Source organism: Bufo gargarizans, chromosome 6, assembly GCF_014858855.1.
Source record: "Bufo gargarizans isolate SCDJY-AF-19 chromosome 6, ASM1485885v1, whole genome shotgun sequence".
NCBI classification, from domain to species: domain Eukaryota; kingdom Metazoa; phylum Chordata; class Amphibia; order Anura; family Bufonidae; genus Bufo; species Bufo gargarizans.
Window position 1 is genome coordinate 160,582,386 of NC_058085.1, and position 144,179 is coordinate 160,726,564.

A 144,179-nucleotide genomic window follows, 5' to 3' on the forward strand; every position below is an offset into this window, starting at 1 on the left:
GACTCCTATAAAACCCTAAGAGCTCACCCTGACTGCTAAGCACATACAAGGGCCTCAGAGATAGACGATTGTATGCCCACGTACCTAAGACTGTGTGACACCTGAAAACCCTATAATAGTGAGGGGACACGACCACCGGCTCCCTGCACTTCATACAAAGGGAGTCAGGGTCACCTAGAATCAAGCCAGCAAGGAAACACAATACATGAAAGGACTTATCTGAACAAGCAGGAGCCTCCAGCAGTGAACACTTCAATCCAGGAAGTAGTATAAACCGCAAAGTGAGGCAGTATGGGAGGGAATATAAAGGAAAGAGGATTAGTCTAAATAGGTGACACCTGGGAGAAGGAAATGAGATGAGAAAGTGAAACCAAAACAAAGAACATCATGCAAGAGGTAGAGAAGGACGTCTGTCAGACCTTCTCACAGAAGTGGCAGTGACACCCGCTTGAAGGAGGACATGAGATCTTGTGCCCTGATACCCAAACTCTTGAGCATCCACAGTCACAAGAAGATGACAGTGGGTAACAGCAATTAGTGTTTCACGAGGTGGATGATGATGATGAGACACAGTTGCCAATAAGTCAACGGCAATTAGTGTCTCAAGAGTTGGATGATGAGGATGAGACACAGTTTTTAATAACTGAGGTTGTTGTTAGGTCAACAAGTCAGGAGGATGAGCAGAGTGAGGGAGTGGAAGAGAAGCTGGTGGACAGTGGTCACTAACCCAAACTGGGAAGGTGGCAAGCCAAGCGAGGACAGCAGTACAGAGGGGGAGGGATCCGCAGCACCGCAACAGGCTGGAAGAGGCAGTGGGGTGGCAAAAGGGAGAAGGCGGGCCACACCAAACAGGCCCGCAACTGTTCCCCGGAGCACCCCCTTGCAGCAATCTTCCTTGACAAGGGGTAGGTATTCCGCAGTCTCTTTTTTGAGGAAAGTATGGACGACAAAATAATTGTAATTTGCAACCTGTGCCATACAAAAATGAGCAGAAGCGTGAACACTAGCAACCTCACCACCACTAGCATGATCCGCCACATGGCATCAAAGCACCGTAATAAGTGGGCCGAATGCCTGAGCCCACAGTCTGTGTCTGCGGGTCACACCACTGCCTCTTCCCACGTGTTACGTGCTGGCTAATCCCCTGTCGAAGGCGCAGGGCCAGAAGCCTCCCGCCCTCCACCTGGACCTTCGCAAGCACCATCAGCGACCACATCCATTTCCGTGTCCCAGCGCAGCATACAAATGTCCTTACTCCAGGCATTTAAACGCAAGCGCAAATACCCAGCCACCCACCCACAGGCCATAGCACTAAATGCGTAACTTTCCAAATGACTGGCCCTGGAAATGTTTCCATTTAGGCTTGTGGACACTGAGGCATTCCACAGCCTGATGTCGGCGGTTGTCCCTCGTTACGCAGTCCCTTGCCGACACTATTTTTGACGGTGTGCCGTGCCCGCCTTACAGCAGCATGTGTCCCGTAACATCACCCATGCCCTAACCAATGCAGTTACTGGGAAGGTCCACTTAACCACTGACACATGGACAAATGCTTTCGACCAGGGACGCTACATTTACCTGACGGCACACTGGGTGAACGTTTTGGAGGCCGGGAGTGAGTTGTACCCTGGGATGGCACAGGTGCCACCGACGCCAAGGATTGTGGGCCCTAATTCCATCAGGGTTTCTGCCAACACCTACGTTAGTGGCTCCAACCCCCACTTCTTCTTATCCGCCTCCCCCTCTCCTTCCACCTCTGAATTATCCTCTTGCAGCACCAGTCAGTCATTAGTTGGTAGCTGGAAGCAGTGTAGCACTGCAGTGGGGAAGCGGCAACAGGCCGTGCATAAGCTGATCTGCCTAGGGGACAAACAGCACACCGCTGCAGAGCCGTGGAATGGGATAAGAGACCAGACTAAGTTGTGGCTGTCGTCACTCAACCTAGAACCAGGCATGTTTGTGTCTGATAATGCTACAAGCAAATTTAGACTAGAACCTTCAGAATCACAGGTGCATATCCATGAAGCAAACATGATTATAAAAAAGAAAATGGCTGCACACCATTATACATACAAACAATAGAACTAAGAAATGGGGATCATTCTAAATAAAAGTGGTACAATACCTACTGTAAATGAGTCAATGGAACACCCTCACCCTGATGCGCGGCGTAGTGTCACAAGGAGGGAACCTTTTTTGGAAGATGGTGAAGGAGTATGTAGCAGACCGTGTCAGCGTCCTCAATGATCCCTCTGTGCCTTACAACTACTGGGTGTCCAAGCTGGACACATGGCATGAACTGGCTCTCTACACCTTGGAGCGTGTATTTAGTGCTGCAGGGGGCATAATAATGCTGACAGGTTGACTCTTATAAAAATGAACAAGGCCTGGATTGCCCCCGAATTCTCTACTCCACCAGAGGAAAGCGGCTGAACATAAAGGCACTTTAAATGTGTTTTTTTATAATGTACTGAATACACTGTATTCCCATGCACCCCTTTCACCACAAAAAGGGTATATGGTTCAATATTCCTTTTCTCGTCCTCCTTCTCTTCCATCATATCAACATGCTTATTAGTCTGCCCTCGCTCCAAATGTTGTAGAGGGTCAGCTCACCTGCAGGCCCTCGCATATAATGTTTTAGAGAGTCAACTCACCAGCAGGCCCTCACCTACAATCTTTTAGAGGGCCAGCTCACCTGCAGGTCCTCACATGTAATGTTTTTGAGGATCAGATAACAAGCAGGCCCTCACCTACAATCGTTTAGAGGGTTAGCTCACCTGCAGGCCCTCGCATGTAATGTTTTAGAGGGTCAGCTCACCAGCAGGCCCTCAACCATAATGTTTTTGAGGGTCAGCTCACCAGCAGGCCTTCAACTACAATCTTTTAGAGGGTCAGCTCACCAGCAGGCGCTCGCATATAATGTTTTTGGGGATCAGCTCACAAGCAGGCCCTCAACCATAATGTTTTACAGGGTCAGCTCACCAGCATGCCCTCACCTAAAATCTTTTAGAAGGTCAGATCACCAGCAGGCCCTCACCTATAATCTTTTAGAGGGTAAGATCCCCTGCAGGCCCTTGCATACAATGTTTTTGAGGGTCAGCTCACCAGCAGGCCCTAACCTAAAATCTTTTATAGGGTCAGCTCACCTGTAGGCCCTCACATATAATGTTTTTGAGGGTCAGCTCACCAGCAGGCCCACAACCATAATGTTTTACAGGGTCAGCTCACCAGCAGGCCCTCACCTACAAGCTTTTAGAGGGCCAGCTCACCAGCAGGCCCTCGCATATCTTTTTGAGGGTCAGCTCACTTACAGGCCCTCGCATATGTTTTAGAGGGTCAGCTCACCAGCAGGCCATCACCTACAATGTTTTAGAGGGTCAGCTCACCAGCAGGCCATCACCTACAATATTTTAGAGGGTCAGATCACCTGCAGGCCCACGCATACAATGTTTTTGAGGGTCAGCTTACCAGCAGGCCCTCACCTACAATCTTTTAGAGGGCCAGCTCACCTGCAGGCCCTCACATGTAATGTTTTTGAGGATCAGATAACAAGCAGGCCGTCACCTACAATCTTTTAGAGGGTCAGCTCACCTGCAGGCCCTCGCATGTAATGTTTTAGAGGGTTAGCTCACCAGTAAGCCCTCACCTACAATCTTTTAGAGAGTCAGCTCACCTGCAGGTCTTCGCATATAATGTTTTTGAGGGTCAGCTCACCAGCAGGCCCTCAACCATAATGTTTTTGAGGGTCAACTCAGCAGCAGACCCTCACCTACAATCTTTTAGAGGGTCAGCTCACCAGCAGGCGCTCGCATATAATGTTTTTGAGGATCAGCTCACCAGCAGGCCCTTAACCATAATGTTTTAGAGGGTCAGCTCACCAGCATGCCCTCACCTAAAATCTTTTAGAGGGTCAGCTCACCAGCAGGTGCTCAACTACAATCTTTTAGAGGGTCGGATCACCTGCAGGCCCTCGCATACAATGTTTTTGAGGGTCAGCTCACCAGCAGGCCATCACCTACAATCTTTTAGAGGGTCAGCTCACCTGAAGGCCCTTGCATATAATGTTTTTGGTGGTCAGCTCACCAGCAGGCCCTCAACCATAATGTTTTACAGAGTGAGCTCACCAGCAGGCCCTCACCTACAATCTTTTAGAGGGCCAGCTCACCAGCATGCCCTCGCATGTAATGTTTTAGAGGGTCAGCTCACCAGAAAGCTCTCACCTACAATCTTTTAGAGGGTCAGCTCACCAGCAGGCCATCACCTACAATCTTTTAGAGGGTCAGATCACCTGCAGGCCCTCGCATACAAGGTTTGGGAGGGTCAGCTCACCAGCAGGCCCTCACCTACAATCTTTTAGAGGGTCAGCTCACCAGCAGGCCATCACCTACAATCTTTTAGAGGGTCAGATCACCTGCAGGCCCTCGCATACAAGGTTTTGGAGGGTCAGCTCACCAGCAGGACCTCACCTACAATCTTTTATAGGGTCAGCTCACCTGTAGGCCCTCACATATAATGTTTTAGAGGGTTAGCTCACCAGCAGGCCCTCACCTACAATCTTTTAGAGGGCCAGCTCACCAGCATGCCCTCGCATATCTTTTTGAGGGTCAGCTCACTTGCAGGCACTCGCATATGTTTTAGAGGGTCAGCTCACTTGCAGGCCATCACCTACAATCTTTTAGAGGGTCAGCTCACCAGCAGGCCATCACCTACAATCTTTTAGAGGGTCAGCTCACCTGAAGGCCCTTGCATATAATGTTTTTGGTGGTCAGCTCACCAGCAGGCCCTCAACCATAATGTTTTACAGAGTGAGCTCACCAGCAGGCCCTCACCTACAATCTTTTATAGAGTCAGCTAACCAGCAGGCCCTCGCATATAATGTTTTGAGGGTCATCTCACCAGCAGGCCTTCACCTACAATCTTTTATAGGGTCAGCTCACCTGCAGGCCCTCACCTACAATCTTTTATAGGGTCAGCTCACCTGTAGGCCCTCACATATAATGTTTTTGAGGGTCAGCTCACCAGCAGGCCCACAACCATAATGTTTTACAGGGTCAGCTCACCAGCAGGCCCTCACTTACAATCTTTTAGAGGGCCAGCTCACCAGCAGGCCCTCACATATCTTTTTGAGGGTCAGCTCACTTGCACGCCCTCGCATATGTTTTAGAGAGTCAGCTCACCAGCAGGCCCTCACCTACAATCTTTTAGAGGGTCAGTTCACCTGGAGGCCCTCGCATAAAATGTTTTAGAGGGTCAGCTCACCAGAAAGCTCTCACCTACAATCTTTTAGAGGGTCAGCTCACCAGCAGGCCATCACCTGCAATATTTTAGAGGGTCAGATCACCTGCCGGCCATCGCATACAATGTTTTTGAGGGTCAGCTCACCAGCAGGCCCTCGCATACAATCTTTTAGAGGGTCAGCTCACCTGTAGGCCTTTGCATATAATGTTTTTGATGGTCAGCTCACCAGCAGGCCCACAACTATAATGTTTTACAGGGTCAGCTCACCAGCAGGCCCTCACCTACAAGCTTTTAGAGGGCCAGCTCACCAGCAGGCCCTCGCATATCTTTTTGAGGGTCAGCTCATCTGCAGGCCCTCGCATATGTTTTAGAGGGTCAGCTCACCAGCAGGCCATCACCTACAATCTTTTAGAGGGTCAGCTCACCAGCAGGCCATCACCTACAATATTTTAGAGGGTCAGATCACCTGCAGGCCCACGCATACAATGTTTTTGAGGGTCAGCTTACCAGCAGGCCCTCACCTACAATCTTTTAGAGGGCCAGCTCACCTGCAGGCCCTCACATGTAATGTTTTTGAGGATCTAATAACAAGCAGGCCGTCACCTACAATCTTTTAGAGGGTCAGCTCACCTGCAGGCCCTCGCATGTAATGTTTTAGAGGGTTAGCTCACCAGTAAGCCCTCACCTACAATCTTTTAGAGAGTCAGCTCACCTGCAGGTCTTCGCATATAATGTTTTTGAGGGTCAGCTCACCAGCAGAGCCTCAACCATAATGTTTTTGAGGGTCAACTCAGCAGCAGACCCTCACCTACAATCTTTTAGAGGCTCAGCTCACCAGCAGGCGCTCGCATATAATGTTTTTGAGGATCAGCTCACCAGCAGGCCCTTAACCATAATGTTTTAGAGGGTCAGCTCACCAGCATGCCCTCACCTAAAATCTTTTAGAGGGTCAGCTCACCAGCAGGCGCTCACCTACAATCTTTTAGAGGGTCGGATCACCTGCAGGCCCTCGCATACAATGTTTTTGAGGGTCAGCTCACCAGCAGGACCTCACCTACAATCTTTTATAGGGTCAGCTCACCTGTAGGCCCTTACATATAATGTTTTAGAGGGTCAGCTCACCAGCAGGCCCTCACCTACAATCTTTTAGAGGGCCAGCTCACCAGCATGTCCTCGCATGTAATGTTTTAGAGGGTCAGCTCACCAGAAAGCTCTCACCTACAATATTTTAGAGGGTCAGCTCACCAGCAGGCCATCACCTACAATCTTTTAGAGGGTCAGATCACCTGCAGGCCCTCGCATACAATGTTTTTGAGGGTCATCTCACCAGCAGGCCCTCACCTACAATCTTTTAGAGGGTCAGCTCACCTGTAGGCCCTTGCATATAATGTTTTTGCTGGTCAGCTCACCAGCAGGCCCTCAACCATAATGTTTTACAGAGTGAGCTCACCAGCAGGCCCTCACCTACAATCTTTTAGAGGGTCAGCTCACCAGCAGGCCCTCGCATATAATGTTTTGAGGGTCAGCTCATCAGCAGGCCTTCACCTACAATCTTTTAGAGGGTCAGCTCACCAGCAGGCGCTCGCATACAATGTTTTTGAGGGTCAGCTCACCAGCAGGACCTCACCTACAATCTTTTATAGGGTCAGCTCACCTGTAGGCCCTCACATATAATGTTTTAGAGGGTTAGCTCACCAGCAGGCCCTCACCTACAATCTTTTAGAGGGCCAGCTCACCAGCATGTCCTCGCATATCTTTTTGAGGGTCAGCTCACTTGCAGGCCCTCGCATATGTTTTAGAGGGTCAGCTCACCAGCAGGCCCTCACCTACAATCTTTTAGAGGGCCAGCTCACCTGGAGGCCCTCACATGTAATGTTTTAGAGGGTCAGCTCACCAGAAAGCCCTCACCTACAATCTTTTAGAGGGTCAGCTCACCAGCAGGCCATCACCTACAATCTTTTAGAGGGTCAGATCACCTGCAGGCCCTCGCTTACAATGTTTTTGAGGGTCAGCTCACCAGCAGGCCCTCACCTACAATCTTTTAGAGGGTCAGCTCACCTGAAGGCCCTTGCATATAATGTTTTTGGTGATCAGCTCACCAGCAGGCCCTCAACCATAATGTTTTACAGAGTGAGCTCACCAGCAGGCCCTCACCTACAATCTTTTAGAGGGTCAGCTAACCAGCAGACCCTCGGATATAATGTTTTGAGGGTCAGCTCACCAGCAGGCCTTCACCTACAATCTTTTATAGGGTCAGCTCACCTGCAGGCTCTCACCTACAATCTTTTATAGGGTCAGCTCACCTGTAGGCCCTCACATATAATGTTTTTGAGGGTCAGCTCACCAGCAGGCCCACAACCATAATGTTTTACAGGGTCAGCTCACCAGCAGGCCCTCACCTACAATCTTTTAGAGGGCCAGCTCACCTGCAGGCCCTCGCATATCTTTTTGAGGGTCAGCTCACTTGCAGGCCCTCGCATATCTTTTAGAGGGTCAGATCACCAGCAGGCACTCACCTACAATCTTTTAGAGGGCCAGCTCACCTGGAGGCCCTTGCATGTAATGTTTTAGAGGGTCAGCTCACCAGAAAGCCCTCACCTACAATCTTTTAGAGGGTCATCTCACCAGCAGGCCATCACCTACAATCTTTTAGAGGGTCAGATCACCTGCAGGCCCTCGCATACAATGTTTTAGAGGGTCAGCTCACCAGCAGGCCTTCACCTACAATCTTTTAGAGGGTCAGCTCACCAGCAGGCCATCACCTACAATCTTTTAGAGGGTCAGATCACCTGTAGGCCCTCGCTTACAATGTTTTTGAGGGTCAGCTCACCAGCAGGCCCTCACCTACAATCTTTTAGAGGGTCAGCTCACCTGAAGGCCCTTGCATATAATGTTTTTGGTGATCAGCTCACCAGCAGGCCCTCAACCATAATGTTTTACAGAGTGAGCTCACCAGCAGGCCCTCACCTACAATCTTTTAGAGGGTCAGCTCACCAGCAGGCCCTCAACCATAATGTTTTACAGAGTGAGCTCACCAGCAGGCCCTCACCTACAATCATTTAGAGGGTCAGCTCACCTGCAGGCCCTCACCTACAATCTTTTATAGGGTCAGCTCACCTGTAGGCCCTCACATATAATGTTTTTGAGGGTCAGCTCACCAGCAGGCCCACAACCATAATGTTTTACAGGGTCAGCTCACCAGCAGGCCCTCACCTACAATCTTTTAGAGGGCCAGCTCACCAGCAGGCCCTTGCATATGTTTTTGAGGGTCAGCTCACTTGCAGGCCCTGGCATATGTTTTTGAGGATCAGCTCACCAGCAGGCCCTCACCTACAATCTTTTAGAGGGCCAGCTCACCTGGAGGCCCTCGCATGTAATTTTTTAGAGGGTCAGCTCACCAGAAAGCCCTCACCTACAATCTTTTAGAGGGTCATCTCACCAGCAGGCCATCACCTACATTCTTTTAGAGTGTCAGATCACCTGCAGGCCCTTGCATACAATGTTTCTGAGGGTCATCTCACCAGCAGGCCCTCACCTACAATCTTTTAGAGGGTCAGATCACCTGCAGGCCCTCGCATACAATATTTTTGAGGGTCAGCTCACCAGCAGGCCCTCACCTACAATCTTTTAGAGGGTCAGCTCCCCTGTAGGCTCTTGCATATAATGTTTTTGATGGTCAGCTCACCAGCAGGCCCTCAACCATAATGTTTTACAGAGTGAGCTCACCAGCAGGCCCTCACCTACAATCTTTTAGAGGGTCAGCTCACCAGCAGGCCCTTGCATATAATGTTTTGAGGGTCAGCTCACCAGCAGGCCTTTACCTACAATCTTTTATAGGGTCAGCTCACCTGCAGGCCCTTACTTACAATCTTTTATAGGGTCAGCTCACCCGTAGGCCCTCACATATAATGTTTTTGAGGGTCAGCTTTACCAGCAGGCCCACAACCATATTGTTTTACAGGGTCAGCTCACCAGCAGGCCCTCACCTACAATCTTTTAGAGGGCCAGCTCACCAGCAGGCCCTCGCATATCTTTTTGAGGGTCAGCTCACTTGCAGGCCCTCGCATATGTTTTAGAGGGTCAGATCACCAGCAGGCCCTCACCTACAATCTTTTAGAGGGCCAGCTCACCAGCAGGCCATCACCTACAATCTTTTAGAGGGTCAGATCACCTGCAGGCCCTCGCATACAATGTTTCTGAGGGTCAGATCACCAGCAGGCCCTCACCTACAATCTTTTAGAGGGTCAGCTCACCAGCAGGCTATCACCTACAATCTTTTAGAGGGTCAGATCACCTGCAGGCCCTTGCATACAATGTTTTTGAGGGTCAGATCACCAGCAGGCCATCACCTACAATCTTTTATAGGGTCAGCTCACCTGTAGGCCCTCACAAATAATGTTTTGAGGGTTAGCTCACCAGCAGGCCTTCACCTACATTCTTTTATAGGGTCAGCTCACCTGCAGGCCCTCGCATATAATGTTTTTGAGGGTCAGCTCACCAGCAGGCCCTCAACCATAATGTTTTACAGGGTCAGCTCCCCAGCAGGCCCTCGTCTACAAACATTTAGAGAGTCAGCTCACCAGCAGGTCCTCAATCATAATGTTTTACAGGGTCAGCTCACCAACAGGACCTCGCCCATAATTTTTTCAATGGTCAGTTTAGAAGCAGGCACTCGCCCAAAATTATTTCGATGCTCAGATCACCAGCAGGCACTCGTCCCTAATGTTTTAGAGAGTCAGCTCTGCAGCAGCCCCTTACCCCTAATGTTTTAGATGGTCAGCTCAGCAGCAGGCCCTCATCCGTAATGTTTTAGAGGGTCACCAGCAGGCCCTTGCTCCTAATGTTTTTGAGGGTCACCAGCAGGCTATCAATCATAATTTTTCAAGGGTGTATGATGCCCTCCTTTATGTATAATAAAGGTTGCATTGGAGTGCCGGTTCCTTGTAATTTTTGGAAGCCCATTCACTTAGTGCCTAGGCTTTATGAGTGTAGGAGTCCCACTACCTAAACAATTTTGCCACAATTAAATGAGACCATCCATTATGTGATATACAGGTTGTATCAGAGTGCATCTTCCTTGTAATTTTTGGCAGACCTTGCACTTTATATACAAGCAAATATACAGGAAATAATGTTTCCTAACAATTTTTCCTCTAAAATCGATTTTATCTTCAGTTTTGTGCGTATTAATGTCAGTCTGTAAAAGTGGCGTACTACTCCGACAACACTGTTCCCAGCAGCGACCTGGGGGTCTAAGATGCATCCAGACATCCTCCCCATGCTGTTCCCAAACCATTTCGGTGGTGTTTCCATCAATTTCGGACCTTTTCCTATGAACCAGACACCTTCCCCTCTTCAGAGCAGTGGGTGCCTGGTTTAATGCTCGGGTTCTCCCATTGACTTCCATTGTGCTCGAGTGCTCTGTAGAGCACCCGAGCATCCCGAGGTGTTCGACCCGAGCACCCGAACACCTGAGCACTTTGGTGCTCGATCAACACTAATCACTTAGCTTTTAAAAAACGTTTGATATGTCTTATCAAAGGTTCTGATTGATGGGGATCTAAGTGCTCAATTACTGATTACCGATTTTTCAGCCCATAAGACACACTTTTTTCCCTCAAAACGGGGGAAAAATCTCCCTGCCTCTTATGGGATGAATACTAATGAGCGCTTCCACTATGGAAGCGCTCATTAGTATCGGAGGACCAGGAATCGGTGAAGGCTCTGTAGTCACCGCTTCCTGGTCCTCGGCTGTCGGCTGTGTAGTGGCTGCGCAGACCTTGAGGGCACTCTGTGACCTCACTCTGTGCGCCTCAATTTACAGAATAGCCAGAGGCAGGAAGAGCAGGAGGAGCGCCGAAGTTGAGGAGCGGCGGTGTCTGGAGCAGGAGAGGGAATTGGATTTTTTATTTTATCTCACCTGAGGCTCGGCGCTACAGGCTGCAGACATGAGGCTTGGAGCTACAGGCTGCAGACATGAGACTTGGGGCTACAGCCTGCAAACATGAGGCTGGGGGCTGCTTACATGAGGCTGGGGGCTGTATACATGAGGCTGGGGGGTTGATCTGAGGCATGGGGGTCTGATCTGAGGTCTGATTGAGGGTCTTATCAACATTGGGAGTCTGATTGGTGATGTCAGCTGAGGTCTGATTAACATTGGGTGTCTGATTGGTGGTCTGATCTGAGGTCTAATGAAAAATATTTTTTTCCTATTGTCCTCCTCTAAAACCTAGGTGCGTCTTATGGGCCAGTGCATCTAATAGGGCGAAAAATACGGTACTAGAATGAAGAGAAGCGCTCACTCATCTTCCCTCACTGCAGGAGTCAGGCTCATTAGAAAGTCTATGGGCTCGTCTTGATTCCGTCAACTGCAGTGAGGAGAGAGATCATGTTATGTGAGCATTTCTCTCTCCTCGGTGGGGGGCTTAGGACTTGGACCCCACCAATAAATGCCTTTGATATGTCACTATAGTTACATAGTTAAGAAGATTGAAGAAAAAATAAATAAGTACATCAAGTTCAACAAAGGGATAAGTGGGAATGTGAATTTTATAAATAAAAAAAACAGGATGAATAGAGTGAGACACAGACTTTCACACATTTTCATAAGAATTAAAGGGGTTTTCCTCAGGATAGCTCATCAATATCAGATTGGCGTGGGTCTGACACCCGGCACCCCGCCTATCAGTTGTATATGGAGACTGTTCGTGCACTGCGCATGTGCCATCTCCCTTCTCTCTTCCTGCTCACTGCTGCTGTCTATGCTATCTTTTTAAAACTGTCCACTGTTCCTGCTGTGTCCACGTCCGGAGGTAGTCTATTCCACAGATTTACAGTTCTTACTGTAAAGAAACTTTGACACTTCTGGAGACTGAACTTTTTCTTCTCCAGTCGGAGGCAGTGCCCCATTGTCTTTTAAGGGGATTTTACATGGAACAGTTTTTCACCATATTTTTTGTATGGCCCATTTATTTATTTGTATAGTATAATCATGTTCTCCCTTAGACGTCTCTTCTCAAGACTAAATAAATCTAATTCTTTTAACCTTTCCTCATAACTAATGGTGGGTTTACATGTTCAGAGATGCAGCCGATTATTGGGAAGGAAGAGTTCCTTCCTGACAACTGGCTGCTCATTCAGTGGGGGTGAAGCTCTACCTTTGCATGCAGCGATCACCTACACAATATGCTATGTCTATGTTTAGACATCACAATCTGCTGCCCAGAAATGATCATTTACTTTCCTGCATGAACAACAGTTTCACCTGAAGAACGAGGAATTCGGCTGCACATTTAGATTGGCAGATTATCGGGAATGAGCGTCCATAGGAACATTTTTCCCCAACAATCTGCTCGAAAATCAGGGTGTGTAAAACCGCCATAAGACCCTCCTCCCGTATCAGTTTACATTTTCTCCTTTGTACTTTTTCGAGCTCCAGGGCATCCTTTCTATCAACTGGTGCCCAGAACTGAACTGCATTATCCATTTGAGGCCGCACCAAAGCCATACCTCCCAACTGTCCCGGATCTGGCAGAACAGTTCCGGATTTTAGTGACTGTCCCACTGTCCCGGTACAGGGGAGGTAAGCCCGCTTTCTCCCAGCTGTCTCTGCATCCAGAGACAGTTGCCTGTATTATGATAAAGCAGAGAGCCCTGCTTTATCATCTCTCCCCCCTTCCGGCTCTCCACACCTCTTGTCTGTGCGGGGGGCGGGCCGGCAGTCAGCCTCTGCTCTGCCTCCTTCACAGACTAGAGCAGCCGATGTCCTGCTGAGCTGCTGCTAGGAAGAAGGTAAGTATGTGGAGCACAATGTGTGGCATATTACTGGGGGCACAATGTGGGCATAGTACTGGGGACACAATGTGGGCATATTACTGGGGGAAATATGTGGGCGTATTACTGGGGGGCACAATGTGGGCATATTACTGGGGGGCACAATGTGGGTCTATTACTAGGGGCACAATGTGGGCATATTACTGGTGACATATTACTGGTGGCACAGCTGGGCATAATTCTGTGAAGACACAATGTGGGCATTAATACTGTGCGGTGGCATGAAGGGGGAATAATCAATATGTGGGGCATTAAGGGGACTGGGTGGGATTAGGTGTATAGTTATGTTTTGGGCGGAGTTAGAGGTGTGGCCTAGTGTTGTGTAAAAATTTGCTGTGGCGCTCTTCGATCACCGCACAATGTGTCCCTCTTTATTAGTTTACAAAGCTTTAGCATACCTCCCAACTTTGTAAAGTGGTAATATTACATCCCTGTCCTGCAAGTCCATGCCTCATTTAATACATGACAGTATCAGGTTGGCCTTAGAAGCAGCTGATTGACATTGTATGCTGTTATTTAATCTATGATTTACAAGGACACCCAAATCCTTCCCTAAAAGTAACTCTCCCGGGGTTAGGGTACAACCACACGGCACGGTCGTGATCCTTTTTGGGTTGCAGCCGGGCTGTGGTCAAGAACCATGTGGTCACTTAGTCCGCAGCTGCCTTTCATTTCACTAACGAAGACCGCACTGTTTAGTCAGCCTTCACTGTTAATGGCCGCGTGGTATTGAAGTTGCCGTGAGGCTGTTAACAATGAAGACCGACTTTATAGTGCGGACTTCTTAGTGAAATAAAAGACAGCTGTGGGCTAATTGGCCAAGCTGTTCTTGACCGCAGCACGGCCGCAACCTGACTGGATCATGACCATGCCGCATGGTCGTACCCTTACCACCCATAGAACATATGATGCATCTGCAGTATCCTACCAAAGTGAGTACTCTCCTCACATTTGTTTAAATATTTTATTCTATATTTTCATGGGACAACACTGAAGATCTGACACTTTGATACAATTTAAAGTAGTCAGTGTACAGCTTGTATAACAATGTAAATTTGGTGTTCCCTCAAAATAACTCAACACATGGCCATTAATGTCTAAACCCCTGGGAACAAAAGCGAGTATACACCTAAGTGAAAATGGCCAAATTGTGCCCAAAGTGTCAATATTTTGTGTGGCCACCAATATTTTCCAGCTTTGCTTTAACTCTCTTGGGTATGGAGTTAACTAGAGCTTCACAGGTTGCCACTGGAATCCTCTTCTACTCCTTCATGATGACATCACAGATCTGGTGGATGTTAGAGACAATGCGCTCCTCCACATTCCATTTGCTGATGCCCCACAGATGCTCAATAGGGTTTAGGTCTGAAGACATGCTTGGCCAGTCCAGCACCTTTACCCTCAGTTTCTTTAGCAAGGCAGTGGTCGTTTTGGAGGTGTATGTTGGGGTCATTATCATGTTGGATTACCCAGTTTTCGAAGGGAGGGGATCATGTTTGGCTTAAGTATGTCACAGTACATGTTGGCATTCATGGTTTCCTCAATGTACTGTAGCTCCCCACAGCCGGCAGCACTCATGCAGCCCCAAACCATGACACTTCCACCACCATGCTTGACTGTAGGCAATACACACTTGTCTTTGTACTCCTCACCTGGTTGCCACCACACACACTTGACACCATCTGAACCAATTAAGTTTATCTTGGTTTCATCAGACCACAGGACATAGTTCCAGTAACCCATGTCCTTAGTCTGCTTGTCTTCAGCAAACTATTTTCAGGCTTTCTTGTGTATCATCTTTAGAAGAGGCTTCCTTCTGGGACGAATAATTTGATGCATGTGTGGCGTATGGTCTGAGCACTGATAGGCTGCCCCCCCCCACCCCTTTAACCTCTGCAGCAATGCTGGAAGCACTCATACGTCTATTTTGAAAAGACAGCCTCTAGATATGACACTGAGCCCATGGACTCAACTTCTTCTCAGCTCAGTTTCAGGGTGTTGGCAATCTTCCTAGGTCATCTTTATGTAGAGCAAAAATTTTATTTTTTATGATCCTCAGAGAGTTATTTGCCATGAGGTGCCATGTTGAACTTCCAGTGACCAGTATGAGAGAGTGTGAGAACGATAACACCAAATTTAACATACGTGCCCCCTATTCACACCTGAGAACTTGTAGCACTAACGAGTCACATGACACCGGGGAGAAAAAGGTGGCTTATTGGGCACAATTTGGCCCTTTTTACTTAGGGGTGTACTCACTTTTGTGGTCAGCGGTTTAGACATTAATGGCTGTGTGTTGAGTTATTTGGAGGGCACACCAACTTTACCCTGTTATACAAGCTGTACACTGACTACTTTACATTGTATCAAAGTGTCATATCTTCAGTGTTGTCCCATGAAAAGATAGAATAAATCATTTACTAAAATATGAGGGGTGTACTCACTTTTGTAGATTATTACTTTGACATATCAAATGTTTTTTTGACAGCTCAGTGACTTTAAACTGTATAACCTTTCTTTCTTCCTGTACATAACTCAAGGTTATGTGCATTCATCCTACATACTGAATTAACTCTTTCATCTTTCTCTACAAATAGCAATACTCCTAGCAGTAGTATTCCAGCAATTTGAACAGGTGGGTTCAGAGGGGTGTCAGAATGCATTATTACTGAAAGGCATACATCTATAATTAGATTGTATAGGTCTGATGGACAATGCTCCATAGATTGGTAGGAGGGATCTGCTTTCAGAGAAGGGGTGAAAAGGGAGGGAGAGAAAGACAGAGATGGTTGGAAGATTGACATGACATGTGCTGGGGACGCCGCTGGCTTTATCCCAAAAGTATCACTGACTCATGGTTAGAAGTGGAGAAGGTCCCAGAAGAGCTGAGAGCAGCCAGGATCTCCACTCCTGCTGTTTGCTTGCTTACTTTTAAAACAAGGAAAAAGACCTGTGATGGAAATCAGATAATTAGATCTGCAGAATACGACAAAGAAGTATGGGGAGCGACGACTGTATTCTCATCACCTTGTCCGGAGAGGGTCCCTGGGGCTTTAGACTGCACGGGGGAGCTGAGAAGAGCTTACCTCTGCTTGTTTCAAAGGTATGAACTCATCATGAGGCCTAACACCGCAAGGTCAAGTGGTTGCATCGACACAAACCTCATCAAGTTACCATCTTATATAAAAAGATGATTTATATCGGTTTACACCATACTACTTTTTACATTCATTACTGAGAATAGCTATGGAAGTTCATGCACAGGGACTCTTTATATTGTACAGTTCTGCAGAACATGCTTGCTCCGTTCATATACAACGGCATAAAGGCTGGATTGCATATTGCAGATATCAATGGACAATAGCACTATAGCAATAGTATTCTTACTGTTTGCATGGATGTTAGTTTTTGCTTACTTAGCTACGGACACTTTTTATAGCACATTAAGAGGCATAACACTGGCACATTCTGGTAGACTGTCATAAATCTGCACAAATCTTATATGAAATACTTTCTTTCATGTTTAGTTTTTCTTTAATTAGCTTTGTTCACAAAGGATACCGTTAAATACCGCAGTATTATTGCATAATGTTTGAAAGTCACTTTTTTTTATTTCTTGGTATTCTTTTGGAGAACGATTGTTAAAAAAGCAATTCTAATTCTCAATTCATACCTTTTTAGAATGGTAGGCAAAAGTGTTGAGCGAATCGGATTTCACAAAGTGGAATTCGATCCGATTTTAGGGAGAAAGCCGAATTTCCTTGTGCTTTGTGGTAGCGAATCGATTTTCACCGAATGGCAGTTAAAAATATAAAAAAATCATACTTACCTCATCCTTTTGAGCGCAAAAAGCCGGCCGTTGTCATCTGGATTGAAGATCTCGCACGAAATCCCATGTGCAGTGACGTATGACGTCACTACGCGGGCTTATGTGATGATGTCATCACGGGGCGCTAGAGATTTCGTGCTAGATCTTCAATCCAGATGGCGGAGGCTGGCTCTTTGAAACAAAATGGATGAAGTAAGTATGATTTTGTGCTGGACTCGGTGACAAGTATTTTATTTTTAAACCACTCAACTAAACCTAAAGAGAGACTATGGGGGTCATTTATTATCCAGACATACCCCTATATTAAACATATTTCTGGAGCAGATTGTGGCGAAAAGGTTATTTGCACCGCAATCTGCAACTTGTCTCCGCTCATGCCAGATCTAAAAAAGTGGGAGGGGAAGGGCCAGCAGGCCTGTCTCATTCATCATTTTCTATGCCTGTTTTAGGCATAGAAAATGGTCTAAATGTAAGACATCTTGGAAGCTGGCTTATATTTAGACTGGTGCTGAATACGCCAAAGTATGTAGAGGCCGGCGCCTCTTCATAACTTCGGCCAATCCACCGCCAGGTATAGGGGTTATTAAAACGTCAGTCTTAATAAATGACCCCCTATATACTCATCTACTGTGGCTTTGTGAAGCCATATATACCACATACACATTCTTTATCATATTATATAAAAAAAAACTACAAACTACAGTTTTTTTTAACATATGTCAAAAACTTGAGAACAAAACCCTGTGTGAAGAAGGTCTTTAAAGGGGTCGTCCGAGATATTAAAAAATCTTGGGCAAGCCTTGCAATAGCCTCAAATAGAAAAATCATCTTATACTCACCATTTTCTCTAGCGCCGTTCTGTATGTCACTGTTACGGTCCTCCTTCCGCTGCTTGATTACAAACTGCAATGGTGAGGTGCTGGTATATTGCATGTGACCAGTGTAGCCAATCATTACTGCCCTTACTGCTGCAATGGTAAGGATAATAATTGGTGCAGCGGTATGTTGCTGTACACAACACAGTTGATGACATGCACAGTGACGGGCAATTGTGTGTGGCACTTGACCACTGCACCTCATTGTCCTCAGCGTGGAGGATAGTGTCTGGCTGCAGACGTCGCCACTGCAGTTTGCAAACAAGAAGTGACATTACAACTGTACCAGCAGCACAGAGGATAGCAGTAGAGAAAGGGGTGAGTATAATTTTTTATTATCTTGGAAAACCCCTTTAAAAGATAATACAGATGTAAAGGCACTTGAACTACTACATTCAATTTTTTTTTTTTTTAAAGACAGGAGAAATGACACAGTGAATAATGGCAATAATAATTATATAAAGTTATTTTTTATATATATATATATATATATATATATATAATGATAATAAACTTTGCATATACAGGAATTACAATGCTTTACAAAAAGTGCCCCTGTGACGTACCAAACCACAGGGGAAATACGTGAGGCTACGGTGGACCGATGGGTGTAATAGTTATTGTACTCACGGTTAGCAGATGCCTCCCAGGGCTGGAGTACAGTGGATGGGAAGACAGCACTAAATCATCCGGGGCACACTCTGTTGCAGGGAACACCCGCCAAATGTTGGTTGAGGTGCCTTTGATGGTAATTGGTGTTTAAGATGCTTTGGTGGCTGGGCCCCTGGTTCGTGACGCCAGCACCGCTAGGTGCAAATGTTGAGTTTAGTAGTGGAAATGATGAGAAGTTAGTAGAATAATTCCAACGTTTACTTGAATCAATAGTCTCAAGGCAGATGTTACAGTCCATCAACAAAGTGCATTCGTATGGCATAAGTGATGGCTGGGAAAAAGGTACAATTGTGTTCCACTTATCAGTTTTAGGCCTCTTTCACACTGGCGTGTGCGCCTCAATACACATGCACAGTACGTGGGGCAGCTGCAGCGGATCGCGGACCCATTCAAGTGAATGGGTCCATGATCCGGCCGTTCCACAAAAAGATCCGCACCATTCCGCATCTCCGGATTTGCGGACCCATTCAAGTGATGCAGAATGCCCACGGAACGCCACCTGTGTATTGCGGATCCGCAAATGCGGTCCACAATACGGCAACTGGGTGCACACGTCAGTGTGAAAGAGGCCTTAGGCAATTGTCAATTGAGGAGTTGTCTCTTTAAAGTAGACACTTCACAGAAAAGACTTCTTGTGATAGTCCTAAGTTCAATCTATAGCAACCTAGTATTAAATATGCTGATATCTGTTCACTTTGAGCTGTCCTATAAGGGCGATCTCCCCCATGGCAGGCAAACACTTCTGCTTCATTATTTGCAGGATGATCCAATAAAAAGCTTTAGGTTTTTCCACTATGTCCCGGAAGGCTTGTGTAGTGGATAAGGACAATTCTGCGCACTAATTATCTATACGTGTCCTGGCACTTGGAAAGTTACTCTCAGGCACTGGTGCTGATGAGGTCCATAAGCTCGATTCAGCTGTAACCCTCAATAGGCTTACTGCATATTCATACATAGACTCACTGTCTGGTGCTTGGCTGCTGTGGTTGTCTTCTCCAGGCTTGATCAGGGCCCAGAGGAAAGGAAAACAGCTACAGGTTGAGTTTAGCCTGTTTCTCTCTTCATGGACTTGCTTCTTCACTGCCTCCACTATCTTCACTTAATACTCTCAATCCTCTAAGCTAGACACACCCAAGCTATATATAGTGTGGTGCCAGCACCACCTAGGGGCGAACGGGTGAAATGACAATGCCGGACTGATACTGTGAAATACCATACATTCAGTACATTAGATAAATACATAAATAAACAGATGTATTAAGTTGTCCTCTTTTCACACAAATGTGGGACGCTGCAACCCTCTCCAAAAATGCTGTCCAGAAACATCTAATAAAACCCAATCTCTGCATAAAGATGCAAGTCATTTGTACCTGAAGAAGGGGTTTTATCCCTGAAACGCGTTGTACCGCTTGCCTAATAAAGTACCCTGCATCTCAACTGAACCTTCGGGTGGTCTTTTCCGCTGTGGGACACTCCTTTTCTCGCTAATCTCTGCATAAGGCCTCTTGCACACGACTGTGTGCTGGCCGGGCCTGTGCTGCACGGGCACCGACCGTGGGCCAGCCGCATGCGTATCGCGGACCCTATCACTTGAATGGGGTCTGCGATCCTTCCGTTACGCAAAAAGATAGAACAAGTTCTATATTTTTGCGCAACGAAAGCACGAAACGGAACACCACAGAAGCACTCCGTAGTGCTTCCGTGGGGTTCCGTTCTGTGCTTCCGCTCCGTTCTGTACTGAATCTCTGGATTTGTGTACCCATTTAAGTGAATGGGTCCCCATCCGTGATGCGGAATGCACACAGTTGGTGCCCCTTGTATTGCAGAACCGCCATATGTGGCCCGCAATACGGCCACGATAGCTGTACGGCCGTGTGCAAGAGACTTAATAGACGCAACTTATGCAACTTTTTAAAGAGCACTTGTCATGAGACAGCTGTACTTCATACTTGTTTAAGCATTGTTGGAAATGCCTGTTTAGGTCATGTACCGACATACGTTTAAGGCCTCGTGCACACAAACGTATCTTCTTTCTGTGTCTATTCCGTTTATTTTGCGGACCGTATGCGAAACCATTCATTTCAATGGGTCCGCAAAAAAGAACGGAATGTACTCCGTGTGCATTCTGTTTCCGTATGTCTGTATTTCCGTTCCACCAAAAAATAGAACATGTACTATTATTGCCGCATTACAGACAAGGATAGTACTGTTCTATTAGTGGCCAGCTATTCCGTTCCGCAAAATACAGAATACACACGGACGTCGTCCATATTTTTTGTGGATCCATTTTTTGCGGACCACAAAATACATACAGTCGTGTGCATGAGGCCTAAAGGTAGATTCCAGGAGATGAATAAGGTAATAATGTTGGTTTCAATGATACATACAGCCCACCAAAATATAAAGTATAAAGATGAAATGATTACATCAGCATAAAGGCCCCAATACACATTACTGACTTCCCGACTCACCCTGACAGATGATCTTGGGGAGAGAAGGATTGGGCAAACTGAAAATTTTCTCCTGATCTTTTTTTCTTCCAGGAGATAAGCCACCTCCAGAAGTGTTGAGCAGCATCTCTCTACTTTCACCCCATTGATAACACATACATGTTTGGCCGAATCAAACATGTACTGTATGTGTATGAGGATGTTGGGAGGTATAGATGTTGGATGAATGATGCTATACCTGACAGCTATTAAATGCGAATGGCCAGCTTAGGGATTTAAATGAGTTTAAGGCCTAATTCACACGGGCGAGATTTCCGCGCGGGTGCAATGTGTGAGGTGAACGCATTGCACCCGCACTGAATCCGGACCCATTCATTTCTATGGGGCTGTGCACGTGAGCAGTGATTTTCCCGCATCACTTGTGCGTTGCGTGAAAATCGCAGCATGCTCCTCTTTGTGCATTTTCCATGCAACACAGGCCCTATAGAAATGAATAGGGCTGCGTGAAAATCGCATGCATCCGCAAGCAAGTGCGGATGCGGTGCGATTTTCATGCACGGTTGCTAGGAGACTATCGGGATGGAGACCCGATCATTATTATTTTCCCTTATAACATGGTAATAAGGGAAAATAATAGGCTGGAGGGGTTAAAAAAAATAAAAAATAATTTAACTCACCTTAATCCACTTGTTCGCGCAGCCCAGCTTCTTTTCTCTTCTGTCTTCATCTTTGCTGTGCACAGGAAAAGGACCTGTAGTGACGTCACTACGCTCGTAACATGGTCCATCACATGATCCATCACCATGGTAAAAGGTCATGTGATGGACCATGCGATGAGCGCAGTGACATCATCAAAGGTCCTATTCTTCAAAGAAGAAGACAGGAGAGAAGCCGGGCTGCGCGAACAAGTGGATTAAGGTGAGTTAAATTATTATAATATTTTTTTTAACCCCTCCAGCCCTATTGTACTATGCATTCTGTATTAAGAATGCTATTATTTCCCCTGATAACCATGTTATAAGGGAAAATAATACAATCTACACAACACCTAACCCAAACCCGAACTTCTGTGAAGAAGTTCGGTTTTGGGTACCAAACATGCCGATTTGTCTCGCGCGCGTTACAATGTTTTGCACTAGCGCGAAAAAATCGCCCATTTTCCCGCGCCGCACACGCATCTTATCTGGGCCAAAAACCTGACGCCCATGTGAAAGGGGCCTAAGTCATACCAATAGGGCATATTGACTTGTGATGAGTGGTTGGTAGGGGCTATATTCGATATTTCATGAATATTTGGGCTAATATTTGCCATATATTCGCGAATTCAAGATAATTTCTTGATTGCTAAAAATCGGCAATGTAATATTCGTGTAATGCGCGCAAAATACAGGCATGGGTCACTTTTGCAAAATTTTCCAAGCTGCTAGAAGTTTCCCGAGACTGGAGAAAATGGTTGGCACGGCAGAACATTAAAAATGGCTTTATATGCAGTTAGAGTGCTCTAATATATTCGCGATTGCGCTAATCGGCACTAATGATACGAATATTTTTGCACAATACGTGAAACTTCACATTTTAGCAGGTCTGCATGTATGTATGGACAGCAGAACATATCACACTACCTAACACCCTGCACTGCAACAGCTACACTATATCAGGATATAACCTATACTGACTATCTCCCACTAACTATCTGTATATATATATATATATATATATATATATATATTAGGCTAGTTTCACACTAACGGCAGGGGACTCCTGAAGGCTGTCGGATCCGTCCTGTTGCTAGTTCACGCATGCTCCCGAACTGCTGCTCCATCCCCATTGACTATAATGGGGGCAGGGGAGGAGTTCCGGTGGCAGCACAGCAGCGCACGCTGAGAGGCAGCCAGACTAAAAGTACTGCATGAAGCACTTTTAGTCCAGCTGCCTCTCGGCGTGCGCTGCCGTGCTGCCGCCGGGAAACTCCGCCTCTGCCCCCATTATAGTCGATGGGGATGGAACGGCAGTCCAGGGGCACACGTGAACTAGCAGCAGGACGGATCCGACAGGCTGTTCACCCACCAGAACAGCTTGCCAGAGTCCCCTGCCGCTAGTGTGAAAGTACCCTAAGCTATCTAACTATCTATCTAATGTAGTGTGGAAAGCACAGAGCACAGCAATGACACTGCTGTCTCTCTCAGAACTTTAAAAAAACGGTAGAAAATGGCTGCTGTGGAGGTTCTTATATAGTAAGAGGTAGGCAACTTTCCTATTGGTTGGTAGAGATGTTGCTAAGCTCAGACAAAGACATTGCAGCCTTCTCATTGGCCCACAAGCAAGAAGCGAGGTTACTGATGAAAAAAAAATCTAGAATATTCGAAATTACGAATATATATATCACTATATTCTAAATATTCGTGAATTCGTGAATTCTCGAAGTGCAGATATTTCCGATTAATATTCGCAATTCGAATATTCGCGCCCAACACTAATATGGGTTCCATTTCTGGGACTTTTACTTATCAGAAAAATGTGGGTCTACTGCTACCCTGTTTGGAAAACCAGAGAGTAGGAGATAGCACTTGTGTACATCTCTCTCCCTACAATGAAGGGAAACGCATCATACACAGGCACCTCTCTTCTCTGGATTGCTGAACAGGGGATAACAGGGCCTATAGATCATCCACTTACTCCATAGTGTAAACACACCTTCTCCATAGCTCTGGTGTCACGGACGTTCCCGTGGCAGGCACCAGGAGATCGGAGAGACTGGCAACTCGTGGGTTAAATTGACAAGTTCACTATGGATCTTATTCTGTCTGTGTTTTGGTGAATGCCACACCCCTTGCTTCAGGTGTTGCTTGTTGGTAATTTACCTTTCCAATAAGTAGCCACTTCTGGCGTGGTTTATAGATTTTCTTCCTGCCTTCTAACTAACTGGTCGGTTGTACTCTGTGGTGCTTCTGGGGTTGCCAGTTTTCTACTTTCAGATAAGTCTTGTCTGTTCTTATTGTTTTGTGTTTGTTATTTCCTGTTTGTATCTGGGCCTGAGACAGAGACTTCCATTTGTCCATCTGGGGAGGAATGGGTTGTCTCTGGTCCTAACCTCATTCCAGGGCCTTATAGGGATATAAGGGCCTAGGTATACAGCATATGAATATTCCTACCTTCAAGGTCTATTCATATTAATAGGTAGCTAGGGCCCGGTTTAGGGTTGTTTAGGAGGTGACCTGTTCCTTCCCTAGTTTCCAGGCCCAGTTACTGTTCCCCTTCCCTCCTGTGTTTAGTGTGGAGTTTTTCCCCCACACTGATCGTGACATCTGGTCTTTGCAGAACCTCTATCTTTCTATGGCAACTTGTGTTTGATAAAGGTCCTTTGTAGACTGCAAAATCACATGCATGCATTTGAAGTTGCCCTGCAAGTAAAAACCAAATAAAAATAATGCACCGATTCAATCTCATTCCAAGAAGTGCTTGAGTTTATTTAACCAAGATAAAATTCTACTTATGTTTTTTGCTGTGAAATGTTGTGGATGTTGTGCTGTATTTAGTCACAGACCGTGTTACACTTTGCCATAGACATAAAAAATCAGCACCATTGGTCAGAACATGCACAGTGTATTATGTGTGGATTTTTGCCATGAGGATTTTTGTGCAGCAAATCTGCAGTGTAATACGTTACCAGTGAAGTTAACAAAATTTTAGAATCTCATCATGGTTTGGAAACACAGTGATATCTAGCAAATCTGCAGTATATGGCACATTATCTGTGCAGCTAAAATATGATATCATGGCTGCCACGATGGGGAGGAGAGGAGCGGTGGCGCTGGAACAAAATGGTACATGTTTTTTTTTATGTATTTGTTAGGTTCCCTGCCATTTTTAAATAAAAATATATCTCGGACAACCATTTTAAGTGACTTAACTTACAGCAAAATAAAACAGCCACTGGTACGTTTGCCTTGAACAGCTGCAGTATGTTCATGGCTCAAACAGAATATCAAGTGACCTTCAGTCAACCACAATGTGACTTGCTGAAGGTGCATTTGATGAGTACTTGACACCATGTTTCATGCACAGTATTTCAGTTTTCCGTCATCAACTGATAAACCACATCACTGGACAGTCTAAAGTATAGATAGGAGAACCAGGGGCGTTGCTAGGGTCTGAAAACATCCGGGGCACAAGCCCACTGTGTTGAAATTGCACATTAAAGGCATGCTTAAAGGGGTGTTCTGGTTTACGCAAATGAAGTGCAGTACTGCAGACTGCAGTCATTATATATTACAACATTCGGTAACTTTCCAATATCTGTTATGTTTCATTTCCTCACCACTGCAGAAATCTTTGCTTGGGCCCTTTAATATTGATGGGAGTGGACCCTGGGCAACCCCACAGATCATTTATGAGTTTAATCACTTCGGTGCGCAATCCCGTCCTGCGGCGCATGATCTTGCGAGACCCGTGACCTCTCGCGGCGGGTCTCGCGGGATCACGCACCGCAGGACGGGATCACGCACCGAAGTGACTGAACTCGTGCCCGCGCAGCCCGCAAGTAGTGGATTAGCGGAACAAGTACAAGGGGGGTGGGAGGATGATCTGTGGTTGGTTGCCCAGGTCCAATCAATATAAAAGGGCCCTGGAATAGCCAAATAAATAAAAAAAATTCTACCAGCATAACATTCGGTGCACTGGACAAAACATCGGGGGCTCAAGCCCCGAATGTTTTGACCTAACGACGCCCCTGAAGAGAACTGTGAATGATGCACACCTAAAGAAGTGGGCTGTTGTTTTAATACATTTTACTCCAGTGAAGCAGAGTCCTGTGTCAACATCTTTTTTTTAATTCTGAGTACAATTTAAAGGGGTTATTATCTGTGGCTGTTCTTATTTAATTTCTATGGGAGTTCCAAAAATAGAAATTAATCCGGAACGCACCACACAAGTGCGGCCAATGCTCCATTCACCTCTATGGGACTGTTGGAGATAGCCAGTGCTCTGCTATCTTCTACAGGCCTATAGAAAATAATGGAGGGTGGTCACACATGCGCAGCTGCTCTCCTCTCTCTTTGGGGGTCCTGTTCTTGAGATAGGTATCCTAGAGATATGCCACCAATGTCCTAGAGGAGACAACCCCTTTAACTGCAATGGCTTAACCATTGAAGAAGCAGAAGTAGTCACATCTGAACTCTTGTGCCTGCGGTCCCCTAAAGATCCATCTGCTTTAAGACACTTGCTTTATAAATTGCATATTTTAGTGCCCTGGGGCTTGAAGATACCCCTAAGGACATAGTTATACAATTGTACACCTATGGGGAATATGCTAGGTAGAAAATTTAAAACAGGTTGCCAAAGCTAATGCCCAAATATGATCTGAACCTAGCTTTATGGACAAGTTTATGAGTGCCAATCCCTGTTGTTTTTTTTTTTTTTTTTTTTACGGGACCGTACTATAGGCTACATCATGTGACAAATATATGACTTTTTTAATGTGTTTTTTCTTGGTGAAAGGAATATTACTTGTTTGGTTTCTGGCACATGCAAGAAACGGGTATTCATGTTTATCTATCACAGACAATATGAAAGAACCACAACGTTTCCTTCTCATGCAAGATACATTGGAACAACAGACAAAATCTTTGCTCTTAAAGAGGTTGTGTGACTGCTGAGACCTACACCGACTATTATACAGTCCTTGGGATGGGTGAAAGGCAGGGCATGTAGAGTACAATGGCCGGCATATGGTGTAGGAATAAGACCAGGCCAGAAAAAAAACAGAATATAATGTCTCTCTTTACTGCAGTAATCAGAGTTGTAGTACATCCGACTATAGCAAAACACAGTTCCAGTTGTACACAGTGCAATTCCCTCCCTGGTAACAGTGTATGGATTTAGGCAAGGATGGAAGTCATGGCCCACTTCCCTCTCTATCTTGCTAAAGTCTTTCTCAGTAGAATCTATGGCAGGGGACTGTTCTTTTGCAATTATTCCTGTAATGTATAAGACGGCGTGTACAGGCTGAATGATACAACTGGCTGGGTTATTTCTTAAGGGGTTTTCTAGGATTTAGATACTGATGACCTATCCTCAGAATAGTTCATCAGTATTTGATCGGTGGGGGTCCGACCATCAGCTCTTTGAGAAGGCACCTGCACTCCTGTGAGCTCCGCAGCCTTCTCTGTGCTTTGCGACTGAAGTGAATGGGGCTGAGCACAATACCAAGTACAGCCGCTATACAATGTAAGGCGCTGTGCTTGTCAAGTCATCGAACCACTGCAGCCAGTCTTGGCTTCCACCTTGTGCCATGATTTCCATGATTACTTCATGTAATATCTTGATATCCTAAATAGAGTATTGGCAGAAAGAGAACCAATAGTAAAATAGCGAACGCCAGCTTCTGCTCGGACCTCCAGGGCACGGATGGTGCAGGACTGCACTCCCACAGCGATAAATATAAGCGATTTCCAGCCACGGGTATTGGTCAAATCCATTCAATTTTATTTTTTCTCCATTAAAAGCAGTTACAAAAGATAAATACAAAACAGGCCTCACATCTCTCTGACGCATTTCGGATACACGCTTGTCGCACCCTTAATCATAGTCACTAGATGACTACACTAGTCAGGTTTCATGGTGGAAAGGGGGGAGAGGACATACCCAATGGGTGTGATTGGCATAGAGCAGGCATCCTCAAACTGCGGCCCTCCAGCTGTTGCAAAACTACAACTCCCAGCATGCCCGAACAGCCTACAGGTATCAGCCTACAGCAGGACATTGTGGGAGTTGTATTTTTACAACAGCTGGAGGGCCGTAGTTTGAGGATGCCTGGCATAGAGGAATAACCAGAGGGAACCAATAGGTTACAACAGTGGAAACAGACTTTTTCAAGACTGTATACAAATTGTTAGATATTCTAGATTACTGGGCAGCTACAAAAACATAAAATTTGATTGTAAGGACACAAACACTGAAGAGAGAAAAATTAAAAAGAATTAGACTACTACTTTATATTAGATCGCTGCGTGTTGGCTGAATGTTTGTTCTGTCAACGGCTTTTCTGTCTTCATATACATGCACACTTGGCATACAATTTGTTCTGAATAGCAGAGGGGTAGGGGAGTAAGCTGCTGCAAGACTCTTCTGGTATTATCTTTTCACCCCTGAGAACAAAGGATCGGGCATGTTTAAATCCCACAGCCTGATCTTCTGCTGTCAGGCAAAAATCAAGAAACCCCGTTACACATTAAGTGGTTCAACCAACATTAATCCAATGCAATCAAATGCAATAATCCAATATCCGTACATTCTGTGTTACAAATGAATTGATTAGAGATGAGCGAATCGAATCTGACAAAGTGGAATTTAATCAGAATTTCAGGAAAAATTCAATTTGCAAAGAAGGTGAATTTACTTGTGCTTCGTGGTAACGAAATGCCATTTTTCCTAAAATGGCGGCTACATGTGTGAGGACATGGGTCAAGGAACTCTGGAAAGGCCGGATCACCCATATTGACATGCATGCAACCAATTAGCAGCCAGCCCTGTGATGTCACAGCCCTATAAATACAGCAGCCATTTTAGATTCTGCTATTTTCCAGCGTTCTGAGTGCAGGGATAGACGTGAGAAGACGCTAGGGACAGCAATTGTAAACCTAATTGTGAACAAAAGAAAATGAAAAAAACATTTATAAGTGCAGGGAAAGAATAGGGAGGAATTATTTCACAGCAGCTTAGTGCAGGGAGAGACGTAAAAAAACGCTAGGGACAGTGCCAGAAAAGCAATTTACAAGTGCAGGGAAATGATAGGGAGGAATCATTTCACAGCATATTAGTGCAGGGAGAGACGTCAGAAGGCGCTAGGGACAGTGCCAGAAAAGCGATTTACAAGTGCAGGGAAAGGATAGGGAGGAATCATTTCACAGCATCTTAGTGCAGGGAGAGACGTCAGAAGGCGCTAGGGACAGTGCTAGAAAAGCGATTTACAAGACAGGGAAAGATTATTTCAGGATCCAAATAGCCATTATACAGCTCTGTCATTCCAGCAATTTGTTCTTGGGGTGCAAGTGCTATGTTTAAAAGCCTTTAGTGGCTTATATCTGTGGAAAAAGAAAAATATATTCTCAGTGCACTTCTGCAGTTATATGTGTTGAAAGCGTACAGGAAGGAAAAAAATATACGCACTTCTCTGGTGCACCTATTTGTGCGGCATCTAAGGGGTTACAGCAGAGTGTCAGCATAGAGCGGACACTCGCAGGAGGACCACATCGGGGCAGGGGGCACAAATGGGGCATGGCTGAAAAAGGTGGGTACGGCCAGCATGGAGGGGGCACAGATGGGGTCAGGATAAATGTATTGGGCGGGGAGGGGGCGGGGCACGATACATGGATGGGGGCAAGGACGAACCGCATCAGGGGAAGGCAGAGGCAGAGCTCACGGTGGTGGTGGGGGGTTGGAGGCGCACAGGAAGTGGGCACAGATCGGGGGCACCAAGACACATTACCTGATTTCAGGCTCTGATCTGCAGAGTGCAGATCAGAGCCTGAAACCGGCATTTTAACACTGCCGCGATCCGATTGGTTAGTCTGCACAGACTAACCAATCTAATCGATTGCCGGCAATGGACCGCTCCGATTGGTCCCTTGCAGGCATTACTGCACTGTATGCTGTCCGTGACAGCAGCAGGGCAGGGGCAGAAGCTTTAATACAAGTGCTTTGCAGCGCTTGGATTAAAGAGCTGGCTTGACGTTTATACACGTGGTAGCTCAACAGGGCATGTGCAAATATCAAGCATATAAACGGATTGCAGTCGTGAAGGGGTTAAATATTACAGTTCCCCCAATAGTAATAATGCCCCCATTGTGCCCATACTAGTAATCATGTGCCCCATGGTCCCCCAGTAGTAATAATTCTTCTTATAATGTGTGCCACTAGACAAATGCCCCCTAATGTATGCCAGTACAAAAATACCCCATTATAAAGTGCACCAGTGCAGAAAATACCCCCTTACAATGTGCGCCAGTCCACAAAATACCCTCTAATAATGTGCACAAGTATAAAAAAAATACTCCTTCGTAATGTGTGCCAATACAAAAAATACCCTCTTATAATTGTGCCAGTACAAAAATGCCCCTCTATAATGTGTGCCAGTAAAGAAAATACCCCTTTACAAAGTGCCCCAGTACAAAACAGACTTTTAATGTGTGCCAGTGCACAAAATAACCCCTTACAAAGTGCCCCTAGTACAAAAAATACCCTCTTACATTAAGTGCCAGTACATAAATAAACCTTTATAATGTGCACTAGTACAGAAAATACCCCTTAATGTCCCCTTAAAATACGTGCCGGTACAAAAAAAAAAACTGTGTGCCAGTACAAAGATGCCCGCTCTTATTTCCCCCATTAGAGTCAGTGTTCCCAAAGGGTTCTTCCATAATGTGTGCACTACAAGCTCCCTTATGCCTGCCAGTACAAAATTCCCTATTTAGGAAACCCAGTAGAAGCCCCCATAGTGCTCCTCCCTCCCATAGTGGCCTGACAGCATGGTGCCAAATAACAAACAATAAACTCCATGCAGCTTCCAGCAATGTGGTACAGGTCTCTTAGGGCCTGTGTTCCGAGTTGTATGCTGCCCGGCTCAGGTGGCGTGATGATGATTACGTCGCCCTGTTGCCTGTGATAGGCTACACTCAATAGGTCTGAAGCCTGTCAGAGGGAATGGGGGGGGGGGGGGGGCTAAGGGAAAGATCGCTCCTGTGCCCCCTGAAGCTAAAAACTGTAGGGACCCTGGCTTAGGCGCCCAGTCACAATTGGGACCGCTGCAACCGCTATAGCTACGCCCCTGCTATCTCCCTCTCCTCCAATCAGAGATTGTCTCTCACTGTCCCAGATGGGGGTCTTTTTTCCCAGGAAAGTAGTTAGAAGATTAACAGTTGCTCATCTAATCACCCCTCTGAGCCAAATTAGACCTTTCACTGACGCCAGGACCCAGACATTTACCAGCACCTGGATCACAGTATCAAATAAGTCACACCATTGCTTGTACCTCCCACACACAAGCATCAATAAAGTTTCCATTTTACACAGTTCCTCCTGTCTATACCCCATCTCTGCCACACAATATGTGGACTGCTTCTCTACCAATACCAGTTACAGTAATAGCAATTACTAGAGAGGAATATCTAATATATTAGCCCACCCGCAGTTATATCATCAGAAAAATAAAAATGTTCTAGGTTTTCGAATGCAACAAAAGTGTTTTTATTGTGTAAATATTATGCCATAATTAAAAACTACATAAATTTGCTATCATCAGCAATTACACTGACCCACAGGAAAATGTTACTGGTCCATAAAGGAGTCGTCTGGGATTTACATATTCTTGACCTATTTATTTTATTTTACGTACATAGCGCTGACATCAGGGGCCCCAATAAATATGGCCCAGTTCTCGAAATCGACCCTCCCCCGCACTTTCCTGTACTGTACTAGCTATACTGCAGCACATACTTGTTATATCCAGTGCCCAGGTGACGTCTCCTCTGATGTAGATCTTCTCTGTCCTCATCTTCTCCATTTGGTCCGTACAGCTTCTTTCAGCCGCGCCTCATCTCTGCAGAGTGTGACACACAGACATCTTAGATTCCTCACATTTCTATCATCACCTAACCTTGAGTCCCCACAGTGTTATCCTGCTGATTGCTGTGCTCCCCAGTACCCCCAAATACTATCCTGAAGAAAAATTTGTGCCCCCCATAGTAATAGTCCCACCAATAGTAATTATCTTTTAGAATGCCCTCATTAGTAATACTGTCCCCTACAGTGCCCCCAACAGTGATAATGCTCCCCAAGAGTGCCCCCACTGCTGACTGCGGGAAGAGCGAGCATCGGACGTCACTGGGCTCGGCGCATGCCCAGTGACGAGGATGAAGCTCCTGCCCTCAGTCTCCTGCAGATCGCACTGGCGCAGCCCTCAGTGGGTACTGCGCCTGTGCGAGAGTTCGTTCGGCCGTGAGGGAGGGGGAGGAGAGGGATGAGAGGCTGTGGGAGGTTAGGCAGTCGGAAGGAAGGCGGGCTGGGCACTGTAAGAGGGGCGTTACTTGGCACACTAAGGGGAACAAAACGCCCCTCTGGGCACCTTCAGGGCTGATTTGCATAACCATAAAAGTCGATTTTCTCATAAACTACTGGACGGATTACAAGATAGAAGAGCACAGCCTATTCAAGGTAAGCTGTGCTGCATGACTGCATTAAAATCCGATTTTGGGTTAGGGGAGGTGACAGAATCCCTTTAAAATGCACTTTAGTCACCTACTCCCGGTATATTTACTTTATACATAAATTCTAAATATTAAAAAAAAAATGACATTTTCAGGAGGGTTCTTCCAATTGTAATGTCTTTGTTGGGGGGCTTAAGGGAATCTGTCACCTTGAGTAACCACCATTAGGCCTCCTTCACATTTCTGTTTTTCACTGACGTGTGCTGTCCGCATTAAATTTGTAGTTTTTTTTACTGAGCATAGGTCACGGAGACAGCACTACTTTGGTCTATGATGTGGACCAAACACACCCAACATCCCTAACACAACATGGGTGCCATTTTTTACTGACCCCTTTACTTTGCCGACACTGAACTCATATAGGTACTTTGTACTATATGTACATACTTCCCCCGTTCCCCCATTGTGCCGTCACAAAGCTACACTATAATACATTGCTAGGACTTATTAGCATCTGCACATAGGGGCTCATGTTTTTCGTCCGCATCCGATCTGCATTTTTTGCGAGTTGGATGAAAACCCACAAAAGATGCGGACAGCGCACCGTGTTGTCACGAGGGTGTCAAGAGCCACGTCTGACTCCGTTATACCCGGGGTCAGGAAGTCGCAGCGGGTGGCTGCGCGCTCTATGCCTAAAGATCACGGTGTTTCTTAGTGTTTGTTTTCTGTGTTTGCCTTGCTATCCTTTTTGTCTCACTCAGGGATCCGTAGCTTCTCCTCCTCAGCTGTTTCTTGTCTGCCACTCCCAAACTCCTTATATTCTCCTCTCACACTTCTCTTGTTGCCAGTTATAGAGCTTCCTGCCTGGACATCTATACTGACCCACTGGAGCTGTGAATCCTGGTTGTTGTTCCAGAGTGCTACCCTCCGGATCCCTGGTGGGCTTTTGTTGTCTCCTGTTGTTGCCCACCTGGGATTATATGTTTAGTTTGTATTGTCTGTCCTCCCCTTGGTGTTTTCCTCTAGAGCTAGTGGTGCGGACTAGTGTTCCCACCGCCCTGTTCACTATCTAGGGCTCATCCTAGGGAAAGCCAGGGTTTTAGGCACGTGATCGGCGTACGGGTGAGGAACCCGTCTAGGGACGACAGGGCAGCCAGGTGCCAGACGCAAGGTGAGTCAGGGGTCACCACCTTCCCTCTCACTAGGGCAGGGCCTCCCTCTGTTCCTCCCTCCGTGTCACGTATGTGACAGTTACGCCGATCGTGATATTATAACTGGCCCTTATTTTTTGAGAAAAAAAAAAAAAAAAAAAATTATTTAATTTTTTTTTCTCTACTTAGAATCCAATATGGATCCTATTGCTGCTTTGGCAAAACAGCTTCAAGGCCTGTCTTTGGAGGTGGCAGGATTGAAGGCGTCTGTCCTCCAACAGCAGCAGCAAATGCAGCAGACCGTAAGCCCAGCGGTTGCTATGGGTAACCAGGTTGTTACAGAACCCAAGGTTGTTCTTCCTGACAGATTCTCTGGGGGAAGGGACAAATTTGTGTTGTTCCGTGAGGCCTGCAAATTATATTTTAAGCTGCGCCCTTACTCCTCAGGTAATGAAGAACAGCGGGTGGGGATTGTTATTTCCCTGCTTCAGGGGGACCCGCAATCCTGGGCGTTCTCGTTACCCCCTGGTTCCCAGGCTCTCCGGTCAGTGGAGGGATTTTTTGGGGCTTTGGGTCTCATATATGATGACCCTGACCGTGTCGCCCTGGCTGAGTCGAAGTTACGGAGACTCCTACAAGGAGATCGGCCAGCAGAGGAATATTGCTCAGAGTTCCGCAGGTGGGCTACGGATACTCAGTGGAACGACCCGGCTCTCAGGAGTCAGTTCTGCTCTGGGTTATCTGAAAGGGTTAAGGATGCGCTGGCGCTGTATGAGACCCCCCTTTCCCTTGATGCTGTTATGTCCCTCTCTATCAGGATAGATAGACGTCTTAGGGAGAGATCGAAAATTCCTGAGCAATCGGTAACCCCTCCCAAGCAGCAGTTAGTCTGTACGGACTTGGATGAGCCTATGCAGCTAGGAGGAACTTCTCGTCAGGTCCGTCCTCCTGAGGTTCGCCGTAGGTGGGGGGCTTGTTTTTTCTGTGGGGGGAAGGGTCATTTCATTAATGTCTGTCCCTCCTTTCCCAAAAACAAAAGACCGTCGGAACTACTAACCCCAGGCTGTGCGGAGGATGTCAGCCGGGGGGTATACGTTTCCTCCATACGAACATCTCAATTTGTGTTGCCAGCGGTTATTGTTTTTGGTGTTAAGACGGAGTCTATTTCTTTTTTTCTAGACAGTGGTGCAGGGGTAAATTTGATAGATGCCCATTTTGCCCGCACTATGGGTTTGTCTCTCTGTACGCTGCAGAGACCCATTCCCATATTCGCTATTGACTCTGCTCCTCTGTCTCAGAGAAACCTCACTCACGTTGTCCATAACTTACATCTTCGGGTAGGGGACCACCATAAGGAGCGTCTTTCATGTTACGTTCTGGAGGGCCTTCCCTCTCCTGTGGTATTGGGTCTTCCCTGGTTGGTAGCGCACAATCCAGTGGTGGATTGGCAGGCCAGGGAGATATTGGAGTGGAGTGAGCATTGCAGAGAGAATTGCTTAAATAACAATTGCTTAATCGCCTCCATAGCTTCCCTACCTACATTTATTTCGGACTTTGAGGACGTTTTTTCTGAAAAGGGTTGTCAGAAGCTACCACCTCATCGTCCTTATGATTGCCCGGTTAACCTGATTCCCGGTGCAAAATTACCCAAGTCCAGGTTGTATAATCTTTCGGGTCCCGAGAGACAAGCCATGAAAGATTATATCTCCGAGAGTCTGGCCAAGGGACACATCAGACCCTCTTCTTCACCCGTGGCTGCAGGGTTTTTCTTTGTTAAAAAGAAAGATGGGGGCCTGCGTCCTTGCCTAGATTTCCGTGAGCTAAACCGGATAACCGTCCGAGACCCATACCCTCTTCCTCTCATTCCTGACCTTTTTAATCAGATTGCGGGTGCTAGGTGGTTCTCCAAACTTGATCTTAGGGGGGCCTACAATCTGATTCGTATCAAGGAAGGGGATGAGTGGAAGACAGCTTTTAACACCCCTGAGGGGCATTACGAAAATTTAGTCATGCCTTTCGGTCTGACCAATGCCCCTGCTGTCTTCCAACATTTCGTTAATGATATTTTTAGTCATCTCATCGGCAGGTTTGTAGTCATATACCTAGATGATATCTTAATTTATTCGGCTGATCTGAAAACACATGAAGTACATGTCAGGCAAGTACTGCAGGTCCTACGGACGAATAAATTATATGCGAAAATTGAAAAATGTGTCTTCGCCGTTCAGGAAATACAATTCCTGGGATATCTATTATCTGCTTCAGGTTTCCGTATGGATCCTGGGAAGGTCCAGGCAATTTTAGATTGGGATCTTCCTGAGAACCTTAAAGCTCTACAACGGTTTTTGGGTTTCGCAAATTTCTACAGAAAGTTTATTAAAAATTATTCAGTGATCGTTAAACCCCTTACTGACATGACTAGGAAGGGGACTGATTTTTCTAAATGGTCTGACGCCGCTAAAATTGCATTTTCCTCTCTAAAAGAGAGATTTACCTCGGCACCTGTTCTAATTCAACCTGATGTCTCCCAGCCTTTTATTGTTGAAGTTGATGCGTCGGAGGTGGGAGTGGGGGCTGTATTGTCTCAGGGTCCGTCTCCTGGCAAATGGCGTCCTTGCGCTTTCTTTTCCAAAAAATTATCTGCAGCAGAAAAGAACTATGATATTGGAAATAGGGAACTGTTAGCGATTAAACTGGCGTTTGAAGAGTGGCGTCACTTCTTAGAGGGAGCAATCCACCCCGTCACGGTAATTACGGATCACAAAAACCTTCTGTACCTAGAATCGGCTAAGCGTCTCACCCCTAGACAAGCTAGGTGGTCGCTATTCTTTACCAGATTTAACTTTGTAATCACCTATCGTCCTGGGGCAAAAAATACCAAGGCAGACGCATTGTCTCGTAGTTTCCCTGGAGGGGGTAATGTTAGTGATCCGGTACCTATTTTACAAAGAGGAGTGGTTGTCTCGGCTGTACACTCTGTTCTAGAGGGAAAGGTGTTAGAGGCCCAGGGGGACGCCCCGGCCTCTTGCCCCTCAGAGAAATTGTTTGTACCGTTAAACCTGCGTCTTGAGTTATTGAAGGAACATCATAATTCGGCACTTGCTGGGCACCCAGGTAGTAAAGCAACCTTGGAGCTATTGTCTCGTCGTTTTTGGTGGCCAAGGTTGCGTCAGGATGTAATAGATTTCGTGTCTACTTGTTCTACTTGTGCACGCGCGAAAGTCTCTCATACACGTCCAGCAGGGTCTTTATTGCCACTTTTCATCCCCAATAGACCATGGACACATCTATCAATGGATTTCATCACTGACTTACCTTTGTCTGCGGGTAAAACAGTTATCTTGGTAGTAGTAGACAGGTTTAGCAAAATGGTACACTTTATTGCGCTACCCGCACTTCCTAATGCTAAGACTCTTGCTCAGGTGTTTATCAGTGAAATCGTGAAGCTTCACGGGGTCCCTTCCGATGTGGTTTCGGATCGGGGAACCCAGTTTATTTCTAAGTTTTGGAAAGCTTTTTGTACCCGTTTAGGGGTACACTTATCCTTTTCCTCAGCTTTCCATCCTCAGTCGAATGGACAGACTGAGCGTACCAACCAAAACCTAGAAACATATTTAAGGTGTTTTGCGTCTGAAAACCAAGAGGTGTGGTCATCATATTTACCGTTAGCCGAGTTTGCCATAAATAATCGCCGTCAGGAATCCACTGGCAAGTCACCATTTCTTGGTGCATACGGTTTTCATCCCCAATTTTGTACTTTCAAAGAGGGGGGGTCTTCTGGGGTTCCCGAAGAGGAACGTTTTTTTTCATCTCTTTCATCGGTATGGCAGAAGGTGCAAGCTAACTTGAAAAATATGAGTGGTAAATACAAATGCATGGCCGATAAGAAACGGTCGCCAGGTCCGGACCTAGGAGTGAATGACTATGTGTGGTTGTCTACTAGGAATATTAAGTTGAAGGTTCCCTCTTGGAAACTGGGTCCTAGGTTCATTGGTCCTTATAAAATTGTAGCCGTCATTAACCCTGTGGCTTTTCGCCTGGAGCTACCTCAGACTTTTAAGATCCATAACGTCTTCCATAAGTCGTTGCTCAAGAAGTATGTTCCACCTCTAGAACCATCACCGCTGCCACCTCCTCCTGTTGTTGTGGATGGTAATCTGGAGTTTCAAATATCCAGAATTGTTGATTCTCGTCGGGTCCAGCCGCTCTCTTCAGTATCTGGTGCATTGGAGGGGTTACGGTCCCGAGGAAAGAATGTGGGTTCCAGCGTCAGAGGTAAACGCCAACAGGTTGATTCAGGCTTTCCATGTCTCTCATCCGGAGAGACCTGGTCCTGAGTGTCCGGAGGCCCCTCGTGAAAGGGGGGGTACTGTCACGAGGGTGTCAAGAGCCACGTCTGACTCCGTTATACCCGGGGTCAGGAAGTCGCAGCGGGTGGCTGCGCGCTCTATGCCTAAAGATCACGGTGTTTCTTAGTGTTTGTTTTCTGTGTTTGCCTTGCTATCCTTTTTGTCTCACTCAGGGATCCGTAGCTTCTCCTCCTCAGCTGTTTCTTGTCTGCCACTCCCAAACTCCTTATATTCTCCTCTCACACTTCTCTTGTTGCCAGTTATAGAGCTTCCTGCCTGGACATCTATACTGACCCACTGGAGCTGTGAATCCTGGTTGTTGTTCCAGAGTGCTACCCTCCGGATCCCTGGTGGGCTTTTGTTGTCTCCTGTTGTTGCCCACCTGGGATTATATGTTTAGTTTGTATTGTCTGTCCTCCCCTTGGTGTTTTCCTCTAGAGCTAGTGGTGCGGACTAGTGTTCCCACCGCCCTGTTCACTATCTAGGGCTCATCCTAGGGAAAGCCAGGGTTTTAGGCACGTGATCGGCGTACGGGTGAGGAACCCGTCTAGGGACGACAGGGCAGCCAGGTGCCAGACGCAAGGTGAGTCAGGGGTCACCACCTTCCCTCTCACTAGGGCAGGGCCTCCCTCTGTTCCTCCCTCCGTGTCACGTATGTGACAGTTACGCCGATCGTGATACGTGTGCTTTCCACATCCATATGTCCGTTCCACAGCCCTGCCCCCCAAAAAATTCATCATTCCTATTCTTGTCTGTTTTACGGACAAGTATAGGCCAGTTCTATATAGGTCAGGACTATATGCATTTAAAGTGTTCCAGTCACGGTCTCTAACGTGACAGGTGTCAGAAGTTCCAAAATACTGGCTGCACGTGATGTGATCTGACAGCCTTTTTTGGTTTCACTTGTTTCAATGTTGTTGGTGGTAATGACCTGACCTCTTGTCTCAGGTGTAGCTTCGTGGTCATTCCAACTCCCCTATTTAATTTGGCTTCACCCATCATGCTATGCGGTTGATAGCTTCAGTTTGGTATTGGAAGTGTTGGTGTGTGGTCCTCTTCTGAGGTCCTACTTGTCAATTTACCTCAGAAGTTAATTCTTACTTCCCTTTTATATTTTGTTTCTCCTCTGTCTTTTGCTACTAGGCCTCAGGAAGACGCTGGTTCTTTCATATCGGAAGGAACAGGTCGTCTCAAGCCCTGACACTATCCTAGGGCAACTCAGGGTTTCCAGGGTAATAGGTTCCAGTGTATGAACATTCCTACCCTCAAGGTCTGTTCATACGGATAGGAGTCAGGGCTAGGATTAGGGTTTCTATAGGTGGTGTCTGTTTCCTTTTCCCTAGCTTTGAGGCCTAGTTCCTTTTCCCTTCCCTCCTGTTGTCGATGTGGTGTTCCCTCTCACATCACTAACGTGACAGTTTCGTTTTGCCTTCCCTTTTAGCAATTCTGTTTTTTTCCCATTTTAATTACATTTGAATAGATTGCTAAAACAGAAAGTGAAACTCTGATGTGAACTCCGCCTCAGTTGTACTACTGATGTAGTACTGCAGCTAACAGTGGTTAATCAAAATGACATACTCCCTTTAACCCCTCAAGGACTCAGCCCTATTTCACCTTAAGGACTTGGCCATTTTTTGCAAATCTGACCAGTGTCACTTTAAGTGCTGATAACTTTAAAACGCTTTGACTTTCCAGGACATTCTGAGATTGTTTTTTCATCACATATTTTAGTTCATGACACTGGTAAAATGAAGTTAAAAAAAATTCATTTTTATTTATAAAAAAAATACCAAATTTACCAAAAATGTGTAAAAAATTGCAAATTTCCAAGTTTCAATTTCTCTACTTTTATAATACAAAGTAATACCTCCAAAAATAGTTATTACTTTATATTCCCGATATGTCTACTTCATGTTTGGATCATTTTGGGAATGATATTTTATTTTTACAAGGCTTAGAAGTTTTGAAGCAAATCTTGAAATGTTTCAGAAATTTTCAAAAACCCAATTTTTAAGGACCAATTCAGGTCTGAAGTCACTTTGCGAGGCTTACATAATAGAAACCACCCAAAAATGACCCTATTCTAGAAACTACACTCCTCAAGGTATTCAAAACTGATTTTACAAACGTCAATAACCCTTTAGGTGTTCCACAAGAATTAATGGAAAATAGAGATACAATTTTAAAATTTCACTTTTTTGGCAGATTTTCCATTTTAATAATTTTTTTCCAGTTACAAAGCAAGGGTTAACAGCCAAATAAAACTCAATATTTATGGCCCTGGTTCTGTAGTTTACAGAAACACCCCATATGTGGTCGTAAACCTCTGTACGGGCACATGGCAGGGCGCAGAAGGAAAGGAATGCCATACGGTTTTTGGAAGGCAGATTTTGCTGGACTGTTTTTTTTGACAACATGTCCCATTTGAAGCCCCTCTGATGCACCCCTAGAGTAGAAATTCCAAAAAAGTGACCCCATTTTAGAAACTACGGGATAGGGTGGCAGTTTTGTTGGTACTAGTTTAGGGTGCATATGAATTTTGGTTGCTCTATTACACTTTTTGTGAGGCAAGGTAACAAGAAATAGCTGTTTTGGCGCTGTTTTTATTTTTTGTTATTTGCAACATTCATCTGACAGGTTAGATCATGTGATATTTTTATAGACCAGGTTGTCACGGATGCGGCGATACCTAACATGTATACTTTTTTTTATTTATGTAAGTTTTACACAATGATTTCTTTTTTTAAACAAAAAAAATCATGTTTTAGTGTTTCCATAGTCTGAGAGACATAATTCTTTCAGTTTTTGGGCGATTACCTTGGGTAGGGTATGATTTTTGCGGGATGAGATGACGGTTTTATTGGCACTATTTTGGGGTGCGTGTGACTTTTTGATCGCTTGCTATTACACTTTTTGTGATGTAAGGTGACAAAAAATAGCTGTTTTTAGTTTTAGTTTTTTACGGTATTCACCTGAAGGGTTAGGTAATGTGATATTTTTATTACGGACGCTGAGATACCTAATATGTATACTTTTTTTATCTATTTATATAAGTTTTACACAATGATTTCATTTTTGAAGCAAAAAAAATTACGTTTTAGTGTTTCCATAGTCTGAGAGCCATAATTTTTTCAGTTTTTGAGCGATTACTTTGGGTAGGGTATAATTTTTGCGAGATGAGATATCAGTTTTATTGGCACTATTTTGGGGTGCATATGACTTTTTGATCGCTTGCTATTACACTTTTTGTGATGTAAGGTGACAAAAAAATGTTTATTTAGCACAGTTTTATTTTTTATTTTTTATGGTGTTTATCTGAGGGGTTAGGTCATGTGATATTTTATAGATCCGGTCGATACGGACGTGGCGATACCTAATATGTATACTTTTTTTTATTTATGTAAGTTTTACACAATATCATTTTTGAAACAAAAAAAAACTATGTTTTAGTGTCTCCATATTCTGAGCCATAGTTTTTTAATTTTTTGGGCGATTGTCTGAGGAAGGGGCTCATTTTTTGCGGGATGAGGTGACGGTTAGAGTTATTTTGGTGGGCAAACGCCTTTTTGATCGCTTGCTGTTGTACTTTTTATGATGTAAGGTGACAAAATGGTTTATTTAGCACAGTTTTTATTTTTCTTCTGAGGTCATGTGATATGTTTATAGAGCTAGTTGACATGGACGCGGCGATACCTAATATGTATACCTATTTTTTACCAATTTTTTTAAACTTTATTTGGGGAAAATGACTTTTTTGTTTATTTTTTTTGGGGGGGAAACTTAATTTTTTCAACTTTCCAATAGCTACACTATTCCAATACTTCATACAGCTTCCGGTGTCACGGATGGTGTTGCAGAAAACTAGAAGACAACAAACGAAGATCCGACTGACTCCCAAACTAAAGACATAAGGGTGAGCCCTGTAAAAGCCCTAGCACTCTCCCTGACTTCTCAGCCCATTCAAAGATCTCTATGATAGATAATTGCATGCCCTCGTGCCTCGACTGTATGACACCTGAACACCCTATAATAGTGAGGGGACACGACCACTGGCTCCCTACACTTAATACGGAGGGAGTCAGGGTCACCTAGGATCAAGCAAACAGGAAAACACAAATAAATGAACAGACTTATCTGTAGAAGCATCAGTTGTAGCATCCAGTATGCACACACTCCAGGAAGTTGTATAAACCGCAAAGTGATGCAGTATGGGAGGGGATTTAAAGGGATGCAATCAGTGCAAATAGATGACAGCTGAGAGAGGGAAACGAGTTGACAAAACGAAAGCAAAACAAAAGAACCTCAAGCAGGAGGTTCTGAAGAACGTCTATCAGAGCTTCTCAGATATCTAGCGGTGACATCCGGCCTGTGAGATCCAGGGGGCTGGTTCTCACAGGCTCGTCATCGGAAGGCAGCTCGATGCCTTCCTTAGACATTGCGCTGCCTTCCATGCCATGGGGTCCCCCTACAGCCGCATGGGGACCCAATGGCACCGCCGCCCGCTGCCTGCCGGATAAGGTAAAAGCTGGTCTGAATTGACCTGCGGTTTGCAGCGATCGCCGACACGGGGGGGTCACGGGACCACCCCAGCGTTGTGACAGGATGCCCGCTGAATGATTTCAGCGGACATCCTGTTGCGATTAACCCCCGCCGGGCCGCAATTGCGATTTAAACTTAGGACGTACCGGTACGCCCTAAGTCCTTAAGGGGTTAATGCTACATGCACACAGCTGTTTTCAAAACCATTACAGTCTATAGGGCTATTCACATGGTCATTTTCACGCCCTAATGGACCACTTTATAATTAATGGGACTGCTTTTTATGGCCACTTAAACAGGAGTGCACCCATCTAACGGCCGTTAAAAATGGGTACTATAGTTTGATATGGACTTTTAAGGGTTAAAAAAGTCACTTGCCTCATCCACTTGCACACGGCAAGGCAGTTTCTCCTCTCTTGATTGTGCAGGACCTGCTCTGAGCATGATGACGTCACCGTGCCCTGATTGTCACACTGAGTGCAGGTCTTTCGGCAGATCCAGCACAATCAAGAGAGGAGCGTCTGTCTCGGCCTGTGCAAGTGGATGAGATTAGTGATTTTTTTTTTTATCCATTTTTAACACCCATGTAAAACAGATACAAAACGGCCATTAAAAATGGACACATGGCCAAAAAATGGATGCGCACATGGTTGAAAAATGGCCATGAAAAACGGACAGTGTGTGCGTTTTTAATGGCCGTTTTATTTCATTCTCGTGTTATGCCAAACAACTCCCTTAAATTTCACAGAATAAACTTCCCTGCACTGCTCATGTAGTAATAGTAGTCCTTTAATTGAGAGAAAGGCGTTAGTTTAACGATGTCAGTAGTCCAAGGTTAGTACATCCTGCATGAGATACGAGCAGTTTGTTAGTCACGTGTGTTTCTTTAATGGAGACATCCTCCTTATGTTCAGGCAGTTCACAACCTCCTAAATGGACAAGGGGAGAAAACTAAAGTCCTCCTTTTCTAAAGGTTTATTAGACACTCACAAAATCAGACAAGATGAAAGCATACGTGGGGGAGATTTAGCAAAATTGGTGTAAAGGAAAACTGGTTTAGTTGCCCATAACAACCAATCAGATTCTGAAAGCAGCTCTGAAAAATGACAGGTGGAATCTGATTGGTTGCTACTGGCAACTAAACCAGTTTTCCTTTACACCAGTTTTGATAAATCTCCCCCTGTGTGTCCTGCAGTGTGACCTGGCCCAACTCGAATTTTTAACTGATTCTTCTTCTCGGCTCATGACTGTCCATTATATATTTAATATGGACCACCCTCCCAATTTATTGAAGTTACTTACTTTAAAAAAAATTATTATGAATTATTATTAGCTATATTAAATCATTATTAATCATTAAAGTTTTTAGTATTTTAGCACAAATGTTTTTTGTCGGAGACTTGCTGTTGCATGACACATGTCGCCATGTAGTCCCAAGCCTTAAAGGGGTTGTCCTATGTCGCCACCACTAAGGTGAGATGGGACTTAGCCCTCACCACCAGGTGGCAAGGAAATGGCGGAGCGGACTGGCGTTCCGCTGTTTCTGTAGCTCCCAATGCAGTGCTCATTCACATGGCCGTATTTATATGTTGGCATCTATTCCACTATTTTGTGGAATGGGTGTGAACCCATCCATTTCAATGGGGCTGCAAAAGATGCGGACAGCATCCCTTCTTCCGTTCTGCGGCCCCATGGATAGAGCATGTCCTATTCTTGTCCACAATTGCAGACAAAAATAGGCATTTCTATCCAGGGCTGGCCGGGTGTGTTCAGCAAAATGCGGAACCTAAATTTGCAGACTGCAAAACACATACAGTCGTCTGAATGAACCGTAACTCAAACAGCATAGCTTGCTCTACTACAATGTTTCCCTAGCTCAGAGGTGGGCAAACTTTTTGACTCGTGGGCCACAATGGGTTCATATATTGGACCCGGGGGCCGTACCAAGAGTTAGATGGATGGGGCGTTTGTGTGAATTAATATAAATAAAATAAAAAATTCGTAACATTAAAGGTTTTGTTTAATTCAAGGTAGAAACACATAAAAATTGCTATTGAACAAAACTTTTATGCAATGTATGTCTTTCATAACATAGTATGTATAACTCACCTTCAATTTTACTGGGAACAGTGTTGTTGGTCTCCCTTTTTTGCTAAGGCATCAAAGTCTGGAGTTAGCTTTGTTGTTGCAATTCGCAGAATACATACTGTGTCAGTATATAGGGCCCCCATAGTGCCCCCCCAAAATGTGCCAGTATATAGGGCCCCCATAGTGCTTCCCCTCTTCTCCATAGTGCCCCCCCATATTGTGCCAGTTTATAGGGCCCCCATAGTGCTTCCCCTCTTCTCCATAGTGCCCCCCATATTGTGCCAGTATATAGGGCCCCCATAGTGCTTCCTCTCTTCTCCATAGTGGCCCCCATAGTGCTTCCCCTCTTTTCCATAGTGCCCCCCATATTGTGCCAGTATATAGGGCCCCCATAGTGCTTCCTCTCTTCTCCATAGTGGCCCCCATAGTGCTTCCCCCTCTTCTCCATAGTGCTCCCCCATATTTTGGCAGTATATAGGGCCCCCATAGTGCTTCCTCTCTTCTCCATAGTGGCCCCCATAGTGCTTCCCCTCTTTTCCATAGTGCCCCCCATATTGTGCCAGTATAATTGGCCCCCATATTGCTTCCTCTTCTCCATAGTGGCCCCCATAGTGCTTCCCCCTCTTCTCCATAGTAGCCCCCATAGTGCTTCCCCTCTTTTCCATAGTGCCCCCCCATATTTTGGCAGTATATAGGGCCCCCATAGTGCTTCCCCTCTTCTACATAGTGGCCCCCATAGTACTTCCCCTCTTCTCCATAGTACTAATCCATATTGTGCCAGTATATAGGGCCAATGTAACAAACTGTCGGAAGACCAAAGAATCCCTTTAGGGGTCTGTAACTGATATTAAAATATATCTTTATTAATTATTAACTAAAATGGTGATACACAAATTCTATAAGGATAATCTAATCTAAAACTATCAGAGTACAGTAGAGCTTGTAAATGTATATTTTACTCCTGTAATGAACTAGCCGCTGTTGCTTTGACTTGGCAAAAGCTAGAAGGATAGTTACATGGAGTATATATTAATATATATTACACTATGACACCCCTCCCGACATGTTTCGCCACTACTGTGGCTTCGTCAGGGGAAGTGGCTTCGTCTTCCCCTGACGAAGCCACAGTAGTGGCGAAACATGTCGGGAGGGGTGCCATAGTGTAGCGTTAAGTTTTAGGCAGAATACAGAGAGTATTTAGCAGGTGAATACAGGATTAGTCATAGACTAGATAGCGGCAGTGCAAAGGCACCTTGTCATTATGGTGGTATGTGATGAAACTTAAGATTGCTTTATGCATCATGCTGCTGCAGCAGTAACATATGCTAAAATTGATTTTATGATGAATACATGACGGTTACACTTTAAAGCTCAGAAATATTCCAGTACGTTGTTCATAAATAAAATTTGGGAAGCCCTTATACACTTCCGGCTCTTTACATGTTCATACAAAAGTTTGGTAGATTTTTATGCAAGAGAAGATCCTAAATGGAGAAAAAAGTATGTTAGAAGCATTTATACCCTTGCTCTTTTGTTTTTACTCCAGTGAATTTCAGATGATTTTTATTTCATCTATTCTCCTATAGGTGGCAGAAGTGTTATGCTATCACCTATCACAAATAATCTTTCTAGGAACATACAGTAAGGGTACTTTCACACTTGCGGCAGGACGGATCCGACATGCTGTTCACCATGTCGGATCCGTCCTGCGGCTATTTCGCCGTGCCCGCGGACCGCCGCTCCGTCCCCATTGACTATAATGGGGACGGGGGCGGAGCTCCGGCGGTGCACGGAGAAAGCCGCCGGACTAAAAAGCCTGACATGCAGTAATTTTAGTCCGGCGGCCTTTCGCCGTGCACCGCCGTGCTGCGCCGGAGCTCCGCCCCCGTCCCCATTATAGTCAATGGGGACGGAGCGGCGGTCCGCGGGCACGGCGAAATAGCCGCAGGACGGATCCGACATGGTGAACAGCATGTCGGATCCGTCCTGCCGCAAGTGTGAAAGTACCCTTACTGTATGTTCCTAGAAAGATGCACGGCGGTGCACGGCGAAAGGCCGCCGGACTAAAATTACTGCATGTCAGGCTTTTTAGTCCGGCGGCTTTCTCCGTGCACCGCCGGAGCTCCGCCCCCGTCCCCATTATAGTCAATGGGGACGGAGCGGCGGTCCGCGGGCACGGCGAAATAGCCGCAGGACGGATCCGACATGGTGAACAGCATGTCGGATCCGTCCTGCCGCAAGTGTGAAACTAGCCTAATACAAACTATGGTATATATTGCAATTAGCTATACATACATAAAAGACTTGATACTTTTAAAGTTTGAGCATATTTTCACACTAATTTAAATATACTCAATGTAACCAGAATATTATGGCATCCTTGTTCCATGTAATACACTATTTAGACGTTATATATAAGACCCACAGCTGTAGGTTTGTTTCCACTGGCATTTAAAACCTTGCTTTGCTTTATTGTATATTGTCACAACCTAAAAAAAAGGACTGAAACTTAATAAGGACCCATCACCTCTCCTGACATGTATGTTTTAGGATATATGCACACAGCAGTGTACTTCATGTGGACTTTCCACACGGATTTTCATGCAATTTTTGTTGCTTTTCTGGACCAAATCTGCACCAAAATCTGCATGGATTTTGACACAGATTTGCCGCAGAGAAAGATGCACTGAAAATCCGCACAAATAATAGACATGCTGCAGAATTTAATATCTGCTTAGTGTGGAAAATTTCACACACCGTCTACTTAGGTGGTAGTGTATTAAACTGTGAATTTTCCGGCTCATTTATAATTTTCTACTCTGGTTTTTGCGTTAAAAATGGCTTAATTCTACTCCAGCAAGCAAGCTAGCATAGAGGGGTTTGCTGCGATTTTTTTTTTTTACTGATGATCTGTCCTCTGGAAAGGTCATCAGTATCTGTTAGGTGTGGGTCCAACACCCGGGATCCCCGACAATCAGCTGTTCAAGAAGGCAGCGGTGCTACAGGCTTCGCCGCGGCCTCCCCTGAGCTTTTCCTAGGCGAGAAACGCTACGTTCATCGCTCACGTAAATGGGGCTGAGCTGTGATACCAAGCACTGCCACTATACTATGTACGACGCTGTGCATGGTAAGCAGGGAGAGGGCCGCGGTGCTCACAGGCGCGCCACTTCCTTCTTAAAACCCGGGTGTCGGACTCCCACCGATCATATACTGAACTATCCGAAGAATAGGTCATCAGTGGTAAAGTTCTGAAAAAACCTTTTAATCCCTTTTGAGTCATTGTCTGCAGCTTGGCTATTTTTTGGGGGGAGACAAGGTGACAAAAAAATGGCGAATCACGTTTTTTTGTTTCTATTAAAAATATTTTAATAGTTCAGGCATTTTCAGATGCGGCAATACCTGTTATGTTTATTTGTTTATTGTTTATTTATTTTTATATGTAAAATTGGGAAAGGAGGAGATTTGCTATCTTGTCGCTTGTCCCACAGACTATAATAGAGAACTGATATGGTCTATGCAGTTTTCATTTTCTGCCTCTGAAGCTGTGCACAGCTTTAGGGTTCATGCACACGACCTTGTGCCCCCCGTGGCCATATTGTGGGCCGCATACGGCGGGTCCACAATACACGGGCACCAGCCGTGTGCATTCCGTATCACGGATCGCTGACCCATTCACTTGAATGGGTGTGCAATCACGGAGATGCGGAACAGAGGCACGGATCGGAACCCCACGGAAGCACTCCGTAGTTTCTGGCCGTGCCTCCACACCACAAAAGAGTAGCGCATGCACTACTTTTTTTGTGGTGCGGACCGTCGGATGCGGCTCGCAGACCGCATTCACTTGATGCAGCTGCCCCACGGTCTATGCCCGTGCATTGCAGACCTTACGTTTGTAGGCATGAGCCCTTATAGGCAGTTTACCATGACAGGCCTAGGAACGTTCAGCAGGCGCCAAGCTGTCAAGGTAACCGATCGGAGTCCCCTCCCTTTGCCTAACCTTACAGATCCTGCAATCGCTATCGAACGCCAGGCCTTCTCAAATAACTGATTGGCTGTTGACAAAAAAAAATATAACAGTTTGAAACATTTAATGTGATTGGACCATTTATATTACAATTTTTGAAACATAAGATTGTTTTTTAAGACTTTGGAAGAAAGCTAGGAATTTTTTTACAAGGAAGTGCTGGCTTCTTTTTAATTTTTTTAACAGTACTCCTGTACTTTGCAGAGGAGACAGCTGGACTTTAATCCTTTGCTGCACATGAATTCCCTGTTGCTAAAAGTCCTGTCTTCGAAACTTGACAGTCTGTCATGTAATTTAGCCTGATCCCAGAATCTTCCTAAAATCTCTTTTTGGGAATGTTCAGACAGCTGAAGAGTGTGCCTTTTATTTTTAGTCTGAATGGAGCTCACAGGACAAGCTCTCTTCAATGTCCTATACATAGCTAGGCAGAACAGAGAAGTATATGACATCTGTGCCCTCAGTTGGTGCTGGCTGTTTTTACTCTAAAAAGGGTATGCTCCATTAACGGGAACCTGTCATCAACTTTATGATAATCTCACTGAGGGCAGTATAAAGTAGTGACAGAAATGCTGAAGTCAGCGGTGTGTCACTCATGAGCTAAAAGTAAGAGGTTGCTGAGAACCAGCATCATAATCATTGCAGCCCAGGCCTTGGAAAGAGTCAAATCTACCTGAGAAGAGTCCTGGTTATTATAATCTCCTGCTCTCCTCGCCCACCTGCTGATGATTGACAGTTCTCTCATTAATGATCCATTTGTTGCCAATGATTGCCTGCTTATCAGTCGTGAGTACTAACATGCAGCAATAACCTCTGCTGTATGGAAATGAGGGATTGCTGCTGCGATCGTTCATCCCCATACCAATTCATTGTTCCGTCAGCAGATTACAGTTTGCACAGCGTTTAGGAGTCCACATCAATGATGCTTTGACTTGATAAAAGAACATTGGCTTGTTTGTTGGGTGATTGTCAACACTTTTACACAGGCTAATTATAGTGAAAGAGCATTTTTGCACAAAAATTCATTCCCCATAATTAGCTTGATAATCATCCTATGTGAAGGGAGTAGTTTGCGCCTCTTTGTTCTCCCTTGTCTTTTATCTACTGTCTGCACTGTCTAAAACAAGGTAATTCATTATCGTGCAAAGAAAACGTAATAGATTAGTGGGAAAAGTATAAGGACCTTATCTCTCCAAAGCAGGTGTAGCCCCATCCCTATTCTTCGGAAATGATCCGTAGAAAATTCACCATGTAGGATCTTGTATCTACAGTATGGTGAAGTGAAGAAAGGTTGAATTGGAAATGAGGGCAGGGCAGAACATCCAAGGTCTACCATTTTACTGGAATACTGTGCCATCAAACAGAAGCATCGGAGTCCTAACATAACTTTTAACTAACTTTATAAACATATACGTACTTCCAAGCACAGAGTTATTAATGTTCTTACAATGGTGAATTTGCTGTCACATTACAAATATACAGTTGCAAGAAAAAGTATGTGAACCCTTTGGAATGATATGGATTTCTGCACAAATTGTTCAGAAAATGTGATCTGATCTTCATCTAAGTCACAACAATAGACAATCACCGTCTGCTTAAACTAATAACACACAAAGAATTTAATGTTACCATGTTTTTATTGAACACACCATGTAAACATTCACAGTGCAGGTGGAAAAAGTATGTGAACCCCTAGACAAATGACATATCCAAGAGCTAATTGGAGTGAGGTGTCAGCCAACTGGAGTCCAATCAATGAAACGAGATTGGAGGTGTTGGTTACAGCTGCCCTGCCCTATAAAAAAAAAAAACACCAGTTCTGGGTTTGCTTTTCACAAGAAGCATTGCCTGATGTGAATGATGCCTCACACAAAAGAGCTCTCAGAAGACCTACGATTAAGAATTGTTGACTTGCATAAAGCTGGAAAGGGTTATAAAAGTATCTCCAAAAGCCTTGCTGTTCATCAGTCCACGGTAAGAAAAATTGTCTATAATTAGAGAAAGTTCAGCACTGCTGCTACTCTCCCTAGGAGTGGCCATCCTGTAAAGATGACTGGAAGAGCTCAGTGCAGACTGCTCAATGAGGTGAAGAAGAATCCTAGAGTGTCAGCTAAAGACTTACAAAAGTCTCTGGAATATGCTAACATCCCTGTTAGCGAATCTACGATATGTAAAACACTAAACAAGAATGGATTTCATGGGAGGATACCACAGAGGAAGCCACTTCTGTCCAAAAAAAACATTGCTGCATGTTTACAGTTTGCACAAGAGCACCTGGATGTTCCACAACAGTACTGGCAAAATATTCTGTGGACAGATGAAGCCAAAGTTGAGTTGTTTGGAAGAAACACACAACACTATGTGTGGAGGAAAAGAGGCACAGCACACCAACATCAAAACCTCATCCCAATTGTGAAGTATGGTGGTGGGGGCATCATGGTTTGGGGCTGCTTTGCTGCGTCACGGCCTGGACGGATTGCTATCATCGAAGGAAAAATGAATTCCCAAGTTTATCAAGACATTTTGCAGGAGAACTTAAAGGGAGTCTGTCACCACTATATGACCATATACAGTACTTACATGGCGCTGTAGCACACCTATACATGATTCTAATGGTACCTTTGTTATATTCTTTAGACATCCAGAAGCAGGAAAAATGACGTTTATTTCATATGCAAATGAGCACTCGCAAGTGCCCAGGGGCGGCGTTCAGTGTGTAGGTGCCCAGGCTGCTCTGCCTTTTTAACCGTTACTCCTCTTCCTTTGCCCGCCCTCCTATTCCCTTGTTTTATCCCTAGGTCCGGCCGAGATCCCGCGCCTGCGCACTGCTTTGCCAGCTGGCGCCTGCGCACTAGTTGAATTGATGCCGTACCCAAAATGGGCATTGCAGTGTGCATGCCCCGGCCCGGCGAAGCTAGTGCGCAGGTGCGGTATCTCAGCCGGACCTAGGGATGATACAAGGAAATAGGAGGGTGGGCAAAGGAAGTAGAGTGCTCATTTGCATATGAAATAAACATAGTTTTTCCTGCTTCTGGATGTCTAAAGAAAATAACAAAGGTACCATTAGAATCATGTATAGGTGTGCTACAGCGCCATGTAAGTGCTGTATATGGTCATATAGTGGTGACAAACTCCCTTTAAGGCCATCTGTCCACCATCTGTGTTACAACAGGACAACGACCCAAAGCATAGAAGTATGCAACAGAATGGCTGAAACAGAAGAAAATACACCTTCTGGAGTGGTCCAGTCAGAGTCCTGACCTCAACCTGATTGAAATGCTGTGGCATGACCTCAAGAAAGCGATTCACACCAGACATCCCAAGAATATTGCTGAACTGAAACAGTTCTGTATAGAGGAATGGTCAAGAATTACTCCTGACCGTTGTGCACATCTGATCTGCAACTACAGGAAACGTTTGGTTGAAGTTATTGCTGCCAAAGGAGGTTCAACCACTTATTAAATCGAAAGGTTCACATACTTTTTTCCATTTGCACTGTGAATGTTTACATTGTGTGTTAAATAAAAATATGGTAACATTTAATTCTTTGTGTGTTATTAGTTTAAGCAGACTGTGATTGTCTATTCTTAGATGAAGATCAGATCACTTTTTATGACCAATTTGTGCAGAAATCCATATCATTCCAAAGGGTTCACATACTTTTTCTTGCAACTGTACTAACCAAACGAGTTATCCACAGGATAGATGATAGATACTGGGGACTTGACCGATGGGACCCTAACAATCTGAAGAACTAGGGGTCCTCAAGCCCCCCTGTATGGAGTGGTAATGCACACGTTAGTCCACCGATCCATTCACTTCAAGAAGACTGACCTAGACAATGCTCCATCAGTCCCATAGAAGTGAATGGACCGGTGGTCTGACATGTGCGCTACTGCTTCACCCAAATGGACTAAGGCACCGCTCATTTTTGGGGTGGCACTGGGGCCCAGCCATTGGACCCCCATGATCAGATATTTATCATCTATCCAGTGGATAGGTAATAGATACTTTATGTGGGATAACCTACATAAAGCACTTATGCTTTTATGCTGATCCCATTTAGGATTCTTCCATTGTTATGACAAAAAAATCAGGTGGAGTAAGGACAACCTCTTTCTATATGTTTTATTAGATAATATGGACAAAATCAAGGGGTCTTCTAGAAACATTCTCTGATGCACAGTTGTAGCGTTAACCCTAGAAAGGTAGTCACTTTTTAATACTGGATTTACACACAGAACTTAGGTCAGTTTAGGTCAGCGTATTCTAGATGTGTTGTTTTTATGGCCTTTTCCACCCCAAAGACCTCAGTATTAACATGAAGCGCTCATAAAAAATGCAACTGCCTATGTGACCTCTGTTGCAGTTTTTTTTTTTTAGCAGTTTTATACACATTTATCCATATGTTTATCCCATTTGCTGCCATACGGTGCATTGAAAAATGTACTTTGGAATGTGCACAAAATTTTCACTTAAAAAAAAAACTTTTTTCCTCACTCACCAAACAGCAGCAAGAAAAGTCAGTGTGGTCTTCAAGTAGATGTAGCTTAAGGGGGTTTTCTGGGATTTTAATATTGATGACCTCTCCTCGGGATAGGTCATCAATATCTGATCGGCAGGGGTCCGACATTCAGGACCCCCAACGATCAGCTGGTTGAAGAAAAGGCTGCGCTCCGTGTTTTTCTTGTGTTATCGTTTACCTAGTCGCTGTTAATATCGCAGCGGTGAGCAGGTGTAATTACAAGCCGTGCCATTCACTTCAATGGGACAGCTCGTTCCTATACACTTGAATAGGAACGAGCCGTCCCGCTGAAGTGAATGGGATGGCTTGGGTGTAATTACACAACTCACTGCGATGTCGACAGTGAGCAGGTAAACAATGATGGGACGTCTGGGCTCGCTTGGAGCGTGGCCTTCTCTTCATCCAACAGATCGGCGGGGGTCCTGGGTGTCGGACTCCTGCCGATCAGATATTCATGACCTATCCTGAGGATAGGTCATCAATATTAAAATCCTGGAAAACCTCTTTAAGCCAAATTTGGCAACATGGAGAGTAGAGAAAAGTTGCAGATGGCGCAAATCTACTGTATATCTGCTCAAGGTAGATGTAAGAAGATGTATGCCAGACAGACAATTCAAAGTGGACCAGGCCTGCAGTTTTAATTTACATCAACAATCCTCTCCGCTTTGAACTAACATAAAATACTACTTTATTAATGGAAGTGCGCCAAAGTCTAAGGACTATTGTGTGAGCTATTGTGTCAGATTGATCCACTTGATCCGTAGAAAATTCACCATGTAGGATCTTGTATCTACAGTATGGTGAAGTGAAGAAAGGTTGAATTGGAAATGAGAATAGATTTGTGTGTCAGTCAAGAGAAAACAAAATCATAGTGCTTCATAGTGTACATCTGATCATATTGTATATTGTGAGCCCAAATACCTTCGCTTTTAGGTAATATAATTTGCTCCACCGCTGTTCTGCCTGCTGACCGAGTCATGAGAGTCACCACTGTAACTATTAGATTGCAAAGAAAATAGTAAAATAGTAGTTCAGACCCTGGTGCAGGTAGTTTACAGAGGCAGGATGTCAAGGTCTTACCTTGTCCTCATGGTGGCTGCCATTTTGAACATGTGCAGACTGCAGTCTCTTATAACCTCTGAGTGCATCATCACTTGCCTGCTGCCTGGGTGTCGCACAGTGATGATGTGGCAACACCTGACTATATCAGTCTGCTTAGGCTTCAGGTTCATTGCCCTTGTGTTTGTGCTCCAGGGTGCATCTCTGGCAGTCTGAGCTCCTTGTGTGGTCCTGTGTATGATCGGGCCTGGCTGACGTTTCCTCTGGCTCTCGACCCCGCAATCATGCAGACGTACCTGCTTTGGATCTGACCCCGGCGTGGACAACTACCTGCCGTGGACCTGACCCTGGCTTGAACGACTACCCGCTTTGGACATGATTCCGGCTTGGACGACTACCTGCATTGGACTTGACCGGCTTCTTCCTAACCTCGCTGTCCCTGATGAATGTGTATTTATGTTCCTTTAAATAAACAACTTCATTTTACCTGCATTTGCATGTGGTCTGGTTTCCTGGCTCCCTTGACACAGGACTGGTGTAGTTGATAGATTTATTGACCGGCATTAGGTACATTGTCATACCACAACATAATTATCATGTGATAATGTGCACCACGTCTTATAAAATTAAAAAAATACTGCAAGGAGTGCTGTGTAGGAAGGGAAACAGTCACTGGCCTGGGCTCTTGACGGCAGACTTGTCAATTTTATATAAATTCAAATACAATACATAAAAACAGGAGACTTTTGACTAGTGAGATTTTGTAGAAGCTGTAAGTGCTTGTGTAAGCCTTTATGTCTTTTAGCATTGTTTTCCAGGTCACAATGTCTGCTGCTCATATTAGTATCTGGGCTATTTTTATTGTTCATTTTGTTGTTCCAATTGTGGGTAAAAAAAAAAAGTGGCTTTCTGTGATTTTTGTCAGTTAGTCGAGCATGCATATGTAATGAAACGGGAGAAAGCTGGGGCCAGACTGTTCTCCCAGCTAATGAAAGGATCAGGCATTGAAATCCACCATTGCCTAATCCTTTTTTTCGCAGCCATCGGAGAATAGTTGGAAGGCCACAAAACACAGAAAAATGGCTGGGTTTGGCGGATACACACGCAACGTCCCACTACGTGTGTGTGGGCACTGCTTAAAAGCACTTTTTATATCATTAAAAGCACTAGGTTGTAATGTATAACTTTGCATTTGTGTACCTGCAAAATCCCTGTTTACAGGACTATTAGGTGTAAATTATACATCCCACCACTAGATGGGGATAAAGTTCAGGTCCTATATATATACCTAGTCAGGCAGATGATCAGATTAGGAGATTAAGATGTAGTTCAGAAGAGAGCAGATCTGAGGTAGTCAGATCAAATTAGTGGGAAGAAAATGTAGAGTGAAGACTTCGCAACACAGATTAGTGAGTTGAGCCAACTTCGCTAGGAGGTGATACTCAGATGTGAGGCGCAGAAGAGCGTTTTCCTTCTGTAGCCGGACTGTAGACTTGCATCCCTGACCAGTAGGAGAAGAGTTTGCCTCCCTGGAAAAGAAACCTAGGAATTCATCAGTGATAAGAGCCATTATTGAGGGCCCCAGACACCTTTGCATGGTGGAGGTTTATAGCTTCAGGCAACAACACCAAACTTCTAAGAGACAGTTAAGTTTTCCTGTCCAAAGTATTCAGCTTGTAGGGAAAGTCAAGGAATAGGATCCAGCACATCTAAAGGAACCAGGTACACCTAACCCACTGCTCCAAAACCAAGAAACCTAAACAGCCTAAAACAGTGGATTTGCAGAATTAACTCTGTACCATCTAGAGACTGCATAATTGTACTGCTGCAACTAAGACATCTAAAGTAAAAGTTGTGAGTTGCATCTTACCACTGTCTACCTCATTATTACTACTTATGGTTGTACCACCATTAACGGTACTGGCGTCATGACAAAAACCATCAAGGGACTCAGCCGCAACAAGCACCCTAAGCACCCTTAACATCAAGGGCACCTCAACCACCATCTTGGCTGATGCTTCCTACCACAGAGCGTGCCCCGGAGGATTTCGTGCTGTCCACCTCAACACTGTGCTGCCTGGCCCAGGGAGGCTATCTGCTAACCGTGAGTAAACTGATGAACTGTGTGTTATATCATTTGGCCCCTCATCGGTCCACCGTGCACCTCATGTGTTGCCCCTGCGACTGGCTGGCTGCACACATATAATGTGTATTGCCATATTCAGAGGGCAGCAGTTACGTTTTGAGTGTGGGCTACAGACAAAAGTATAGCTGGAAAACAGTAAGCATGTTTTTGAAGAAATTTAAACCCCATGTTTGTCTACGTTACATCATTGACATGGTATATTACCTGCTATAAACCTTATCTTGCACTGTTCACTGGGCTAAAAAAATACAATTACCATTCATTCATTTGGCTTACAGTCCACTAAGTTTGTTGCTGCTTGAAAAAAAGACACTGAAACCCTAACACCCAAATGGTGATGGATGGAGGGCCAGCTGCACAGATGTCATAAGCTATTTAGAATGAACTAGGACTCTGCAATAGATTCTGAGAATGTAGTGAACAAGTAAGGGACAGGGTATTTAGATGTTGGTGTAATTCGTTTTCATAGTCTGACACAGCACCATTCTATCTCTATCTATCTATAACTAAAAAAGCATAAGTACTGCACATGTCACGTGATAAATTTGTCTCATCCTTAAAGCTAACACTGTTTGTCTAGAAAAGCTACTCCAGTTATCCTACTCCACCCACCTACTGGTGTGAGATTGCAATTTAAAAAAAAAAGATACAATGTATTCGAGATGCTCACCAGTCTATGTATTGGAGCGCAGCCCACCAACTACCAATTGATGTTAAAATGTATAAAACAAGTAAAAGAAAATGTCCGACTCACAGTCAGTTTGCATATACTTTACTACTGAATTGATCTAGTAAAGTATACACAAATTGACTGTGAGCCGGACATTTTCTCTTTCTTGATTTAGAAATTTTTAAAAAGTGTTAGTGTAAACTGGAGTGAAACTCATTAACATAGTTAACCGCACCCACATTCCCACCCATATTTCAGAATTTGAGTGAGTGGTGTAAAAATGCAAAAAGTCACAAAAAGTTTGCGCAAGTGAGTCCAAAAAGTCGCAAAATCCCTGTTTTGAGTACAATATATTACTCCTTTATTGTTTAATGGTAAAATAGGACACATAATTGAGGTCGATAAAGTTAAACAGTGGATTATGAGAGGGATGTTGTATATTTCCCAGTTTCTACAAGATGGTAATTTAAAGCCAAAGGAAATACCGTATTATTAGGTCAGACTAATAGAGTAATAAAAGAGGAGAGGTATTTAGATTTTCAAGCACTGATTAAGGATATTAAAAAATGGGGTAAAAATTAGAATTTTTTTCTAAAAATAAAAATACATATTTGACTGAGAATCACAATCTGATAAACTTTATTTCTGGGTGGAAAGGTAAATATATATTAATATCACTATTATATATTAGATTAAGTGAGTTAATAAATGAAGGTTTAGAGCACACAAGTAAGATAAAATGGGAAAGGGATATAGGCTCAATAACCATAGAGCAATGATAAAACCTTTTGTAATAAGTCTAAATTTACTCAGAATCCACCATATAGAGTAATGCAATTTATAGTGCTGCACTAATGATATCTTACACCTAGATAGTCGCATAAGTTAAATACTAATACACCTAGGCCTGTCTCTGATATGGAATGTTAGAAGCAGATATTACCCATATGGTGGTGGTGAATTATGTACTGCATATTCGGAGATATACCACAAAAGGCTAAAGGAACAAAAGCACAAATGATATATAAATGTATTTTTTTTTTACGCCCACTTGCTAATTTAGGAATTAATATCTGTTATAAATTTGAATAGATCTAAGGAGAAGTGGTGGTATAACAGACAAAAACTTATATTCATAAGGTATTATGGACAGCTTGGAAGAATTTTTATTAACATTAAGTATAAAAAGGTTTTGGTGTAAAGAAAGGATAAGAGGGGAAAAGGATTATTTATTTTGTATAGAGAAGAGAGGAGAAAAAAAGAAAAAAAAAATTACTGTATATATTTTTTATTAGTTTTTAATATATATATATATATTAAAAACGAATAAAAATATATACAGTAATTTTCTTTTTCTTTTCTTTTAATATATATATATATATATATATATATATATATATATATATATATATATATATATTTTTTTTTTTTTTTAATCCTGAACTGTCCAGAGGGAATGGGTTGGGTGGGAATGGGTAGGGGTGGAGAGGTAGGGAATCAGGATTATTCCCTGAGGTTAGGAAGAGGATAAGTAAAATATAGTAAAAGAGAAACTTATTGAAGATCGTATCTTTTTTTTTTGTTGTACATGCGAGACAGCAGCAAGACACTACAAGATCATTGATTGTTGGGTTCCCTGCAGTGACATCAAGAAGACGGGTCCCTGAGGAATAAGCATACTGGCTGGCCTGTGCCTATAAGTCATCTCAGCCACTTGATGCATCCATAATCAACTGGGTAGATTGTTATACATTCTATGTGGTACTGTATATATATAAATTGTAGGAAGGCGCAAGGGTCCATCGTTGACGGAATGTGTTTGTCACCAAGGTTCCTGGCCTCGGTGAAGTAAGAGCCGGTATTTTTAAAGTGTCAGCAGCAGCTAGTGCTGGTTGACACGTTGCTATTTTAGTATGGCTGTAAGCTGATCTGGGCCGGCTCTTACTGGGAGTAGCCAAAGTGCTGGGTGGGTGGCTCCTCCCCATGCTCCAGGCCCGGTCTTTACTGGCCTATATAAATCCCAGCCAGCAGTCTCAGCTGTGTGTGGATTACTCCTCTCTCACAGTGGATATCTGTCAGTCCCTGTGTGTTTTGGGATGTGAACACTTGTGCCGTGCAAAAGGGCTGGGAGCTGCATGCTGAGAAACAGGCCCCTAAAGCCTGCTGTGGACCACAGGTGGAGAAACTGCAAGTTAAAGACTTTGTGGTTGCCTCAATACCTTTGTGGTTTCCTTTGTGGTCCACACAATATATATATATATATATATATATATATTATTTTTTATTTATTTAAAAAAATGAAAGTGCCTGGTAAAGCACACAGAGGGTCATTTACTAACAGATATGTGCCACTTTCTGGAGTATATCTATCGCAGATGCGGTGCAAAGGTTTTTTGTGCTGCAATCTGCAACTTTTCCCCGCTCATGCCAGAGCTAGAAAAAGGGGGAGTGGCATGGGTGGGGAAGGGTACAGGACATTTATCTTTTTCTGTGCCATTTTCTGCGCACTCTCCTGCTATCCAGAGGATAGGTCATCAGTAAAAAAAAAATTCTTGGAAAACCTCTTTAAGACTTGAGATCATTGCCTTGCAGAAACAAGGAAAAGGATACAAAAAAGATATACCGTTGGAAGCATAGTCCACTGGTTTAAATGCAGTGACCTTGTGGTTCACTGCTAAAAGAGTTAATGCTATAATGCACTGTGGTTCATTGATAAAAGGCACAATGCTATAGTGCACTGTGGTTCATTGATAAAGGGGTTAATGTATGCTAACTATACATTTTCCATAGTACAAATGCTACTGCATAGCTCAAATTGCTTATTGTGCATCTGCATTTCAAAAGGCTGCATATGGGAAGGAAGTAGTTAACTGGCAGACTTTAGAGGCAGTTTCGTGGTGGTGGGCTGGCCCCACCCTCTTGTTTAGTGAGTTTTTGGCAAAAAAGGCAAGAGGGAAGTCATGTGTAGGTGATGTTGTCATGTTGTTAATGAAGTTTAGTGTGAAAAAAAATAACACAAACACATCTTTTTTTACACAGACACTGACAGACATGATGGGATGGTGCTACAGTTAGTAATGCTGTATGTACTCTATCTTCTGCTCTTCAATTCACTACTATTCACCTAGCTTTAAAATGTATGTGCTCCGATGAGCTGAAGTACGGTAAGTTATTCGCAAAGTCGTGCATGACTTAGTTGAATAACTTCGGTAGTTGATTTTTAATGTGGAAAAGCACTTTAAAACTTGAAACTGAACTTGGCTTCGGTTTCAACAGGTACCTTTAAAACTCAACTTTACAAATAACTAACATTCGGCTCATCAGAGCCCATACATTTTAATACTGCATGGAGACAGATCTCCATATGGTATTATTCCGAAGTTTTGAACGAAGCGACTTTCGATGTTGCATCTGACGTAAGCTGGATTGGGACTAATGCACACTGGCGCAATAACATGCACTGACTGGGTCAGGTGTAGATATAGTTAATAGTTTTTGTTCGTGACGCCAATTGCACCGTGGGCAGGGTACAGTCTCAGGGCCTTTTAAGGTGTGGTAGTAGGTATAGTGTCAACGGTGTCTCCTACCTTGGTACGGCTGAACTCCTGGATCCTGGCTCACTTGCAATAAATTGAGTGTTGCTAGTAGGAGTAATTGAGGAATGAATGAGATCCAGACTTGAAGTATAATTCGACTTGTCTTTACTGAATGCAGCATAAATCCACATGAGTTACAGCAATAGTCCTTTAGGTCCCAGCAGGTATTTGCAATATGTGGCAGGGATCAATATCTCTTCTGCTTCTTATCATATGCCTGGAGAATATGGCAGGTATCTATCTTCTGCTCTGTCTATCTTCTGCTTGGTGTGGGCCTGACTAGCTGAGGAGGAAATTGGCTTCTCCTGGTCTCTGGATATTACTCACAGCTATGCTCACAGGGAATGCTCTTCCTGGAGGACTGGATGTGCTGCTTGCTTGTCAACCAGCTGAGGCTGATGGCTCAGGCTGGGAATGTTCTCTGGTCTCAACCAAGACAGAGTCCTGATTTGGGATCCCTATTTTCTGGGAGCTCCTACTAACACAACCTTCCCCTAGCTGGGGTGGCTGGTACACTCACTAGAACTTCCTCTTCTCCCCATGAGACAGGACATGGGACTGGCCCACTTCTGCTCACAGAGGGAGGACTAAACTGGAATAAACTATTCCAGTCTAGCAATACTAAACTGTCTAGGGTCCTGCTAGATATTGCTGCCACCTGCTGGTGTACATGGAGAACCACAGCAACTGTATAGAGCAGGCCTAGAAAATGCATATAATAACAATGAATTATACAGACTGACAATACACATACACTTAACATGTGGTAGCTGGGAAAAAGAGTTTGGTAACAACTCTGGGATGTTACACATCTGAAGCTCGTGTCGCTCATCACTAGTTACCATAACCATAGCAATTGCATCTATATATTTTCATCTATTTACTTTTTTATTTGTTACAGGTACGCAAGCGCAGCAAGGCATGTCGTGGTGGGCTGCGGGAGAACGATGAACTGATTGGGATCAATGGGAAACCGTGTGTTGGATTATCACATGCACAAGCAATGCAGATGATAGACTCATCAGAAGGCAGTCTCCATCTTCATGTCAAGAGGTAATTAACAAAAAAATGGCTAATATAACATATCCACAGTCTGTCTGTCTGTCTGTCTATCTATCCATCTGCTTATCTGTCTATCCGTCTAGTACAGGGCTGGCCAACCTGATCTAGTATGTAGTGTATATATAAGCTTAAAGGGGTTGTCCCATCTTGCAAAGTTGCTTTCATTTTGTTCCTTCTAACATAATAAGCTTACTCTATGTATATTATTTTCTATATGGCCTCCTTCTCTCCCTTTTCCTAATTCTTCTTTCCTTTTATTTATTCCTTGTTGTCAGGGGTTACGGCCACCGCAGCAGTACTGCAGCGGTGGCCGCACTTGTGCAGCGTCTTCCGTTCCTTAGGGCTGTTTCACACGAGCGGATGCCGTGCGTGACATCTGCTGCGTGAAAGAGTTCCAAGCCCCATTGCAGAAGCAGACTGAGCATTAACATGATTGATAATGCTCCGTGCCTCTGTGATCTTTTTACTACAAAATCACGGTGACAAATTAACTCACCTCCTACTCTTGATCGGGTAGTTCCCGGTCTCTTCTTTACTTCTTTAATGATGCGCTATCGGCTAAAGGACCTGGTGTGACGTCAGATCACATGCTCCAATCACATGGTCCATCACCGTGGTGATGGACCATGTGATTGGAGCATGTGATCTGATGCCACCACAGGTCCTAGCAGGTAGTTCATCATTAAAGAAGTAAAGAAGAGACCGGGAACTACGCGATCAAGAGGAGGAGATGAGTTAATCTTTTTATTTTTTTTCTAACCCTCAATAGGTCACCTACTAAGCATTCTGTATTCAGAATGCCATTATTTTCCCTTATAACCATGTTATAAGGGAAAATAATAACATTTACACAACACCGAACCCAAACCTGAACTTCTGTGAAGAAGTTTGGGTCTGGGTACCACAGTCGGTTTTTTATCACGCGCGTGCAAAACACATTGCACCTGCGCGACAAAAACTCAACATCAGAATGCGATTGCAGTCAAAACTGACTGCAATTGCGTACCTACTAGCGCGGGTTTGCCGCAATACACCGGGACGCATCCGGACCTAATCCGGACACGCCCGTGTGAACCCAGCCTTATAGTCACACTGACCTATACAATGTCCTATACTATATATCCTACCTAATATAAGCCCTGTGTGCCTGTACTGTGTCCATGCGTGTGTGGCGATTTATTACGTGCGCATGCGCAGCGCGCCGGCCAGTCGGCACACATGCACGGACACCGCCTGCGCTGCCCATAACTGCCCGCCCGGCGTATAGAGCTGTCCGCCATCAGTCAGTGCCACTAGCCACATGTCACAGTACAAGAAGTCTCAGCCACCAGTAAGTGTCAGCCATATCAGTCATCAGTCAGTGCCACCAGCCACAGCCACCAGTCACAGTGCCAGCAGTCTCAGCCACCAGTCACAGTGCCAGCAGTCTCAGCCACCAGTCACAGTGCCAGCAGTCTCAGCCACCAGTCACAGTGCCAGCAGTCTCAGCCACCAGTCACAGTGCCAGCAGTCTCAGCCACCAGTCACAGTGCCAGCAGTCTCAGCCACCAGTCACAGTGCCAGCAGTCTCAGCCACCAGTCACAGTGCCAGCAGTCTCAGCCACCAGTCACAGTGCCAGCAGTCTCAGCCACCAGTCACAGTGCCAGCAGTCTCAGCCAATAGTCACAGTGCCAGCAGTCTCAGCCAAAGCCAACAGTCTTGGCCACCAGCCAAAGCCACCAGTCTTGCCAGTGCCATTTATTATAGACTGTTCCTACTAATGTTTATGCACTACTGTTCAAGCGCCCGTTATTGTAACAGGCTTAATATCTAGTAGAAAATAAAAATAAAACTTGTGGCATCAAAAAATGGAAAGAATACTTATTATTGTATTTGCTTCTTGCTCCTGGAAACGTGCAAGCTAAAAGGACCTACCTGCTCCAGAAACATGTCTGTTTTAGCAAATTCCCATGTTTCTGGAACATTCTTTCTAATCACTCTTTGTTGTGGTGTTTCTCTTTTATTCTATTCAGGATCATAATCCCTGACAAGTAGAGCAAAGAGGAGGATGGGGCAGCTCAGTGGTGTGAAGTAACTTGGCCTGCTGTGGGATGAGGACAGGTTTTGTGTGTAATAATAGGACGGCAGCCATTTTATTTCCTCTGATATGTGCTCCCTAGATATAACAAGCCTTTATAACTAATGAAAGGTATTTTGGAATATATTTATAATAAAATAATATTTAACTCCTTAAAGGGACACTGACAGGCTCAATAAGCATATTTAGCTATATATATGACTGCACAGGTCTTCTAATGTGTATTAAAATCATATAAGTATACCCCCTGTCCACCTTATAAATACAGTGAACTCATGTTTTATAACCTGATAGAATCGTCTTCTTTCTGCCAGAGGGGCAGCGTTTCAGCTTCACTTGCGCCCGGCCAGCCTCGCCCCAACCGCCGTTTTGAAGTGCCGCCCAGCTCATCAATATTCACTTCGCTGGACGGCTTCTGCTGTCCCCGACGTTCTGAGATCCCTCGCATGCCCAGTAGAAAGCTATGGGATCTCGGAACGTCGGGGACAGCAGAAGCTGTCCAGCGAAGTGAATATTGATGAGCTGGGCAGCGCTTCAAAACGGCGGTTGGGGCACGGCTGGCTGGGCACAAGTGAAGCTGAAACGCCGCCCCTTGGGCAGAAAGAAGACGATTCTATCAGGTTATAAAACATGAGTTTACTGTATTTATAAGTTGGACAGGGGGTATATTTATATGATTTTAATACACATTAGAAGACCTGTGCAGTCATATATATAGCTAAATATGCTTATTGGGCCTGTCAGTGTCCCTTTAAGGACACAGCCTTATTTCACCTTAAGGACCAGGCCATTGTTTGCAAATCTGACCAGTGTCATGTTAAGTAGTGATAACTTTAAAACGCTTTGACTTATCCAGGCCATTCTGAGATGTTTTATCGTCACATATTGCACTTCATGACACTGGTAAAATGAAGTTAAAAAAATTCATTTTTATTTATAAAAAAAATAAAAATGTACATATTTTTTTTTTAAATCCTAATTTCAAAGTTTCAATTTCTCTACTTCTATAATACATAGTAATACCTACAAAAATAGTTATTACTTTAGATTCCCCATATGTCTACTTCATGTTTGGGTCATTTTGGGAATTATATTTTATATTTTGGGGATGTTACAAGGCTTAGAAGTTTAGAAGCAAATCTTGAAATTTTTCAGAAATTTTCAAAAACCCAATTTTTAGGGATCAGTTCAGGTCTGAAGTCACTTTTTTAAGCTTATATAATAGAAACCACCCCGAAATGACCCCATTCTAGAAACTACACCCCTCAAGGTATTCAAAACTGATTTTAAAAACTTTGTTAACCCATTAGGTGTTGCACAAGAGTTATTGGCAAATGGGGATGAAATTTGAAAATTTCATTTTTTTGCCACATTTTCCATTGTAACCCATTTTTTCCACTAATAAAGCAAAGGTTAACAGCCAAACAAGACTGTATCTTTATTGCCCTGACTCTGCCGTTTACAGAAACACCCCATATGTGGCCGTAAACTACTGTACGGGCACACTGTAGGGCGTAGAGGGAAAGGTGCACCATATGGTTTTTGGAAGGCAGATTTTGCTGGACTGGTTTATTTACACCATGTCCCAATTGAAGCCCCCCTGATGCACCCCTAGAGTGGAAACTCCAAAAAAAAGTGACCCCCATATAAGAAACTACACCCCTCAAGGTATTCAAAACTGATTTTACAAACGTCGTTAACCCTTCAGGTGTTCCACAAGAGTTATTGGCAAATGGGGATGAAATTAGAAAATTTCATTTTTTTGCCAACTTTTCCATTTAAACAAATTTTTTCCACTAACAAAGCAAGGGTTAACAGCCAAACAAGACTGTATCTTTATTGCCCTGACTCTGCCATTTACAGAAACACTCATATGTGGCCGTACACTACTGTACGGCCACACAGCGGGGTGTAGAGTGAAAGGAGCGCCGTTTGGTTTTTGGAGGGCTGGTTTTTATGGACTCGTTTATTTACACCATGTCCTGTTTCAACCGCCCTGATGCATCCCTGGAGTAGAAACTCCCTAAAAGTGACCCCATTTTGGAAACTACGTGATAAGGTGGCGGTTTTGTTGGGATTATTTTTAGTGTACATATGATTTTTAGTGGCTCTATATTACATTTTTGTGAGGTAAGGTTACCAAAAATTGAAATTCTGAAATTTCATCTCCATTTGCCATTAACTGTTGAGGAACACCTAACGGGTTAATAAAGTTTGTAAAATCAGTTTTGAATACCTTGAGGGGTGTAGTTTCTTAGATGGGGTCACCTTTAGGGAGTTTTTACTCTAGGGGGGCATCAGGGGGGCTTCAAAAGGGACATGGTGTCAATAAAAAAGGCCATCAAAATCGGCCTTCCAGAAACCATTTCGGTTCTTTCCTTTTGCGCCCCTTTTAGTGATACAGCAGTTTACACCACAAATGTGGCGTTTCTGTAAACTGCAGTATCGGGGTAATAAATATTAAGTTTTGTTTTGTTAACCCTTGCTTTGTTACCGGAAAAAACGGATTGAAATGGAAAAGTGCCAAAAATAGCTGTTTTGGCACCGTTTTCTTAGTTTTTTTTGACCGTGTTAATCTGGGGGGTTAGGTCATGGGGTATTTTTATAGAGGAGATTCTTACGGACGCGGTGATACCTAACAAGTCTACTTTTTTACAATTATTTAGGTTTTAGACTATTATCTTTTTGATACAAAAAAAAGTTTTTGTATCTCTAAAGTCTAAGAGTCATTTTTTTTTAGCCGATTATCTTATGTAGGGGCTTATTTTTTGCGGGATGAGAGGACGGTTTTATTGGCACTATTTTGGGGGCTATGTGACTCTTTGATTGCTTGCTATTAAAATTTTTGTTATGTAAGGTGACAAAAAAAGATTTATTTATTTTTGGACCATGTTAATCTGGGTGGTTAGGTCATGGGGTATTTTTATAGAGGAGATTAGGAGATTATTTCCGACGCAGCGATACCTAATTTGTATACTTTTTTAAAATTATTTTAGTTTTTACAATTTTTTTGGGTGTCAAGTCTGAGAACCAGTTTTTTTTATCCGATAGTCAGTGCTAAATTGGGATATAAATTTAGTACTCCATGGAAGTGTGATACTCCCTGAAGCAACCGTCAATGCAGAGGCCCGGATGATCGGGGCATGTGTTGCACTGAGTAGTGGTGTCCTTCCGTATCCCCCTCCTGCGACACACTCTGCACTTTTTTGGGGTTCGTCCCTTCTTTCCAGTATGAGGGCCACACCTGGAAAGTGTTGGCCAGGGACGATCCGGGCGCCTCCAGTTCCCAAGGTACTCCGGCCTGCTCTTTCCTGGTCCGAAAAGATCAGGGCCTTGAGGACTGCCTCATAGAACTGAAGGAATGTCCCTGTGTTGCCAGCGCTCCGGGACAGCACAAAAGAGTTGTACAAGGCAACCTGCACCAAGTAGACCGCAACTTTTTTGTACCATGCCCGGGTTTTGCGCATGGCATTATATGGCTTGAGGACCTGATCAGAGAGATCAACTCCTCCCATATACTGATTGTAGTCGACGATACAATCGGGCTTGAGGACCGTTGCCGCGGTACCTCGCACAGGGACAGGGGTGATGCTGTTACCATGAATTGTGGACAGTACAAGGACATCCCTCTTGTCCTTATATCTGACCAGCAACAGGTTTTCACTGGTAAGGGCACGGGTCGCACCCCTGGGGATAGGTACCTGGAGGGGGTGGGCAGGGAGGCCACATTAATTTTTCCACACGGTCCCACAAGCGGGCGTGGATCTGGCGGAGAGGGACTGGAACAAGGGGATAATAGTATAAAAGTTATGGTAACCCTTATCTAGCAGTGGGTACATAAGGTCCCACACAAGTTTCCCGCTAACACCCAGAGTGGGGAGACATTCTGGGGGTTAAATACGGGAATCTCACCCCTTGTACACACGAAACTTGTAAGTGTACCCTAAGGTACTCTCATAATGTTTGTACAGCTTCACGCCATACCTCGCCCGATTTGAGGGAACATACTGGCGGAAAATGAGTCTCCCCTTGAACGCAATGAGAGACTCATCAACCGCGACCTCCCTTTCAGGTACATAGGCCTGTACAAATTTGGCCCTAAAATGATCGATGACCGGCCGTATCTTATACAGACGGTCATAGGCAGGATCACCTTGGGGGGGGGGGGGGGGGGGGACATGCTGCATTATCTGAATAATGCAGACATTTCCGGATGGCCTCAAACCGGGAGCGTGTCATGGCGGTACTGTAAAGTGGGGCCTGGTAGAGGACGTCCCCACTCCAGTAATGCCTGACACTGGATTTTTGGACCAGGCCCATATGCAGCATGAGGCCCCAAAATGCCCTCATCTCGGCTGCACTGACCGGCGTCCAGCCACCGGGCCTAGCCAAAATGGAGCCCGGGTGTTGAGCAACGAACTGTTGGGCGTACAGGTTCGTCAGCTCCACCATTAGATTTACCAGTTGGTCACTGAAAAAATTACTAAAAAAGTCATATTCAGTGTAGCCCACTGTGGAAATCTGGATTCCTGATTGGCCTACAAAATCAGGAATCACGGGCTTGTATCGCTCTGGGGTACACCAGACAAGTTCACCGGCAGGGTGCTCCGGTGGATTTAACTGGTGGGCCGGAAAACTAGTACGAGCCCCAGAGCTGCTCGTACTAGGGTGGGCCACAGGGTCCCTAGCATGGCGGTCCCCTTGCTCCAGCTGGCGGCGTCTCTGCCGCCTTGGGGGCTCATCATCATCGCTAGATGATGAGGAGGACGCGGATGACAACTGGAAAGTGGGGTCATCCTCGTCCTCACTGGGACTCTCGGAGTCGGAGGCAAGCTGGGCGTATGCCTCCTCGGCCGAGAACGTCCGGCAGGTCATAGGGGAGTGTGTGTCTGCGTGTGTATGTGCGTGTGTGTAAATCTTTATTTGGTGTGCGTAAATCTTTATTTGGTGTGCGTGTGTGTGGGGGCACGGGTGTTCACGTACTTTATCCCTAAAACGAACAGAAAAAAAAAGACTAAAAAAAGGGGAGAAAATTTGAAAAAAAAGTAAAAAAAAAATTAAAAACCGCTGATCAACTGTCCGAAGTTGATCAGCAGTGGGGTGTGCGATGCGCTAACAGTGGCCGGGGGCTAAGAGTGCCGGCCACAGTTAGCGTATGCACAAAAAAAAAGCCTGTGCCCCAAAAAACTTGGGGCGCAGACCTGCGGTTTGCTGTGATCGCCTGCATGGGGGGGGGGGGGGGGGGGTCACAGGACCCCCCGGCGCATTTGCCCCAGGTGCCTGCTCAATGATTCCCACACACCCTCTTTAAGAAATACAGCAAGCTGTTCTATGCATACACAACTTTTTGCCCAGCTGGAAGTCACCATTTCTTACAGAAGCCACCCGGATCCCTGTTGGATTCCATTATAGTCAATGGGAATCCAGCATTTCACAGCGTTATCCGGCTATGACAAATACGGTGAACTCCGGCAGGCTGTTCCTCTGCCAGAACAGTCTGTTGGATTTCTTAATGCTGATGTAAACCTAGAGTAAAACAGACATTTTGGGTTGAACTGATAAGTTACCTTTAACCCCTTCTCAACATCTGCCGTACATGTACGGTTGATGTCGGGTCTTTAAGAATGGAATCCGTTCCAGAGTGGAGGAAGTGCCATAGCTACCGGGTGACTGCTGTTTCACACACCATGGCATCACGGCATCCACGGCATCTGAAAGGCTAAAAAACTGGAAGTAGGCAAGGGCAGGAACAGATGTGCACATGGGCAGGAACACTTCCCCCTGGCTAAGATTGGGAAAGGCGTTCCATTGTAGTAAGCCATAGCCTGTACAAGGCTACTAGGCTTATTACTGTAGCCCAATGAATTGGAATATGCATCTTTGTATATTGTAATGGATACAATTCCATTACTTTATACAAATGTCAATCTAATGATTGCATGTTGAGGTCTACTTGGGGGCTTAAAAAAAGTAAAATAAAGTTTAAAAAAAAAATATATAATCATTCCCCTTTCTCTAAAATAAAAATAAACAATTAAAAAAATAAACATCATAGGCACCACCATCCGTACTATTAAAATAATGAAATTTTTTATGCATTTATGTCCCCACTCTGTCTTTGGTTATGAGTCCAGCTGATTGTCCTACTCAGTGATCGACAGCTACACACTGTATCCATACTCACATGGAGAAGGAATTACTGCTAATATTTTCCCATAAAACTATTTATCAATCTTCTCAGCTCATTAGATATGTTTTTGATACAGATTTTTCTATCTAATATATAAAGCTGAGTGTATGTGTATGTGTGTACGTCCACTAAAGGAATCCGCACCATCGCATTTACAATCACAAAATTTGGCACACAGGTACATCAGGTGTCCAGGAAGGTTTTAGACCGGGTTTCAGCTCTCTACCGTTCCTGAAATATTCCTAAAAAAATGCATTAGCCAACAGAAGAAGAAGAAAATCCCTTTATTGTCCCCCAGTGGGAAAATTTTGGCATAACAGCAGCAATCACATTTACAACATGCGCAAAATTAGAGTAAAAAATAAAATACAAGAAAAACATAACACAGAATGTACTTAAAAAATTCACTACTGGTTTCTGGTAACAGTGGTGGTTATAAATCCTAACCGCTGCTGGGAGGAAGGACCTCCGATAACGTTCCTTCGTGCAGCTAGGGTGCAGCAGTCTGTCACTGATGGAGCTATCCAGCTCCACAACAGCTTCGTGCATGGGGTGGGAGACATTGTCTAACAATGATGTTTATTTTGCTAGAGTTCTTTTGTCACCCACCTCCTGCACTGGATCAAGGGGACAACCTAGGACAGAGCTCCTTAATGTGCTTATCTAATCTCTGTCTCTCAGCCATAGATAAGCTGCTCCCCCAACAAACCACACCATAGAATATGGCTGATGCCACCACTGAGTGAAAGAAGCTCTTCAGGAGCGTCCCTTGCACTCCAAAGGGCCTCAGTCTCCTCAACAAATAGAGTCTGCTCTGACCCTTTTTGAAAAGAACATGAGAGTTATGGCTCCAGTCCAGTTTGTTGTTCAGGTGAACACCCAGGTACTTATAAGAATCCACCACCTCAATGTCCGTTCCCTATATGTTCACCGGAACCAAAGCAGAGGGCCTGTGTCTGCAGAAATCCACCACCAGCTCCTTGGGTTTGCCCGCTTTGATCTGGAGCTGGTTCCGCTGACACCAGTCCACAAAATCCTGTGTCCCCTGTCTGTACTCTGAGTCGTCCTCAGCTGTGATAAGGCCGACTATGGCAGAGTCATCAGAGAACTTCTGTAGGTGGCAGCCTGGGGAGTTGATGGAGATGTCTGCAGTGTAGAGGGTGAAGAGGAACTGTGCCAACACAGTTCCCTGTGGTGCCCCCATACTGCAGATCAGCTTGACACAACCCTGAGGGTTGTGTACTGCAGACACAACCCTGAGATTTAACAAACTGTGGGCATTCTGTGAGTTAGTCATAGAAGCCTGGTCACATGACCCCTATCAGCCAATAGAAGCTCGCAGGCCCTTAGTCTCTACATTCAAACAGTTTTACATCAGGTTTCCATAACAACCCAGCCATTTTCCTTCACTACTGTAGGTCAGCTTTAAAGGGGCAGGGCACTGTGGATGACACTGTTAAGGGAGTGGGGTGCTGTGGCGGTCACAGTTAAGGGGGAGGTAGGGTGGCCATTCAGGCCACCCTCAACCCCCTCAGGTCCCACTAAGCCACACCGCCAACTCGGTTAGACCATGCCCCTTCCCACTCCGCAGCCGGCAGGGATTGAAAAAATGAAGGTAAAAATCTACTTCTGTCAGCTGCAGGGTTGGTTGGAGAGAGGATTACTTTCTTTCTGCAGCTCACGCTTAGACAGCACAGTGCTGCTGTCTGAGAGTGAGTTGTTAAAAAGTTGTTGATTTAACAAACTGTGGGCGTTCTGTGAGTTAGTCATAGAAGCCTGGTCACATGACCCCTATCAGCCAATAGAAGCTCGCAGGCCCTTGGTCTCTACATTCAAACAGTTTTACATCAGGTTTCCATAACAACCCAGCCATTTTCCTTCACTGTTGTAGGTCAGCTTTAAAGGGGCAGGGCACTGTGGATGACACTGTTAAGGGAGTAGAGTGCTGTGGAGGTTACAGTTAAGGGGGCAGGTAGGGTGGCCATTCAGGCCACCCTCAACCCCCTCGGGTCCCACTAAGCCACACCGCCAACTCGGTTAGACCATGCCCCTTCCCACTCCGCAGCCGGCGGGGATTGAAAAATGAAGGTAAAAATCAACTTCTGTCAGCTGCAGGGTTGGTTGGATAGAGGATTACTTTCTCTCTGCAGCTCACGCTTAGACAGCACAGTGCTGCTGTCTGAGAGTGAGTTGTTAAAAAGGACATCCCTGTGTCTGTCCAGGCCCTGCGCCGGATGGAGGACAGGGAAACTGAAAGCCGCACTGTCTGGCCTAAAACCAGACCTCTGGCCACCTTTGGGGCAGGCTGCTGTAGAGGTCACAGTTAAGGGGACGGTCCTCTATGGAGGCCAATGTTGAGAAGCAGATTGCTGTAGAGGCCACTGTTAAGGGGGCGGGTGTTGTGGACATCACTGTTAAGGAGACGGGGTACTGTGGAGGTCACTTATAAAGGGGCGGTCGCTGTGGAGGTCACTGTTAAAGGGGAAGGCTGCTGTGGAGGTCACTGTTAAAGGGGCGAGCGCTGTGAAGGTCTCTGTTAAGGAGGCAGGGAACTCTTGCTGTTAAGGGGGCGGGGTGTTGTGGAGGTCACATTTTAAGGGAACGGAGCTCTGTGGAGGTCACTGTTAAGGGTGTGGGTTATTGTGGAAATCGCTGTTAACAAGACAGGGTATTTTGGAGGTCACTAATAAAGGGGTGCCGCTATGGAGGTAACTGTTAAAGGGGAGGGCACTGTGGATGTTACTGTTAAGGGGAAGGCCACTGTGGAGGTCACTGTTAAAGGGGCGGGCACTGTGGAGAACACTGTTAAGGGAGGAGGACACTGTGGAGGCCACTAATAAACGGGCAGCGGGATACTGTGAGGTCACTGTTAAGGCAGCGGGGTACAGCCGAGGTCACTGTCAAGGGAGTGGGGTACTATGGCAGTCACTGTTAAAGGGGAAGTCGCTGTGGAGGTCTCTGTTAAGAGGGAATCGTGGAGGTCAGTTAAGGGGACTGTAACCTATGGTCAGTGTCAAATGGGTGGGTTCTGTAGAGGTCAATGTTAAGGGGGCGGGCACCTGTGGAGGTCACTGTCAAGGGGATGCGGTGCTGTGGAACTCACTGTTAAAGGGACAGGCTGCTGTGAAGGTCAAAGTTAAAGTGGTGGGCTGCTGTGGAGGTTCCATTTTAAGGATACGGGGCACTATGGTGGGGTCAGTGTTAAGGGGTGGGGGGCTGTGGAGGTCACTGTTAAGGGGACTGGGTACTGTAGATGTCACTATTATAGTGGATACTGTCTATCTTTTAATGACACATACAAACATTAAATGAAATCGATAAAATATACCATGTGACCAGGAAAATGTTTTTTTTTTTTTTTTTTTCCTGTAGCATACAGATGCTTCGAGAACAAGCAGGAGACATAATAGTTTATTATAGCAGCAAAGTCAACAGCTTTACATGTCTGAAAATAGCAATCCCCTCACCCAGCCTAATCTCAGCATGAAGGACTCTCTCTCCACCTGTTGAGGTGAAATAGCATCACCCCAGCAGGGACTATTGATTTCATAGGGCATTAACTGCTTCTCTGGCAGCTCACATGTACGCTACTTGTTGGCCGAATGGTAATGTCTTTTTAACAGCTGACTGGAATCAGTGCTTTGCCACTGGCAACTGAGGCTGTGGAAACATCTCTGCTGATGTCCACAGGCTGGAATTTATGCGATTTTAATTATTTTCTTGACATAGTGTATAGCTAAGCTATATACTGATGTGTGCACACATGTTAAAGTACAGATGTAGCCATCCTCGTGTTAAGTAAAAAATGACAAGAAACTTTTGATTGACCTTTGCGATGGCTTTCAATGTTTTTTCTGACCATGATATCATGGTGCGCTGTGATATCACACTCCAGTTTAGAAATTTTCCATCTGTACCTTTGATAAGTCCCATCCCAAAAAAACAGGACGCGTTTCGGCAATCTGCCTTTCTCAACAGGTATATAATGAAGTACAATCAATCGTTTTATAGGTGAGTGATTGAGTCAGTGACATCAGATGCCCCAGTTGGGTGGTAATTATCATCTTGATTAACAATGGCGCAACAACAAATAGCAAAATGTATTGTATATATAACATTGTCACAAGGAAACAATATCACCATGTGGATCCTTCAATGTATGGAAGAGGACTAAAATGAAAAAATAACCAAAAGATAAAAATAACAAACAAAATGCACTGATAGGAAACACGGATCACAGGGGGGGAAGGTCAAAGGTATACTATTTCATAGTCTCTGTTTAACCCTCTAGGGTGCAATGTGTCCAGTTTGTGAATCCAGTATGCCTCCCTGCGTAGTAGAAGCTTTTTAATACCCCCCCCCCCCCCTTCCTCGGTCTCTTTATTTGTTCTAGCACCTGAAATTTCAACTGTGCTATGGAATGTCTTTGTTTTTCAGAGTGGTGAGGAAGTGGTAGTAGCAGGTTCTTTGTCCTAATTGTGGACTTATGTTTACATATGCGACCCCTGATCGTTTGCATTGTTTCCCCTATGTACAATAAGCCACACGGGCATTTAATAAGGTAAATCACGTTAGTAGATTCGCAAGTGAAAAAAGCCTTCAATTTTAAAAGGTTGTCCTGTAGAATAGGTAGAATATTGGGCCTTTTATGATGTGAGGACATTGAACACAATGGAGGCACGGAAAGGTACTGTATAGGAAATGTACTGTTTTAATGTCTTTCTTTCACTTCCTAAATCCGCATGCACCAATTTATCCCTGTAGTTTGAATTTCTTTCATTACAAGTTAGTGGTGGATTATTAATTAGCTCCACTCCAGGCTAGGCTTTTGTTAGGAGGTGCCAGTGTTTGCGGAGCACTTTGTCAGAGACAGTATTAAATGGATGGAATTCATGTATAAATGTCACCTCGCGAATAGGGGTGTGTGTTAGTGTAGCAGAATCTTTCTTTGCTCTATCTTGAATCCATGCAGGGTATCCTCTCTCTTCAAATCTCCTAGTCATCTTCTCTAATCTCAACGTCTGCTTCTCAGGATCTGTCACTATCCGTTTAACCCTTTGGTACTGGGACTTTGGTATAGCCTTTTTTAGAGATGAAGAATGAGCACTGGAAAAATGTAGGATACTGTTTCTATCCGTTTCTTTTCTGTAAAGATCAGTGGAAAGATGACCATACTGATCCTTCACTACATTTGTATCCAGGAAATTCACCATGTGTTTGTCATATGACTTGGTGAATTTCAAACCATCACAGGCTGTGCTCAAATAATCAATGTTTTCATTATAGACCTCTGAAGGATCCAGTGGTGACTATATTGTTTTCTTGTGACAATTGTAGATATACAATACATTTTTCTATTTGTTGTTGCTCTGTTGTTAATTAAAGGGGCTATCCCATCTTAGACAATGGGGGCATATCGCTAGGATATGCCCCCATTGTCTGATACGTGCAGGTCCCACCTCTGGGATCCGCACCTACAAGTCGAATGGAGCGGAGAAAGTTTAGGAGGTCGCACTGCGCATGCTCAGCCTCCCTCCATTCATTTCTATGGTGCCGCCGAAAATAGCCAAACTATTTCCGTCGGCCCCATAGAAATGAATGGGAGTGGTGGCCGCGCATGCGCGGTACGCTCCTATTCACTTCAATGGGAGAGACGGGGAGCTATGCCTGGTGGTGGACGGACCCGGGAAACCGGGGTCCTCCAGCTACAACTCTCCCCATCTCAGTTCTCCTTGTAGGTGCGGGTCCCTAGCGATATGCCCCCATTGTCTAAGATGGGATAACCCCTTTAAGGTGATAATTACCACCCAGCTGGGGTATCTGATGTCACTGACATGTGACTCAATCACTCACCTATAAATCGATTGATTGTACTTCATTATATACCTGTTGAGAAAGGCAGATTGCCGAAGAGCGTACTGGTTTATTGGATGTGACTTATCAAATGTGAAATAAAGCAGATACTCGCCCTGTTCCCCCCCTCTTGGTAGGAGTGGGTTGGTCCTGATTCCTGCCAGTAGGGCAGTTCCTAGGTAACCAGAGAATGGAGAGAAAGCACAGGTCTGAGCTCCTGCTCCTAAATAGGATTCTCCAGGGAGACCAACTTACTCCAAACCTCAAAAGAAGCTACACAGCAGAGTGAACTGCTAACACCAGCATTAATGACACTGCTGAAAGATGAGGGACTACAACTAAGACACCCAGAACATCGGTAGGCCAGTACGACCTAAGTGCTAGATTGCCACCATCTAACCCGACTCCATAATTCTTGTTCGTGTAAGAAGTTTTGTACTTGAAATCTGCCGCTACTGAACGCATTTGAAGTTCTGTTCTATGTTGCACTATATGTTGGACTATTATAAATGGTATTACATTACCACTGCACCAATCCCCAGGAAGCAACGGCCTATAGGAGTACACCATGACACAACACGCTCCAAACCTCTGCTCCTCCGGGGCTTGTTGCAGGTGATACTTCAAAGTTATCCCCCTTCATTTCACTTAGAGATATATTATCCGCATAGACATGATATACAAATAGCCATTTCTGTAATTCAGCAATCCTTACTTTTGAATTAATCAGTATTGCCCATCTATGTGAGTATTAAGGCAGCAAATTTTATTCAAATTTTTAACATGATCTTACATGGGAATATTTTAATGGTGGTTTATGTTCCTCTAAGGCCTCATGCATACGGCCGTTGTTTTGGTCCGCATCCAAGCCGCAGTTTTGGCGGCTTGGATGCGGACCCATTCACTTCAATGGGGCGGCAAAAGATGCGGACAGCACTCCATGTGCTGTCCGCATCCATTGCTCCGTTCCGTGGTCCACAAAAAAAATATATCCTGTCCTATTCTTGTCCGCGTTTTGCGGACAAGAATAGGCAGTTATATTGATGGCTATCCGTGCCGTTGCGCAAATTGCAGAACGCACATGGACGCCATCTTTGTTTTGCGGATCTGTGGTTTACGGACCACAAAACACAATGGTCGTGTGCATGAGGCCTAAGGGAATATTTTTTGGCCTTATAGAGATGTTTTGGGGCACAATTTCTTTGGTAGTTGTTTGATCTATCTTGGATGCTATACTTCATATCTAGTGCCATGAGTAGCTGCCCCTTATTTCTTTTCAATTTGGGATGCATTTCCCACAGATATTGATCTGTATATGTTATTTTGTTACTTTCTATATAGCGCTAGCCATAAGATACAGAAAGTATCTACATCGACAAAACCATATCTGTATGATGTAATTGGAAACACTTGCCTTGCTTTACATGTAAGCTCACTACTCTAGCTGTGAAATGGTCATTTGGAGATTTCCCTATTTATCATTACTCCATGTATATGTTGTCATCACCTGGCACTTTTTCCCTTGTGTGTACATGTGGTTGTACAATATGAATTACTGGACTTCTAATCCTAATGTGGACAAGTAATTAGGGCCAGATTCATTGTTTTAAGTACTGAAAGTTGCAAGATGATGCCTCCATGGATCCCAGCCATTGGAGCATCGTGACTGCTGTATCCCACCCTACCATGTAACGTCATGGGACAGGAACCAGTTAAGTCCTGAAAGCTGCAAGGTGAGACCTTAATGAATTGGATATGTTAATCCAGTACACCCACAAATGCATTGTTTAGGGGAATTTGGTAGCCAAGTCAACACCTTGAAGACTTTGTCATGTTCCTCAAACCATTCCTGAACAATTTACATTATGAATTGAACCCACAATGCCAGCTTGTGCATAGCTAAAGCAGACATATCAGGAGAGTTTACAGGTCCTCTAAAGGAGTCCTACTCACCTTTTTCCTTTTGTTCCAATGCTTCCTGATACATCGTTGATGTCTAATTCTGGGTCCCAACACACAGGAAATAACTGCTCAGCTAATTAATGAGCAATCAATGATTTGCTAAGCAGAGATTCCCAGAAAGTAGAGACATGTGGGAGAGCAGGAGGCATCAGAACCATAGGGAGGGGGTTGGCTGAGATGAGCATTACTAATTTTATTATTTTACACCATTACGAACCTTTTCTAAAAAGAAAAATACTTGGCTAGACAGCTGTTTACAAACTGATACATAAGTACAGTATTTCATAATCATGTGAGGTTTCTCATACCCTACTCTGTTATGCCATAGATGTGGTATTATAGGTTCCCCAGTAGATGGTGATCTTCCTCCAGTAATAGGAACGAATAGCATTCTAGCATTTATATAGCCCTTGTAGCCATCACATGAGGTCACTACAATACAAGCCTGAAATAAAACGTATTTATAACCAGCAGGGTTGCCTGTCTGTAACAGCAAATGACACATGTGAATGTAATGAGTGTTAAGTGCATTGTGACTCAGTGAAAGAGCCAGCAGATTTCTACATCAGTAAAAACTAGAAGGCTGCCCGTACAATTTCATGATTTGATCAGGTTTTCTGATGCAGTTTTGAAGGTAAATCAAGTAAAGGGAGAAAGGATTTTAAAGGAGTTATCCAGCTTGATACCCCTATTTTAATTTGACCAATAATGTGCTGTACCTAAACAAAAATACACTCCCCTGCTCCCTGTTGCTCTGTTCCAACACTCCTTACGATCCCTGACCTGTGCAATTCTTCAATGTATCTCTGCAATGCTCAAGCACGAGCTGCAGTCCTAGAGCATATAACCAGTCCATCTCAGTAGTGTGGCGCTGGCTCTAGAAGCAATATAACCCAAACCACATGTTGTAAAGTCTAAAGCCATATGTGTGCATTACCGTTACTGACTTTGTCCAAGCATGGTCTAAATAGACCTCAACCTTCTGCAAAAATGTTTTTTTTTGTATCATTGTATTTTCCCCGTGTTGCTGTACAGAGAGAGTAACATTACCTTTTTTTTGCTAAAAAAAGTGCTAGGCACACAAAAAAGCTATAAATAAAACTGCATGTGCTAATACACACTATATGGTTAAAATGCCTACACCGCACCTAAAAACGCACCTTTTTATGCTACAAAAAATATTGAGCAAGTCAGGAAATTTCTGAGGATTTTTATTTTCGAAATTTTTTTTGGGGGGGGGGGGCAAAAACATACAATCTATAACTGTGTGGCATTTTTATAATTTCTTTTTTGTCAGCATGTAATATCTGGCATAAAAAAAAAAAAATTATGTAAAAAGGCAGCATAATAAAAAATGTAGTGTGAAAACACCCTAAGGGCTCATGCACACAAACTTATTTTCTGTGTCTGTTCTTTTCTTTTTTATTTTTTTTTCGGACCGCATGCGCAACCATTCATTTGTTACTCCATGTGCATTCTGTTTTGGTATGTCGATAGGTCCGTTCCACAAAAAAATAGAACTTGTCCTATTATTGTGGATTCGCGTCCCCACCTATCCCTTGGTTGAACTTGGTGGTCTTTTTCAACCGTATTACCTATGTAACTATGTAACTATTGTCTGCATTACGGACAAGGATAGTACTGTTCTATTAGGGGCCAGCTGTTCGGTAAAATACGGAATGCACACAGACGTCATCCATATTTTTTGCGGATCCGTTTTTTGAGGACCGCAAAATACATATGGCCGTGTTCATGAGTCCTAGGGCAGTTGTTTACACAGTTGTTTGTGCTGGCTGACTTTGGTGCAGATTCCTTTCTTGGTGCAATTGTGGTAACAAACTACTTCTGAATGAACGGCAGCATGGCCTCCCACTGAAAACAGAGACCCATGTAGCACATGCCAGTCTTGATAAATCAGGGTCTCAGGCTTTTCTTTATACATGTCCTCTATTCATTCGTGGATTTTGGCTTCAAAAACGTCTCTAATGATGGTAAGCAACCTAATTTTCATTATAAGGCCGCAAAAAACGGATCCGCAAAAAAGTGTGACACAGTCAGGGGAATGGTCTGGGAAAACAGACATTTTCCTCCCAGTGTGTGCTGCTGGGCTGATTTGCAGCCAGGTGAGGTTAATTACCGGACTGGATTTTAATTGTAGGTCCGGGTTTTTGGCATCACCTGGCTGTCCTTAAATAGGCAGCTGGGCTCAACAGCAGGCTCTCTGTGTTGGGATCTCAAGCTTGGTGCCAGGTTGGAGGGATGAGACCCATGGGCTGAGGAGACAGGCCCCCTAAAGCCTGCCGTGGACTGCTGGAGGCAGAACTGACATCAAGGTGACTTGTCTTATACAATTTGTGTGAAGTAACACCAAGATGTACTTTCCATTGTGTCTGAAGTAAACACCAAGACTGCAAAGTAACGCATTGTTTTGTGAATTTTCCTCAAGTGTGAATAAAACACTGAAGTTTTGCATTAAAAACTTTTCTTTTGCCTCTGTACTGCGTCTGCTTAACCTATCTACCAGAGCGAAACGGAATGCACACAAAGTAACTTCCGTTTTTTTTGCGGACCCATTGAAGTGAATGGTTCCGTATACGGTCCGCGAAAAAAACTGAACGGACACCGAAAGAATATACGTTCGTGTGCATGAGGCCTAAATTATACAAAGAATTCACACAATGCATAATGGATAGAGAATATAACGTATATTTGTTTTTAGCAATTTTTTTTAATTAAGGCAGTTCATAAAGGCAAAATTTGAATTTGGGATTCTGTCATCATAAAATGACTTATTGTTTTTGAAAAACATTTTTTAAATAATTTTTGGTGATGTTATTTTTAATTTCCCATTTTACTGTCGATATTTTATAAAAATCTTAACATCTTGCAGTTTTCTTACTGGCCACTAAGCCTCATAATAGGCGTCACTTCCTGGTCCTTACACATCACGTTTTGTAAGTTATCTCATTATTATTACAGGCAGGAGTACAATGAAAGATAACACCTACTGTATGTACAGATAACATAGTATCCACCACCAGTCTTTGTTCAGCTTAAAGGGAATCTTACCAGTTTTATGGTGTCCTAAGGGCAACATAAACTATAGACATATCCCCTTAGTTTAATTGACCCAGTCATTTTGCTAAAAATCTTGTGCTAAACAGCTCCAGTACATGTCGAACATGTCGCCATATTCATGAGCTCCTGTCTTTCTCCGCCCACCTGCTGCTGATTTATATGGGGAAAAAAAAGTCAGATGCAGGTGGCTGGGTAGAGCCTTGAGCTCATGAATATGGAGACTCATTGGCATGCACTGGAGCTATTAGAACCTAGCAGCATAAAACTGGGGACAGATACGCTTTAAGAGGATCCGGCTGCCTGATCCGGTGCAAATGCCAGCTAACGACCAGACAAAAAAATGCTGAATGCAACGGTTTTTATCTGGTTGAAATCCAGTATTTATGCTACAAAGTGGCTGGATCACCACCAGACTTTATTACAGTCAATGGGGATCTGGTGAAGTAAAGAATAGGGCAACTCTGGATCCTGCGAGATCCGACAGGTTGCTCTGTGCCAGAACAGTTTGCTGGCCCAACTTTTTTCTTGTACAATCTTCACAAGTCACAGACAACTCTCCCAATATAATGTCAATGTGTCCCTCACAGACTTTTGTTTCTATGGCCCACGTTGGCATCTGTAACAGTAATGGTATAGCTCTAAATGCTGTTAACAACAGTGAAGGCAAGATGGCCGCTCCCTTAACCATGTGCAGGAAACAAAAAATCTATGATCAGGAACAAAAGTGTCACTATCTTGTTAAGGGTCCATTCACACATCCGCAACGTGTTTTGAGGATCCTCAGATCCGCAAAACACGGACAGCGGCAATGTGCGTTCCGCATTTTGCGGAGCGCACATTGCCGGCACTAATAGAATATGCCTGTTCTTGTCCGCAATTGCGGACAAGAATAGGACATGTTCTATTTTTCCGTGTCCGGGCAGCACATCATGCTGCCCCATAGAAATGAATGGGTCCGCAATTCCGTTCCGCAAAATGCAGAATGAAATTGTGAACGTGTGAATGGGGCTTTAACTGGCAGAAAAAATGTAGGTGACTCATTCCCTTTAAGTTATCTCATAGACTGAATAAATAGAAATGTGTGTTCAATAAACCAGAATAACAGCTCATTGACATAAAATAACTCAATGACTATACAAACCAAGACTTAAGTATCTGCGGATTTGGATTATCTTGACAGTCATTGAGCTCTGAGACCACTGCTTTTCCTAAAGTTATATGTCATCCCCATTAGTACGCACTCTTGGCAATGTCTGTTTCCCTGGGGAAGAGAGGTATTGAGATGAAAAGTACACAGCCAGGACTGCTTGTATCTCTTGTGTTCTGGAGCTAGTTCATACCACTATTACTGGAGCAATCTCTTCTTCTGTGCACTCCCCCCCAACTAAGAGCCAACAGGATGTAATGTGACTCTGTTTCTCTTTCCATACAGGACAGCAACTGCAGCTCAGACACCTCGGACACAGAAAGTCTTTCCTTCACCTTGCAGCCCAAACTCTATTAGAAGCCCAGAACCCCCCAGCTATTGGGCTGCATCCTCATCCATTTCTTCGACATCTGGTCAACCTCGACTGCTGCACTTGGAGAGCATTACTTCTCCTCCAGATAGTGAGGCGTACTACGGGGAAACAGATAGTGACGCTGACACCCAAGCATCTCTTGGGCATCTCCAGAGTACCCAACAACATCTTAACCAGCAGCAGGCACCCCCAGAGAAACACCGCAGAGCACGTAAGAAGAGTCCAAGATCTCCACCTGGGAGCAGTGGCAAAACCAAAAACGAGCAGCAATCTCTTTCTGAGATGAGTGGTTATGAAAGTGGTCCTGGTGGTGTTGCAGAAGGTGTCTTACAGTCAACAAGTGGAGTGGCCAAAAGAGAAATAGTATACCAGCCTGATGCCAGCAGAGCTGAAACCCCCTTCTCAGATGTGGAAGGCTTTCTGCCAGCTGAGGAGCCACAGCAGATATCTAATATCACTTCAACCTCACCTGAATCTATGCTCCTGCCCCATGCCACAAAAAGCATCCGAGCTGAGAGACATCTTATCCCAATGATAGGACCAGTGGCACACCCCGTAGATGAAGATCTGACAACAACCTACTCAGATAAAGCCAAAGAAGCAAGTAAGTACTAATTCAGATCTGTCTCCTAAAATACTGTCAATCTACTTGATGTGACTGTAACAGGGTTACTAGTAAAGTCGACGTGTGCTCTAATATACTGAGCTACAAGTGGAATCCCCAGTATGGGGTTTTATATCCTGTTTTAGCTCTTATGGTTATCTATTTTTACCATATTTGTAAGGCCATATTAGATATCAGCAGCAGTCTAAACATAAGTCAGATAATCCCTTCAGCAGTATAATATTGCTATAGGCACTTCATACTTTCTTGAGTGTTTGCTACTGGGACAAAACTTGTGAAACACACCCTTAATTACAAGATCATCCACAGTAAGGTAACACTTATAGTCCTTATTTGTCACAAGAACTAGTAGAATAAATATAGTACAGTACAGTAAAATAGATATCATGTAATGTTGTTCTAAAGATACTTAAATTTTGGCTTTTCAGTTATTTCCTTATTATTTTATGCACAACAGAGGAGTTCCCAAAAATTTGGTCCCATGCCACTAATTGCCTTAAAATAATAAAATATCCTATATTAAACTCTTTTCCCTCCACTGTTCTCTGCTCCGCAGCTCCAGTGCTCCTCTCGCTGTTTGTATACAAGGCTGCAGGTATACGCTTGCAGGTATACGGCACATAACCGCTGCAGCCAATCACTGTCCTCAGCTGTCTTGTGCTGTATATTACACAAACAGTTAGAGGAGGACTGGAGCCATCTCGCAGACAATGGTGGGTAGAAATAGGTGAGTATATGGTGCTTTTTTATGTTAAGGCATTTAGTGGCATGGGGCTCATATAAGGTAACTTGGACAATCCCTTTAAAGGCAAACTATTACTATAAAAATGCAGTGCAATCTGCAGGCAGCACACTATAAAGCAGGAGGGGCTATGCCAATTGACATATAGACTTGTGGGAAAAGAGTCAGTTAAACTTGCAATTTATTTACTTAAAGGGTCACTATATCAACTTTTGATATATCGTAGAGGCATACCAAAAATTTTGATCAATGGGGGTCTGAGTGTCGAGACCCCCACCAATTGCTGAGGAAAGAGAAGGGCTTGCATATTGCACTCTCTCCTCTCACTGCAGGAGTGGAAGCAAGACAGACTCAATAGAAAGTCTATGGGTCCATCTCGAATCTGTCTACTGCAGTGAGGAGAAAGAATGTGATATGTGAGCGTCTCTCTCGAATTGTTCCAGCGATCGGTGGGGGTCTAAGCACTCAGATCCCCATTGAGGAAAAATTTCTCTATGACATATCAAACGTTTTCTAAAATCTCAGTGAGCCTTTAAATCTTTGCTGTGGGTGGCCCTACTCAGTGATTGACACCCTTAACTGTGTGCTTAGTTAAGCAGAATTACTGCTAGAGCCGCCACATGACTCCTAAGCATAAAAAGCAGGTTTTGGATAGATTACAAGTTTTACTGACTCTTTTCCCATAAAACTATATATCAGTCTGCTCAACTCCTCCTGCTCTATAACATGCTGCCTGCAGATTGCACTGCATTTTCAGGCTGGAAGGTCCTCTTTAAGGTTTTAAGGTTGCATCCTCTTTGGCTAATAACTATGGTAGTTTTCCCATTGACTACAGTAGTTTCTTCCACAAACTTTCCTAGGCTGGCATTTTTATAACAAATGTAAGTTTGCAGTCTTTTGTAAAACCTCCAAATAGCTGAATTATATTGGAATAAGCCTCTCCATGTTGTAAGGATTTGTAATACAGCATCCGTAGAAGTCCATAGGACAATAAAGCCTTTTATGTATTTCTCAAGTGGTAAGTTAAAGGCATAAATGGCTTGATGTATTATTTTCCATTATAACTCTTTCCATTTTTCCCTTATATCAATTCCCTTATTTTACGATTGGTATTCAAGATTTTATTTCTTCTTTCCATATTTCTTTAGCATCTTCCTGTGTATTCAATATTTTTTTCCATTTCAATCCTTTTGATCCCTCCTGACCTTCTATTTGGTATCTCAAGTGTTTATAGAAATATGATATTCTATATTTATTCTTTGTTATAATCATTAAATTATTAAATCTGTTTTATTATAATTTCTTGAGTACAATTTTCTAGTAATCTAATATATTTAGTCTTCAACAAAAAAGGGAGCACCTGCAAGGAGTACATAGACAACGGTAAATTTACCCACTTTTGGAGCGCCTTCTTAATTTTTTTAAAAATTGGGGAATATTGAGCCTGCTGTCCTGCCCAGGGCTGCCAAATAGTGCTCCAAATACCTAATAAACAAATTAGCATTATACTGTCACCAGAGATAATAGTGAAATAGATAGTGCTCCCTAAATGAAGTGTGCTTCCATGGTATACATCAGAGGATCTTCTGGAATATACTGTACCTCTGACAGATGGCATACAGTAGCATCGTTCATTCATAGGCCCCCAGGTTAAAAATAAAATAAAAAATACCATGAAGTATACATTTTGTTTTTTACTGAACGCCTCTATATGGAATAGCACAGTCTGCTGGGTGATTCCATACAACAACAAAAAGTATGCGTATATAGGACCTTCCTTTAGCCACTCTTCTAGCTACTGATTGATAAATGGGGGCTTATAGATACACTTGACATCAATTGGTTGGGAGCTTTCTTGAAAGTAACGTAATAGTGCCCCAAAGTATTAGTGCCCTGCAGATATAGCCTCCCAAAATAATAGTGTGATGCAGATGGAGTCCCCAAAATATAAGAGCCCTGAGAAATAATTCCATACATACAGTATAATACTTCCCATAACAGCACTATACAGTAAGTGGCACTATTCACATAGTAATACTGTACCTCTTGCCTCACAGTAATTACTGCCATAGATATAGTGCCTCTCTACTAAATACTGCTATACTACTGTGTCTCCCAAAGTGCCCCATATAATCTGTGTCTCACTTCCTTCTGGGATTCACATCCCCACCTATCCCTTGGTTGAACTTGATGTCTTTTTTCAACCATATTAACTATGTAACTATGTAATAGTCCCCATAAAGTGCCCCATATAAAATTGTGCCATATTAATAGAGCCCCATAAAGTGTCCAATATAAAATGTTGTTATATATAGTACCCCCTCAAAGTGCCCCATTTAAAATTGTACCATATAAAATTTAGCTATATACATAGTGACTGCCAAAGTGACCTCAATAAAATTGTGCTATGTACAGTACATAGTGCCCCCTAAGCGCTCAATATAAAATGAAATGCACCATGCCAAATTATGCAAATTACGCCCACTGTTTATGTGCCCTGCCCCCAGTGTCTAGGGTGAAATACAGCCCTGACCAGACCCCCAAATTTAAAACAGTTGGCAATGATGCGATTATGCAAAATATAAAACCCATGTACTATCTATGCAAGGCTACTTTCACACTTGCGGTAGCCTTTTCCGGCAGGCTGTTCCAGTGAGGGAACCGCCTGCCAGATCCATGCTACTGCTAGTCCACCGTGCCACCAGAAGTCCGCTTCGGCCCCATTCACTATAATGGGGGCGGGCCAGAGGTCTGGCCGCAGCACGGCAAGCATAGCCGGATGCTGGAGCACACCGCCAGATCCCATTGAATATAATAGGATCCGTCAGGAATCCAGTTGCTTTCCGGCATAAATGCCTGTTTTTGGATGGACAAATATCACTGCATGCAGTATTTTTTTATCCGTCTAAAGCTGGTATTTATGTCGGAAACCAACCGAATTCCACTATAGCCTTTTAGAACAGACTACCGGAGCTCGCAACACATGTGTTAACGTACCCTTAATCCTTTTCTGCATACTTCTATCACTGTTTTCCTACTTAAACATCATTTAATATTTTATATCTGTAAAGTTTTAACTGCTCATTGATATCCTGTATCATGCAAAAAAAAAGTCAAAACATGAAACCTGACTGACCCATTATAAGTTGATGAGATTTGTCAATGGATCCCTTACAAGACAAATCCACCAAAGTAATCATGGCTTCTTTACACAGAGAATCCATAAAGTCAACAAAGCTATAACTTGGGATCACAGTTGTTTTTTCATCCCCTTATAACCCATATCATACCAGATCCATCAACTGCGGCCAAACAAATACAATTTGCATTAATCTTTCTCATCTCTGCTTTGACCATTTTCTAGCCATGATTGAAGTCTATGGGTGACAGATTGAAAAATGTATGTAAACATGCATTTGTCAGCAGTTTTTTTTAGCAAGTTTGATTGCAGAGTAAAATAAAACAACAAAAAAAAAAACACCCAAAAAACTACCAGTGTGTTTCAAGCAGAAGATGCAGCCCCATTCTGTACTGGAAACCTTAGTGAAATGTTACTTTTTCTGGTTCAATTACTAGAAATCTGTAGAGCCTCAATTAGGAAACATCTACACAGTGGCGAAGGCACATAATAAATATATTTATATATATTCATACATACTCATACCTAAATGTGTCTTCTGCATTCCATTCCTTGAAGATCACAGATGCCGGAAGAAGTAGAAAGAGACAGAGCTCCTCAACTATTTTTAGACTGGTACATACCTTATCAACAGACCAACTTATGAAAATAATATAATTTATTATTCTAATGTAAGGATGTATATCTTATAATAAGTACTAGTAAATACAGATATAGAATATACATTTAGTGGTTCAATAATGGACTTGCCATGAATTATAGATAAGCAGATGTAAAGTTCTTTACAAATACCATTTTTGGCATCTTTTTCTATTCATCAAGAATCTATCAAAACACTTTAGTGAATATTATTTAATTATGGTAATTATTTAGCATTGAATGTAGCTTCTTGTGAGTTCTCTCCATAACCCCATAAATATTTATTTTTTCTAGAATCTGTATATCGTTACATGTCATTTTTTATTTTACTTGTCAACAGGAGTACAAAATGGGGTAACGGCTTATTGGTTATCATATCAGTGTGACATCTTATCATCTATGATCAGTTTTAGGCCCCCTACACATATGTCCAGCTATCCAGCTCAGTTCCCTTCCAACGTGAAGCAAAAAAGGCTGGAGAGGAACTGAGCCAGAACAGATCCCAGTTTTCTATATGATCATACACATACATCCGGTACCTCAGTTGTGATGCTGGATGCCAAATAGCGTCAGACAGAAAAATGCAGCATGTTCAGTTTTTCTGTCCGGTTGCACATGTATCAGTTGTGTCCGGCTTCAGCATAAAACATCTGGCCAGGCATAACTGATATAAAGGAGTTTTCTGGATTTCTGGTCAGTAGGATAAGACATCAATATCAGATTGGTAGAGGTCTGAGACCTAGCAACACCATCATTGCAGCACTAGAACTAGCATGTGAATGAGAGTTGAGCTGCAGTAACCCCGCATAGCCACTATAGGATAAGTCATCAAAATCTCTAACCTGAGAAACCTCTTTAACTGGGAATATGATCGGTTTACCCTATGCCCTCCCATCACCTGTGTTTCTCAAACTGGCACAGATAAGGTACTGCCCAGATGTTGGTAAGACACCTTGGAAGTAGTTTTGACGTATGTGATCTAAAAGCCTTTTTCTGTGGTTACAGCAATCTCTGCTTTAGAGTATAACTAAGTGCTTTTGTGCATTTTTTTATCTTCCACTGGGTTCAGGACACATTTTTCTTAATGTTTCACGTCATCTATATTTGTTTTTTTGTTAAGCAAATTTGGAAATCCACCATTATACAACAGTTCCACTATATTCATCATGGCTCCTTTAAGAATAGAACCCTTGACACCAGTGATTATAAATAGAGATGAGCAAATTGCTTCTAAATGGCTTCCACACAAAGCTGACATATCACATCAGTGACCACAGCAGGGCAGGGAATATAAAGATGAAGGATCCCATAACACTGGGTGGGGCCCTTGTAGGCGAGCTTGCCCATAATGCCTTGCAATACTGTAAGAAGCTATGTACTGGGGTCGTACACAATATAATACCTCTTGGCACAAAACCACAACCGTGAATGACATCTTGAAAAAGGTTTTCATTTTTGATCAGGCGATAATGCGTTTCGGAGTAGAAGTACTACTTTTTCAAGTCTTTGGAACCGGGCACATGTAGGTAGCGCGACCAATCAAGATGCTTTGGATCAGGCTTCTGTATGTAGCGCAGTCAGCCTCCCAGCTAATCAGGAGGGTTGATATAGACATGTGTCAAAGGCAATATGCAAGGTCCCAAGCAGAATGGGACAATGTTATGGATTGGATTGATAGAAAGTGGTAGGGTCAGTTAGTTTGCAGTGTGTCTATTACAGGACTTGAGCTGTTCACATTCATACAGACTCTGCTGCACTGTATATCAGTGCTATTTTTATGTGCAGGAGCCAGCTAGCAGCACAAATAATATTAAAAAACCTTATTCAAGACAAGACATTGCTTCTTCCGATACTACTGTGTGTGTATAAACACAAGCAGGTGTCTATCCCCGTTAAGCCATCTTTTTAGACCCCTTTTCAGAAGAAGCCACTGTTCTTTACAATACTACCAAGTGTGTATGAACACAGGCAGGCATCTGCCCCAAATATGGGATAATTTTTGGCATTTTTGTCCAGGACAAGCCACTGCTTTTTCCAATACTGCCCTGTGTGTATAACCACAAGCAGGCATCTGCCCCCCGTTAAGGCATATTTTTGGACTGCTTTTATGAACAAGCCACTGTTTTTTGCATTGTTACCAAGTGTGTATGAACACAGGCAGGCATCTGCCCAAAAGAAATGTTTTTCAATTTTAATAAGCACAAAAAATACGAAAGTGCAGTGTGTTTTCAAACTATAAACCATACGTTTACCCATAGTTTTTTTTTATTTGGATTATTTTATTTGCACCCAATTCAAATCTTCTGATCTATTTGTTCGAATTAGACCCTAATTAAATTTCAAGAAATTTGCTCATGTCAAATTATAAATAAGATCAATGTAGTTCTGTTTTAGTTGCCGTTTACTGCTTTCAAGTTAAATTAATGCCAACACTTGCCCATGAGAAATTACTAAACTCAACCAAGTACAAACCGGATTCCAAAAAAGTTGGGACACTATACAAATCGTGAATAAAAACTGAATGCAATGATGTGGAGGTGCCAACTTCTAGTATTTTATTCAGAATAGAACATAAATCACGGAACAAAAGTTTAAACTCAGAAAATGTACCATTTTAAGGGAAAAATATGTTGAATCAGAATTTCATGGTGTCAACAAATCCCCAAAAAGTTGGGACAAGGCCATTTTCACCACTGTGTGGCATCTCCCCTTCTTCTTACAACACTCAACAGACGTCTGGGGACTGAGGAGACCAGTTTCTCAAGTTTAGAAATAGGAATGCTCTCCCATTCTTGGCTAATACAGGCCTCTAACTGTTCAATCGTCTTGGGCCTTCTTTGTTGCACCTTCCTCTTTATGATGCGCCAAATGTTCTCTATAGGTGAAAGATCTGGACTGCAGACTGGCCATTTCAGTACCCGGATCCTTCTCCTACGCAGCCATGATGTTGTGATTGATGCAGAATGTGGTCTGGCATTATCTTGTTGAAAAATGCAGGGTCTTCCCTGAAAGAGATGACGTCTGGATGGGAGCATATGTTGTTCTAGAACCTGAATATATTTTTCTGCATTGATGGTGCCTTTCCAGACATGCAAGCTGCCCATGCCACACGCACTCATGCAACCCCATACCATCAGAGATGCAGGCTTCTGAACCGAGCGTTGATAACAACTTGGGTTGTCCTTGTCCTCTTTGGACCGGATGACATGGCGTCCCAGATTTCCAAAAAGAACTTCGAATCGTGACTCGTCTGACCACAGAACAGTCTTCCATTTTGCCACACTCCATTTTAAATGATCCCTGGCCCAGTGAAAACGCCTGAGCTTGTGGATCTTGCTTAGAAATGGCTTCTTCTTTGCACTGTAGAGTTTCAGCTGGCAACGGAGGATGGCACGGTGGATTGTGTTCACTGACAATGGTTTCTGGAAGTATTCCTGAGCCCATTCTTTGATTTCCTTTACAGTAGCATTCCTGTTTGTGGTGCAGTGTCGTTTAAGGGCCCGGAGATCACGGGCATCCAGTATGGTTTTACGGCCTTGACCCTTACGCACAGAGATTGTTCCAGATTTTCTGAATCTTCGGATGATGTTATGCACAGTTGATGATAGATGCAAAGTCTTTGCAATTTTTCGCTGGGTAACACCTTTCTGATATTGCTCCACTATCTTTCTGCGCAACATTGTGGGAATTGGTGATCCTCTACCCATCTTGGTTTCTGAGAGACACTGCCACTCTGAGAAGCTCTTTTTATACCCAATCATGTTGCCAATTGACCTAATTAGTGTTAATTGGTCTTCCAGCTCTTCGTTATGCTCAAATTTACTTTTTCCAGCCTCTTATTGCTACTTGTCCCAACTTTTTGGGGATTTGTTGACACCATGAAATTCTGATTCAACATATTTTTCCCTTAAAATGGTACATTTTTTCAGTTTAAACTTTTGTTCTGTGATTTATGTTCTATTCTGAATAAAATATTAGAAGTTGGCACCTCCACATCATTGCATTCAGTTTTTATTCACGATTTGTATAGTGTCCCAACTTTTTGGGAATCCGGTTTGTATCATAAAACATGAAGTAAACATCTCTTGATACATTGTTGACTATAGTCTGTACTAACATATTTCACAATCTTCAGGTTAACTACTGCCAAATAGGTGATCAAATCAAATGCTATATTTAGTGATATAAGGGCCTATGAACCAAAGATGGGCTACGTATTTCTAAAATTTCAATTATGCAGCCATATAAATAGTATGTATGAAAGCCATATATTTCATCATGTCAAAAACATAATTGGATGCCACCAGGAAGGCAGTGTGTCTGGATGGTTTTCAACTGATGTGGAGATTTGTCAGTCCAGCCCATGTTAAAAAAAAAAAAAAATGTAAACAGGTTTTTTTGAAAATGAATTTAATCAAAAGTCTATATTATGTGATATTGGAAAATAAAGTAGCAAGAATATCTCAAACTTTGTAAAGTTCTTATTGGAGGTAAGTGTTCTAAGTACCCACCCTCTGTCTATATACAGTAGAATACGTGAAAATCCATTTTAATTGCATGATTCCACAAGCAGAACATATACTCAAATCAATAAGATCTAATACGGATCATCTTCCCATAATAAATTCACCTGTGGTAATGTGTACAGTGCTGGAAGGCATGGGTGAGATAGATATAATCCAGAAAGCTGCAGTGGTTTCAGAAAAGTGTAGTTTGCTGAGACAGTTTTGTCTACATTTTGTTCTGGGCTGGATTTTATTTGGACTGGTGGATAGGTTTGGTAGTGGGATCTGCCAGTCCACACCCTTCCAGTACATATATTGCCTTTAGCTGAGGAGATTGCAGGTGAGGCCTGCTGCTGTAATCACGGAGGGATAAAACAACCCTCTTTGTATGACAGAGAGAGAGAGATTTTGGAAAAGAAGCCTGCAGAGGCTCTGTGTGGTCTCAGCCAGGAGGGCTGAGGGGCCACGAGGCTGTGTGAAAGCCTGAAGTTTGGGGGCCCAGCGACGCCTACGGAAAGAGGGTCGCGCGGTCAGAGTCGGGAGGACTTCTGGACCATAATCCCCCAAAGGTACTGGTGTGGTCACAGCCTGGAGGCTGCTGGATTGTTAGGCTGAGGAAAGCCGGATTTAATTCAGTGTGTGAACTGCGCTCTATAGGTAAGGTAGAGACAACCTATATATTAGGTAGTGCCTAGACGGGCAGGTGTTTATTTTCAATGTTTATGGTGATGGTGCTGAAGTGCCAAAATAAAGCACCTTTTGGACTTGAACCCCGTTGTCAGAGGAAAAGTCTGTGATCGCGACCCCCTGAGAGAGAGCAATCCCTTACACACCCTAGAGACAAGTGATTAGCTCCCAAGTCCAGCCTTTTGAACTCTATTAATTGCCCATTATTGGGCCAAAGTCTGGATGAAGTGGACTATTCTCTGGTAGACCAGGCTGACCCTGACCATGGTTATTCCCCATTATGAGATAATGTGCAGCCTGGGACTAGGCATTGTGCTAATGAATCACCAGAGGACAATAAAACATTGTTTTATAAATTTGAAGCAAGAATTATAAGTATTTTAACTGATGTACCAGATTTGTATTATTTTTAGAACCCTACCAGAACATAAAATTGAGTAACCAACAGCAGGGCACATTGTATAGCATCAGGTGACCAGGGACTGGATAAGATAATGTTTGCTCATTGGTAACATATATATTTTTAATTTTCATAGTACAGTGGTCCCTCAAACTATATTATTAAATGGCTCCGGTATGACCATTGTAAGTTAAAACCATTTTAACTTGAGTCCATAACGCAATAGAAAACCAGTAACCAATTTGTTAAAAAACCAAAAATGTCACTCTAAAATAAGAAAAAGTGAAGTTAAGAAAAATAGGCAGGTAACCAAGACTGATAAAGTAAGTCCTTACATAAAACAGACAGGAATAGTTGCTGCAAGCTGTAAATCACTTTCCATGGTGGGGGCAGGATAGTAATACATAGTATTGCATAGTAATTTCATAGTAATGCATAGCAATGTGTAGGATTGCATAGTAATACCTGTACAAAAAAAAATTCAATGATGCCACTGCTCACCTGGTGTCCAAATAAGCAGCTCATCCTGGCATGTAGAACATGTAGTACTGCAGAGGAGCTAGTAGACAACTACTTAAGGCGTTTTACCAGTGAAGTGGCCATGTTGATTGGTTGGATCTGAGTCCGAGGCACCATATGTTGAGTCTAGTTTCAACGTACAATGTCCATTGCAAGTTCAAAATATTTTATCCTGAGGACAGGGGCCTAGCAATAGGGGATGCAGAGGTAGCAGTCGCTACCGGGCCCAGGAGCTTAAGGGGGCCCAAAGACCCTTGTGTCACATAAGAAGACACCAGTATTATAGAAAGTGCATGCGGGTCAAGTTACACCTCTGGCTGGAGGGAAGGGGTTAGGTCAAGAATTTGGCATGGAGGAGATGCCATTTCAATTTTTGCCTCAGGCAGCACGAAGGCTATGTGCTTCCCTGGCCACAAAGCACTGAGGGAAGGGGGGCCCAAGCTGAACTCTTGTACCAGGGCCCATGAGCATTTAGCTACACCTCTGCCTGAGGACATTGTATCTTGAGGGATGACTGTAAAAGTACGGTAACTTTCAATTAATATTTTGAATATTTCAATTTTGCTCTGTGATTTCTTAGTTACTGCAGATGAGTCCATTGGCACAAATATTGACACCAGTAAGCTTGGTTTCCACATTCGGGTTTTTAGATGCAGTTTTTGGAGCCAACACCATGAGTGGATTCAAAAAAGAGACAAGATGGTATCTGTCCTTTATATTAACTCTCTCTTTATGATCCATGCCCAGTTTTGGTTCAAAAATGGCATCAGAAAACCTGAACGTGAAAACCCAGCCTTAGAGAAATGGGTTGTCACTTCGGCAAATGGCATTTATCATGTAGAGAAAGTAAATACAAGGCACTTACTAATGTATTGTGATTGTCCATATTGCTTCCTATATTGTGCAAGCACGACCACCACTGCTGGATTGCAGGGTGGTCTGTAACCATGGAAATAAGCAGTGTATAATGTGATGGAAAAATGAATACATCCAGTAAAGAAAGCAATATGGATAATAACAATGCATTAGTAAGTGCCTTTTATTAACTTTCTCTACATGATAAATGCCACTTACTGAAGTGAGACAACCCCTTTAAGTAACACACTTTAATGCAGTTGAAATGGCCACTAGAATGTTCGGCTTATGAGTTGAGTTGCTAATGCCTACATAATGACAGACTCTTGGGCTTGCCTACCAATATCGTTATGTTGCACCATCATAGCTCATCCTATGAAAAGTGTAAGCAAAGAACTAGTTTTAAGACAGTTTAGCCCCGTCCCCAATTTGCTCACAAGTATGTAAGCTATTTTCTCACCAGTAAGTAAGGGAAGACTTGTGCATGAGATCAGTTCCTAGAAAAGAATGTTCAGCTGCTGTCAGCTGTCTGATATTCCAGGCTTTGGTGAAGCAATGATTATGTGTCTAAATCTAATTAGGTCAGTACTCTTGTATGTTGGGGTTTAAAGGGGTCGTTCACCTTCAGACGCCTTATCACAGGGACTCAGGCTGGATGATACATAGACCTGCAGCAGATTTATCCAGGGGCTCAGGCTGGATCATACATAGACCTGCACCAGATTTATCACAGGGGCTCAGGCTGGATCATACAAAGACCCACGCCAGATTTATCACAGGGACTAAGGCTGGATCATACATAGACCTGCACCAGATTTATCCCAGGGGCTCAGGCTGGATGATACATTTAGTGCATAGTGTGACACAGTGAGGGGTTGTGTCTGGTAAGGCACGTATTTTCCTCCCAGCATGTACGTATCGGCTGGTTTCCAGCCAGGTGAGGTCAAATACCAGACCGGAGTTTAAGTGCCTGTTCGGGTTTTGGCAGCACCTGGCTCTCCTTAAATAGGCAGCTGGGCTCAACAGAGAGGTCTCCGTTTTTGGGATCTGAGGCTTTGTGCCGTGCTGGAGGGCTAAGAGCCACACGCTGGGTAAACAGGCCCCCTAAAGCCTGCTGTGAACTACTGGAGGCAGAACTGCCAGCAAGTGACTTGTGTTATATGAACTTTCCATTGTGTGTGAATTAACAGCAAGACTGCAAAGTTACGTGCTGTTTTGTGCAATTGCCTCAAGTGTGAATAAACACTGACGTTTTGAGTTAGGAACTTGTATTTTGCCTCTGTACTGCGCCTGCTTACCCTATCTACCAAAGAGAAACCCCACAATGGTAAGACACCTTTGTCTAGCTACTGGTTAGCTTAGTTTTATTTCAGAATTATGGCACAATTTTGGCACAAAATGTTACATCTCAGGTCATGCTCGCTTTTCTGTGAAGCCACATCCTTTCCAATTAAGCTGTACCCCTTTTTGGTCTAGGTGCAAAAACTTTATCTTAACTAAGATGTGCCAAATTATGCTGGGTTTTGCTACACTTTTTGCCAAGATCTAGATATACTGATTAATAAATGTGGGCCAGTATCTATTGGTCCAAAATATGGGAGTTGATGTACCACTATAGGCGCTATGCACTAACCTGAATAATACATGGTTATGCAGATTTACATGCAATTTTTTTCTGTAAAATTCAACCATTTCAATATAAACCATGACAGATCTGTGGTGTGCCCTAAAATCCACATAAAAAAACTGCCACATGGAAAAGTATGACTGCAGATGCCATGTATCATATGCACACTGTAGACTCTTATAGCTGATATGCTATCATATATGTTGATATTTTATGCAAACCATGCAATATGTGGGGTATGCACAGTATTATTAAAGGGATTCTGTCACCAGGTTTCACCCCCTCCAGATAAAAATATGGTTATGTTCAGGGAGCTTTAACCATTCCTAATGTGGTCTTATAAATGTAATCTGTAGGCTCATTTTGCTAAAAATACGCTATTACTAACCTGTCATTCATAAAAATAAGGTGCCCAAGGGGATGTAAATGGCTCTAAGCTGCCGCCCTCACCTCCTGCCATTCGTGCCCAGCACCGCCTCATAATCTTCTGTAACATCTCTGTGAAAGCCTCCTGCTCTCTCTCCCTCCCCCTTCCTCCTGCTGCTGTAACATTGCGATGTTACAGAGGGAGGAGGGAGGAGGGGGGAGGGGGAGGGAGAGAGAGCAGGAGGCTATCACAGCATGTTACAGAGGGAGAGCTGGAGGCATCACAGAAGATTATGAGGTGGTGCTGGGCACGAACGGCAGCAGGTGAGGGCGGCAGCTTGGAGCCATTTACATCCCCTTGGGCACCTTATTTTTATGAATGACAGGTTAGTAATAGCGTATTTTTAGCAAAATGAGCCTACAGATTACATTTATAAGACCACATTAGGAATGGTTAAAGCTCCCTGAACATAACCATATTTTTATCTTAAAGGGGTGAAACCTGGTGACAGAATCCCTTTAAGGTAATAATTTTGGTGCATCTTCTAGAGTCCTGTGATTTCAGGAGTAATGTGCACCAGTTTTCTGGTGCACATATTGGTAAATGTGTCAGACCGTGAGTGACCTGCCTACGGTCCTCCAACCTACACCTCGCCCTTTTTTTGTAAAAGAGAAAAGGAAAAAGTCATACATTTTTCAAAATGTGTGACTTTTGTATATCTTTATGAATTATACACTTCTGATAGGACATGCTTTTGCCTGTGCACATTTGCTGAGAACACGGAGTCAAGAACATTTGATACGGGCTTACAACATTTTTATAAGGTTGTGTTGAGTTAGTGATGATTTTGGAAAAGTGTGGCATGCACAAATGTGCTGTTACCAGTAGTCACAAACAACATGACATTGGTTGCTCTGCATTACAGCACATTTGTGCACATAGCAGTGAGATATTAAATGACCTCTGATGTTCACTTTACAACAGCTACAAATGATAACAAATTACGGTATTACTTACTCCATTCCTGTATTACTTTACTGTAGTTATAAAACTGCATAGTACTTCATTCAGCTATTATAGTCGGAGGTTGGTTAAAAGGGTTGCCTGTTTTAGAACATCTCTATTTGTGGTCCCTATTAGAGCATTTAATTGTCATATAAAGGAGTCTCCTGCTAGGGACCCTCCTCTTTTAGCCTTAATGCACATGACTGTATCCGTTTTTGCAGTCTGCAAAACACAGATACCGTCCGCGTGCTTCCCACATTTTCCCTTCTGCACGTCCTGCAGTCAGTCCTGCAAAACGGACAAGAATACAACGTGCTCTATTTTTCCAAGCAGATGCTATACTGCTGCTTTATTATAAAAAGTATACAAAATAAAATGTACATTATATACAATATCTGTGTTTTTTTCCTACAAAAGCAGCTTTAGGAAATGTTGCTATAATGGTGTCTATGGAAAAAATGTAAGGACACCACATGTATAAACTACAGGTTTGTATGCAGTGTTTCTTCTCCTTTGAAGATGAAACCTATTAGAAAACTATGAGAGGAAGAGTTCACAGTCAGTACAGAATGGGATTCTTTACTGTAAGAGCAGTGAGACTATGGGACTCTCTATATAACACTTTTTGAAGAAAAGATACATCATAGGCACACGATTTAGCTTTCAAATATTCATTTTATCTTCTTTAGAAACATACAAAAATGATTTACATATCATCCAAAAGGACAAGTCACAAACTGCAGTAAGTCCATAAGTCAATAAAGTGCATTTAAAGTCCCAGAGGGTATAACCTAAAGACGCCATCTATGGAGGGGATTAGCACAAGAAGCACGCATGAGGCTACGTTTCAGGGAACAGCGGCGAAAAAGACGGTGGGGTTCCCCTGAAATGTAGCTTCGAGCGCATTTTGCATGCCAATCCCCTCCATTAGATGGAGTCTCTAGGTAATACCATCTGGGACTCTGAATGCACTTTAAATCACTTATGGACTTTTTGCACTTTGTGACTTGTCCCTTCAGATTATATATAAGTTATTTTTGTACATTTTGAAAGAGTATAAAATGAACGTTTGCAAGTAAAACCGCCGCAGAGTTGGTCCGTCTTTTCTTCAAAAAGTGTTACGTGGAGTGTTTTGATTGGGAAAGAAAGAGCCCAAGTTTGGACGCATTCCCAGAGGTGGTAAATGCTATCCATTATATTTTATGTATTGAACCATGGGATGCTCTATCGCAAACTGCTATCATGGTTGATGTTTAAATAGCTCTGGGTGGGTTTGCAATATATGGGCACCAACCATTTGGGCACCGCATCATGGATGCAGACCCATTCACTTAAACGGGTCCGCAATCTGGAAGGTCGGTGCAGAACAGAGACATGGAACCCCACAGAAGCACTACGGAGTACTTCTGTGGGTTTTCTGTCTGAACCTCTGTACTACTTTTTTGTGGTGCGGATCACGGGTTCAATTGAACTGAATGGGTCCTGCATCCAGCATATGGTGGCCCTAAAGTCGGTGCCCGTGCATTGCGGACTGCAATTTGCGGTCCGCAGCATGGACCCGCCCAGCACACATTCGAGTGCATGAGCCCTTAAAGTCTGTGGGATCATCACTGCATTGATGAATGCTGTTCATTAGAATGTTGACGGTGCTCTGTAATTCCGACATCGACATTCAAGTGGACCTCAAAACCCTCCCAAATTACAATAGTAGATCTTATAAAGACAACCCCTGTCCATATGCCTTATTATGCCCTCCTGAACGGCTTAGAAAACAATATGGAGTGGAGCAAGTGCTCCACCCCAGATGAATGAGCTTTGTACCAGCCCTGTGATAACTCAAGTGACAGACCCATGCTACAGCAAAGTGCCTATGACCTTGTTGTAACATTGTAAATGATAGGAGCAATTCACTTTTATTATAACAGTAGACGTTCCAGGATAAGCGTTCTGCCCTTGCATTATTCTTCCCTTTGGTGCAGTGATTAAAGCTTCACCACTGTTTCATATATGATGATAGAAGTATTAATGACAGTTTGCTCTGTAATAAATACAGATACGAGAGGTATGAAAAGACAGCTGAAAGATTATGGGCTTCACAAAAATATAGTTGATGCCAGTCATGGAAGGGGACTTTGTTACCTTTAAAAATGTAAATGTCACCTCTGACGAGCAGAAGGGTAACAACGTTTTGAACTTTTGACTTTCAGGCATTATGCATAAAGCAATCTTTAGTTTCTTCACTTACCACAGTTTTCCTTGAGTTTTCCCATAGTTACCGCTGTTTTGAATCCTACATTATGAGAATCTTCTCAAGATGGCTCCTCCTGCCAGTTCTCTGAGACCAAAACTGCATTCCCTCAGGTCACATACAAACTTGCTGTAGCCAGCAGCTCCCTTCCAGCCAATCAGATTGGATTACTGAGAGACACGCCTCCTCACTCTGAAGCCTAACACAGGCATTCAGTGTGAAGGACCGCCCCTCTGTAATGGTCTTTTAAAGGAGCGGTGGAAAGGGACAGGGGACATTAATGCAAGCTGTTATTATAAGGTAATTACAGATCTTTTGACAATCATTGACAGACTAACTCAGGTATACATGCCTAGCGCTAATAAACTAGCAAATAAAATAAAAAATGACAGTTATCCTTTAAAGGTAATCTTTCATAAGGAAATTCACGGTTAAACCAGACACAATGCTGTGTAGGATTAGCTCAAATGAATGACATGATAACCTTCACTGAGTAATCCATGATTTCATGATGGAGAAAAATTACTTTTAATCCATATGCAAATGAGTAGTTAAGTGCACTGAGGGTGGCCCCAAGCCATTCTCTGCACCCTAGCTTCTCCTGCTTCCTCTGCTGGCCCCTTCCTACTTCAATGACAGGGTCAGGGGAAATGACTATGCAGAAACTGGCGCTATCAATCAAAGAGAAGGAGGAGCTGGCAGGGGAAGCAGGAGGAGCAAGTGCAGTGGCAGGGCTCAATAGGAACATAGGGGGAGATTTATCAAACTGGTGTAAATTAGAACTGGCTTAGTTGCTCATAGCAACCAATTAGATTCCACTTTTAATTTTTCACAACTCCTTTGAAAAATAAAAGGGTGAATCTGATTGGTTGCTATGAGCAACTAAGGCAGTTCTACTATCAACCCTTTGAAAAATCTGCCCCATAGTGTATTTCTCATAGACTCCAATGCTAGTGCATTGTAATGCAGAAGTAATCTGTTGATTTATTGTTATGCCTCCCTATGGGAACTATACAGAAGTATAAAATAATAAAAAATAAAGGTTTTAAAAATATACAAAGCAAATTTAAAAATTATAAAGATTCGAATCACCTCACTTTCCCTAAAATGAAAATAAAAATACATAAGCAATGAAAAGAAGACAAATCATGGGCATCGCTGTGTGTATAAATGCTCATGCTATTAAAATATAAAAATATTTATCCATTATGGCAAATGGCAAAACAGAAAAAAAAGTTAAAATGGCCAAATCTCCTTTTTTTTTTTTTTTTTTTTGCTTCAACAGATCATCCCCCCAAAAAGGTCAGAATATGGCATGAAAAGAAAAATCTTTTTTTTTAAGATTTTTTTTTCAGTATTAAAACACAAAAATTGCCATAATCGTACTGAGCTGGAGAATAAAAGTAATAGGTCAATTTTACCACACAGGGAATGCTGTAAAAACAAAACCCACAAATTGTGTTCTTTTTTTGGTGGAATTTGTTTTTAGCTCCCTACTACATCATATGCAACATTAATAAGAAAGTGCAATTTGTCCTGTAAAAAAAACAAGCCCCATGCGGCTATGTGAACAGAAAAATAACTTCTGTAGGTTTTAGAGTTTTTTAAAGCAGGGGCATAGTTAAAGGCTCATGGGCCCTGGTGCAATAGTTCAGCTTGGGCCCCCCCGCTCCCCCCACCTTCCCTCAGTGCTTTGTGACAAGGGACAGGGGTTCACCTAGCCTTTCTGCTGCCAAATTCTCAACCTAACCCATTCCCTCCAGTCCTACTGTTGGGGGTTGTCTTCTTTTTACTACTGATGATCAATATCAGATCGGCGGGGGTCTCCTGGCACCCACTTCGATCAGCTGTTTGAAGAGAGGCCAGCGCTCATATGAAAGCTGCTTTTTCTGCTCTGTTTACCTGCTCGCCGCTGCAATTGCAGTGATGAGCAGGTAAACAGAGCATAGAAGGCAGTGCTCATATGAAAAAAAAGTAGACAACCCCTTTAAAGACATACTTAAAAAACGTTATATACAGCGCTAGAGAACATACAGGGTAAGACAGCATCACATACCTCTTATATCCAGTGACATCTCCTCTGATGTAGATATTCTCTTTCCTCATCTTCTCCTTTCAGACCAGACCACCATGATGATTTATTTTAGCAGTGTCTCATCTTTGCAGAGTTTAACAAACAGACATCTTAGTTGCCTACTTTTCCATCCTCCTCCCCACCTTCTGAACACCCCATCCTGCCACCCCCAATACTATCCTGCAGAAACAGTCCCCCTTAAAATACTGGTACCACACAGATAGTGCGCCAGTACAAAAACACCTATTTATATTGCGCGCCAGTCCAAAAAAATACCCCCTTACCTTTCAGATCAGACCCCAATATAAAACCCCAGCTGAGACCCCCCCATCTTAGACCAGACCCCCTTTAGACCTATATGTACCCAAGTACCCTTATTTGACCTCCACACCCACATTAGACCTCCAGATCTTCATATCAGACCTCCACACCCCCATTAGACCTCAGACCAGACCTCCAGACCTTCAGACCCCCACTAGATCTCCAAACCCCCATATCTGACCCTCATTAGACTTCCATACCCCCAATCAGATGCCTATTGGACCTCTAGACCCCAAATAAGATCCACATTAGACCTACAGATCCTCATATAAGACCTCCAGACCCCCATATCAGACCTCGGGCCAAACCTCCAGACCCAAATTAGACCTTAGACCAGACCTCCAGACCCCCACATCAGACCTCAGACCAGACCTCCCATTAGACATTGGACCATACCTCCAGATCCCATTAGATCTTCAGACCCCCACTAGACATCAAACCCCCATATCTGACCCACATAGGATCTCCATATCACCTCCAGACCCCTAATCAGACACCAATTAGACCCCCAGACCCCCAATCAGACACCTATTAGACCTTTAGACCCCAATAAGATCCCCATTAGATCTAAAGAGCCTCATATCAGACCTCCAGACCCCCATATCAGACCTCAGACCAAACCTCCAGACCCCAATTAGACCTTAGACCAGACCTCCAGACCCCATTAGACCTTTAGACCCCCACTAGACCTCAAACCCCCATTTCTGACCCACATAAGATCTCCTGATCCCCAATCAGACCCCCATTAGACCTCCAGACCCCCAATCAGACCCTTATTAGACCTCTCAGATCCCCCATATCAGACTGTAAAATAAATAAGATGCACTGTATCTTATAAAGGAAAATATAATGCACCACTGCCAAGGGGGACGATCTGGGTCCCCCTGGCTTAGGAGCCTGGTCTCAACGGCGTCCGCTGCTCGCTTATAGTTACGCAAGTGAATTAAAGTTTTTTTTTTTAACATAATTAAAAATCTTGGACAAAACCCTAACCCTTTGGTCAATTTACATGATCTTCTGTGTACAATTTACAGATAATGATTTGCTTAAACCAATGGCTGAATTTTCTTAAATGAGTATTAGTAACTAAATGAGGTTTTTCGGGCTGCAGATACTGATGACCTATCCGCAGCTGATCGTTGGGGATTCTGAGTGTCAAACACCACAGATCTGATATTGATGGCCTATCCTAAGGAAAGGTCATCAATAGTTTACTCCTAGAAACCCCCTTTTTTTCAATAGATGGGTCTTATGATATGTCATCTGCAGTAGTGGACCATTATTTGAATGTTAATCAGCTGCAGCACATGGTAATCATGTTGTCAAATGTGCACTGTCCTGCCAAAAAACTCAGACATGTACTTGGTTGTTATTTTACCTTTTTTGGATACGATAAGTACCTGAAACATAGGGGGGACAGAAGAATTTATCCTTAAGGCCGTATTACACAGGCAGATAGAGCAGACGATTGTTGGGAGGGAAGCATTAACTGTCCGGCATTTGCCTGCTCAGTAGAGGAGGAGACTGCTGCTATTACATGCATCGATCTCCTCCTCGGTATTGTCTCATTGTTTGCTGGCAGCAGAGCGCCTATTAGACTACGTGATCTGTCGTCGGCAAAGCAAGATTTTGTAACATGTTAAAATATCCCAATTACCAGATAAACAAGCATTTGCTGATTCATCGGGTAATTGGCGTCTACACTGCCAGATGATCGCTAACAACCAGTGATGCAAATGCTCGTTAGCGATCAATTTTACAGTAATCTGCCTGTGTAATAGGGCCTTTACTATAACTCTTATCAGAATACTGGTATTTATTGACTAAAGACTTTACCATTCATTCAGATAATGATAAGTAGTTGCCACAAATGGTCAGTTAGGACGGTGGAATGTCACAAGGGGTGGTTTTGCTGTACATGAAATCCTCAAAATAAACACCATGATCTAATCAATAATATTCTTCTTTCCATAAGGGGAAGAAAGAATATATGGTAAAATAATTATTCTGCAACTTGATACCTATATCACCACTAAACACTTAAGACAGAAAACTTAGACTCATCTGTGGTATATTCCACATATGGTTGGCCCATGCACTCTACTGCTAAGGCTGTTGCAAAACCACAAGATGATAATCCTCTGTAAGGAGAAGGAATGGCTACCAGCACCTTCAGGAAAAGTTTTCCTTCTGTCAGACATGATAAAAATTTTTTTTAATAAGGACTCATGCACCCAAATGTATTTTTTTCCGTGTCCTCCTTTTTTTTGTGGCCAGTATGCGGAACCATTCAATTAAATGGGGTTGCAAAAAAGCGGAAATGTGCATGTTTCTGTATGTCTGTTCCGCCAAAAAATGTAACATGTCCCATGGTTATAGTAGTTGTCAAAGGTCTGATGGTCCTTCAAAAAAAAAGTAACTACTAGAATCCTTGGTGGTTTGGGTTAAAGAAGATGTTTTCTACTAGTATCCAATTGGATAATATACAGCTTCCTCTTCCTGCCCTGTACTTACAGATAGAGTGGGGTTAGGGGTGACTGTGTGGCTGTATGTTGATTACAGAGTTATATAGGGGGACTGGCTCTGCTGGGCTAACCTTGACTTTTGGCCACTGTTGCATGTTGGATTTTTCTTTTGTGGTTTTTACACTATAGTATGCTACATTTACAAATGCATACAATTAAATACACTTATTGTCTAATTTGTAGACTAAATCTCAATTTGAGATGCCCTTTGAGTAGTAACTATATTCCTAACAGTTTTTTCTGGTATGTATGAGCAAGCCAAGTGGAGTATTCTTCTATTGGGATCTCTATGGATAACAGAGGTATTTTAAGTGCATTGACCTCATGTTTCCAGACTGGAATACATATCATTGTTTCACACTCATGTAAGCGCTTGGGGTATGGGGTATGAAAAATGGTGGCTGGCTGAAAATATTTCTTTCTAACTCAACCACAGGCAAGAAGGAAAATAGCTGAAGTGACAGGTGACAATGTCCATAGCTTGGTCCAGTGATAAGCCCGGGCACATAAAAATAGACTCTATGATCTCATCAGCTTCTGAGTGAGCCAGTGAATCCAGCAGCTATGCCAGGGGAGACAAAAGTGGGGACTTAAAAAGGCTTGTAGAAAGGGCAGCAGGCTGCTGGAAAGATTTCCCTACTTTGGTTTGGCTCCAGCTTGGAGAACATTTGTCCCTTGTCTTCTCTATATGGAACATTGTGACTCTAATGGTGCATGTGTCATGCCTGATTCACCGGTATCTTCCTACCACAGCACAGATAATCTCTATGCAGGTAATTCACATCTACTAGTAACAAATAGCATGTATTCTTCTATCTATTAATTTGTCTACATAGTCTATAAGGAATCCTGTATGATTTCATATCACTTCAAACCAAGACATCTTGTTTTTTTGGGTTTTGGCATGACCTGTTCTGTACTGCGTGTATGCGTGTCAGTGATAAATGATCAGCCTGACATTCTGAAGAGCTTTTTATGACAAGTGTATGTAAAGTGGACAGACCAGCTTAGCTGATATTAACACGTCCCTGGATACTTTATTTTGCTCATCAGTAATTCAAATCCTTGATAAAAGTAAGCTACAAAATGTTGGAGATTTGTTCTCACTATGAAGGTTATTATAATTAGAGGCAGCAACTAGCTAACATTTATTCTAACAAACACTTAAGACCAATACACAAAGTGTAATACTGTAGTAAAATATAGGGGGATTCACCATGAGAGTAATATTTGAAGTCAGTTTTGATTGACTCAGTTTTGGCATACTTTGCATCAATTTTATTAAATGTTGTTTGTTAAACTTGGCTCCTCTTTTGTCTGAAAGTGCTATTCTGGTTTTTATACATCACCCCCTAATGGAGTGATTTTGTGAGTTTTGTTTCTACGACTTATTAGAAAGTTGTAGTGATAAATCTGTCGCAAAACTAATTGACATAGCAAACCACATTTACTTTCAAAACTGGAGAAAGTGGTCACCAACTTTTTGCGCACGTAACCTACATAAGTTGAAAAGCCCTATTTTATGACTTTTTGAATCCAGAATTCTAAAGCACAAGACTTAATAAATTCCCCCATCGAATATTCAATTTTTGAACTTTAATGTGCTTGCTATTTTTGATACATGTTTGTTCTCTATGAAGCTATAATAATATATATTAATGCATTATATCAGCATTTCTACAGATGCAGGCATTTCTTTTTTATACATCATAGTTGTTTTGACCATGATTTTTCTATTCTTAAATCTGCAAACTGTCAATTGTAGCAATTTTCCCAAAAGTTTTTTTTTAATGGATAATCTCTCCTTGCTGTCCAGTTGAACATTGCCAAAAGATTTTATTGAAAGTTTATATTTTTACATTCCCACAAGATGTGCCATGCAGGTTATTTTCCAGGCAGTAGAAGAACAAATGTGTAACAGAATTATTATTGGAATATGTAAGATTATACAACATAAGATATGAATTTAATCTGCTCAGTACTGAGTATACTTTAATCAACATAAATGATGATATGCAAAATCCTAGTTGACCATATGTCAAAAATGATTATTGCATTGCTCTTCATAATATGATATAAAAACATTTAGCTCCCTTTTAGTAATGTCAGTTATGTAATGTACTGACAGTTGCAGAAGGCCATTTGAATAGCAGAAAGTGATAATGGTGTTGTACAAAAAAGTGCAATAAGCCAAACCATAGCCATTTACCAAATCTTCAATGTCTCAATCATATAGTAGGTATTAAAGTATGTTCTTAAATTCTTACAAAATTTGTATAAATGCTACTAAAATACATACAATCCAATGCTATGATTGTCAAGTTTTATTTCTTTTTTCTTTTTGCAGAACTTCATCGCAGTGAGAGTGTGCAGGAGAAAAACGTGAAGGAAGCTAGAACCAAATGTAGAACAATTGCATCTCTGTTAACTGATGCTCCTAATCCCCACTCAAAAGGTGTTCTTATGTTTAAGAAGAGACGACAGAGAGCAAAAAAATATACACTTGTGAGTTACGGAAGTGTAGACGAAGATCGCTATAACGAAGACGAAGACGGAGTCCTTCCTACAAGTGAATCAGAATTTGATGAAGAGGGATTCTCTGATGCCCGTAGCTTAACAAATAATTCAGACTGGGACAGCACCTATATGGATATTGAAAAGCCCAAAATGGAACATGAAACACAAGAAGAGAAAGGTCTGAGTGAGGCATCTGGAAAGGGAGCAGCAATGTTTGAATTACAGAGGCAGAAATCTGAACAGATGGCTGACAAATCTCCCTCACAAAATCTCACAGAGCATCCTAAAACTCCAATTGCTCCTCCTCGGAAATCAGTTGCTAATGGAAATGTTATTCACACAGTAAATTATGATAAAAGCCAAGAGATAGAGGGCTCAGAAAATACCAAGGTAACAACCACACAAATTTCACTAACTCCGGCTCATTCTCAAGATCCAAATGCTCCTGGAAATGTCATCTTCAACAGGTCTGCAAGACCATTTACTCCAGGTCAAGTTGAACAGCGGACAATGGCTTCGTCAGTTGTATTCAAGCCCTCCCCACCCAAAAAAATTGAAAGCTTTTCTGTGCAAAATGTGGCTCCATCTCCATTCACCCCTTTTACAACTGATATACCTGCTAGTCCACAAAAGGCTCCTGTAAGTTCTGTTGCATCCCTTTATATCCCAGCACCTGGGAAGGTGGTGTCTTCACCTGCAACCCAATACCATGGAAATCAAAAAGAAAATCTTGCAGCTCCAACAACACCACGGACTACTACTGCTTCCATATATCTTTCATGTCCCTCTCGTCCATCTGGTCCTCTTACTGTTTCTTCCCAGCCAAATATATTGGAGTCTACACCAGTGACTCCATCAACATCTACAGTGTCACAATTTATCAGCCCAGCACCCACTACACCTTTGTATATATCACCAGTTACTCAAGTAAACCAGTCACCAGAGTCTGTGAATTCAAGAGAACAGAGGATCTCTGTACCTATAGGACGTACTGGCATCCTAAATGAAGCTCGAAGGAGAGGCAGCAGAAAACAGATGTTTGCTAAAAAGGAGGAGAAGAAGTGTTTGCCAAACCCAGAACTGCTGTCAATGGTAAAGAATATAGATGAGAAACCAAAACAGGAGCAACATGGAGCAGGTTTTGAATCTGGCCCAGAAGAAGACTTCCTCAGCTTAGGAGCTGAAGCATGCAATTTTATGCAATCTTCAGCACGAAAATTTAAAGTTCCTCCTCCTGTGGCTCCAAAACCTAATTTTAAATCATCAGAACAACTTGTTAATGGAAGCCAAGAGCTGCATCAGTTGAAGGGTAAAGGAGCAGAGCTGTTTGCAAAGCGACAAAGTCGTATGGACAAATTTGTTGTTGACTCAGATAACAGATCTAGCTCCAGGCCTAACTCAAGGCCAAGAACACCTTCACCAACACCATCTCTTCCCTCATTTTGGAAATATTCACCTAATATTCGTGCACCACCTCCAATAGGATATAATCCACTGGTTTCTCCATTCTGTCCATTAGCTGCATCAAAATCTCAAGGTGCTAAAGCAGATAGCAAAGTTAAAAAAGGAGCCACTGGAAAGCCACGAATGCAAGCTATAGATTTTATGCGCCACCAGCCTTACCAGCTAAATTCAGCCATGTTCTGCTTTGGGGATTCTTCTGATAACCAGGATTCTCAAAAAATTAATTCTACTCAAACTAGACAAGTTCCTGTGAAAACTGCGAGAGCTCATGAGATTAAGCGCTTCTCAACTCCTACTCCAATGTCTTCTTCAGTCAACATGACTCCTACAGTGTTAACTCCTAGATCTGCAACAACACTTGGAGAGCCAGTTTGGAGAAACGATGTATCATGCCAGCCTCTGACAACCAATGTTGGGCATGCACCTTTTTCTGCTTCTGGTCAGGAGGTTCCACAGAAGAATTGGGAATCATCAGTCCTTAGTCCTACTAACTCATTTACCTCACCTAGATCATCAATGTCTAGAATCCAGGTGCCAAAGCCAAAATTTTCCACAGCCAAAACAGGAATGCAGGCTAATGTATGGAGACCAGCCAAAGTCCATTTCTGATCTGAAATCTAGCTACATTATTCACCAGTTGTGGAAAATGCTTTCGTGATTTCTGTTTTAAAAGCTGCTTTTTAATTTGTGTGTAGAACATAATTATCATCCTTTCATTTCCCCCAGACCTTTATTAATTTGAGTAAGAAACAATGAACTACAATATGGAAAAAGAGAGTGACATGCCTCTTGATGGCTTAAGAAAGAGCAGTAGAAAAAGAGATATTCAAATAAGGCAATATATATTTGAATAATTAAAACCAACACTCTTTTAAGGTTTGAAATATACAGAAAGTAACATAATGTGATATGAGCATCTCTATATGGGGCAAACAAAGATGGACATTGTATCAATAGTGGTTTATTGGTGCAACTAAAAGACCCAAGTATGTTGACTCTGTATTATATTGTGCCACTAATATACTTGAGGTGACATTTTACTCAGACGTCTATGTATCCAGATGCAGAATTAAATCTTTAACCACACAAATGGGATGCATGCAGTTTCTCTTATTGGGATTATTGGGCATCTTCTTATTTCAATGTACAAATAATATACTAAACTACAGATGTAGCCATACTAAAAAGAACTGTGATAACATGTCACGGTGTCATCTCGCTACAAAAGCCAAATCCATTTAAAAAGTCAATTAACATGTTCTTGTCATTGTTTACTTAAAGCTACATTCCCAGGACAGTGAGAAAAAAATGTCCATTGAAAACGCACACAATGTCTTTCATGGCCATTCTACATTCATGTATTCATTTATTCTCTGGTTGCTTGTCCGTTTTAATGGCTATTTTGTATGTGTGGCCACAAAAAAAGGATGCATGTCATATTTTTTGGGGGAACAGCTCAAACGCTGCAGTACCCTCAGTATATATTTTATACCCCACGGTGCCCCCAATATAAATAATAGCCACCATATTGCCCCAGTATCTGTGGTGCCCACAGTGTCTATAATGTCCCCATAGTGGCCCTAATATACATAGTAACATAGTTTATAAGGCTGAAAAAAGACATATGTTCATCCAGTTCCATCTGTTATCCTTCAAGTTGATCCAGAGGAAGGCAAAAAAATTCCTCTTTGGTCTGAAAAACAAAACAAAATTCACCTTATCTACTTGAACGAGCAGGAACACTCGTTCTGCACTAGGGGGAGCAGGATCTGATAGAACATGTTCCTTCGAGTTCAAGAGAATGAGGTGTTTTTTAACCCCTGGAATGCACTTTTACCCATTTTTAATGGTCATTTGACCAATGCACTCCTGTCTAAATGGAGTTTAAAAATGGACCAATTGATTTCAATTGGTCCATCTGTCAGTATAAAAACTGCAGTGTAAGTATCCCATAGACTTCTAATGGTTTTGAAAACTGCAGTGTGCCAGCTGTTTTTCCTTTCCTGTGAATGTAGCCTTACATGTTAACCATTCCTTTTAGCGCGACCACATCTGTAAATTAAAATCTAGTGATATTGAAAAGTGTACCGTTTACTTGGTATAAACCACACTTACGAATAAGAACTGCATGTTCTTTGTTTTCCTAAAGTGTGAGCATGGCTAGATGACACATTTTCTGCACAAGTATGTGTTTTATTCACAAAATTTGTAGTGGAAATTTGTGTACAAAAGCTGACTTTTTTTATCCCCCAAAAACTTCTCTTTAGGATTTGTGTACACGGTTGTAGTATTGAAGTAAATGTATTAATTGCCTTTGAAAGTCCCATTATAACGTAAAAGAAAAATTGTTACTATAAATCTTATAGTATACAATCACTTTTGTAATACAGTTTTGAAGCATCATTTATTTGAAGTGATATACTTAGTAAAAATAAACCACACCAAAAGTATTGATGGCAGATCTTCATTTTTCACCAGTATTTAACACCAAGATATTCTTTATTTACCTCTAGTATGGATGTATCTGATATCTGATTTCTAAAAGTTCTTGTGTCTAGATGCAGCTTAATTCTAAAGAACATATAATAAAGGACATTGGAAGTCAACAGTTCCAGTAACACAATAACTATAGGAAATAGTAAAAGTCGTATAAAATTGCAATAGTAAAAATGTATTTCCATTTCACCTTACTGCCCTACCCCCATATCAGTACTTTAAGGGGTAGTATATCAACTTTGTGTCTGAAATTAAGTGAAAATGCTCAGAAATAAAAATTATCCACATCAGAGGTGTAGTTAGCAGGGTCAAGGGGTGGCCCAAGAAGGCAGGATTGGTAAACCCTATTTTTTTTTGGTATCTGTAGCTAGCATACTATTTCCGGGGCATTTGCAGCTGGCAGGCTATTATGGGTGGGAATTGAGTGTGGGGCACTAAAAAAATCACCGTTTCTCTGTAGGCTACAAAAGATGACACCTTTATTGTGCGGTGTACTATAACCATCTGGGGCATTATACGGGCACTGGGTGCATTATAATTCACATATTCATTATTTATGAAGTACAGTATTTGGGGGCATTGTGCCAAACAGTAGGTACAGTAATGGGGGACAGATGGGGCCTTCACAGGCATATAATTTGGAGTGTTAGTAGAATGGGGTTGGTGAATTTGTGTTGCTTGGGTAAAGCTAGGGTGGATGTTGGAAGTGGTGTGCCAAAGAAGTCTCTGTAAAGTCTACAAAGTTTAGTTTTATCTAAAAGCCATAGTTGGAAAAAATCATCATGGTGGTCGGAAATGGAAAAGACAGGAAAAGTGACATGCTCCAATCAGAGAACACTAAGTCATTGGATTTTACTGCATTGAATTTACTTAGATGGTCTGCAGAACATTTTTTCAAATACTTACCACGATATATTCACTGTGTGGTGGAAATATTGGTCTTTGTACAGTGTTTTGTTCAGTAATAGTAAGGTGGTAATATCATTCAGTTGCTATTTAATGCACTTGGTAGTGGTCATGGTGTGGAGTTTCTCAGATTGGGAGATTACACAGGCCACAGAAGCTGAACCCCTAGCTACACCTCTGTCCATGTGATAAGTAAATAAAATACTGTTCACACAAAAGTCGTGGCTGCTGTTTATAATGGAGGGATAGCTGAATACCTTTTTAAATATATAATGGTGTATTCCAAAAAATCCTGTGTTCCATCAAGGTATTTACTATGGCAAGGATACAGCTATGGACAATTCTTGCCCAAAAAAAAAATGTAATTGCTGATGGAAACCCAATTGGGACCCCTGCACAGAAGTGTGAACAGAGCAGTGGCGTAGCGTGGGTTGCCAGCACCCGGGGCGAGCCATGTATTGCGCCCCCCCCCCCCCATCCCAACCTGTGGACACGCCCCTTTTACAGCTAATGTAGCAGTCCTATGTAACACCACAGATAACATGGTGACAACGCTCTAAGTACAGATGATGTAGTAGATGGGTATAAGGCCCCAGAATTCAGAACACGCACAGTGTGACCTGAAGTCTGGGGCCAGGATGCAGCAGGGATGCGCCAAATTCTCAATCCACCCCCCAACCCCAACCCTACCGTATAACAAATATGTGTTTGGACATTACATACATCACTACAAAATATACAGTATAATACAGCACCACATACCTCATCCATCCAGTGACGTCTCCTGTGATGTAGACTTTCCTCAGCATCTTCATTCAGAGATAAGACCGCCATGACACCTTCTTTCAGCCACGTCACATCTCTGCAGAGTTTTATTAATATTAGTTATTATTATTATATATAATGCCCCACTCTGTATAATGACCCCTCTGTAATATTAGGATATATAATGGGCCATTATATATCCTAATAATACAGAGGGGGCCATTATATATAATAATTATCCAGAGGGTCCATTATATATCCTAATATTACAGAGGGGTCATTATATATAATAATTATACAGAGGGGCATTATATATATATAATATTAATACAGAGGGGGCCATTATATATCCTAATATTACAGAGGGGTCACTATATATAATATACAGAGAGGCCATTATATATTATAGTTATACAGAAGGGGCCATAATAAATAATAATTATACAAAGGAGCCATTATATATTATACAGAGGGGCCATTATAATAATACAGAGGGGCCATTATATATTATAATAATACAGAGGGGCCATTATATATTATAGTTATACAGAAGGGGCCATAATATATAATAATTATACAAAGGAGCCATTATATATTATACAGAGGGGCCATTATATATATAATACAGAGGGGCCATTATATATCCTAATATTACAGAGGGGCCATTATATATTATAGTTATACAGAGAGGCTATTAATAATGGGCCCTCTGTATAATTATTATATATTATGGCCCCCTTGTATAATTCTAATATATAATGGCCCCTCTGTATTATTATAATATATAATGGCCCCTCTGTATTATTATTATAATGGCCCCTCTGTATAATATATAATGGCTCCTTTGTATAATTATTATTTATTATGGCCCCCTCTGTATAACTATAATATATAATGGCCTTCTGTATAATGTATCATGGCCCCTCTGTATAATATAAAACGGTACCCATTCTTTAAATATACTGGCCACCTCCATAGTAACCCCAGTATGGCCCCCAGTACTTACATAAAAAAAAAAAAAAAAAGTACTCACCTCTCTTCATCACCTCTTGCAGTCTTTGCTTGGGCGTCCCGGCGCAGGCAGTCAGGAACACATCACCGTGGCCTCCTGCGCCGCGTCATCGCGTCATCTCGCGAGACCCGGCGCAGGCAGTCAGGAACACATCACCGTGGCCTCCTGCGCCGCGTCATCGCGTCATCTCGCGAGACCCGGCGCAGGAGGTCACGGTCATATAATCACGATCTCCTGGACTCCTGCGCCGCTCTACTGCGTTTTAAAGCTTGATGCCAGGCGGAACGGAGGGGATGGGAGCCATAGGCTTCCATCACCCTCATTTTACTGCCTTCTGCCTGGCGCCCCCTACAATTTGGCGCCCGGGGCAACGGCCCCCCTGGCCCCCCCCACGCTACGCCCCTGGAACAGAGCCATAGTATATATATATATATATATATATATATATATATACATTTTTTATTTAATTAATGAGACAGTATACTTTTTACTAAATCTTTGACATTTGCTAAATTTCTTCGCACGTGTTCCAACGTGAATGAAACCAAGCATTCACAGCTATGCAGTCATGCAAAAGTAGTTGAGAGACATATTTGCTTTTTGTTCTGATGCATGCTGCGCAAAACCATTTTCATCTTTCTGGCTGTCAAGCTCTTATAATGTGCGTGTTAAGCATGCTCCTAGAAATCTTAATATCTAAAAGTGAATCAATATAATGCAACACCTTATTGATGCCATTTGCTATGCTTGATATACATTAACAGCAACATGAATGTTTTATTACTTTGTATCATAGATTATATAAACCAACTGAAAGATTGTACAAAATTACATATAAAGCTACATTGACCTGGGCTATAGCTAGGTTTGTGATCACCCATGTCAACGACTCCTGTACCCTGGCCAAGACAGAGTGGTTCATTGATACCCTCCTTCCCCCGCATCCAGTGTCTGGGGCAGATACCTTTCAAACTCCCAGCCTCCATTTGAACTCCTACATTACGTATGAGGCTAACAAAGGGGACAACACACAGTAAATAGTACAATATAAGTGAGAAATATAGGGTAGACTGGACAATAAATGCTCAAATGAGGAAAGGGGAGGGACAACAAAAACAGTAGTTATGTTCATAGGCCACTAGCTAGTGGATGTATATGGAATATATGTTGAAATTACACATAGTTGCAGCTCAGTTAACAAATTAGTATCTTGTGCAATGTGCGAAAGTTCCTAGCCTTTATATAATTTACATAAATTACAAAGATGAATGCTAAGACACAGTTGTTTGCCTCTTTTGTTCTTCATGTTCATTGTCTGCTATTTGTCCAAGTTCCTAACCCAGACTAGGAATCAGTATTTTATTGTCGAGAAAAGTATGCCAAACAGGAATACTGGTAAAAACAAGGAGGGATATTTATCAAGACTGGAGTTTTCCATACCACTCTTGATTCCCCATGCACAGCGGGAGGATGTGCCAAATTTATGTACATCCTCCAATGGGCCATGCAACTTCCTCCTAGCTGCCGTAGATATCTGTCTTTATTCACGCCAGAAAACTGGCGTGAATAAAGATAAATGTGGAGGACCTGCCACCCCCTCCCCGTCCTTGCTACGCCCTTTGCTTGCCACTTCTTAAAAGTTTTATACAGGAGGAAAAGTTGCAGATTTTGTGTGCCAAAAATCTGTGACTTTCTGACACCACAAAAGTGGCATAAATAGAATAGCAAATGTCCCCCAAGGTCCTTAGTATAGCCCTATCATCAGGATTGAATAGGTAAATTCCCAATGGTGTCTTCTAATTTCAGTTTATTAAAATGTAACACAACTTGTAATAAAGGTGTACTGCCTTTGTTGTCTATTTACAACATTTTACAAAGTAGTGGCACTAAAACATCAGGTTAAAGGTCAAATCAGAGGTGTATAAAATAACAATTTTAATTAAAACAGTGTAACTTTTATCATTCATTGTGTTATTGTGCTCTAACCTGATGAAGAAGACAGTACTCCTTCAAATCACGTAATTGTACATTTTAATAAAATGAAATTAGAAGACACCATAAGGAATTTGCTTGTTCCATCCCTAATAACAGCCTAATACTAGGGATTATGTTTTTACCTGTTTTTATCTTTTAACTGCTACGTCCAGCTACAGCTGCTACTGCCGCAGTAGAACTAAATACCACAATGAAGCACAAGATTATGCCACATAAGCACACTATCTCCCCAGAAACTGCCAGTGCCAGAAGCCCCTTTCTGTCACCCCCCTCATCCTCCAGTTGTCTCTAATTGTCCATAGACGAGGGAGCTCAGTAGTGGAGACACAGGCCACAGCGCCAAGCCGTCCCTACCTTCAGCATGCTGCCTGGTTTTTCAGCATTACCAAACAATAACAGGAGAAAACAGCACTCATACCTATTATATTTAGTGACGACTCCTCTGATAGACATTCTGTTTCTGCATCTTCTCTATTCGTCCTAGACCTCCATGATGACTTCTTTAAGCCATGCCTCATCTCTCTAGAGTTTTTCACACAAATATTTTAGAATCCTCTCTTTTTTAACATCCTCCCAACCTTCTAAACACAAACTCCCCATACTGGTGCCTTAACAGTGTCCTCCTGCTGCCAAGCTATATTCTGTGCCTGCTGTGCTCCCCAATGCCCCCAAATACTATTCAGCAGAAAAAAAATAGTAGTAACATGCCCCCCACAGTGGCTCCAGTAGAAAAATTCCATCCATAGCACTAAAGGTCCCTACAGTGCCCCTAGTAGTGATAATGTCCCCTACAGCAGTGTTCCTCAGTGTGGGCCCTGAGTACTAGAGTGGAGGAACACTGCTCTACAGTGGTCATAGTGTTATAATTACCAAAATAGTGTTCCCAGTAATAGAAATGCCAGCAATAATAATAATGTGCCATGTTGTGCCCCTAGTAATAATAAAGCCCTCAGTAGTCCCAAACTATTAAAAATGTGAAGTATTAAACATCCCCTATAGTGCCCCCATTAATGCTCCTAGAGTGCCCCCAGTATTGAAAATGTCGATTGTGCCCCCAGTAATAACAGTACACCTATAGTACCCATAGAAATGCCTGCTATAGTGCCCCCAGAAGTATAAACCTAACGTGGCCAAGGAAAGTAAAAAATAAATGAGATACTCCCATTCTATGTTTGTGCGGCCTGAGCCTGCATGCCAGCGCAAGTGGTCAAAAATGCATTATTGCACCACCTGCACCACTGGTAAACTGATGCATCGGATGGAATGACGAAACAGGGAACTATAGGCTCCTTTGCCCTACTGCTGAATTCAACTGCATTGCAGTCCTGCAGTTAAATTTAGAATGGCACCTGCAACTGCTGGCTGGGTACATAAGTACCTGACAGCCTTAGCAGGCCAGCAGCAATGAGGAAGACCCAGGCGACCTCCTGGGCATCTGCCCACTCAGTAGAATACCAGTAGGGTCTGTAGCCACTCCACTTTTGCAGATGAGTGTACTTCCATTAGTTTTTGGATGTACATTCATTTATTTCATTTTTCCAACACATGAAGTGCTCCTCATTTTATGATTACAAAAATGTATTGTGGAACAAAACAAGTTTCAAGTAAAAAATGAAATTAAATTTGTTTGTAAACCAGGGGCATATCTAATACAGAGTGGCTTGTTGGCACCACATTAGCATCCAGCACATGGTGCATATGGCCTGTCAGACCCCTGTTTTATCCAGCTACACATCTGTGTAAACCTCTAGACCTTGTGATAAATCACAGATTATTTTATTTTTGTTAATAGATTTTTTTCTCTTAAATTTAACAGTTGGCTAATGCATGCTAACCAGGTCACCAGTCAAGGTGTATCTGATGGTTCAGTATAAGACAAGTCTTTAAGAGGGTAAAATCTACTCTTCTTTCTTTAAAGAAAATAAATAGAAAAAGGACACCAAAAACTGAAATGCCACTGATGTTATGAATGAAAGGGTCCATGTATTATTTCACATACTTAAGTAGACCTATAGCTTCTTTTTCCTTAAAATTGGAATCTTAAATTGAGATCTTAACTATAACCCTATAATAATTGAATACTTGTTTTTATATTTAGAGCATCGCTTGGTTGAAAGGTATTATACATGTGGATCACAAAAAATTCCTCTCCAGTATTTAGGTGGTGTTACATATAACAGCTATTGTATCGGGATTTCATTTTCTATCTGAATGAACTTTATACAATGCCTGGGGGTAAGCCAAAGTTCACAGAAATGGTCTGCTGGTAAACAGTTATTGACTCAGTTCATGTAAAAAATGTAATGATGACCATTACTGTCCGGTTTTCTAGTGCAATTAGTTGGCCTAATCAGCTTGGAAGTTGGAAACCAAGGATTACACTTCCAATGAAGCAGTCCAAATTCTATGCAATTATTTATTCACAGAAAATTGTGTTAAACTGATTGTCCTTGGTAAAACATTTTTATGACAAGCTTAATGTCCAGGCACTGCTTGGTTGACACAATTAAGAAGTCACCTCTACTGATGATAGGAATGAAGTATGCTTACAAACAATGGCTAGAAAGTTGCACACACAAATGTAATTTGTAACAATTGAACATGGAAATACAGATATATTTTAATTTAAATGAGTTGTTCATCTTGATTTAAGATTGGGACTATTATTATGAATTTACTGCTTAGCCACCTTTTAATTACCAATAGTAGAAATACAAGTGGATTTTGAAAACTGGCCCAAGCACACCTCAATCTAGTGCTCCATTCTCTACTCCTAAAAAGTGGACAATATTAAGAAGGGTAACAGTGGAATATGTGACAATCTCCAGAAGAACAGTAACGGGGTTGTCTGCTTTAAGCAGACCATTTTCAAACGCACTATTAGGAAATTCTTAATTAATAGGGGGTCCCATGCACCCTCATTTATTAGGAGGAGCAGAACGCAGCATCACATACTTTGAAAGAAGACCAAGAACCATATAAGAATCCAATGCTAAAAGGAACCCGGTGTAATCCAATCCAATGAAGAAAAAGATGATGGTAGAACTGGTGTTGAAGTTATATGCAGCATATAGATAACCCACTTATTTCAATGTTTTAGTTTCCTTAAATATTGATCATTTGATATCAGGTACCCTAACAGATTACAGCTGCTCTTTGGGGGTCCCAGCAATAGAACACCAGGCTGATCACCAGCACCAGAAAGAGCAGTTTATTATCTGTAAACCCTTCTACCAAAAAAGCTGACACTTTAACTTATTTTGGTGGATTGTCATTTGTTGTCTAGTTCTATTAATTGATTTTCAGGTTGCTCAATAAACTAAATTTTTAAAACTGAAAAAAACAAACTATTTTCTTGCTTATTAATGAGGGAATCAATTATACATAAATCAAATTCATTAGAAATTTCCCAAAAACTATGGTTTCTAGCAAATCTGAAAATCTGGGAATTTGTCCTGCACCAACAGCTTACAATAATGTCACCATTATACATATCAGAATACATACAGGGAAAATGAGAAGATGAAGAAAAAGGATCAGATGACCCTATCCCAGCAGGCTTGCCTTGCAGTCAGCCTCAGCCAATCATGAGAGACTATAGCGGTGATATCAGTGTGGATGTGCCACTATATAACATCACAACCAAGGCCTTCATGTATTTTATGGGTTTATACACTGGAAGAATTAATAGAGGAAAAGGATCTTAAAACACAGAATACAGCTATTGTAGTTTTAGAGAGGAGAAGACAACAGCTAGTTAGATGTATAATTATTTTACATAGAGAGAGGTTTTAGAGACAGTGGCCCAGATTAACTAATGTGTCTGAGCCAAAAAGCTTTCTAAAAAGTGTTGCAAATTGGTAACTCTATGATTTCTACAATAAAATGTTTAACAAGCGGTGGATCTTCATGGGAAAGGGGAAGGGTCAATGATGCACCATTTTGTGCCTACTGTACACACAGATGCTCAATTGGGTTCAAGTCTGGCGAATTAGGGGCCCAGGATAATACTTATAAGTCTTGGTCATGCTCTTACAACCAATGTCAGACATTTCAGCTGTGTGACAGCTGAGTTGCTCCACTGTAGAGTGTCGGACCGCCCATGTACACCTTTGTAGGCGACGTTTACCTATCACATCAATTGTACGCGGTGCTCTGCAGTTTCCACATCTCTTATTTGCAATGGCGCCATTTGACTACTCACAATACACTTTCACCACAGCAGCATGCAAACTGTTCACAAACTGTGCAGTTTTAGAAATGCTTCCACCCTTGGCCCAAAAGCCTATAATCCCTTTTTGCAACTTTGCTAAATCGCCCCTTTTAGCTATGACAGTAACAAGGCATATGGTGCACATACGTAATATAGCCACTAAGCCAGTTCACAACACATGAATTTCTTCATGAGCTATGCGCTGTCTACCTCGAAAGTAGGAAGTGGTCTTCTACAGGGTGCAGATATATCCATCTTGACTCATCATGAACGTATTGATACACCTACAGTATACCAGACTGGTGCAACCAAAACAGGTAAAATAGAACTGTTTGCACATCTGTCAGGTTTCACACTAGGGAGCATGCTTGTTTCTTTTATTTTTATTATAATAAATATCAATGCCATAATTCATTATGATGTAATTGTGCATTGTGATGCCATAGTGTATTATCATTATATCATAGTGATTATGATGTTGGAACACAAAAAGCAAAAACAAGGCACTCTGTAGTAAACACACATGGTGCAAGCCTATTACCTGAAGCAAGCCTGTAGTATAGATAACACTGTAATAATGTAGCTAGCCCTGTCCTACCTTGGGATCCAACACACAGTCCAGGAACAGAATGTAGATGGCGAGATAAAAAGTGGAGGTAAATCAAGGGTGCTATTGAAAGTATACACACATTTATTAAAACACAAGACAATATAAATGGTATACAACTAGTGTTGATCGAGCACCAAAGTGCTCGGGTGCTCTGGCCGAACACATCGGGATGCTCGGGTGCTCAATCGAGCACCCGAGTATAATGAAAGTCAATGGGAGAACCCGAGCATTAAACCAGGCAACCCCTGCCCTGAAGAGGGGAGGGTGCCTGGTTCATAGGAAAAGGTCAGAAATTTATGGAAACACCACCAAAATGGTTTGGGAACAGCATAGGGGGAGGATGTATCGATGCATCTTGGACTCCCAGGTCGCTGCTGGGAACTATGTTGTCCGAGTCGTACGCCACTTTTACAGACTGACAATAATACGCACAAAACAGGGGAAAAAAAATAAAGTGCAAGTGCTGTCAAAAATTGCAAGGAAGAGGTACTCCGATACAACCTGTATATCACATAATGGAGGGCTTCATTCACATTGTGGTACAATTGTTCAGGTAGTGGGACTCCTACACTCATAAAGTCTATGCACTAAGTGAAAGGGCTGCCAAAAATTACAAGGAATCGGCACACCAATACACCCTTTGTTACACATAAAGGAGGGCATCATACACACCCTTGAAAAATTAAGATTGATGGCCTGCTGGTGACCCTCAAAAACATTTGGAGCACGGCCCTGCTGATCTGACAATCTAAAGCATTAGGGGCAAGGGCCTGCTACTGCATTGGTGACTCTAGATAACCTCTGGGCGATTGCACGTCCCTGTGATGGTGGCGATCCATTCGGATGTCTGGCCTATCAACTTTTGATATTCTTTTCTGCACCTACCATGGTGATCACATGTAATGGGGAATCAGGGTTCGATGCCGGAGAGAAAGCCTAAGAAACGGCTACCACATCCAAGGGAGGTCAATGGCTGAAATCTGATTGGCTGTTGTTTCCTTGCCCCTTTTTTCCCTAATTGTGAACCACCCAGAGAGGGGGGGACAATTTATTAAAGCACAAGCGTCCAAGGAAGGCAGCAGGCAAACGGCAATTACCCACTCCTGACTCGGGGAGGTATTGACGATAAATAACGAGAGGCCCTGTTATTGGAAGGAGTACACTTTCCATTAACGAGGATCTATTGGAGGGCAAGTCTAATGCCAGCAGCCGACTTGCTCCTGGCCTCCACAATGTTCACCAAGTGTGCCGTCATGGTGAGTATTGTGTTGATCAGACTCTTGGCTACTGAGACTGTACTTGTAGGTGAGGGCCTGCTGCCACTTTGTTGACTCTAGATAACTTCTAGGCGATCGCACGTCCCTGTGACAGCGAAGATCCATTTGGATGTTTGCCCTATAAACTTTGGAGCAATTTTTCAAGGACCTTCTGGTATAGCACCGTTTTGCTTGTCTTCTCCACCAGAGGAATGAGAGAGGAGAACTTTGAGAAGTTCTCTTTGTAGCGGGGGTCGAGAAGGCTGAACAACCAGTAATCCGTGTTGCCTAAAATGCGTATAACGCGTGGGTCGTGGGAAAGGCAGCCTAACATGAAGTCAGCCATGTGTGCCAGAGTACCAACAGGCAAAACTTTGCTGTCATTATCAGAAGGTGAGCTGACCCTGTAAAAGATTGTAGGTGAGGGCCTGCAGGTGAGCTGACCCTATAAAACATTATATGCGAGGGACTGCAGTTGAGCTGACCCTGTAAAACATTATATGCAAGGGTCTGCAGTTGAGCTGACCCTGTAAAACATATGCGAGGGCCTGCAGGTGAGCTGACCCTATGAAACATTATATGCGAGGGCCTGCAGTTGAGCTGACCCTGTAAAACATATGCGAGGGCCTGCAGGTGAGCTGACCCTGTAAAACATTATATGCGAGGGCCTACAGGTCAGCTGACCCTGTAAAAGATTGTAGGTGAGGGCCTGCAGGTGAGCTGACCCTGTAAAACATATACAAGGGCCTGCAGGTGAGCTGACCCTGTAAAACATTATATGCAAGGCACTGCAGGTGAGTTGACCCTGTGAAAAATTATATGCAAGGGCATTATATGCAACGAATAAGCATGTTCATATGATGGAGGAGGATGAGAAAAGGAAGATTTAACCATATACCTTTTTTTGTGGTGGAAGGGCTGCATGGGAATACAGTGTATTGAGTACATTAAAGGGGTTGTCCGAGTTATGGAAAAAAAAATATAGCACTGAAAATCTGATGGGCAGCAATTTATAACTAAGGTAAGCAAGTTTTATGCAAAAAAAATATATATTTCCTCATTTCCCTAGTTCTCTTCTGGCCCTTTGTTTACTTGCAATAAAAACAATCTCTGCCCCTCCCCCTGCTCTGCTAAGGGAGTGAATACAAGTACTGCCCTGAGTGACATGTCTGCCTGCTGGGATACTCAGCAGCATCTTGTATGTGTAGGACTACAAGTCCCAGGTGTATAATGACACTGCTAAGGGAGTGAATACAAGTACTGCCCTGAGTGACATGTCTGCCTGCTGGGAGAATCAGCAGTATCTTGTATGTGTAGGACTACAAGTCCCAGCTGTATAATGACTCTGCTAAGATAGTGGATACAAGAGCTGCCCTGAGTGCTGGGAGAATCAACAGCAACTTGTAAGTGTAGAACTACAAGTCCCACCCGTAAAAATGACACTGCTAATACACACAGGATCTTCCACCTACGTTCTTGTGCAATGCTCTCTCTAGTCTGTCAGCTCCAGTGCCCAGCATTGTCACTGCCTGCAGCTAGCCAGTCTGTGAAGCTGAAGGGGTTAAGAATCCTAGGAGAGAGCAGACAGCCCGGCAGTGAAGGGGGGTGTTGCCAGCACAGTGGCGTCTGGTTTACAGGCTTGTAAACAAACTTTATCAGAGCAGGGAGAGAAGCTGACATCACAGGTCATGTGACCCTCAGTCAAATCTGATAAGCCAGGCACTGCAGATAAAGTGAGTTAATTGTAAAGTTGTTATATTTGCCTAGTTAAGAACATAGAAAGAACAAAAAAAAAGAACTCAGACAACCCCTTTAACCTTCTCCGGACATAGGGTGTACAGGTACGCCCTGATGTCCCGGTACTTAACCTCTTAAGGACACAGGGCGCACAGGTAGCCCTGATGTCCTGGTACTTAAGGACACAGGGCGTACCTGTACGCCCTGTGTATTTCCGATCACCGCCGCACGGCGGGCGGTGATCGGAACCCAGTGCCTGCTCAAATCATTGAGCAGGCACCCGGGGCCAATGCGCCAGGGGGTCCTGTGACCCCCCCCCCCGTGTAGGCGATCGCAGCAAACCGCAGGTCAATTCAGACCTGCGGTTTGCTGCGTTTCCGGGCTATTCGGGTCTCTGGGGACCCGATAACCCGGATCAGGATGGTGATCCGTGGTGTGATAATACACCACCAATCACCATCCTGCGATCCTGAGAGGTGATGTGACATCACCTCTCAGGATCGGCTCTGATTGGTCGGCTGCAGGAGCGGGAGGTTCAAATTAGAGCAGCGCTCCTCTCCTCCTCCTTTTCAGTCCAGCCAGCAACCCAATCTGTCCAGGGATCACCCCATCTGTGCCTAGCACCCCATCTGTGCCCCAGCACCCCCCATGTGTGCAATCAGGTACTTAAGGAAAGGCTAGGGAAAGGTTGGGTTAGGCAGGGATATAAAGGGAAAGTTAGTGGAAGTAAAAAACTGTTTATGATTGCTTCACCCTTAATCGGGTGTCTGGGGTCCACAGCACAGCTGTGTGACCTGCTGCAGCTTGCCCCCGACCCCCCACCCTTTCCCACACACCTTTTTTGGGACGCAGGCAGTTTTTTTTTTTTTTTGTGTGTACGCTGACTGTGGCCGGCACTCTTAGCGTCCGGCTACTGTTAGCGCATCGCACACCCCACCGCTGATCAACTTCGGACGGTTGATCAGCGATTTTTATTTATTTTTGTTTTTCACATTTTTTGTCCTTTTTTTAGTTAGTCTTTTTTTTTGTCTGTTAGGCTTAGGGTGAGTTTGCGAACACCCGTGCCCCCACACACACTGAATAAAGATTTACACGCACGCACACACACACTCAGACACACACTCCCCTATGGCCCGCCGGATGTTCTCGACCGAGGAGGCATACGCCCAGCTTGCCTCCTACTTCAAGAGTCCTAGTGAGGATGAGGATGACCCCACTTTCCTTTTGTCATCCGCGTCCTCCTCATCATCTAGCGATGATGATGAGCCCCCAAGGCGGCAGAGACGCGGCCAGGCGGAGCAAGGGGACCACCATGCTAGGGACCCTCTGGCCCACCCTAGTACGAGCAGCTCTGGGGCTCCTACTAGTTTTCCGACCCACCAGTTAAATCCACCAGAGCCCACTGCCGGTGAACCTATCTGGTGTACCCCAGAGCGTTTTGAGCCTGTGATTCCTGATTTTGTAGGCCAACCAGGAATCCAGATTTCCACAGTGGGCTTCACTGAATACGACTACTTTAGTCTTTTTTTCAGTGACCACTTTGTAAATCTAATTGTGGAGCAAACAAACCTGTACGCCGGACAGTTTGTTGCTCAACACCCGGGCTCCTTTTTGGCTAGGCCAGGTGGCTGGACCCCGGTCAGTGCAGCCGAGATGAGGACATTTTGGGGCCTCGTGCTGCACATGGGCCTAGTCAAGAAACCTAGTGTCAGGCATTACTGGAGTGGGGATGTCCTCTACCAGACCCCACTTTACAGTACGGCCATGACAAGCTCTCGGTTTGAGGCGATCTGGAAATGCCTGAATTATTCAGAAAATGCAGCATGTCTCCCCCCCCCTGAGGTGATCCTGCCTATGACCGCCTGTACAAAATCAGGCCGGTCATCGATCACTTTGGGGCCAAATTTGTACATGCCTATGTACCTGGAAGGGAGGTTGTGGTTGATGAGTCTCTCATTGCGTTCAAGGGGAGACTCATTTACCAGTGTGTTCCCTCAAAGCGGGCGAGGTATGGCGTGAAGCTGTACCAACTTTGTGAGAGTACATCAGGGTACACTTACAAGTTTCGTGTGTACTAGGGGCAAGATTCCTGTATTCAGCCCCAGAATGTCCCCCTACTCTGGGTTTTAGCAGGAAACTTGTGTGGAATCTTATGCACCCACTGCTAGATAAAGGTTACCAATTGTACGTGGATAACTTTTATACTAGTATCCCCTTGTTCCAGTCCCTCGCCGCCAGATTCACGTCCGCTTGTGGAACCGTGCAGAAAAATCTACGCAGCCTCCCTGCCCACCCCCTCCAGGTACCTATCCCTAGGGGTGAGACTTATAAGGACAGATATAAGGACAAGAGGGATGTCCTTGTACTGTCCACAATTCATGGTAATGGCATCACCCCTGTCCCTGTGCGAGGTACCGCAGCAACGGTCCTCAAGCCCGATTGTATTGTTGACTATAATCGGTATATGGGAGGAGTTGATCTCTCTGATCAAGTCCTCAAGTCATATAACGCCATGCGCAAAACTCGGGCATGGTACTAAAAAGTTGCGGTCTACTTGGTGCAGGTTGCGTTGTACAACTCTTTTGTGCTGTTCCGGAGCACTGGTAACACAGGAAAATTCCTTCAGTTGTATGAGGCAGTCCTCATGGACCTGATCTTTTCTGACCGGGAAAGAGCAGGACAGGTTACCTCAGAAACTGGAGGCGCCCGGATCGTCCCTGGCCAACACTTTCCAGGTGTGGTCCCCCATACTGGAAAGAAGGGACTGACCCCAAAAAAGTGCAGAGTGTGTCGCAGGAGGGGGATACGGAAGGACACCACTACTCAGTGTGACACGTGCCCCGATCATCCGGGCCTCTGCATTGACGGTTGCTTCAGGAAGTACCACACTTCCATGGACTACTAAATTTATATCCCAATTTAGCCACTAACAATCGGATAAAAAAACTATAGTTCTCAGACTTGAGACACTAAAACAAAAATGAGCCCCTACATAAGATAATCGGCTACAAAATAAAAAAAAATGACTCTTAGACTATGGAGATACTAAAATATTTATTTTTTTGTTTATAAAAAGATAATATAGTGTAGAACATAAATAAAGTTAAAAAAGTAGACATATTAGGAATCGTCACGTCCGTAAGAATCTGCTCTATAAAAAATACCCCATGACCTAACCCCTCAGATGAACAAAAGTCAAAACAATTAAATAAAAACGGTGCCAAAACAGCAATTTTTGGGCACATTTTCCATTTTAATCCGTTTTTTCCAGTAACAAAGCAAGGGTTAACAGCCAAACAAAACTTAATATTTATTACCCTGATTTTGCAGTTTACAGAAACACCCCATATGTGGTTGTAAACCGCTGTATGACCAAACGGCAGGGCACAGAAGGAAAGGAATAAGGTATGGTTTCTGGAAGGCAGATTTTGCCTTTTTTTGGGGCACGATGTCCCATTTGAAGCCCCCCTGATGCACCCCTAGAGTAGAAACTCCATGAAAGCGACCCCATCTAAGAAACTACACCCCTCAAGGTATTCAAAACTGATTTTATAAACTTTATTAACCCTTTAGGTGTTCCTCAAAAGTTCATAGGAACATGGTGTAAATAAACCAGTCCAGCAAAATCTGCCTTACAAAAACCACACAACGCACCTTTCCCTCTACTCCCTACGGTGTGCCAGTACAGTTGTTTATTGCCACATATGGGGTGTTTCTGCAAACTACAGAATGGGGGCAATAAATATAGCATTTTGTTTGGCTGTTAACCCTTGCTTTGTTACTGGAAAAAATTCATTAAAATGAAATTTGAGAATTTAAATTTTTGGGCAAATTTTCCATCTCCATTTTCCAATAACTCTTGTGCAACACCTAAAGGGTTAACAAAGTTAGTAAAATCAGCTTTGAATACCTTGAGGGGTGTAGTTTCATAGATCGGGTCACTTTTATGGAGTTCCTACTCTAGGGGTACATCAGCAGGGCTTCAAATGGGACATGGTGTAAATGAACCAGTCCAGCAACATCTGCCTTCCAAAAACCATATGGCACACCTTTCCCTCTACGGCCCTACTGTGTGCCCGTACAGTAGTTTACGGCCACATATGGGGTGTTTCTGCAAACTACAGAATCGGGGCAATAAATATAGCATTTTGTTTGGCTGTCTCATTCAGTGGGGCTAATCTCATTCAGTACGCAGGGGTCTCAGTCTCTATTATTCCCCTCTGAGCAGGAGGCCATGCAGCTGGGTTTGCTTGCCTCTGATAGTAGAGGATTCAGCTCTCAGAGGAAGGTTTGTTTCTGTTGTGGGGGTATAAATCATTTGGCTAATGTTTGCCCCTCTAGGAGATTCATGGAGTTTTCTGAGGGTAATAAAAAAGAAACAAAAAGGAAAAAAAAACTCTAAAAACTTTCCATTTGCTACTATTGGCAAGGTTGATGCAGAAATTGAAGGTTTGCTGTTTGCTTGTAGTTCCCGTTTTCTCCTACCTGCCAGGGTGGCGCTAGACAGCAAGAACATTGTTTGTGAGATTTTTGTAGATAGTGGAGCAACTGTCAATCTCATTGATAATCAATTTGCTAGAACGCATGGTTTCCAGGTATGCACTTTGGAAAAGAATATACCTGTTTTTGCTATCGATTCCGCTCCACTTTCTCAAAGATCGTTAAAGGGCATAGTTCACAATATCCGTTTGACTGTGGGTGATGCTCATGTTGAGGATATGTCATGTTTCGTCCTAACATTGAGTATGATTGCCCTATTAATCTCATCCCAGGAGCCAAGCTGCCAAAATCGCGTTTATACAATCTCTCCCAACCTGAAAGAGTCGCTATGCATATGTCATGCCCCACTCTGACGATGTGCGGAGGTCGGCCAGGATAGCAGCACGAGTTTAGTGTTTGTTTTGGTGCCATGCTGGATCCGCCTCTCATCAGGTGCACTGGGTGGAGTCATTAGTTTAAATGGCCTCCAGCCAAGTGCTCTGTGTGGATTATACTAATCATTGTGGTCTGGGAAGCTTGGAGGGAAGGTTGGCTGTCTGTTCCTGCTCTGGAAGACAAGTGTCATTTCTAGTTTGGTTGTTTGTGTCATCTATCCCATCCAGGTTCTGTGCGAGCAGGCTGCTCCTATTTCCCCACTTCACAATCTTAGGGAATTCAGGGTTGTGTCAGCCCAGGCTGGAGGACACATCACATCTACCTTCAAGGTCTGCATGTGGGCTGAGCAGTGCAGGGAAAGAGGTCAGGGATTAGCTAGGAGGTGACCCTTCCCCTGTCTCTCGTCCAGAGCCTGGTTGGTGCGTTATCTGTTATACTGAGTGCACGTCCGCCGTGACAGCATACTTATATCTCTGAGAGCCTGAGAAAGGGAAACATCCGACCCTCGAAGTCACCTGTTGCCGCTGTTTTTTTTTTTTTTTGTTAAGAAAAAAGATGGTTCTTTAAGACCTTGTCTGGATTTCAGGGAGCTGAACCGTATCACAATTTGTGACCCATATCCGCTTCCTCTGATCCCGGACCTGTTTAACCAGATTGTTGGGGCTAAAGTTTTTTCTAAGTTGGATTTAAGAGGGGCATACAACCTAGTCAGGGTCAGGGAAGGGGACGAATGGAAGACGGCCTTTAATACCTCTGAGGGTCATTTCGAGAATTTGGTTATGCCCTTTGGTTTGATGAATGCTCCGGCCGTCTTCCAACATTTTGTGAACAGCATTTTTTATCATTTAATGGGGAAATTTGCACTGGTGTATCTAGATGACATTTAGATTTTTTCTCCTGATTTCAAAACTCATAGGGACTACCTACTTTAGGTCTTGCTCATTCTGCGACAGAATAAATTGTACGCTAAACTGGAAAAATGTGTTTGCGGTTCCGGAGATTAAAATCTCTTGGTTTTCTTCTCTCCGCTTCTGGTTTTCGCATGGACCCCGAGAAGGTCCCCGCTGTGCTTGATTTGGAGCTTCCTGAGAATCAGAAGGCGCTGATGCGCTTTTTGGGTTTTGCCAATTATTACAGAAAGTTCATTTTGAATTATTCCTCTGTTGTTAAGCCACTCACTGATATGACTAAAAAGGGGGTAGATTTTTCCTCCTGGTCGGTAGATGCGCTTAAGGCCTTTTCTAGTATCAAAGAGAGTTTTGCTTCCGCTCCCATTTTGGTACAACCTGATGTCTGTCTCTCTACCTTTTATTGTTGAGGTGGACGCTTCTAGGATGGGTGTGAGTGCGGTCTTATCTCAGGGTCTCTCTCCTGCCAAATGGCAACCGTGTGCCTTTTTCTCAAGGAAACTCTCCTCTACAGAGAGAAATTACGATGTGGGAAATAGGGAGTTTTTGGCCATCAAATTAGCTTTTGAGAAATGGGGCCATTGGCTAGAGGGAGCCAGACACCCTATTACCATGTTTACCGACTTTACTTGGAATCGGCCAATCGTCTGAACCCGAGACATGCCAGATGGTCTTTGTTCTTTTCTAGGTTTAATTTTGCTGTCACGTTCCGCCCTGGGGTTAAAAATGTGAAGGCGGATGCCCTGTCATGTTGTTTTCCGGGAGGGGGGAACTTTGAAGACCCGGGTCAATTTTGGCTGAAGGGGTGGTTGTCTCTGCTCTTTATCCTGATTTGGAGGCAGAGGTTCAGGCAGCCCAGGCAGAGGCTCCTGATCTTTTTCCTCCTGGGAGGTTGTTTGTGCCTCTCGCTTTACGACACAAGGTTTTTAAGGAGCACCACGATACTGTCCTTGCTGGGCACCCGGGGAGTAGAGCCACAGTAGATCTCATTGCTCGGAGATTCTGGTGGCCGGCTCTTCGTAAGACGGTTGAGGGTTTTGTGGCAGCCTGCGAGACCTGCGCTCGTGCCCAGGTCCCTCATTCACGGCCATCGGCTTCTCTCCTCCCGTTACCCATTCCTTCCTGTCCTTGGACGCATCTGTCCATGGACTTCATTACGGACCTGCCTCGTTCCTTGGGGAAGACTGTGATTCTGGTGGTAGTGGACCGTTTTAGCAAAATTGCGCATTTCATTCCCTTTCCTGGGTTACCCAATGCTAAGACATTGGCGCCAGCGTTTGTTGATCACATTGTTAAATTGCATGGCATTCCTTCAGACATTGTTTCTGATAGGGGCACGCAATTTGTTTCCAGATTCTGGAAGGCCTTCTGTTCTCGCTTGGGGATTCAGTTGTCGTTTTCTTCTGCTTTTAACCCGCAGTCGAATGGTCAGACCGAACGCGTCAATCAGAATCTGGAGACATATCTGCGCTGTTTGTGGTGGAGAATCAGGAGGATTGGTATTCTTTTTTGTCCCTTGCTGAGTTTGCTTTAAATAACCGTCGCCAGGAGTCCTCTGATAAGTCACCATTTTTTGGTGATATGGGTTTCATCCACAGTTTGGGACATTCTCTGGAGAGGGGTCTTCTGGTTTACCTGATGAGGAGAGATTTTCTTCGTCTTTGTCATTTATTTTGCAAAAGATTCAGGGTAATCTGAAGAGGGTGAGTGAGAGATATAAGCGTGTGGTGGATAAGAGACGTGTGTCTGGTCCGGACCTGAATGCTTGTGATCTGGTGTGGTTGTCTACAAAGAATATCAAACTGAAGGTTCCCTCCTGGAAGTTGGGTCCTAAGTTTATTGGGCCTTACAAGATCTTGTCGTTCGTCATCAATCCCGTTGCTCTCCATCTTGATCTTCCTCAGACTTGGAAGATCCATAATGTTTTTCACAGGTCCCTATTAAAACCTTATGTCCAACCCACTGTACCCTCCTCTTTGCCTCCTCCTCCGATTTTTGTTGATGGTAATCTGGAATTCCATGTAGCTCTAGGATTGTGGATTCTCGCATTATCCGCAGTTCTCTCCTTCAATACCTTGTTCATTGGGAGGGTTATGGTCCTGAGGAGAGGATGTGGGTCCCAGTGGCGGACATTAAGGCCACTTGTCTCATCAAGGCTTTCCATAGGTCTCATCCTGAGAAGGTGGGTTCTGAGTGTCCAGAGTCCACCCGTAGAGGGAGGGGTACTGTCACCGCCAGTTCTGTGAGAAGGTCTGACAGACGTCCTTCTCTACCTCTGGCATGATGTTCTTTGTTTTGGTTTCACTTTCTCATCTCATTTCCTTTTCCCAGGTGTCACCTATTTAGACTAATCCTCTTTCCTTTATATTCCCTCCCATACTGCCTCACTTTGAGGTTTATACTACTTCCTGGATTGAAGTGTTCACTGCTGGAGGCTTCTGCTGCTGCTTGGTCAGATAAGTCCTTTCATGTATTGTGTTTCCTTGCGGGCTTAATTCTAGGTGACCCTGACTCCCTCCGTATTAAGTGCAGGGAGCCGGTGTGATACCTGAAAACTATTATAGGGTTTTCAGGTGTCACACAGTCTTAGGTACGTGGGCATACAATCGTCTACCTTTGAGACCCTTGTATGTGCTTAGCAGTCAGGGTGAGCTCTTAGGGTTTTATAGGGGTCACCTATATGCTCCTTAGTTAGGGATCAAGCCAGTCGGACGTTTATTCAAAACTTCCAGCTATCTGAAACATCATCCGTGACAGGGATCACTGAGGACACTGCCACGGTCTGCTATGTACTCCTTCACCATCTTATAAAACTTTTCCCTCCTTGTGACACTAGGCCGTGCATCAGGGTGAGGGTGCTGGCGGGGTTCCCAAGCCTTGGAGAGTGTTGCCCTGCCTCTGTTGGAACTGCTGTGTGTTCCCCTTGCCTACCCTCCTCGGTTGCCCAAGGAAGTATGGACTCTGCCGACAGTGTTGTCAGATGGAAATATTTCAACAAGGACCTTCTGGTATTCCACCGTTTTCCTCATGATCTCCACCTGAGGAATAAGAGATGAGAAGTTATCTTTGTAGCTGGGGTCGAGAAGGGTGAACACCTAGTAATCCGTGTTGTCTAAAATGTGTATAACACGCGGGTTGCGGTTAAGGCAGCCTAACATGAAGTCAGCCATGTGTGCCAGAGTACCAACAGGCAAGACTTCAATGTCGTCTTTAGGAGGATGACTGTCTATCTCCTCATCCTTTTCCTCCTCTTCTGCTCACGCACGCTGAACAGATGGAATTAAACCTCCATGGGTACTACCCTCTGTAGCGTAGACAACCGTCTCCTGCTCCTCCTCCTCCTCTTCATCGTCCAAATCGCGCTGAGAAGACATACGGAGGGTGGTCTGGCTAACAACCTGTGTAATGTCTTCTTCCCCTATTTCCACATCTTCCATATGCAAAGCGTCGTCCTTAATTGTGAGCAGCGAGCGTTTGAGTAGACACAGAAGTGGGATGGTTACGCTGATAATAGCGTTATCGCTGCTCACCATCTGTGTTGATTCCTCAAAGTTTCTTAAAACCTCACAGAGGTCAGACATCTATGCCCCCACTCCTCGCTTCTGATTAGCAGAAGCTGACTGGAAATGCGACAACCATGTTATAGCTGGTATTCCACTACTGCCCTCTGCTGCTCACAAAGCCTGGCCAACATGTGGAATGTGGAGTTCCAGCGCGTTCTCACATTGCACAACAGCCAGTGAGCTGGCAAGCTAAAGCGCTGCTGCAGTGGTGATTGTGCCAACGATAATTGGAGAGGCGGTGTCTCGTATTGAGGGAGAGTTCCGGCAGACGGCTGGAAGAGATGTGCTACCCTTTGGGGTTAGCTGGGCTTTTCCGGGATTACTTCAGGCTGGGGGAGAGGTCTCCTCTGAACAAGGAGGGACGGCTCGGCAGCTTGGAGGAGTGGAGAAGTGGAGAAATAGGCTGAAGTGATGAATCCCGGAGCGCATTTAAACCCCTATGAGAGTTACCGGTCACCCAGCCCAAGCAAATTAGGAGATGGTATTGATGATCACGTGAGAAAATGCTAAGTGATAATTTTTATATGGTTGTCTACGGATGTTTATGAGAGATTCACAATATACAGAATAATAATGGACATACGATAGATATATAATATGCTGGGAGATAAAGAGGGCAGTAATTGAAATAATCATGTATATAAATCGCACGGATGGTATGAACTGCCTCAAGTGTAGTAAAAGGCCCCAGAGACCATAAAAGATCCCCTTCTGCTTTTTTGTATGTTGGGGAGGATAAACTAATGTGGAACCTCATGGATATATCACAATCATAAGAAGTAATTTTCTTGGTAGTGTGATTTTTAAATAAACTTTTTTTTTCTCCTCCTTTTCTGTTTGTGTAATCATGAATCAATTGTGGACAAAATAGAATTGGCAACTGAAAGTGTGGACAAATGGACTACCTTGATAGGACCATGAAGCGAGAGACAATTTTTTTTTTCTTTTACTTTTTTCGTATGCCGTGGAGCACAAGTAGATAGGAGGAAACGTATCCAGGAAAATAAAGAGATAAAAAGTAAATTATTGGATCTTGAAAATAGATCCAGGAGGTATAATATAAGATGTCTGGGTTTCCCAGAGGGATGTGAAGGACAAGACATGATCTTTTTCATACAGGATTGGTTGATAGAAATGTTGGGAAAAGATTTGTCAAAACACTGAGAGTGGAAAGGGCACATAGGTTGTCCAACAAAATCCCCCCGCCGGGTACAAAATCTAGACCAATTTTGATTAAACTAATGACTTCAAAAGACAGGGATGAAATATTTTGTAGAGCCAGGAAAAAGGGCAAATTAGATTATAATGGGTCACCAGTATTATTGTTTCCAGACTATGCTAGAGAAACTTTACAAGATAGAAGCAGGTTTATAGAGGTAAAGAAGGAACTCTGTGAGAAAGGTGTGCAATACTCAATGTTTTTTCCAGCAAAACTCTGTGTGAAGTGGAGGGATAAGGCATGTTTTTTGGTGCGCCGGAAGAAGAAAAGGAGTGGATGAGGAAAAACGTATCTTGAAATATGGGGGAGGGAGGAGGAGAATTGAGGGAAGAGAGGGTGGACAGAAGTAGGAGGAGGAGATGGGGAGATGACTTGGGAGAGAGTTATCATGCTAAGTAAGAAACTCAGTGGCACGTATGGTCACTGGATCAATTGGTGGGGAATTTGGGAAGGTGGGTGGTTGGCTGTATAATATTTTTCTCTTCTCTCTTTCTTCATTCTCTCTCTGGTGGCTCCCTTTCTCCCTTTTTTTTTTTCTTTTTTGGCCCCCGTCCTTATTATGGGGAAGAATACAAATCCCTCAGGTAATAATTACCTGAAAACATAATCATGCGCATAGTGTCATGGAATATCAGAGTATTAGGAGTTGGAGTAAAAAGAATAGCAGTTTTTAATGTGATTAATAAGGTTCTACCTGCAATAATAAGACTTCAAGAAATGCATTTAATTAAATAAAAAATACCGGGTATAACAGAGCCATGGATACGGAGGGCATACCACTCCACGAACTCCTCATATTCAAGAGGGGTAATTATCCTGATCCATAAGGATATAAAAATAAATGTGCTGGAAGTAAAAATACAGGGTGGCCATTTATATGGATACACCTTAATAAAATGGGAATGGTTGGTGATATTAACTTCCTGTTTGTGGCACATTAGTATATGTGAGGGGGGAAAGTTTTCAAGATGGGTGGTGACCATGGCGGCCATTTTGAAGTCAGCCATTTTGAATCCAACTTTAGTTTTTTCAATAGGAAGAGCATATGAAGATACAAGATGTGCAGCACCTGAAACTATGGATACTGGAAGCCTGTGCTAGCATTTGTCCTGCGGTGTTGCTATCAGTGTGTAAAGAGTGGGAGAAGAGGGTTGCATTGACAATCCAACACAATGGGCAGCACATTGAACACATTTTATAAGTGGTCAGAAACTTGTAAATAACTCATGAAAGAATAAAGTTACGTTAAAACCAAGCACACTATTGTTTTTCTTGTGAAATTCCCAATAAGTTTGATGTGTCACATGACCCTCTTCCTATTGGAAAAACAAAAGTTGGATACAAAATGGCCGACTTAAAAATGGCCGCCATGGTCACCACCCATCTTGAAAAGTTTCCCCCCTCACATATACTAATGTGCCACATACAGGAAGTTAAAATCACCAACCATTCCCATTTTATTAAGGTGTATCCATATAAATGGCCCACCCTGTAGATCAGGAGGGGCGATATGTAATAATGGATTGTATAATGGAGAATAAACCTTGGATAATAGCGAACGTATACATACCCCCATCCTTTTCAATAGATGTGTTGATAAAAATTCACGATTTTTCTATGAAAAGGAGTAACAGGGCACTAGTGATAGTGGGTGATTTTAATATAGTAATAGGGGAGGGATTAGATAGATGTAGGTTGGGAAGAAATAAGGTATTAAAGAGGACCTTTAATCGGGCAAAAAATTGTGAACTAAGTATCATGATATATACAGCAGCACCCAGGGATCTCACTGCACTTACTATTATCCCTGGGCGCCGCTCCGTTCTCCTGCTATGCCCTCCGGTATGTTCGGTCACTTGGTTATAGTAGGAGGAGACTGCCCTTGTTCTCCTGGACGTCTCCTTCTCCTAGGCTGTAGCACTGGCCAATCGCAGAGCAGAGCTCACAGCCTGGGAGAAAAAAAACTCTGGGAGAAGAAGACGCTCAGAAGAACAAGCGCATTCTCCTCCTACTATAACCAAGTCCCCTAAGTCTCCGCCTACTATAACCAAGTGACCGAACATACCGGAGGGCATAGCAGGAGACTCTTAGTTCACAATTTTTTGCCAGGTGAAAGGTCCTCTTTCAGTATGAATTCCAGATTAAAAAATATTACTTTTTTAATTATTTCTTGGATACTCCTATATACGGATATTAACGCAAGAATAATTGTAAATGATGAATTGTCTGACCCTTTTAGATTAGAAATAGGAGTAAGACAGGACCCTTTGTCGCCCCTTCTTTTTGCTCTAGCAATAGAACCTTTAGCATCAATTATAAGACAAGATGATAGGATAATAGGTTTCAAATATGGAAGGGAGGAAGAAAAAATCTCAATGTATGCTGATGACGTGATTCAGTTCATAGGATCCCATGACTCAGTGAGGTATATTTTTGAGACTTTTGAAAGTTACGGGAAAGTAGCAGGACTGAAGATAAACTGGGACAAATCAGCTTGTATACCATTGGACCCCTTAGGAGACCAAGTCGTAGGACCCTTACAGGTTATAAAGAATAAAGGGAGTATTAAATATTTGGGAATCAATATATCTGGTAACTTATAGGAATATATAACATTTAATGTTGTACCTATAATAAATAGAGTTAAGGAAAAGGTACAAGTTTGGAAAAGGTTGCCCCTTTCATTGACAGGAAGAATCTCTCTAATCAAAATGTGTTTGCTTCCAATGATAAACTATATACTGTGGAATGCACCAATAGAGATACCAAAGAAGTTCTATAAGATAATTGAGAGTCTATTTAGTGAATTAATATGGAGAGGGAGGAAACCCAGAATTAGGTTGCAAATATTGCAACGGCCTGAGGGAAGTGGAGGCTTGTCAGTCCCCGATATACTTTTTGGCAGGCCAGGTAAAGAATATAGTGAGTTGGAGAAGGTCCCCGGGATATAACGGAACTATAGGGATGATTGATAAAGGACTTATAGGGTGTAATGTTTATCAGGTATTGGAGGCTGGCTTAAAGTCGCATGAGTATTTTTGGAAGTCACCAACAATAAAATCAATGTATAAAACATGGATGAGGGTCAAATCATATTGGCAGGATACCGATCTTCATAACGACACTTTGCTATGGAATATTGACAATTTAAAAGAACTCAGAGCTATTGAAAGGAAAAGGAAAAACTGGCAGAAATTTGGGATTTATAGACTGGGACAGATCTTGAAGAATGGGGAAGTAATTGGATTTCAAGAGCTGAAGAGAAACTTTGGCGTCTTAGATAAGGATTTATTTTATTATATGCAGTTAAAGCACGCAATAAGATCATGTATGCAAGATTTAAGGGATATAGAAGATCTACCTCAGCCGCAAAAAAAAAATGATTAAGATGACGACGGAAAAGCGTAAAATCTCCATGGTATATAATACTCTAGTTCAGCAGAAAGTGGATGGAGAGGGTAATACGGTTGGGGAGAAATGGGAAGAGGCGGTAGTTTCGATGAACTCTGAAAAATGGAAGAGAATCTTGACAGGAATAAGGAGAGTTTCTAGGAATCCGGTGCATAGACTGACACAGTTCTTCATTACTAATCGATTATATTATACCCAAAAAAAAGTTGATGAGATTTTATAAAAATATGGTGTGGAAATGCCATAAATGTGAAGAGATAGGAGTAGATGATGTACATCTGCAATGAGCAGGAACCGGGTACGCTGACGCCAAATTATGCAGTGGGTCAGGATATGGATATAATAGTCTATAGTTCTTTTTGTGACGCCAATTGCAGCGTGCGCATGGTACTGTCACAGGGCCCTCGAAGGTGTTATAACTCACGCCCCAGGTTAGGAATGCCAGAGTGGTGAAATGTCTCTGTATTTGAAGTTGAATCCTACTGGTGGGTTGGTGGGACCCAGTGCCATGGGTGGCATTGTCAGACAGCAGGGTTGCTGTTTGACTCCTGGGTTCCACCACCTACTAGGGCAGTGCCGCTTTGTCACCGCACTGCGCTGTTTTTTTTTGTCAGAGTAGGTCCCACTCAAAGAGGTAACCTTGGCGTGGTGAGTGGGCTTATGCCTTTTGATCAAAATGTACACTAATGCCTCTTGTACAGCATGCAGTATGGGGGGCTGTACACTTCAATATGGCGCTGAGAAGCGATTATTAGATCAAAGCATAGCATTGTGGATGTGCGATCCAGTTCGGTTTTTCTCCCCCTGGCATATTATTGGTCTATCTTTTTCTTTACTGCTGGTATCAGCACTCCTCCCATTCGATACAGGTGGTTTTAATCACAGAAGTCTGCATAAAGTGGTCATTGAGCATGTAGCTCCTGATATTAATGGACATGTTGTGTTAGACAACTGTTCACATGGTGCAGTACTGCGTGTTGGCCTTTGTTTTTGTGGTGCTGTACTGGTGGGTTGGTGGGGCCCAGTGCCATGGGTGGCATTGTCAGACAGCAGGGTTGCTGTTTGACTCCTGGGTCCCAACGCCTACTAGGGCAGTGCCGCTTTTTCACCGCATAAGGCTATCAAGTAACCTGAGAAAGGGGATAAAACAATGTAAACTTGGATGCAAAGGGTTGACGATGAAAGAGGAAGTCCTGACAAAGGTGGCCATCTCGCTGAGGCTGCAACTTGAGGCATAAAACGGGATAAACAGAACTGGCCAACAGTCTCTCAGCTTTCAGGACCAGTCCACGCTGTGGCTCCCAAAAGTTCTTTTTTTTTGTAGAAAAGGACATTTAGAGAAGGATGTCCAGGTCCTCCTCGCTGCTGTAGCTACTGAAGCGCATTAGGGGGTGCTCCTGCTGCTGGTAGCTCAGGGTTGCAGCAGTAGTAGAGCGCTACTGCCCTCTGTGGTGTGCTTAGGTAATGGCTATGCAGCCAGCCTGGCAAAGGCTGCAGTGACCTAGCCGGTGCAGAGGTGATTAATACCTCTGGCTGAAGGTGCTCTGGCAGGCAAATTGGGGGTGCCTGGGGCAGCTTCCAAGGCAGTATGCATGGCTGCACCCTGGGATTAAAGGTTAACACAGAGTTGCTAATCTGGCCCACCCCTAGCGTTGGTGGTGCGGCCAGGTTAGTGATGAGGGGCTCCTGTTCTGGCTGGTGCTGTTCCTTAAAGTGCATCCTTCCATCTGGGGCCTCCTGAAGGCAGCGTACTCTCCCTGTAGAGGCTGGATCTTCCTGCGAGGTCTCTGGGGTCAAGGCAGGGGACATTGGCTTGACCAGCAGAGTCACACTGGCGGTGAAAGGGCCTTGGAAGGAGCGCATGGTGGTGTATTCCACCTGATCCTCCACATACAGGTTGAGACGGGCCTGGGCCAAATATCTCGGCCACTGGCCACTCGACTGTCTTGGAGGAAGCCCACTCCTCTCTCTACAGCAAACCAAAGAACCTTCCCTGTGCGCCAGACTAATTTTGGGTCACCTGGCCGGGGGTCATCTAACACTTGCTTGACCCACTCTTCAATGGCCGATTTATACTCGCACGCGGTCTGGGCATGAGCGGTGATCTCGACTAGGACCTCAGGACTGAGGCATCCTTCCCCGGGGGTGTTTGTTTTTGGTGGTGGTGGCGTAGTGGAAACTCTGGCTGCCTCCACCGCACCAGCAGGTGTGTATAGTGGAGCCTGTTTTGGCCTGCGAGGGGTGTCAGAGTCCACCGGGCACGATGCAGCTTCAGACCGGGGCCTCAGGGAGTGCGACTGCTCCTACTTGATGTCGCGGCCGGTTGGGCTGATCGCGGCTGTCTCTGGGACTGCAGACGCTGTCAACGGTGCAGGTATGTCCAGGGTCTGGGCCTGGGCAACTTGGTCGGTGGTGGTTTCCACGGGAGCAGGTTCATCGCCGGCGGCCATCTTGGGGGACATCTTGCCCGTCTGCACAACCGTCGCGGAGGAATCCATAGCCTCCGGGGTCCGGACTGGAGATAGGACGTCATCATCCGCGGGAGCGGCGGCCATCTTGACTTGTACGGCGGCGGCTGTCTCTCCACCAGTCGTGGCATGCATCTGGGGACACTACAAACGTGCAGGGGCCAGCTTTCTTCACGAGCTGGGAGACCCGGATCTCCGGCGGGTAAGTCTCATAGACTTGTTCTCCCTGGATCGCCATTTGGTCCCACTTGTGTGATGGGAGTGCCATGTTTCCTGCATCTCCTCTCCCACTCAGCACAAGAAATGAGGGTGGAGCCCAAAGGGAGGGGTCTTCACTCCCTTGGCTCACATTGCAAAGTTCTTGGTGGGCAGGCTTGAGTGTTCCCGCTTCTAGGGGGGCGTATTTGGAATTTTCGCGCTCTTGAGAGGGCGTTCTTGAGTTTTCCCGCTTCTGAAGGGCATGAAGAAGCGGCACCATTACACGAATATGGCAAATTAACCCTTGAAGTGCTGGTCTCTTATCCCCTGCAACAGCTCTGCTGCGGTCTGCTGTTTGTCCCATAAGCATTTCAGCTTCAGCGCGGCCTGTTGACACTTCCCCACTGCAGTGCTACACTGCTACCGGCTAATTCCTGACTGGAATAATTCAGAGGTGGAAGTGGAGGAGGAGAAGTGGGGGTTGGAGCCACTAGCGTAGGTGCTGGCGGAAACCCTGATGGAATTAGAGCCTGCAATCCTCAGCGTCGGCATTGCAATCCTGTGCCATCCCAGGGTACGACTCGCTCCCGACCTCCACAACGTTCACCCAGTGTGTCGTCAGGGAAATGTAGCGTTCCTGGCCAAATTTTGTATGGCACAGGTTGCAAACTACTATTCTTTTGTCATCTGCACTTTCCTCAAAAAAGCATCATACTGCGGAGCACCTACCTCTTGACAAGGGAGATTTCCTCAAGGGGGTGCTCCGTGGAACAGTTGCGGACCTATGCGGTGTGGCCCACCTTCTCCCTTTTGCTACCCCACTGCCTCTTCCAGCCTTTTGCGGTGCTGCAGATCCATCCCCCTCTGTACTGCTGTTCTCACTCGGCTTTCCACCTTTCAAGGTTGGGTCAGTGACCTCATCGTCCACCACCTCCAATTCCACTTTCTCATTCTGATTATCCTCTTGATTTGTTGACCTAACCACAACCTCAGTGATTGACAACTGTGTCTCATCCTCTTCATCAACCTCTTGAGACGGTAATTGCGGTTGGCTCATTAGCAACTGTGTCTCAGAAATCAGGGCACAAGATCTCATGTCCCTCTTTAAGCGTGCTTGGCAAGAAGGCCAAATCAAGTAATGACGATTAAAAGAGCTCCTTGGAATTTCTGAGTGTGGGATCACTTGTTTGGCCAGACTGTCCATGGTGGGAGTGAGGAGGATCAGGGTGAGGATTCTGTTGACCAGACTCTTGGCTACAGAGACTGGACTTGGTGGAAGACAGGGTGGTGCTTAACCAACTGGAAGCATTATCTGCTGCAATCCAACCAACCACCTGGTCGCACTGGTCTGACTTCAAGAGTTTAGTCCTGCGACACCCTGCAAACTGGGACATGAAGCTAGGTATCGTGAATGATTGTTTTTCTTGTGCTTTGGCAGCAGGCACAGTTTTAACGCGCCCAGGGCCACAGCCTCTGCGTGAACCATCCGCATCATGGCCACTTCCCCGTCCCTTAATGCTCGCCTTCTTCATATTAAATGTTATTATGCACGCTTGACACACAAGATGTGGCATGGATGTCACAGTTCACAGCAAGCACAGTATATGGAAAAAGAACGATAAAGGAAAATAGATTTCACTTATATTCTTCCTATCTCTGGCCCTGACACACAGAAGGTATTGCACAGATGTCACAATTCACTGCAGACACCCTCTATAGAAAAAGTATTAAAAATGATGGCTATTTTATATTGCTGCCACCACACACAATAGTCCTTAAAACAGTGGTGTCTCTAGCTTTAAAATTTTTGGGGGGCACACTAGGGGCCAGGACAAAAGTTGGGGGGGCAGCTATAACAACAATACATTTACACAAGTATGCTTAGAAATGCTGCGATACTTTACCCATTAACTTAAACCGCAACAGGTAAGAAAAGTCCTGCTGTCTGTGGTTTAAAAAATAAATAAAAAATCACTCAGATTTCAACATGTCCTAGTTGCCTGTGTATGACACTTTTATAGGGAGGGGGATCTGTGGATGACACTGCTATGGGGGGGATATGTGGATGACACATACCGTATATAGACACTTATGCTATATGTGTCATCCACAGATCCACCCCATGACAGTGTCATCCCCATTTCCACCTCCATAACAGTGTCATCCACAGATCCCCCTCCCTTTAACAGTGTCATCCACAGATCCCCCTCCCTATAACAGTGTCATCCACAGATCCCCCTCCCTATAACAGTGTCATCCACAGATCCCCCTCCCTATAACAGGCACTGCCGGTTAGTTGTTACCGAGCTAGTGCTGATTTCTGCAGGTCAGAGGATACGGATTACAGTTTAGAAGAAATGTAAACTCCTGTGAGCGGTCCAGACCAGTGGCGGATCCAGGGCCTGGTCTCGGGGGTGGGGGGGGGGGGCACTTCCAGATTATTTTCTGTCAGCTGCCACAAAACAAGGGTGCTTATAGAACAGACTCCACAATGTAGAGGTATACTGTATATTGTGTGGCACAGTGTAGAGGTATACTGTATATTGTATGGCACAGGGTAGAGGTATACTGTATATTGTGGGGCACAGTGTAGAGGTATACTGTATATTGTGGGGCACAGTGTAGAGGTATACTGTATATTGTGGGGCACAGTGTAGAGGTATACTGTATATTGTGGGGCACAGTGTAGAGGTATACTGTATATTGTGTGGCAGAGTGCAGCGGTATACTGTATATTGTGTGGCACAGTGTATGCTATATGTGTATAACAAACATATTTCACATTAAAACTTACAATTACTTGTCTTGACCCTTGGGGATCTCGGACACCACTTCAACACTTGGCCGGGGGGCTCGTTGGAGCTGCTGTTGTGTTTTATCCTAATGAGAAAGATTTCATAATAAGGATTTGGAGAAGGGGCAGAAGGATAGCAGAGCAGGGAGAGGCTGGTGCTGCTACTAGGGGGTCATACCATGGTGGAGTAATAAAGCCCACCATAATGCCCCCTCCAGTAGAAATAATTCGCCTTATAATGTGACAATGCAAAAAATACACCCTTGTAAGGCCTCCAGTTGAGCTAATGTCCCCATAATGTGCCCCCAGTAAATGCCCCCATAGTGCTCCTCTTCCCCCTTCCCCATAGTACCCACAATAATGTGTCCCAGTATAAAATGCTACTGTACCGAGCCCCCCCATATAAAATACCCCTTCTTTGTGGCCTCAATAGATGCCTCTATAGTGCCCACCAATAATGTGCCAGTAATAAGTGCCCCCAATAACGTGCCAGTAATAAGACCCCAGCCCCCCATCATATGCCAGTAATAAGAGCCCCCATCATGTGCCAGTAACAAGAGCCCCCTATCATGTGCCAGTAACAAGAGCCCCCTATCATGTGCCAGTAACAAGAGCCCCCTATCATGTGCCAGTAACAAGAGCCCCCATCATGTGCCAGTAATAAGCCCCCATCATGTGCCAGTAATAAGCCCCCCATCATGTGCCAGTAATAAGCCCCCATCATGTGCCAGTAATAAGCTTCCCATCATGTGCCAGTAATAAGCCCCCATCATGTGCCAGTAATAAGCCCCCCATCAAGTGCCAGTAATAAGCCCCCCATCATGTGCCAGTAATAAGCCCCCCCATCATGTGCCAGTAATAAGCCCCCCCATCATGTGCCAGTAATAAGCCCCCCATCAAGTGCCAGTAATAAGCTTAGGACGTTGTGGGGCCTCGTGCTGCACATGGGCCTAGTAAAAAAAACCAGTGTCAGGCAGTACTGGAGTGGGGACGTCCTCTACCAGACCCCACTCTACTGTATGGCCATGACACGTTCCCGTTTTGAGGCCATTCGGAAATGCCTGCATTTTGCAGATAATGCAGCATGTCCCCCTCGAGGTGATCCTGCCTATGACCGCCTGTACAAAATCAGGCCCGTCATCGATCACTTCAGGGTCAAATTTTTGGAGCCCTATGTACCTGGAAGGGATGCGTTGATGCGTCTCTCATTGTTTTCAAGGGGAGACTCATTTTCAGCCAGTATGTTCCCTCTAAGCGGGCGAGGTATGGCGTCAAGCTACTGGACCGTGCGGAAAAATCAATGCGGCCTCCCTACCTACCCCCTCCAGGTACCTATCCCCAGGGGTGAGACCCGTGCCATTACCAGTGGAAACCTGTTGCTGGTCAGATATAAGTACAAGAGGGATGTCGTCCTTGTACTGTACGCAATTCACGGCAATGGCATCACCCCTGTCCCTGTGCGAGGTACTGTGGCAACGGTCCTCTAGCCCTATCAGAGTATGTCAT

The 144,179-nt window shown here is 43.6% G+C and overlaps 1 protein-coding gene across 1 annotated transcript; it reads left to right on the top strand.

Moving 5' to 3' along the window:
* Positions 1-15,948: 15,948 nt before the first annotated feature.
* SYNPO2L (synaptopodin 2 like) lies at positions 15,949-110,697 on the top strand. Its single transcript, XM_044298250.1, has 4 exons — positions 15,949-16,177; positions 61,147-61,298; positions 81,901-82,592; positions 106,614-110,697. The coding sequence occupies exons 1-4, from the start codon at positions 16,073-16,075 to the stop codon at positions 108,854-108,856; spliced, it is 3,192 nt and encodes a 1,063-aa protein (XP_044154185.1). The 5' UTR covers positions 15,949-16,072; the 3' UTR covers positions 108,857-110,697.
* Positions 110,698-144,179: the final 33,482 nt, after the last annotated feature.

Excerpts from the sequence above, each read along its gene's own strand:
- SYNPO2L (XM_044298250.1), top strand. The coding sequence starts at position 16,073 with ATGGGGAGCGACGACTGTATTCTCATCACCTTGTCCGGAGAGGGTCCC. Across the intron at positions 16,178-61,146 it reads TACCTCTGCTTGTTTCAAAG|GTACGCAAGCGCAGCAAGGC; the intron begins GTATGAACTCAT and ends TATTTGTTACAG. Across the intron at positions 82,593-106,613 it reads AGATAAAGCCAAAGAAGCAA|AACTTCATCGCAGTGAGAGT; the intron begins GTAAGTACTAAT and ends TTCTTTTTGCAG.